Genomic DNA, 143,761 nt, shown 5'->3' on the forward strand with positions numbered 1-143,761 from the left:
CCCTCCCTCTCTCTCTCTCTCTCTCTCTCTCTCTCTCTCGCTCTCTCTTGCGCTCTCTCTCTCTCCCTCCATCCACCTTTCTCTCCTTCACCTCCATCTATTTCTCTATTTTCACCTGGACCTGCTTTTGGGAGATTTTTTTTAGGTCAGCAACATGAATAAAAATTTGACCTGCGGCCAAAATAATAAACAACATCCTTAAAAAACTGTATTAGTTTCATTATTAAATGTAAATGTAGTGTTTGAACTGACACGCTATTTTGTGTTTTCCTTCGACTCTGCTCCAGTCCTGATGACTCCCTCCCGTACGCGGTGAGAGCCAATTTACTTAGAAACAGGAGGCCGCCTCATTCCTCACAGCCAGCAGATCCAGGTCAATATGTTTTTAAGAAATGAGGCTGAAGAAAAGAGAGGGACAGAATGGCCAGTATTACTACACAAGGGTAATAATGACATAACTAAGTCTATATTGATTTCAAATTAGGAAGAAAGACAGACTAGAAATTGAAGGCAAGTGATGCTGCACGCAAAAGAAGATCAGGCATGCTAAATTAACTCCCTTTGAATTTAGAACAAACTGCAAAATGGGTACAGATCTCTGTGTGAAAATGAGGGGGAATGAGGCACTTGGGTGGTGGATAGCAGTTTTATATATATATATAGTTCAAATACTGGGCACAGCGGGGACTCATGATGTAACCTCAGCGGGGATGTTAGTCCAAATCTATCTCACTAAGTTCAGAGCAATGCGAAGGGACATTTGGTGACCTGCAAAAGAGCTGTCTCTCAGATTTCTCCAGTGCTTCAAGAAACCAAGGCATTGAGGCGTGTGGGTTCCACTTGAGTTTAATAAAGGCAAAACACTGGTCCTCTGTGATTGGTCAGCTAGTCTAGGCCATTAGATGGGCAATGCAGTGCCATAACAGATGAGTATGTTTCAAATGCTCTCAGTTCGCTCAGTAGCACTGAATTGGTACTGGTCCATCCCTTTCAAGCTAGACTCAATATCAGCGCCACGAGGAAATATAATTAGCATAATAATACAAATCCTGACGAGACTGACGAGTTTCAGAAGAACGTTTTTTGTTTCTGGCCGTTTTGAGCTGTAATCGAACCCACAAATGCTGATGCCGCCAGATACTCAACTAATCTAAAGAAGGCCAGTTTTATTGCTTCTTTAATCAGGACCACAGTTTTCAGCTGTGCTAACATAATTGCATAAGGGTTTTCTAATGATCAATTAGCCTTTTAAAATAATAAACTTGGATTAGCTAACACAACGTGCCATTGGAACACAGGAGTGATGGTGGCTGATAATGGGCCTCTGTACGCCTATGTAGATATTCCATTAAAAATCTGCCGTTTCCAGCTACAATAGTCATTTACAACATGAACAATGTCTACACTGTATTTCTGATCAATTTGATGTTATTTTCATGGACAAAAAAATGTGCTTTTCTTTCAAAAACAAGTGTCCCCAAACTTTTGAATGGTAGTGTACATGTCGGTTGTTAAGCCCTAGGACATCCAAACACTTCACAAGACTCTGAAGGTAGCCCATACCAGTTGAATACATGAATGGAAGTATATATGGAAGTAGTTCAGTGCCAAAAGCATTTGTTAAATACGGGTAACAAACTAAGAATAACTTCCTGATCATTCTTATATTTCTCAGATATAGGACATACACTTTAAAACAAACCTCTTTTAGATTTGTTTCCATGTATTAGTCTGTTATTCAATGTATTTCTGTTGGCTGATAGCAGTAAGGCCAAATTCAATGTCTGTTCAAGTAATTTTTTCAATATATTTTTCTGATACAATGGGGCAAAAACGTATTTAGTCAGCCACCAATTGTGCAAGTTCTCCCACTTAAAAAAGATGAGAGAGGCCTGTCATTTTCATCATAGGTACACTTCAACTATGGCAGACAAAATGAGAAAAGAAATCCAGAAAATCACATTGCAGGATTTTTTATGAATTTATTTGCAAATTATGGTGGAAAATAAGTATTTGGTCAATAACAAAAGTTTATCTCAATACTTTGTTATATACCCTTTGTTGGCAATGACAGAGGTCAAACGTTTTCTGTAAGTCTTCACAAGGTTTTTTGGTATTTTGGCCCATTCCTCCATGCAGATCTCCTCTAGAGCAGTGTTGTTTTGGGGCTGTTGCTGGGCAACACAGACTTTCAACTCCCTCCAAAGATTTTCTATGGGGTTGAGATCTGGAGACTGGCTAGGCCACTCCAGGACCTTGAAATGCTTCTTACGAAGCCACTCCTTCGTTGCCCGAGCGGTGTGTTTGGGATCATTGTCATGCTGAAAGACCTAGCCACGTTTCATCTTCAATGCCCTTGCTGATGGAAGGAGGTTTTCACTCAAAATCTCACGATACATGGCCCCATTCATTCTTTCCTTTACACGGATCAGTCGTCCTGGTCCCTTTGCAGAAAAACAGCTCCAAAGCATGATGTTTCCATCCCCAAGCTTCACAGTAGGTATGGTGTTCTTTGGATTGCAACTCAGCATTCTTTGTCCTCCAAACACGACAAGTTTTTACCAAAAAGTTCTATTTTGGTTTCATCTGACCATATGACATTCTCCCAATCTTGTTCTGGATCATCCAAATGCTCTCTAGCAAACTTCAGACGGGCCTGGACATGTACTGGCTTAAGCAGGGGGACACGTCTGGCACTGCAGGATTTGAGTCCCTGGTGGCGTAGTGTGTTACTGATGGTAGGCTTTGTTACTTTGGTCCCAGCTCTCTGCAGGTCATTCACTAGGTCCCCCCGTGTGGTTCTGGGATTTTTGCTCACCGCTCTTGTGATCATTTTGACCCCACGGGGTGAGATCTTGCGTGGAGCCCCAGATCGAGGGAGATTATCAGTGGTCTTGTATGTCTTCCATTTCCTAATAATTGCTCCCACAGTTGATTTCTTCAAACCAAGCTGCTTACCTATTGCAGATTCAGTCTTCCCAGCCTGGTGCAGGTCTACAATTTTGTTTCTGGTGTCCTTTGACAGCTCTTTGGTCTTGGCCATAATGGAGTTTGGAGTGTGACTGTTGGAGGTTGTGGACAGGTGTCTTTTATACTGATAACAAGTTCAAACAGGTGCCATTAATACAGGTAACGAGTGGAGGACAGAGGAGCCTCTTAAAGAAGAAGTTACAGGTCTGTGAGAGCCAGAAATCTTGCTTGTTTGTAGGTGACCAAATACTTATTTTCCACCATAATTTGCAAATAAATTCATTTAAAATCCTACAATGCGATTTTCTGGATTTTTTTTCCTCATTGTGGCTGTCATAGTTGAAGTGTACCTATGATGAAAATTGCAGGCCTCTCTCATCTTTTCAAGTGGGAGAACTTGCACAATTGGTGGCTGGCTAAATACTTTTTTGCCCCACTGTACCTAAAGGGGTCCTAAAATTCCAAATCAAATAGCTAAATGATCCATGGTATGACCATGTTTAAACAATTCCATATGTTAGTGTCCCGGTCGTCATAAAGAGGAGACCAAGGCGCAGCGTGGTGAGCAAACATAACTCTTTCATAAAGAAAGAACACTGAACAGAACTAAACAGAACACACCGTGAAGCAATATGGCTAGTGCAGAACAGGTAACTAAACATAGAATAGCAACCCACAAAATAACCAAGGAATATAACTACCTAAATATGGTTCCCAATCAGAGACAACGATAAACAGCTGCCTGAACCAATCTAGGCAACCATAGACATATAAACACCTAGACTAGCAAACCCCTAGACAATACAAAAACTCCTAGACAATACAAAAACGAAACAAACCACCCTTGTCACACCCTGACCTAACCAAATAATAAAGAAAACAAAGATAACTAAGGACAGTGCGTGACAGTTAGCTTAGTAGAACCCCCAACCCCTACCCCCCCCCCCTAGAGTCTTGAAGGAAGTTGATGCTTGAAATGTCATTTCGGAGAATTACATTTTCTCTGAATGCTTTTATACGGTACTTACAATATTGTCTTTTGATGATCTGGTTCTATTTCACCCTTGCGTTTGACCTGTACGAGTCATTCTACTACCAAAGATATGCAGATTTAAGAACGTTTAATCACTCTAAGATACATTCATGAAAATACAATCTATTTACATTTATAGAAGTCAGTCATGCCAACTTCAAGTTGGTGGGATGATGAACTTTTCTTTGGCGATCATATTTCCATGGTTACTAAATCTCCTCTCACCATGGCAACTGTCGCCTGAGCAACAGAGTGTATCTATGCAACTAGGACGCTCAGCGGAAAAAGGATTTGGGCAGAAATAACTCCCTGCAACATTTTCTTGCCAAACATGCTGTTATTAATATCCTGAGGGTGACATTTCATTTGAAAGATTTTTGGGGGTTAATATTCTCTGAGAGTAGTATTACAGGTAAACTTTTCAAAACTACAATATTTGAGAGTACAATTAATCACACGCAACTTTTGGTACAGCTAATTTAAGCTTGAATTGAGACTATTCCACACAGTGATACATTGGCCCTGTTACAGGATCCAGAGCAGTCAGTGTTCACTTCACCTATTTAAACATACAGTACATCTATAAATACACAGCCTTTATATTCTACAGTCTACGCTGAGCATGCAGCGTGAATGACAAGTGAGAGTATATGATCCACTAAGAGACTGTGGGAATAGTCTGTCTTTGTCAATGTGTGTGTGTGTGTGTATGTGTTCTCCTGTATGCGTATGTGTGCCTGTGTGTGCTTCCTGGCCTCCCAGTACGATCCTGATGACACTTCTGGCCCCCTCTGCTGGCTTCTCTGGACACTGCTGTCCCCCAGTGGACGAGAGATACAATTGACTGTATATCTATGGAAACAGCTCTGTTTTCAGCATAGCACAGCTGATATTATATTCTATACACACACAAAGGGCCCCTAGACAGGTTACATATGTGAGGCTAGATGCTGTAAATACTCCTTTTCATTTCCTCAGGTAGGTAGTGACATAGATACTCTACTAGCCGACCTGCCCTGCAACATTAAGGACCCACCTGGCATTTAAAAAAATATACATCCGATGGTTTCGACTTATTTCGTACCACGTTTATTTTTTCACTCTTCAATTTAAAAGGTTTGTTTTTCATCGGTTAACCTTGTATTTGAATCAAGTTTGAATGCTAACTCAAGATTCAACATGTATTTCTTGTTCCCCAGAAGATGGCCTCTCTATGGTCCAGTCTATGTCTGTCATGCGGTGCCTGTTCTAGTAAACAGAGTTTTACAGGTGACCGCTCGCGCTTGTCTGTAACCCTCAGAGCAGCCATCTGCAAAACAGGCCCACCACATGACATCTATCCAGTGGAGCCAGTTGCATATTTCCCTCTCTAAAGCTGATGACATCTGATACACACCTTTGGGGGCCAGTGGGCCATGTTGGCTCCAATGAGAGTCAGTTGATGTTTAACATGACAAAAGACAGAGCCACAATGGCAGTTATACCCACGCCAGTTTCACCCAGACTTGGATGAGTTCTGAGAGTATGAAGTGTATGACCTGTGCTGGTTACTTTGCAGATAAAAATGAACTTGGAGTTAACAGTCATAAGGTATTTAAAAATTCTAGAAATACATTTGAAGTGTTTTTAATATCATAATACCAGCATGGCAAAGACAGACTGGGCTTTTGAGTCTTTGTGTTCCTTTTATTAACAAAATGGCTGTAGGTTACTGTGTTATGGTGATAGTATTGTGTGTCAAACTATTTTTGTACAGCTCTGTAAAGGAATAGCCTACCATCCGCAGTGGTTTTTGTTTCACTCAGTCGCCGTCTTAAGTAATTGTTGCTTCACCTCAAGGGACCCAGAGGATGTTGTTTGGCCACAACCATGAGATGAAGTTACCCACTACCTGAAGCATTTTATTGAATTACATTACAGTGTAAAGACCGCTACAGGTCAATGCATGCAAATGACCGATGTGGTCCATATTCTGCTTCAGAATGCAATTCTAAAGATGTAAAATCTTCATTTGATCAGTTAGTAATTTCCACTTTGACATTTCAGACTAGATTTGCCCAAAGGAAAAATGTATCAACCACTACAAAACTGTCTATGAATTATAATCCACATAATAATTCACATTTCCTGTTGCTGCAGAATTATTTTCCTGCTGTAGTAAACTGACTCAAATTAAGTTCCTACATCTGTATAGTGTTACTCTTGACATACTGCATTACTATGTGCTGTCTATACAGTATATGGTTTGATTGGTTATCCCACCTCTAATCAGGATGTACCACCTTTGTGTAGGTGGATTTTGTAATAGTGCATCATTGCACTGGGCCGTACCATCAGAGTAATATAGGGGTGTTCACCTGATCTGAGGATCTATCATGCCGCTCTGTGCTGACGACCTTTACTGCCACCAGTTCCAACCCAACACCTTTGACCCCTCCCGCTGTGGTTCGTGCCTGCGCCCGGGACACATGCACCTGAACAGTACCTCACAGGTGAGCCAGGCAGGAGGGGCTAGTGTTGAGGGAAATGGATGATGGACGGCTAATGACTGTTAAGGGTTATTGGGTTTGGAAAAGGTCTGGATTATTACCTTTGCTGTACAGTAAATTGTGGTATACGTTTGAAACACTTCCAAAGACGTTCATTTTATCTTCCCAAGTGGCAGTACGAGGAGTAATCATTTCTGAACGAAACAAAGGTGCATATTAAACAACATAATGATGCAATGAACACAAATAAAGCCACCAAGTGGGGTAATTCTAATATAAGCTACACTGTAGGTGTGATGAGGACTGACGAACACACAGGTTGGCGTTTGATTATATTATTATTCTATCATTAATTAATGAAAAGCTCATTTGCATCCCTTGAGGGAAAGATAGTAATCTAATCCGCTCACATAACACATTGCACACAAGCACACACACACACACAAGCACACAACACACACACACGCAGGCACATGCACACACACACACACACACACACACACACACACACACACACACACACACACACACACACACACACACACACACACACACACACACACACACACACACACACACATAAACACACACAAACACACACACACACACACACACACATAAACACACACAAACACACACACACGCACACAACACCAGCCCACTCAACTGAACTCTAAGGATGGACCTGTACCAGAAATACACTTCTACTAATCTTCACTGTCATTGGAGTAATCTAATATGCTCAAACAACACATGCACACAAGCACCCACATTCACAACACCAGCTCTACGGATGAACCTGGACCAGAAGTACACTTCTACTAATCTTTATTTTCATTTGAATAATCCTTTCATTTCAAAATAACAGAATATTCTAGATAGAAATCCACGCCTGCTCACAACACAACACGGAGATCAAAAGTCAAAAGAGAAGAAAGGCTTTTGTGTGTCGTAGGGAGGGCAAGAAGTGAAAGAGGGATCAAGAAAGGGTTGAGAGAAGGATGGGTGGATTCTGGTTGTGGAAGAGCAGCAGACCAATGAAATAATGATGAGCAAGGCCAGGGAGAGGTTGTGTTACCGTCGTCCTTGCCGGCCTAATGTATTAGCTCAGGTAGACAAGGTGAAGAGAGGTTAGGTAGATGGGGAGGAGAGAGGGGGGGGGAGGAGAGAAGTTGTTGTTGCCACTTGCAGCCTGTCTTAACAGCAGATTTGTAAAGGGACGTCCAAGGGAGCTCTGCAAGCAGGTGTAGTAAGAAGTTAGCATTTTGTTTTTGCTGTGATGAGTTATACGGAAAGTTAGCTTCTTTTCATTTATTCCACAGGCTGCCATTTTGTCCGAAGTTTGTTTACTTTACTTGTTGATGCTTTATCACATGCTTGTTGAATTGACCTTGAGAGTGGTTTCAACTCATTCGTTTAATTAATCTTTAAGCATTGTAATGTCATTGGTCACACTAGGTCATTACTGTCTTGCCTTAGAGATACCTGTACACGGCAGCATGTTTGAATTTGTTTGACTTGTCTCCAACTGTACTTTCACGTTACTATGCAACTTTCTGAAAACACAACAGAATGACGTACTTTGTGTACCAAGCCTTAAAAGTGACTTTTACACATCTCAGATGGTTTGCTGAATTGACAAAGCCATGGACCAGTTTAACATTCTCTGAATTATTAACGATTGGACGAAATGTGTCCCGTTCCACGAATCAGGACAACCATGACTTCCTGTCGGAGGTGACCAGCTACAGTGATGTCACAAGGAGCGTCTGGACCTATCAGGAGAGCCTAACTCACACTCCGAGCCCTGACTGGGAATTCAATATCTGTGACTCTGACACGGTACACAGGTGAGTGTGAGTGTCGTTGGCAGTTGATTTTAGTAACACTACTTTAAGGTATACTTAAAGTGATTTATAAAAATGTAATGAACAGTTAGATAACATTATATTTGAATGAAATTCTACAATCAGGTAGTGATTTCTCTTCAACTAGTTCTACAGTACATTGTGCCAAACTCATAGAGTGTGTACCACTACCAATGTCCCTCATGCCCTCCCTCTATATCTTCACCCAGCAGTCAGGAGGACCCGTGGGACTTCCTGCCAGACCCAGGGAGGAGTGGCTCTAGTACCCCAGCAGGGTGCTGTGTGACGGGGCCAGAGATGACCCGGGTGGACCCCTCTCCCCACAGACCACCACGCAGCTCACTGATGGAGGAGAGAGGTCGGGAGAGGTTCAGGCGACCCTCAGGTCAGACCAGCTCACAGTATTACAGACAGACATTTTGTCTGGGACTGCTGCTACAATTTTAATTCAATTCTATTTTAATTCAAAATGTTATTGTCATTTTTCAATTAAACATTTAAGTGTGTCTTTGCTTTCCATTTGAGTGGGGCTCAATCAAATGGATGATCTACCATGCCATGTCCCTGCTCCTCACTTATAGGATCAAGAGGAGAAAACGGCTACTTCTCTCCGGACAGGAAAGCCTTATTTGATGGTGGTCCCCAGGCTCAGTTGGAGGGTGTATCCAAACGGCCTTACCGGCACTATGAGAGGGGCCATCCGCTCCCCAACAACCACAGCCCAGAACCCAAAGCCTCCATCCCCTACCGGAACGTGAATCTCGGAATTCCCTCCCAGAGGAGAAGCGATGAAACGTTCCAGCAGGAGACCTGGAGGAGTGAGTCTCCGCAGAGATACACCTGTCATTCCAACTTCAGACGTGGTGGCACTGATTCTCAAGATCAGTCTCCTAGCCCTCGCTCCCCATGCCCAAACCGGTATAAACTTGCTGAATCTCGATCTGCATCCTCCCAACGTAGAAGCTCCCACTCCAAAAGTCACGCTCCTTCTCACGCTCCATCTAACTCATCTCGCTCCTTGTCTCGTCATCCGTCAGGACGGTCCAGTCCCTCTCACAGACGAGGTTCTGTCGTGTCTCGCCACGCCTCCCCGTCTCGAAACACAGCCTCCTACAAACACACTGACTCCTCCCACGTAAGAAATGGTAAAACAGAGCATTACGCCAATGGGCGTGATCAAGATTCAAGAGAGTCAAGAGAGTCAAGAGAGTCAAGAGAGCCAAGAGCGTCAAGAGAGTCAATAGAGCCAAGAGACTCAAGAGAGCCAAGAAAGTCAAGAGGATCAAGAGAGCCAAGAGAGTCAAGAGAGCCAAGAGAGTCAAGAGAGTCAAGAGAGCCAAGAGGATCAAGAGAGACAAGAGAGTCAAGAGGATCAAGAGAGACAAGAGAGTCAAGAGAGTCAAGGGAGTCAAGACGTCCCTCCCACAACTCAAACAGTCACAGTTTGGACTCTGAAAAACTGTACAAAAATCTTGACTCCATCTCTCGACGTGACTCTCAAGCCTTGCAGCCAAACTCATACGAAGGGTCTCGAAGCCCCCGGCCCAGAACAGATAAAAACCCTTCTCCAACCACTCGCAGTCGTGATAGTTGGGAATGCTCTCCCCCTATAAGTGGCTATGGTACACACAGCCATTCATCCCAAACAGAAATCAAGCATAGCGACACCAGACCTGACACAGCACATAGCTACATAAGGAGACCAGAGAGGGTCGCTAGAGAGGAACGGACAGAGATGCACCCCCCTAAAACCAACCCCAGCCTTCCTCCAGGCTCCTGGTGTGGCTCCTCCCACTCCCTTCTAAGCCCTGCCCTCTCTTGTAGCTCCTCCCCACCACGACTAGGCATCGACTCCCAGCTGCTTGCCAATTCGTTGAAACCCTACGCTGCGACCGTGGAAATGAATGACAGACCAATCAGTGACAGGAGCAAGAGTAATATAAGGCGGGGCCTGGAGTACCTGTTAACCCGAGAGGAGCCCAAGAGAACCGCCTCAGTGGACTCCCAGGGGATGACCATAGAGGACTACGTCATTCTGGCCGACATCCCCAGACTGGACCTGGGGTCAGAGGGAGAGGGGGCGGAGGTGCTACTGGGCCCGAGGAGGAGGACCCAGAGCCCCAGCCCACGTAGAGACCAGAGGCACAGGACACCCAGGTGAGTGGGGAGACTGCAGAGGCGACAGGAGGGACATTATAGAGAGAGAGGGAGGAGGGAGGGCAGAGGAAGCATGATAAATTGCTATGCATATTGTAAGGACCTACTGCAGGTACAGCATATTGTAAGGGCCTACTGCATGTACAGCATATTGTAAGGGCCTACTGCATGTACAGCATATTGTAAAGACCTACTGCAGGTACAGCATATTGTAAGGGCCTACTGGATGTACAGCATATTGTAAGGGCCTACTGGATGTACAGCGTATTGTAAAGGCCTACTGGATGTACAGCGTATTGTAAGGGCCTACTGGATGTACAGCGTATTGTAAGAGCCTACTGGATGTACAGCGTATTGTAAGGGCCTACTGGATGTACAGCGTATTGTAAGGGCCTACTGGATGTACAGCGTATTGTAAGGGCCTACTGGATGTACAGTTTATTGGGTCAGGACTTTCTCTCATTGTTTCTCTCTTGGTCTCTATTTCTCTAACTTTTCTTCTATCGTAGGTATGTAGAGGAATCTGATAGCTGCAGTACGAGGGTTGAGTCTGATGAGAGAGGGAGAGGCAGAGAGAGGGGGAGAGACAGGAGGGAGAAAGAGAAGGAGAAATATTGCGACTCAGAGGATGGACGACTGTCCCGAACCCAGTCCACAACTGATCTTCAGCCACAGGTGATACGCTTGATACCTTCGAGTACTTTAAAAACAGGTCTGCCATCAAGTCACTCATACTGTAAGTACCATCCTATCACCATTATTCATATAATCCATTTGTTACAGAGGTCAGACAATCAAACTAGAAAGGGCCTCAGATCTTCTAAACCACGGCAGAGAGTTCTACATGAAAGTACTCAAACACAGTCTGACCTAAAGGGCTGGATGTCAAAACTGGATGAATATGGGGAGGTAACACTGCAAATGACACACGTGACCATGTGTTAGAACAAACTGGAACAAATAGAGGGAAGCATCATTCAAAACAATAGCAGTGTTTTGAATATTTTGAAGTGTGACTGGTTTGACTGAGTCTGTTCGGCTTCTGTTTCTAACAGTGGAGGAGACACTGGTTTGTGATGAGGGACGCTGCACTGAGTTTCTACATGGACTCTGAGGCTGAGGAGGTGACGCCATTTCCTATATCTGCAATATCAGTTCCCCAATTATATACCCATAGAAGTATTTCTGTAGTCTGTATCACGCCAGTTCCTCCATGTCTGTTGTAGTCAGATGACCTGGATGGAGAGATAGACCTGACGACCTGTATGAACGTCCAAGACTTTGACGTGGAGAAGAACTATGGATTCCAGATACATGTGTGTTCTTCCTGGTTTTTATCTCATTGAACATCTACTACCAATACTAACACTAATACTACTAATACTACTACTACTATTTCTGCTACTACTGCTACTACTACTACTACTGCTGCTGCTACTACTACTATTTCTACTGCTGCTACTACTACAGATGCCGTACCCTAATTTGAGCCAGTTTTCTACAGCAGGACGATAGTCCTGCAGCAAAAGGAAATGTGAATTATTGTGTGGATTATAATTAATTTTAAAAAAATTGTAGAGGTTGAAACAAGCCTGGCATTTTAAAGTGGATATTACAAACTTTAGAAGCCTTTTGAAACCTTGACTAGACTACAAGTTTACGTTTCCTCTTGTGCAGGAAAATTCTCAGCAACAAAAGAGTTGATCAAATGAAGATCTTAAATCTGCACTACTACTACTACTACTGCTACTACTCCTGCTACTGCTACTGCTACTACTACTATGGCTGCTGCTACTACTACTACTATTACTAATACTACTACTACTACTACTACTATCACTGCTACTACTACAACTACTACTGCTACTGCTACTACTACTACTACTACTACTACTGCTGCTGCTACTACTACTACTACTACTACTACTACTACTACTACTACTATCACTAATACTACTACAACTACTACTGCTGCTACTGCTACGTGTAATACTACTACTACTACTACTACTATCACTAATACTACTACAACTACTACTGCTGCTACATGTAATACTACTATGCTAGAAACTACTATTACTGCTGCTACTGCTACTGCTTCTACTACTACTACTACTGGCTACTACTACTACTACTACTACTACTACAACTACTAATGCTGCTACTGCCACATGTAATACCACTACTAGTACTACTACTACTACTACTACTACTACTACTACTACTACTGGCTACTACTACTACTGGCTACTACTGCTACTGCTACTACTATGACTACTACTACCACTACTGCTGCTACTACTACAACTACTACTACTACTACTACTACTACTACTACTACTACTACTACTAATGGCTACTACTACCACTAACACTACTACTACTACTACTACTACTACCACTACTACTACTACTACTACTAATGCTACTACTTCTACTACTACTACTGGCTACTACTACTACTACCACTAATACTACTACTACTACTACTACTACAACTACACCTACTAATACTACTAATAATACTTCAACTGCTGCTGCTACTACTCCTGCTACTGCTACTACTACTACTACTACTGCTGCTGCTGCTACTACTACTACTACTACTACTACTACTATCACTAATACTACTACAACTACTACTGCTGCTACTCCTACTACTACTACTACTACTACTACTACTAATGCTGCTACTGCTACAACTAATACTACTACTACTACTACTGCTGCTACTGCTACTACTCCTGCTACTGCTACTACTACTACTACTACTGCTGCTGCTGCTACTACTACTACTACTACTACTACTACTACTACTACTACTACTACTATCACTAATACTACTACAACTACTATTGCTGCTACTGCTACATGTAATACTACTACTACTACTACTACTACTACAACTACTACTGGCTACTACTACTACTACTACTACTACTACTGTTGCTACTACTACTACTACTACTACTGGCTACTACTACTACTACTACTGGCTACTACTACTACTACTACTACTACTACAACTACTACTGCTACTGCTACATGTAATACTTTTATTACTACTACTACTGCTACTACTACTACTTATGGCTACTACTACTACTACCACTAATACTACTACTACTACTACTACTGCTGCTACTGCTACTACTACTACTCCTGGCTACTACTACCACTACTACTACTACTATTACCACTAATACTACTACAACTGCTGCTACTGCTACTACTACTAGCTACTACCACTACTACTACTACTACTGCTGCTAACGCTACTACTACTACTACTACTGCTGCTGCTACTGCTACTACTACTACTACTATTTCTACTAATACTGGCTGCTACTGCTACTACTACTACTACTACTGCTGCTGCTACTGCTACTACTACTGCTTCTGCTACTACTCCTGCTACTACTACTACCACTACTGCTAATACTACTACTACTACTTCTGCTACTACTACTAATACTACTACTGCTACTGCTACTACTACTACTACTACTACTGGCTACTATTGCTGCTGCTACTACTACTTCTACTACTACTACTACTACTGGCTACTACTGCTGCTGCTGCTGCTACTACCACCACTACTACTACTACTGCTGCTACTACTACTACTACTGGCTACAACTGCTACTACCACCACTACTACTACTACTACTACTGCTACTACTCCTGCTACTGCTAGTGCTACTACTACTGCTACTACTACTACTACTACTACTACCACTAACACTACTCCTACTGCTGCTACTGCTACTACTACCACTACCACTACTACCACTACTACTACTGGCTACTACTACTGGCTACTACTACTACTACCACTAATACTACTCCTACTACTACTACTACCATAACAAGTACTACTACTACTACTACTGCTGGCTACTACTACTACTATCACTACTACTACTACTATTACTACTGCTGCTACTACTACTACTACTACTACTGCTATTACTCCTGGCTACTACTACCACTACTACTACTACTATTACCACTAATAGTACTACCTCTGCTGCTACTGCTGCTACTACTACTAGCTACCACTACTACTACTACCACTACAACTACTGCTAAAACTACTACTACTGCTGCTACTGCTACTACTACTACTACTACTACTGCTGCTACTGCTACTACTACTACTTCGACTACTACTACTGCTACTGCCGCTACAACTATTAACTACTACTACTACTACTACTACTACTACTGATGCTACTGCTACTACTACTAGCTACTACCACTACTACTACTGTTACTGCTGCTGCTGCTACTACTAATACTACTACTACTGCTGCTACTGCTACTACTACTACTACTACTACTGGCTACTACTGCTGCTGCTACTACTACTTCTACTACTACTACTACTACTGGCTACTACTGCTCCTACTGCTACTACCACCACTACTACTGCTACTGCTGCTACTACTCCTGCTACTTCTACTACTACTACTACTGCTACTATCACTAATACTACTACAACTACTACTGCTGCTACTGCTACGTGTAATACTACTACTACTACTACTACTACTATCACTAATACTACTACAACTACTACTGCTGCTACATGTAATACTACTATGCTAGAAACTACTATTACTGCTGCTACTGCTACTGCTTCTACTACTACTACTACTGCTACTACTACTACTACTACTACTACCACTAGCACTACTCCTACTGCTGCTACTGCTGCTACTATCACTACTACTACTGGCTACTACTACTACTACCACTAATACTACTACTACTACTACTGCAGCAACTACTACTACTACTACTTCTGCTGCTACTACTAATACTACTACTACTGCTGCTACTGCTACTACTACTACTACTACTACTGGCTACTACTGCTGCTGCTACTACTACTTCTACTACTACTACTACTACTGGCTACTACTGCTCCTACTGCTACTACCACCACTACTACTGCTACTGCTGCTACTACTCCTGCTACTTCTACTACTACTACTACTGCTACTACTACTACTACTACTACTACCACTAGCACTACTCCTACTGCTGCTACTGCTGCTACTATCACTACTACTACTGGCTACTACTACTACTACCACTAATACTACTACTACTACTACTGCAGCAACTACTACTACTACTACTACTACTGCTGGCTGCTACTACTACTACCACTAATACTACTACTACTACTACCACTAATACTACTACTACTACTACTGCCTCTACTGCTACTACTACTACTACTACTACTACTACTACTACTGCTAAAACTACTACTACTATTGCTACTGCTACTACTACTACTTCTACTACTACTGCTGCTACTGCTACTGCTACTGCTACTGCTACTACTCCTGCTACTACTACTACTGCTAATACTACTACTACTACTACTACTGCTAATACTACTACTACTACTGATACTACTACTACTACTGTTACTACAGTATTCGGCTGCATCTGAAATGGTATTCTAGTCCATCCATTAATAATGCACTACTTTTGACCAGGGCCCATATAGTAGTGCATTATATATCGTGTAGGGTGTCATTTCGGATGCAGTCTAGGTGTCAATATGCTTTAGTTCCTTCCTGTTTGTAACCCCTCAGACGTGGCTTTTCTCTGTTATATATCTCTTGATCTCAACCAGACAAAGAAGGCAGTGTTCACTCTGTCAGCCTCGACCTGCAGGATCAGGAGGAAGTGGGTTAATGTGCTGAGACGGACTATCCAACCCAGACACTCTTCAGACATCACACTGTGAGTCTTTCTATTGACTGTGTCTGAAATGGCAGTGTGTCTGAAATGGCAGTGTGTCTGAAATGATGCTGTGTCTGAAATTGCATTCCATTCATTATGTCGTAAAGTAATTATGTGCATTTCTGTTATGATCTTAGGCCACACCAGTCTAAGTGCAGGACATTGTTTCTGAAATGGAAGTGTGTCTGAAGTGGCACTGTGTCTGAAATGGCACCCTATTTCCTATTTACTGCACTACTTTGGATCAAAGCTCCTATTAGTCCTGGTCCAAACAAATTAATGCACATCACAGGGAATAGAATAGGGTACCATTTCAGACGCAGACAAAGTCCTGCACTTAGACTGGTGTGGCCTAAGATCACAGCAGAAATGCACATAATTACTTTACGACATAATGAATGGAATTGGAAGCAGAAAGAGGACAATTAGACAAATGTAATAATATACTAACAGTACAAATGTAATAATAATAAGAGTAAAAAATGTGACCATGTAACTATATCTGAAACACTTTTCCTATGGTCCCCATTATTATATCACAGACGGTCAGACAGTGATATCACAGACGGTCGCCAGCCTCCCTCTGTGCTCACCTGTGAAGACTCCGACCCTCAAACCACTAACTCCACCTCCAACCTTTGTCAAATGGACTCTTTGGCCCCGGATCTAGATGACACCTCCCCCAACATGTCATCAGACAGTCAGAGAGAGGCAGGAGAGGGCTGGGACAGAGAGCAAGCCAAGCGATTGGAGGAGAGGAACAGATGGTTTGAGGGGGGGATCCCCTTCAGAGAGATGGGCAGCAGATGGGACTCTCTGGATCTGAAGAAAGCCAGCGTACCTGTACCTGTCACTCACACCATGGACGTGGACGTCAACAATAAGTGGGTGGAGTTCGAGAGTCTAACATTCAGGGAGATGAGCGCGCTGTCTCTGATTGGTGCACAGACTAATCAGACCAATCAGACAATTCCTAATCAGACGATTCAGACGACCAGTGCAACGGCACTACAGAGGGAGGTAGATGTAAAACAGTTATTTGTTCATTTGAGTGTTTAACATTTAATAATCATAAGGTTTAGAACTGTCTTGTAAAGGTATTATAGAAACAGAGAGGATGTTTTCAATATACATAATGAATAATTTAGGGAATCTTTCCTCACCCTTCTCACATGTCCTTCTCTCTCTCTCTGTCTCTGTCTCTCTCTCTCTGTCTCACACTTCCACTTCCTTCTCCCCTCTTTCCCACTATTTTCTCTCTCAACCCTCTTCCCGCTCCCTCTTTCTATCTCTCCCCTATCTTCCTCCCCTCTCTATCCCCCTCTTGACCCACCTCCTCTCCTTTTCTCTCAGGCGCTATCACTCAGGCAGCAGGTGGAGTGTCTGCGTAAGGAGCGTGTGGAGATGGGGATGGAGGTGGACAGTCTGTGTGGCCCCTGGGCCCCCTGCGGCCAGCGTTTGGAGGCCATGGAGGCGGCCCACCGCAGGGACCTGATGGAGCTCCAGGAAAGCCACGCCAGGGAGGTCCGAGAACTGCAGAGACAGAGAGAGAGCCTACTGCAGGAGGAGAGCCAGGCCACGGCACAAGGTGGGAAGGAGAGACCTGTTGGGAGTACTGTGTAATATCATGAAGAGTGTTATGTGAATAATTACACTTTTTTATAGGGATGATGTCACAAAGCACCTTTTGTTGTGGAACAGGTTTCCTACCCTCCTGTGTCCTGTCCTTCCCCTCTTCACTTCAATGTTTTCTCTTTTCCTTGTCATGTTATGCCACTTCTGTGCTCTATAGCAGTTGAGGCCCTGAAGGAGGCTCACAGGGAGGAGCTTGAGAGGGAGGTGGAGAAAGCCAGAAGGATGACTGAAGGGGGTGGCCATATGGATACTACGTACAGAGCACAGACGTGAGACCCATTCTCTTTAGCCAGACATCAAAGTGAAAGGCACCAAAAGAATGTGGAAGAGAAAGTTTTCTCTAATGGGATAACTATCCACCCTGTGCTTGTGATTCAGTGTGGTTGTGCATTCATGCATCTGTGCGGGCATGCCCACATGCATGTGTGTTAAACATGTGTTCTTGGTTCTCTACAGGCCCCAGGCTGATGCCCTCCACAGTGAGTTAGACGTTCTGTCAGAGAGATATTCCCAGAAGTGCCTGGAGTTGAACCGGGCCGAGCAGAGAGGAGGAGACAGAGAAACAGAGCTGAGCTGGAAGGACAGAGAGATGGAACAGCTCCGCAGAGAGAACCAGGTCAGAGAGCAGAAGGAGAGAGCGAGGGAGAGAGAGAGCAGAGAGAAAGAGAGCAGAGAGAGAGAGGAGAGAGGGAGAAAGAAAGAGCAGAGAGAGAAAGAAGAAGGAGAGAGTGGGGGAGAGAGAGCAGAGTGAGAAAGAAAGAGAGCAGAGAGAGAGTGAGAGCGAGCAGTCTGTCATGAGACTAACTAACAATAAATGAATTATCTAATGAATGTTCTAATTATCAATTTAAGCAATGTACCATACTGTCACAGTGCAATAGTAGTAAGTATTTTTATTTCTTATTCATGTTTGTCTCAGGAACTGCAGGCTCGTCTGACTGAGGAGATCAGCCGCATGCGCCACTTCATCACAGGTCAGAGGTCAGGAAACTCCTCCCCTGGCAACTGTGAGCGCAGTCCCTCGGAATTGGAAGTAAGAATAAAGTTTGACATTCTGATTAGTTGTATTGGAAGCAGAACCGGATTCAAGTACATGCTGTATTTGATCATTTGTTATTTAAATGCCTTCTTCTGTGTATGACTATTTTCAAATTCTCAGCCTAAAACAGGTACTTCTTTTTGAGTATTTGAATGGTTATTTGTATTTGAAAGTATTTTCAAATACATATTTCAAATACCTGGGTTAAATGCATTATGCATTGGAGTGTATTTGAGTATTTCCAAACACATTTCAATATTCAACTGCTTGTTTTTTCAAATAAAGATGATCTGAATACTTGTTTTGAAGTGTATTGAAAAGTAATGGAAATTCCTGAATTAGTATTTGAAACTAGGTCGGATTGGAAGCAAGGCTTACATCGGAGTTGCTCTATTGATTGGTGTGTAGATTTGTGCCAGCCATTGGTGATTGGTCATGCTGTAATGTTGTCCTCCAGATGCTGCCATCTATTGGCTGGACCAGATTCATTCAAAATCCTGAAAACTTGCCTCAATGACGTGCTGCTGGGGTCCTAAAAATAACCATGTAGAACAACTAGTACTGGTCATCAGTGACATCGGTGCACTATTCATTCATTGTCACAATACTGGTGAAGAATATGGAATAATCGACATATTGATGAGTATTGCATCACTAAATGCTAAATGACCAAAAATACTAAAGTGATGTATCTGTGTTGCCCTCCAGATGCTGCTACGAGCAAAAGAGATTGAGGCCGAGTACCTACAAAAGGAGATTGGCTGTCTAAGGAATGAAGTGCAGTCTCTAACTAAGGTACTACTGGTATATTCTGTATCCACATGATCAACCCTTACAAAATCCTGATAGCACACCATAAACACAAACACTAAGGTAATTGCATATGGCATTTCTACTGTTCCACTCCAGACCAACCATTCAACCACCATACGTGTTTACATACACACACACAAACAATGTGGATAAGAAATGTCACTACTGGTCTCCTCTGTGCTGGTCTATGACCCCCCTCTAGGAGAAGCAGAGTTTGTGTGACCGCTACAAGGAGGTGTACGTAGAGCTGATTGGACTGAAGGGTCGCAGTGAGCTGGAGATCAGGGACCTCAGGGAGCACCTGAGACTGGCTAACGCAGCGCTGCAAGAGGGGAGTCGAGATACCTGAGACTGGCCAACGCAGCGCTGCAGGAAGGGGGAAGAGACACCCAAGACTGGCGAACGCAACACTGCAGGAAGAGATAGAGTTGGTGGATGGATAGTTGGATACCTGCTGTGAAGAGCCAAGAAGCCATACAATAGTTTGTTTTTCGTTATGGCTGGCTGTGGTTAGCCTGGAATTCTCCAAACTGATATGCTGTTTCAACATTTAGCAAAGTGAAACCATGCTGAAATAGAGCACATCAATCGGGATTCCAGGCTAGGCTGTGGTTGGAGTTAAGACCAAAGAATGCATGTTTTATAGAATGACAGGGACAACCACAAAATAACACCAAAGAACATACCCCAACAAATGTGTTGTTATTTTTTATTTTTTACACACGTAGACTCTTTGAGTAAATAATAAGACACATGCAAAAGTGAAGTCTGACTGTGCAGTGACCTCACAATGATATCAAATAATATGTAGTAATCCGTGGCAAGGAGGTGAAAGTGGGACTAAAAGGGAGGAGAGAGAGAAAAAAGGCGATGGGGAGGTGGATCATGATGAGGGCAATCTTCTCCTGTAGGGGGCATCTCTCTCTCCTTCCTCATAGTGGCATGCCATCATTATTGCAAAGCACCCTGGGAAGGAATGAAAATGCAAGCAATGTCAATGGTCATTAATTCTCACAGTTGTATTATTTCTCTTCATTCTCTTTTAGATAATCATTGGTACCATGTCAACATGTTCCAACATGACTGTTTGGATTAGGTACATACCATTATGTAAATAAGATGTTGCACGCATGCACTCTAAACTACTGTTAGGGACAATAGTATATTAAAGAGATGTTTTAGTTTAGGGTAGCCTATGTGTCACCCTGGGACTAGTAATGTTATTAGCCTTTTATACATCAATAGCTGTATCAATACCTCTCTTCTCATCACTGACCTAGGTTCAGTCGTCATCGTCATCATCCTCGGGGACGAAGATGTCATGCTCCTCAAGTAGAGCCGCAAAGTTCTTGCTGATCAGAGTTCCCACGTACAGGAAGGGAATCACGACAGCGGTCATGCGGATAAGGCCGAAGGATATCTGGGTGATAGGGGCGAAAGAAAGAAATTCAGAATATCTACAATCTGAAAAGGTTACATTAACTAAAACCGCTAATATCATAACAGAAACATGACCACATCAAGCAAAATACCGTGTATGGTTCAAAGCCTCAGATAAGATAACATGGGATTTTTCAGACTGCATAAATCCTCAACAATTTCCTTGATTCACATAATAAATGCAGATTCTCAGGGTGCCATACTCATACTTTTTATTTTAGAAAAGTTTTATTATCACAATTCCTTTAAAACAGCTCATATATATTTTGTACATCATTTTTACACATAAAAATGGCATAAAAGCATGAAACACAGCAATTGAATGTTACATTTGAAATAGTTAAAAAGTACATGTTGTTAAAACCAATAGGAACAACCATGAATAAAAGTACTTTTCATTGTAAAAACATAAAATCTGTAAAGCCATTTAAGATGTGTACAAATGATTTAACAAAGGTAAAACATTTTTAAGACATGAGAAACATGTTAAAAAGTATCTTTGTTAAAAAGCTGTCTTCGGTCCATTGTACAGGAGCGGGGTGAGTCGCCTCCTCCTGCTCTCTTGAATCAATCATTGTCCCGTCCTTCGGGGCCCAGAGGAGATCCCTCCCCTAGGCGCCGCAATGCTGTCCGGCCGTGGCCGCTGGGACCTAGGGTGTTGTGGGGGACCCTTCGCCTGGGGTCGAGCCCCCCCCATACTCATATAACAATAAATTATGGATCTGAAATGTTTTATATCCCACAAACAGGCTAAATCAACTGATATGGTCGTTGACCTAAAAATGGACACTCCAATACCCCATGGTATTTATAGTTGTGTTAATGTTACACTGGTATATTCTGTGTAAGCCAATACTTTATTACATAAAACATGTATATAGCTTAATAGTATAATTTTTAGACGAAAAGTGGCTAAAATAATGACAAATTACTTCCGTATCAAATATACACAAGTTCATTGGCTCCCGCAGCTGTCTCTCCAAATTCCTTAAAATGTGATTGGCAAAGACTGCTGTCAATCTGCTCCAAGATTCAGGAACCTCCCACATTATGTGTAGGGTTACCCAGCCTGCTTACTAACCGACTTGACCATGCATGGAAACTCACTTTATCCGGCTTCGGTTGAACACCGCCATTTGCTGTTGATACCACATTTCGACATTGGTTCAGTCTCGCTGTGTTAGACGGTTTCAAGACGATGTTACGGCTTACTACCCCCGTATTCCTCGATACGAGGTTCCGTGAGAGCCACAAGACAGCTGTCGCCATTTTTCCAGTTTGGGGTAGGCGGGACAGCAATGTTATGGGTGGGTTCAGGGCGTATGTCTATCCTTGGTGTTGGCCAAATGTATTTTATGACGACAGCAAAGATTAAACAACAATATATTAATAAATACATGTACATCACAATGTATGAACAGTCATATATAGAATAGATAATTCCAGACTTGTATTATGTGCTTCTCACACATTGTCCAGTTTAGGCCGATGTGCATTCATATGCCATCTATGCTACAATTTCAAGCACACACGCCACCGTGCTTCTACACCTGCATTGCTTGCTGTTTGGGGTTTTAGGCTGGGTTTCTGTACAGCACTTTGAGATATCAGCTGATGTACGAAGGGCTATATAAATACATTTTATTTGGCTTGTACTTGTACTCAGTTATACTTGCGTTACTTGCGCTAGCATTGACTAACATTTATTATGGCGCTTTTTTCTTAAAAAAATATAAAAATGCGTACGATATCTGACGACAGAGCGATCAAAATGACGTTATGTGCCATTCAGCCAACCAGCGCGCGAGAACTACAGCATTTTGTGCCGTTCAACCAACCAGCATTTCCTTCGAGGCAGAGCGCGCTCGGAAAGAGGAGGAAGTAGAAAAATAAAGGACACCGAATTAATAAATACGTTAGAATATGTCTATGATATTTACGGTCTAACAAGGGACTGTGGCTGGTCTCACAACTACCTAAAAACCTTCGGGTTTACCTCAATAATCTGAATTTGAAATTACACTGCCCGCCACTCGGCATACTGTCCCCTCGCCATACTTCGAGTTGAGAGACGAACGGGGACGGGAAACATTTCGGAATAGGCTTAGCTACCTAATATTTACATGGTAAATTGGTATTACAAACTTGATAATTATAAACGTTAAGGTGGTGGAAGGTCTCAAGAAAAGGTTTTAGCGAGCTAGTTTGTTTCAAACTATTCGTCACGAGAACTTGAGGTTCTCTGAGAAAAGTTGTTCGACGTCCACGAGCCGTCAGAGGCCTGTGGTCGAGGCTGCATGCAGCAGACACCATCGGCGTGTAGTATCAGTGACATAAACAAGAAACATGTCGGCTCAAGCGCAAATGCGAGCGATGTTGGACCAGTTGATGGGCACAAGTAGAGATGGTGAGTAAACGACAAGCTACATTGTTTCAGTGTCGCTCGATGTTTCGGAGGAAATGTTTTTAACTAGTTGTTATCATGCTATCTGACGTTAGCTAGCTAAGCTACCTTAGCCTGGGGGACAAATGGCTGAATGCTAACGACGGCTAACTACTTGTGTTCACAGTAAAGTAAACACAAGGAACATTCCGTTTCAGACCTTGTCACATTGTTGATGTTTGCTAGCTGGGATATTGTTGGCCCACGAGATGATACTGACTGGCTACAGCTAACGTTGGACAGATAGCTAGTTTAACTTTAGCAAGCTAATCTAGTTTTGGTTTCAGGAATGAATGATCCTCATGGGCATCCGCACCCAGCGTAATCACAATTTTGGATAATAGGAAGGTGGTGTCTGGTATGGACACAGCTATTGCTTCTTGCGATTGACATGACATTGCTCAGCTCACTAACTCTCTCCCCTTGTTTGTTTTATTTTTGTGTAGGGGACACCATGCGCCAGAGAATCAAATTTACAGATGAGCGGGTCTGCAAGAGTCATTTGCTGGACTCCTGTCCTCACGACATTCTCTCCGGCACTGTGAGTACATGACATCTTACTTAGTCCAGGGGATCCCAAACTTTTTTGTCCCGTGACCATATTTGGATATATCCATTTGTAAATCTTTGGGGCTTAGACAGTCTATTACAAATCAGTATTTCCATCTGAAGAAAGGTTTGGGACGTTCAGAAGATCATCAGGCAATAATATTTGATGCTCTTCTGTGTAGAAAATAACATCTTCATTGATTTAGTGCCTGGTCTGGTCCACTATGTTCTATTGTGTCCTGCCATTGTAGAGGGAAACAGAAGAAGCGTACGTGTTTCTGGGAGTCTTATCTTTCAGTGATGGGATCATAATATTTTGTAGCTTAAACGGTTCTAAAGATAGATCCACATTTTGTAGGAAGAAAACAGTAACCGCTGTTTATTACAATCACATCTAGCGGCTACGGAGTTTACTGACGTAACCCCGGTTCTATGAACCAATCACGATGTATTTATTGTATTTTGGAGTTCTCTCGTGACCCCACATGTGTTTTATAGAACACAATGTCAATTGCACTCCTGAGTACAGGACTTGGGTACAGCTTTGAGTGAATGATTTAGGATGTTTCTTGTCGTCGTATAGAGAATGGACCTGGGAGAGTGTGTGAAGGTCCACGACCTGGCCCTCAGGGCTGACTTCGAGATCGCATCCAAGCAACAGGAGTACTTCTTTGAGCTTGACGTGAGTCACGTTGGACTTTCACGTACCTAGTATACATGTTTACCACACATACACACACACACACGTTTCCTCTGCATGCAAACTCCATGTGATCTGTTGATCAATGGATTGTCTCTTTCTCTCCCTCTTTTTCTTTTCTTCTGTTTTGTCTCCATGTAATATCTATTGATGCTTTTTCTCTAATCTGGCGACTTTAAACTCTCCTCATCATCCCCTGTCACCGCAGGCTGCTGAGCACCTTCAGTCGTTCATCGCTGACTGTGACCGCAGGACTGAGTTAGCAAAAACGAGGCTGGCTGAGACGCAGGATGAGATCAGCGCTGAGGTTGCCGCCAAGGTGACCGACCCTTGTTGTTTGTCTTACTTAGATAGTTTCCCACATGCTCATTAGGTGAATTGACACTATAGTTGGAATCCAATTCCATGGTATGTGTTGTTCTCCTGGTTTTTCTAGATGAATGTATCTGATGAATTTCAGAAAATAACATTTCAACCGTGTATAAGAAACTGTAATTAAAATGAGATTCTTGTTGCTCTGGTTGTCACCGTGTCATAATTCTAACCCTTTCTCTCTGGTATCAACAGGCTGAGCGGGTCCACGAGCTGAACGAGGAGATCGGTAAGCTGCTGGCTCGGGCAGAGCAGCTGGGGGGCGAGGGCAATGTGGAAGAGGCACAGGAGGTCCTGGAGAAGGTGGAGAAGACTCGCGCAATGAAGAAGGAGGCAGAGGTCAGTTGGCAGGGGGTCAAGGATGGTTGTGGTCACAACCAATCATAGGAGCTAGGAATTGTACTGTGATTAAATAAAGATGAACTTGTTAAAACCTTTTTATATATGTGTATTTGTATGTATATACAAACATGTTTCAGCAAGGCCTCTTAGATGTTTAACAGCCAGGTATAAGAGGAATTTCACATGTGCACTCAAAATAATCCCAAAAGTCAGTCAATATCAGTCATTTGAAAGTGGGTCAGGCATTTGTGTACTATGTCCTAATTAACGTTAGTCTTCAACACCGCAACATACGCACTAAGAACTTTGCAGTGTCCTAGTTCTAACGTCAGTCTGGTTTACTGTTGCTTTCTCCCAGGACGTATACAGGAACTCGATGCCGGCGTCCAGCTTCCAGCAGCAGAAGCTCCGGGTGTGCGAGGTGTGCTCCGCCTACCTAGGTCTCCATGACAATGACCGCCGCCTGGCTGACCACTTCGGAGGCAAACTGCATCTGGGATTCATTGAGATCCGGGAGAAGCTGGACAGGCTACGGGTGAGACACACCATATCAGTAGTCGGAACCGAGTAGGATATCACTAGTTATGACGTTTACCTTGCTTTTCAGGAAGTGTAAAACCTGAGCTGTCTGAGCACAGTTGTTGCGATGGATTTGTGTACTTAGTTACATGTTTTTTTTTTCTGCTACAGAAAGCCGTTATGGATAAGCAAGAAGGATTGCGTCTGAGAAGAAGGGAGGAGCGTGAAAAGGAGGAAGAGAGAGCAAAGGAGTGGGAGCTGGAGCGAGAACGGGAGAGGGAAAAGGAGAGGGAAAAGGAGAGGGAGCGCGAAACTGAACGTGTACGGGAGAGGGAGAGAGAAAGAGAGAGGGGGGAGAGAGATCGCCGGAGGTGAGCGAAATCTGACTTGTTCAGACATCAAACAAATGCTTCCAAATGCTCGTTCTCTTGTATTTTAACAATCCACTTTGATGTATTTTTTCACAGGACAAGATCAAGAAGCAGTGAACGATACAGGGAGGGAGGCAGCTCATCCTCCCATCGCTCGAGACGACACCGCTCCTCTCGTCCCAGGGAGGAGGGAGGAGGAGAGCGGGACAGGGAAAGGGAGCGTAAGCATAGACACAAAGATGGGCATCGCTCGCGCTCACACTCTCACAGGAGCAAGAGGAAGAGGTGAGGCCCGGACAGACAGACAGGAACCTTGATGTGATACTTAGAAAATGGCAGATAGCCCTTATGTCACTAAAATCAAGCACCAACTAGAACTAGAACTGAATGAAATCAGGAGGTACTACTACCTTTTTTATTTTACCAGGTTGCCTGAACAACAAAAAACTTGGATGTTTTCTTTCCGTTTTTCTACGTACCTTGTGCCCTAATGAACACGACCCACATAGCCCTTATGTCACAATAATCAGGCAGCAACTAGATTAAAACAGGGAGGTACAACTACCTTTTTATTTGACCTTAATTTTACCAGGTTGCCTGGTTTTGCCAGATTTTACATTGTAAAATGTTTTGCTATACTGTGTGCCCTATTGAATACGAACCAGCTCTTTCCAAACAGTTTGTCTGGGTTTAATTGTGTTTCTATCATCGGGTGCTTGATCTTTTACCAATTCCTGATCTGTTTCCTTCTACCCAGGTCTTCCAGGGACAGATCCTCACACACCCGAGACAGAGAACCCCGCTCACCATCTCAGCGCTCTCCATCTGGGCGTTCACCCTCAGGGCGCTCCCCTTCCCAGGAGAGATGGAGGGAGAGTGGAGGAGAGGGACCACCCCGCTCCCGGGAGCAAGACGACAGGCCTGAGCCCATGACGAGGGAAGACCGGGAGAGATCCACCTCTCCAGAGATGATGGCCAGGGGGAGAGAAAGAGAGAGATCTCTGTCACTAGAGAGGGATAGACGTTCCAGCTCAGATGGGGAGAGGGAGTCGGGGGAGATATGATACAGAGGGGGACATCCGAGGTCATGTTAGAGCAGGGGGGTTTAGAAAAATGGCGCAACAGCCCATTCTAATGGGCTCCTTACCCCTTCACCTGAGCCATAACCCTTAGATGTTTGCAGATCTATAAGATGGAAGCAATATGGTGGAAGCTACACTGCTTATACCTATCCAGACCTTTCACATCCGCAATCATCAAAGGTTTATGGCCAGGTGGGAGGGAGTGAATTGGGACTGGCTGGAAGGGTCCAGGAGGGTGGTGAGTGAGTATGTGTGTTCATTCATGTTGAAGTGCGACATAAATTGGGCGGAGAGGAGAAATTGAGACAAGGAAATCAGGATGGGAGCATGCAGAGATAGTTGGTGGAGCTTTCGATTGGGATGAATGGGAAAGACCTTTGAACGAAAGGAAGGAGGTTGGACTGGGAGCAACACTTTATTTCATGTAATAATTGGATATTGGGACGGGGTTAGTAGAGGGAGATGGAAGTTCTACCCATTTAAACATTATTTTATTTTAGAAATGCTGTTCTGTTTTTTTCTATCATCATTATGATTGACAATGTTGATGCTGTTGTCATTTTCTGGGTTCCAACATGGATCCAAAGATCGGTTTCATATGGGGGAGCGCATATAGTGTGTCAGCTATGATTTATACACAAACAGTGATGAACAACCACATCCTTTGAAAGATAAACATACTTGAGTACCACTTAACTCTTCACACTAATATGGACATGTAGAATTCAATATAGTTGACAACGTACACAAGAATTTTACATACTGTTACTTAATTGGTATTCAGAAGAAACCCATGAACAGACACACACACACACACACAGTCCTTTTGCTGTGAGTCAAGGTGGATGTTTGGGGGATCTACCTTGCTGTGCCATCTACTACAAAGTTAATAAAAGTCCTGCTTCCATTGTGACTTATGTTTCCTGTCCATTCTTAATGTTGGAATCCTTAGTTGAAACAACAAAGCAGACACCTCGCCTGGGTTTTGGTAAAAAGCTGAGGGATGGGCCAGGAGAACTGTAACCTTTCAAATTCATAGCTATGGATGCCAGGACTGACCAATCCATGATATAAACAATTATGTTAACAATACATAACCTCAAAACACGGTTAACATTTTGTTTATTAACATTGGAGTATAACAAGCTTAAACTTGCTCATGAGGCATTTATACATTACATTCAATAATTAATGGGTATATATCATTCATAAGTTAAAAAATGGATGTAGCAACTATGGTTTCTACCTTTAATTTACTGTTTAGCAAAGAAATATCCGAATTTTGTGTAAAGGAGGTAGCAGCAGGATTACATTTACGTAGTTACACTTTTTAGACAGTAGATGGCAGTCGTGCTCCTTAAAATGGCAGCAGAAGAAGACGTCATGACGTTTAACGGAAGTTTGAAATTACGCGCCACAAAAGTCATGGCTAAATGATTTTATTCCACCATAACATTGGAGTTGTGTATGAATTGTAGTTATTTAGCGACAGGATTGCTGAACGCTTTATAACGCAATTTGACTTTTTGGAAGTAAAATGTCTTTACTCAAACCATTTAGTAAACTTCCTGGACTAAACACAGCCAACATACTGGTAAGTGGTCCTGTAAGTAACGTTGGCTAGTAAACGTAACTAATTACCAAAGATTATCACTAAACCAATTGTGACATTACTGCTATCCAGATTATTGATACATTTACATAAACAGTCAATATTTGTATCTATGTTTAGACACACCGCTAACTCACCCGTTGTTACTCAATGAATGTGTTTCTTATTTCAGCTGGTGGAGAACGAAGAGCAATTTCAGCAGAAGTTAGCTGACACTGTTGTTCTTCAAGAGAAGACTGTCAATGTCAATGTGTAAGTACTGAATTGAGTTCTCAACTATCGAGCCAGGTAGGGGTTTTGACTAGATGGTATACAGCTACGGACGGAAGAGGCTTTTCGTAGCAGGAGATTTAGGTTTAAAAAATGATTAGGGTTAGCTAAAATGCTCTCCTAACCTGCTACGAAAAGTCACTTGACGAAAGTAGCGGTATACCATCTAGTCACAACCCTTATAACAGTCTTGTCTTCTTTCTGTACCAGAAGGTTGGCCAGAAGCCTCCCACTACCCATGGAAAACGAGGAGTCTCGGCCACGGATAGATCTGGTGGTTTTCATCATTCACCTAACCTCAGAGCTCAGGTACATTCACATACAGACAATAAGAACCATCCATAGGGAGATGGACCTATTGTGTGGCTTTACTGGCCTCTTCTTCCAGTGGTAATGCTACTGCTTTTCTCTCTCCTCAGCTTCCAGTCAGCAGAGACCTCCCTCAAGTATTTAGACCCAGGTTACTTCCAGGGCAAAGTCTGCTTCCTGGTTACCAGTGGTAAGGAAATGAACTCGCCTGTCTGTCCTTCTCCTTTATCCATCTTTCATCAACACTTATCACAATTATTATGTGTTTTTTTATTTGTACTTTTACCCCGTTTTCTCCCCAATTTCATGGTATCCAATTGGTAGTTAGTCTTGTCTCATCGCTGCAACTCCTGTACTCCGAAACACAACCGAGCCAAGCCATACTGCTTCTTGACACAAAGCCCGCTTAACCCGAAAGCCAGCCGCACCAATGTGTCTGAGGAAACGAAGGTTACATATGTAACCACGGTTATGTGAGCAATATGGATCACTCCAATATATTGGTATCACTCCGCGGCGGAGGGATACATCCGAGGTGAGGATTTACACCCGTGTGCACCTGTGTCACAGCTGGGGTCCGCCCCTATGTATAAACCCCATGGCTGCGACACACGTTCTCTACATAATTTTTGAGGTGCCTCTATTCTTTTTATTTTTTTTATTTCACCTTTATTTAACCAGGTAGGTCAGTTGAGAACAAGTCAAGTCTCATTTACAACTGTGACCTGGCCAAGATAAAGCAAAGCAGTGCGACAAAAACAACAACACAGAGTTACACATGGGATAAACAAATGTACAGTCAATAACACAATAGAAAAATCTGTATACAATGTGTGCAAATGAAGGAGGTAAGGCAATAAATAGGCCAATAGTGGCGAAGTAATTACAATTTATCAATTTACACTGGAGTGAGATATGTGCAAGGAGAAATACTGGTGTGCAAAAGAGCAGAAAAACAAATATGGGGATGAGGTAGGTAGTTGGATGGGCTATTTACACATGTGCTGTGTACAGCTGCAGCGATCGGTAAGCTGCTCTGACAGCTGGCGCTTAGTTAGTGAGGGAGATATAAGTCTCCAACTTAAGTGACTGTTGCAATTTGTTCCAGTCATTGGCAGCAGAGAACTGGAAGGAAAGGCGGCCAAAGGAGGTGTTGGCTTTGGGGATGACCAGTGAAATATACCTGGTAGAGGTCGACCGATTATGATTTTTCAACGCCGATACCGATTATTGGAGGACCAAAAAAAGCCGATAACGATTAATCTGCGATTTTTTTTTATTTATTTTATTTTATTTTTTAATTTTTTTTTGTAATAAGGACAATTACAACAATACTGAATTAACACTTTTAACTTAATATAATACATCAATAAAAATCAATTTAGCCTCAAATAAATAATGACATTTTGTTTAATTAATTTAAATTTTGTTTAAATAATGCAAAAACAAAGTTTGGAGAAGTAAAAGTGCAATATGTGCCATGTAAAAAAGCTAATGTTTGAGTTCCTTGCTCAGAACATGAGAACATATTGTAACGACCCTGGGTTTATAAGCGCGGAAATCGACTCTGCCGCACGAGCATGCTTTTGCAGCACAGTCAATAGCTCGCCAGACCTCGGGCTCGAAGGTTCAAGATTTGCTCCTTGCTGTTTCATTACATTGGTGTCAGAAGTGATCGGACCTCGCATCCACGACAGTGCTTGTGCTTGGCCGGTGAGCGTGTTCCTGTAAGACGTAGAGCCGCAAGCTAGCGCGAGGACACACTCTTTGAAAGGAGGGAGTAGTGTAACGACCCTGGGTTTATAAGCGCGGAAATCGACTCTGCCGCACGAGCATGCTTTTGCGTCACAGTCAATAGCTCGCCGGAACTCGGGCTCGAAGGTCGAGGGTTCGAGACTTGCTCCTTGCTGTTTCATTACAATATGAAAGTTGGTGGTTCCTTTTAACATGAGACTTCAATATTCCAAGGTAAGAAGTTTTAGGTTGTAGTTAACATAGTATTTATAGGACTATTTATCTATACCATTTGTATTTCATATACCTTTGACTATTGGATGTTCTTATAGGCACTTTAGTATTGCCAGTGTAACAGTATAGCTTCCGTCCCTCTCCTCGCCCCTACCTGGGCTCGAACCAGGAACACATCGTCAACTGCCAGACTCGAAGCAGCGTTACCCATCGCTCCACTAAAGCCACGGCCCTTGCAGAGCAAGGGTAATAACTACTCCAAGTCTCAGAGCGAGTGACATTTGAAACGCTATTAGCGCGCACCCCGCTAACTAGCTAGCCATTTCACATCGGTTACACCAGCTATAGGCTGATAGGCTTGAAGTCATAAACAGCGCCATGCTTGCGAAGAGCTGCTGGCAAAATGCACGAAAGTGCTGTTTGAATGAATGCTTACGAGACTGCTGCTGCCTACCATCGCCCAGTCAGACTGCTCTATCAAATATCAAATCATAGACTTAATTATAACGTAACACACAGAAATACGAGCCTTCGGGTCATTAATATGGTCGAATCTGGAAACTATCATTTCGAAAACTAAACGTTTATTATTTCAGTGAAATACGGAATCGTTCCGTATTTTATCTAACGGATGGCATCCTTAAGTCTAAATATTGCTGTTACATTGCACAACCTTCAATGTTATGTCATAATTACGTAAAAGTCTGGCAAATTAGTTCGCATTGAGCCAGGCTGCCCAAACTGTTGCATGCAATGAACGTAAGAGAAGTGACACAATTTCACCTGGTTAATATTGCCTGCTAACCTGGATTTCTTTTAGCTAAATATGCAGGTTTAAAAATATATACTTCTGTGTATTGATTTTAAGAAAGGCATTGGTGTTTATGGTTAGGTACAGTCGTGGAACGATTGTGCTTTTTCGCAAATGAGCTTTTGTTAAATCATCCCCAGCGTTGCATCGATTATATAGTGATTTCTAGTTTTTTTTATAAGATAAGTTTAATGCTAGCTAGCAACTTACCTTGGCTTCTACTGCATTTGCGTAACAGGTAGGCTCCTCGTGGAGTGCAATGAGAGGCAGGTGGTTAGAGCGTTGGACTAGTTATCCGTAAGGTTGCAAGATTGAATCCCAGAGCTGACAAGGTAAAAATCTGTCGTTCTGCCCCTGAACAAGGCAGTTAACCCAGTGTTCCTAGGCCGTCATTGAAAATAAGAATGTGTTCTTAACTGACTTGCCTAGTTAACTAAAGGTGTAAAAAAAAAAAAAATACCGTCCAAAAATAGCGTTTTCCGATTGTTATGAAAACTTGAAATCGGCCCTAATTAATCGGTCGACCTCTAATACCTGCTGGAGCGCGTGCTAAGGGTGGATGTTGCTATGGTGACCAGTGAGCTGAGATAAGTCGGAGCTTTACCTAGCAAAGACTTATAGATGACCTGGAGTCAGTGGGTTTGGTGACGAATATGTAGCAAGGACCAGCCAACGAGAGCAGTATTATGGGGCTTTGGTGACAAAACGGATGGCACTGTGATAGACTGCATCCAATTTGCTGAGTAGAGTGTTGGGGGCTATTTTGTAAATGACATCGCCGAAGTCAAGGATCGGTAGGATAGTCAGTTTTACGAGGGTATGTTTGGCAGCATGAGTGAAGGATGCTTTGTTGCGAAATAGGAAGTTGATTCTAGATGCTTAATGTGAGTCTGGAAGGAGAGTTTACAGTCTAACCAGACACCTAGGTATTTGTAGTTGTCCACATTTTCTAAGTCAGAGCCGCCCAGAGTAGTGATGTTAGTCGGGCGGGCGGGTGCGGGCTGCGATCGATTGAAGAGCATGCGTTTCGTTTTACTGGCTTTTAAGAGCGGTTGGAGGCCACAGAAGGAGTGTTGTATGGTGTTGAAGCTCGTTTTGAGGTTTGTTAACTTCTTTGATATAGGGGGCGCTCTTTTAATTTTTGGATAAAAAAACGTTCCCGTTTTAAACAAGATATTTTGTCACGAAAAGATGCTCGACTATGCATATAATTGACAGCCTTGGAAAGAAAACACTGACGTTTCCAAATCTGCAAAGATATTGTCTGTGAGTGCCACAGAACTGATGCTACAGGCGAAACCAAGATGACATTTCAAACAGGAAGTGCCCCCAGATTTTGAAGGCGCTGTGTTTCAATGAGTCCTTATATGGCTGTGTATGGGTCACGAATGAGCTTAGACTTTCTGTCGTTTCCCTATAGTGTCGACAGCATTGTGACGTATTTGTAGGCATATCATTGGAAGATTGACCATTTCACTACATATACCAGGTGGTCGCTTGGTGTCCTCCGTCGCAATTATTGCGTAATCTCCAGCTGCATGTATTTTTCTGTTTGCTTCCGAGGAGAAACCCAACTGCCACAAATGATTTATCATCGAATAGATATGTGAAAACACCTTGAGGATTGATTCTAAACAACGTTTGCCATGTTTCTGTCGATATTATGGAGTTAATTTGGAAAAAAGTTTGACGTTGTAATGACTGAATTTTCGGGGTTTTTTCTTAGCCAAACGTGATGAACAAAACGGAGCGATTTCTCCTACACAAATAATCTCTTTGGAAAAAATGAACATTTGCTATCTAACTGAGAGTCTCCTCATTGAAAACATCCGAAGTTCTTCAAAGGTAAATTATTTTATTTGAATGCTTTTCTTGTTTTTGTGAAAATGTTGCCTGCTGAATGCTAGGCTTAATGCTATGCTAGCTATCAATACTCTTACACAAATGCTTGTGTAGCTATGGTTGAAAAGCATATTTTGAAAATCTGAGATGAGTGTTGTTAACAAAAGGCTAAGCTTGTGAGTGAATATATTTATTTCATTTCATTTGCGATTTTCATGAATAGTTAACGTTGCGTTATGGTAATGAGCTTGAGGCTATGATTACGCTCCCGGATACGGGTTTGCTCGACGCAAGAAGTTAACACAGTGTCCAAAGAAGGGCCAGATGTATACAGAATGGTGTCGTCTGTGTGGAGGTGGATCAAAGAATCACCAGCAGCAAGAGCGACATCATTGAAATATACAGAGAAAAGAGTTGGCCCGAGAATTGAACCCTGTGGCACCCCCATAGACTTCCAGAGGGCCGGACAGCAGGTCCTCCGATTTGACACACTGAACTTTATCTGAGAAGTAGTTGGTGATCCAGACGAGGCAGTCATTAGAGAAACCAAGGCTGTTGAGTCTGCCGATAAGAATATGGTGATTGACAGAGTCGAAAGCCTTGGCCAGGTCGATGAAAACAGTTGTACAGTACTGTCTTTTATCGATGGCAGTTATGATATCGTTTAGGACCTTGAGCGTGGCTGAGGTGCACCTGTGACCAACTCGGAAACCAGATTGCATAGCGGAGAGGGTACGCTGGGATTCGAAATGTTCGGTGATCTGTTTGTTCACTTGGCTTTCGAAGACTTAAGAAAGGCAGGGCAGGATGGATATAGGTCTTTAACAGTTTGGGTCTAGAGTGTCTCCTCCTTTTGAAGAGGGGGATGACTGCGGCAGCTTTTACAATATTTAGGAATCTCAGGCAATGCGAAAGACTAGTAATAGGGGTTGACTAGTAATAGGGGTTGCAACAATTGCGGCAGATCATTTTAGGAAGAGAGGGTCCAGATTGTTTAGCCAAGCTGATTTGTAGGGATCCAGCTTTTGAAGCTCTTTCAGAACACCAGCTGTCTGCATTTGGGTGAAGGAGAAGCGGGGTGGCTTGAGCCAATTGCTGCGGGGGGTGCAGAGCTTTTGGCTGGTGTTGGGGTAGCCAGGTGGAATGCATGGGCAGCCGTAGAGAGATGCTTATTGAAACTCTCGATTATCGTGGATTTATCAGTGGTGACAGTGTTTCCTAGTTTCAGTGCAGTGGGCAGCTGAGTGGAGGCACTCTTATTCTATATGGACTATACAGTGTTTCTAGCACCCTAGAGGATTGGAGTGATCCACATAGCTCACATAATCGTGGTTACATATGTAACCTTTTATGTTTCACTATATTGGATCACTCCAATATATTGGTATACCCGTACCAGATTAGTCGGTGCTAGAGGGACCTGGCCAGCCAGCGGCTTAGTCCCAGTGCTGAACCAAGACGCAGGGACCGTCAATGTGGAAGGGGGGTCCCGACACAGTCCCCGGAAGTGGAGGCGATGCCCAGGACCGCTGAATCCACTGCAGAGGGAGGCGCTACATTTACCTGATAGTACCTAGCAAAGGTGCAAGAGGAAGCCCAGCTGACCGCAGCACAGTTCTCCTAGAGGGGCACTCCACTCAGTAGAGCCCAGGATGCAGCCACACCTCGTGTTGAATGTGCCACCACAGATCCCAGCACTGACATGCCAGCCAGGCGATATGCTGTCGTAATCTTGTCCACGATCTTGTGAGAGAGCCTCTGCTTTGATAGCCCAGCCCCCAGGACTCTCTCACCATAACAGACAAAGAGCTGGTCTGTTGTTCTCACTGACCGTGTCCGCTCCACATAGGCAGCCAGTGCCCTCACAGGGCACAGCATGCCGGAGGGAGGCTCAGACTCCCCCGCCACTGCTGGGAGGTCATAAGCCGACAGGATAAAAGGGATATTCACATGCCTGTCTGACACAACCTTCGGGAGGAATGAGGAGTAGGGGCGGAGAGATATACTCTTCCCCCAGTGTCCATCCTTTAGCACTCAGAACTTACTGAAAGAGCATGGAGCTCACCCACCCTCTTCATGGAAGTAATTGCTACCAAGAAAGCCACCCTTTGAAAGTTGGCTTTGCCAAAGCTGCCAAGACTACATCGAGATCCCAGTTCACCATTGAGCGGGTCCTAACTGGACGCAGGCGAACGAACCCCCTTCAAAAACCTGGAAACCAAGGCAAGGGATGGCGTCCCACTGGCCTGTCCATCCACCCCACAATGCAGGCAGATATTGCGGCCAAATACCCTCTGTGTTGAGGCTGCCAAGCCCTCATCCAAGCGAGACTGCAGGTATTGGTGAACATACTGCACCCCACATGACTCAGGCACAACCTCAAAACCAGTGCACCAAAAGCAGAACAACCGCCGGCACAACTGGTATGCCACGGTTGTAGCCAGCGCCCTGTGCTCTGCATGGTGTTCATTACACACTCCTGTAGTCCTAACATGGACCATTGGTACCGTTCAGTGGCCAATCCCACAGACTGAGGCGGTGTGGCATCGGATGCCACAGACTTCCCCGGCCTGAGACAGCAGGTCTGGTCTCAGGGGAAGTTGCCAAGTTGTCCCAGACAACAGGGACAGGAGAAGGCTGAACCAGGGTCGTTTGGGCCAGTATGGGACCACCAGAAGCAGACAATGCTCTGACATCCTGGTCCTGTCCAACACAGCCTGGATCAGGGGAAAAGGGCGGAATGTGTAAAGCTTCAGCCCTGGCCAATCGTGAGCCAGAGCATCTAAGCCCAGAGGCCCTGGTGGCTCCAACATGGAGTACCACAGGGGGCAGTGTGCATTGTCCAGGGAGGCAAACGGGTCCCACTGCACCCTCCTGAACTTGTCCCACAGGTGCTGCACCACCTGGGGATGTAGGCTCCAGTCCCAAGGTGGCGGGCCCTCCCTCGAGAGCATATCCGCTGTCACACTCAGGATGTCAGATATGTGCGCTGCGCGTAGACGCTAGACGGCCTGAGCCCAGAGGAGCTCCTGTGCTATAAGATTGAGGCGGTGTGACCTCAGTCCACCCTGATGGTTGATGTAAGCCACCGCTGTGGTGTTGTCTGTTCTCACCAGGACATGTCTTCCTTTCAGATGTGTAAGGAAAGACCGCAGGGCCAGCAGTACAGCTCAGCGTTCTAGTGTATTGATGTGCCTGCTGCTCCAAGGGGGTAGCCAACAGCCGCTGGCCAACACCCCCCCCCCCCCCCCCGAGCCGATCTGGGAGGCGTCTGTGCTGACCAGCTCCCGGCGGTATGTCCTCAGCATCTCCATCCCACCTGAGAGAAAGGAGCAACAGCACCACCTCAACAATGCCTTGAGGCCCTGTGCGGTCACCCGCAGCTGGCGGTGACGGTGGCGCTTCGGGTGCAGCCGGTGGGAGTTGAACCACCGTTGAAGAGGCTGGAGGAATCATCGACGAGGCCGCCATCAGCAAGCCCAACAGGCGTTGTCAGGGCAGATACCACCCGCCCCTGCCGAAAGTAGTCAATAAAATCCCCTGAACACTTCTGGTGGGCAGGCGTGCTCTCATGAGGACTGAGTCCAGTTCCATGCCAATGAAGGCCACCCTTTGGGTGGGTGTCAGATGACACTTCTTGTCGTTTACTGTAATGCCCAGCCCGCCGATGTGGGTCAGGAGTATGTTGGGGCACAAATCAGCCAATCGTCCTGGTAATTGAGGATCAACAATCCTCGGGACGTGAGAGGTGCCAGGACAACGTCCATGCACTTTGTGAAAGTGCGGGGTGCCAAGGAGAGGCCGAAGGGAAGAACCATGAATTCGTAAACCGTCCCTTTGAAAGTGAATCGGAGGTACTGCCAATGAGCTGGGTGAACAGGAACATGAAGTACGCATCCCCAAAGTCCAGTGTCACAAACCACTGGTCCCTGGACACGGCCTGCAACACGCGGCTGGGGACAGCATGTGGTACCTCAGTACCTTTAAGTGCCCATTGAGGTTGCGGAGGTCCAGAATCGGTCAAAACCCTTATTCTCTTTTTGAGACCACAAAATAAGTGGAGTAGAACCCACCTAGCTGTTCTGATGTCTCGATCAGCCGCAGGGTTTTCTTCAGTGGGTTGGCCACCGTGGTGACACGAAAGGCACCTGAAGGACGGGGGCCAGAATTGGAGTCGATGCCCCTCGAGCATTGTGGACAACACCCAGGGGGACTCCACACCCTCCTCCCACTTTGCCCTTTGAGACCGGGAGAAGCGGCCGGGAAGGGTGTGTTGGGGGTCCTGCCGGGGCCCGCCTCTCCTCTGGCGCCCCGAGCGCCTGGGTCTCCCATGCACGTCCCTATGGCGGTGACAGTTGACACCATCACACCTGTAACAAAGGGAAGCCATAAGCTCAACCAAGACAACAAGGCCACAGAGTGTGGGAGCAAGATGTACATATAGGGAGAAACATAATACTGTACCACAAGAGAAAGATACACTTAGAGTGCATTTGCCATTCTGGTAAAATGCATTGTCTATTGTATAGGACAGGAAACCAAAGTAAGGCCATGAGAGCATAGGACAGCTGGACATACCAAGGTCAGAGGGACATACAAAGGAGGGGGTCAGCCAAATGACCAACTGATGGACTATAGACATAGGGCATATATTTTTAGGACATGAAGAGAAGAGACACATATAGTCTACTAGTCCTAATAAGGACAAGCTAAACATAAGGGGCCCATAGGATAAGATGGGCATGTATTACTTTTGGGACATGAGGTCCTGTCACCATTCAAACTTGACTGAAAGCAGATATGGGCGTTATTGGGCGTGAACAAGGAGGAAGCACAGATTGAAAGATAATGGTGGCAGATGGACTGAGGGAAGTAACTTCATTTGCATGTGGGATGGACTCATATGTTGTATGTGTATAAATCAGAGCCAGTGCTCTGGAAAAGTGTGTGTTCCGCGGACCATCTAGGCTTCTGATATGTTTGTATTAAAAGCCTATATTGAATTCACAAGTTCTTGTAAGTGTTATATTTTGTAACGATCCTCCACGACAGGAGCAGGGGTCAGACGCCCTGGGAGAGCTTATGTTGTGACCACTTTGGAGGAATAAGTACCCGGTGAGGGATAAATTACCCAGCACCTCTGCAAAAACTGGGGATGACCCATGTGGGGAAAAACAGGCTGTTGCTTCACCGCACGCTGTGCTGCTCCCGTTGTCGTCCCTTAGCACAAGGTGATGGGGCAGGAGAGGGACCCTCTGGAGCAGGGAAAGCAGACAAGACACCTCCATCACTTCACGGAGGAGCTCCTATGTGCCCAGCTGTTGTCGCCTCATGCCCCCGTCCAGGACTGGCAGCAGATGGGCTCTGCCTGCGGTGGCTCCGGCCTCGCTTCCTGGGAATGGTACTGGGCCCGGGACTAACAACTCGCTGCCGCACCACACCTGCGGGAGGGAGCTCGTCCCCAGCCTGAGCCCGAGCTTGGCTGACACACTCACGCATGGCCTCCAATTGCGCCAGGTGCAGGCATTCTGAGAACAACACACAAAACATCACACCTGGTACAAAGGGAAGCCATAAGCTCAGCCAAGCCAACAAGGCCACGGAGCAGGGGTTCGGCGCCCTGGGAGAGCTATGTCGTGACACGTTTGGAGAAATAGGAACCTGGTGAGGGATAAATTACCCAGCACCTCTGCAAACACAGAGTCGACTCCTGTGGGGAAAACAGGCAGACAAAAAAACAGCAACCAGGTAATGGATTTTTTTTCTCGCCAATATTACCTATCGGTTTCACTTCCAAGCAGTAAAAACAGAACCATATGGAGTAACACCTGTTAAGGAACTCCAAAGTCAATGTCTCTTAGTGGAAAGCCCACTACGATACTCTTACACTCTGCAGGGGAAAGAACATGCCGGATAATTAACAGAGAACCAGCAGCATGTTAAGGCAATTCACAACACACACACAGAACAAGCCAGTCGGCAAGTCGGACAATTGTTTGCTGCTCCATGGGTCTCCCAGTCGCGACAGAGCCTGGACTCGATCCAGGATCTCTAGTGGCACAGCTAGCACTGCGATGCAGTGCCTTAGACCACTGCGCCACTCGGGAGGCCCTCACTTATCACATTCTATCATCATTATGTTGAAAGATTTCTATAATCTGTGTGTTTGTGGTGTGTCTGTGTCTCCTCCTCCAGCTCGTAATGTGTCAGTGCCCCCTGAGCGGCTGGTCTCTGTGAGGAAGCTGGCTGCATCCCTCCACTGCCCCTTATTGTGTGCAGAGGATCAGGTATGAGTCAACTGTATCAGTTAACGCATAGACATGATTGACAGGTAAAACACTATATTCGTATTTATTATGCATCGTCATGCTAACAAGGCAGCAGCTACTCTTCCTGGGGTCTGGCAAAATTAAGGCAGTTATACAATTTTAAAAAGCTGATTTATTTGTTTTTAACTAGGCAAGTCCGTTAAGAACAAATTCTTATTTACAATGACGGCCTACCCCGGCCAAACCCGGACGACACTGGGACAACTGCGTTCGAGAGCGTCGCAAAATAAATGTAGAAATCCTTGTTATTCAATTATTGCACCCACACTGCTCGCGCTCATTGGTTTATAGAAGCAGGTACCCACGTGCCATCTCCTCATTGGTTATACCCACGTGGGTGAATGAAAGATGAACTGTTTTGCCTGTAGTCGTGGTAATACAATGAAAGTTTAGATGCGATCACCATATAAGTTAAACGATGAAAAAGCCTGGAAGGAGGAGAGATGACTAGAAACGATTCGGTTGGCCGTTTTATGTGTGGATTAATTGTCGGAGTAGAGGTCCTTGTGCATTTCAGGTTAAATAACAACTCAATGTTTATATCCCAGGACAAATTAGCTCGCAACAGCAAGCTAGCTAAATAGGATAAATTAACGTTAGCTAGCAGGTGCAAGCTAACTGTCTAAATTGCCATACATGTTTAATGCTTTTCGACATGTCCCCAAATTAATGTCATTAGTTCAGAGTTTGTTTTGATATTTTAACCTGCGTGTCGTGTTCGCGTTTGGTGTGGGAGGGCAAAATAAATTTATACACGATAGCGCTTGATGGAGCACACGCGCAGCCGGTTTGGGTTCCGTGTTAGAATCTCCCAATCACGTCCGCTGTTCCATAGGGTGTATTTTTATGTTTAAAAATAAATACATCTGATTATACTGCTTCTATCAGTTACCTGATGTGGAATAGAGTTCCATGTAGTCATGGCGCTATGTAGTACTATGCGCCTCCCATAGTCTGTTCTGGACTTGGACTGTGAAGAGACCATGTCTTGTGGGGTATGAATGGTTGTCTGAGCTGTGTGCTAATCGTTTAAACAGACAGCTCGGTGCTTTCAACATGTCAATACCTCTCACAAATACAAGTAGGGATGAAGTCAATCTCTCCTCTACTTTGAGCCATCCAAGGGCCAGCCGTGCTGCCCTGTTCTGAGCCAATTGCAATTTTCCCTATGTCCTTCTTCGTGGCACATGACTGAACAGTAGTCCAGATGTGACAAAACTAGAGCCTGTTGGACCTGCCTTGTTGATAGTGCTGTGAGTTAATTGTTTGTTTATTTATGAAGCTTGTGTTATGAATAGACTGACAGGTAATACAAACTCATTATCGTTTATAAGTGTGTCATTCTGTTATTTCATGAAACTTTTGTTTTTTCCATTATTTATTCCTCCGTCTTCCTTTCTTTCTCCACTCAGACAACAGAGGGGGTGACCACAGCAGCACACCGATTACTGGCCATTCTCAAGGTAGCGGCCGGTCTTGTCCCTATGGCAACTGGTCTCTACCTGTCCACCTTGACCCGCTGCACTGTGCCCTCTGACATTGACCAGCAGAACTTTGAGTGATCTTGACCTTTAACCCAGTCCAGAACATCACCTGGACGAGCCAAGTCTGGTTGACCAGGTAGTTACATGGACTGTTACTTGTGCTCAATAGCTGTTGCGGTCTCTAAAACAGATACATGTAACAGGTTTATATAGAGTGGACTGCATGTGATATCGTTAAAATGTAGTTTTTTATATGCAGAATGTTTACCATACACTTAGTACCTTTTTTTTTAAATACGTTTTTGGTTTTGTTCACATTGTAAACTTTTAACCATTTACATTTTTTTGTTGCTTTGATCTCATTTGTAAAGAGATTGTCTGGTATCTTTGTAAATATAATTGGGGTTACTTGTTGCTGTGTCAATATACTGACATTAGGTGGAGTGCCTGCTGCCTGGCGAAAGCCGTATGTTCAATGCCTCCAAATTGCTTTCTGGTTGCTATAGAAACAGGATGATGGAAAGGATGTGGTTTTCTGGGAAACGCCTAACATATTGACGAAATTGAACCATGCAATTGATGTCCCCTTATCTTTCATTATGTAGTGTTTCTTTGACCTATGTGAGAAATAAACGGCGTAGCTAGTTGATACAATCTTAAAGATGCTTTTATAAAGGTTTTGTAAAATTTCAGCCAGTAGTTTTGAAAGTGCTCACAAGCCAAAATAGGTTCCTGAAAATTGTGCACAAATGTGTACAACGCCAACCATTTTGTATGCAATTTTTATTTTTAATAATACAATTCGTACAATATGTTACAAATGTGTATGTGCTTAAGATCCTGTTAAACCTCTTTAATTGCGAGCCAGCTATTTGAAGACTCCTGACCTCCTCACTCCTACCCGTCTCCCTCCTATTTCCTCAATCCCTAAACTCTTAAGTTCACATCCCCTTCCTGTTCAGATCAGGTATTTTGATAACCCTTGGTTGAAGATCTCCAGTGTGCTATCCCACTGGACAAAGATATCAGTTCAACGTAATTTGATTGAGTTTAACTAACATAAATTCAACGTGAAATAAACATATTTGAACCATGTAATTGGATTTAGGTTTAAAGTTGGGTGAATAAAAGAAACATCCCCGAAATCCCTTTACAGTGAATACTTTTTTTGCATATGCAGTAAGTTTTCCACATTGATTCAACATCATCAAATGTATTTTGTTGTATTTGAAATGGCGTGGAAACAACATACAGTTGAAGTCGGATGTTTACATACACCTTAGCCAAATACATTTAAACTCGGTTTTTCACAATTCCTGACATTTAATCCTAGTAAAAATTCCCTGTCTTTGGTCAGTTAGGCTCACTGCTTTATTTTAAGAATGTGAAATGTCAGAATAATAGTAGTGATTTATTTAAGCTTTTATTTATTTCATCACATTCCCAGTGGGCCAGAAGTTTACATACTAATTGAGTGTATTTGGTAGAATTGCTTTTAAATTGTTTAACTTGGGTCAAACATTTTGGGTAGCCTTCCACAAGCTTCCCACAATAAGTTGGGTGAATTGTGGCCCATTCCTCCTGACAGAGCTGGTGTAACTGAGTCAGGTTTGTATGCCTCCTTGCTCGCACACGCTTTTCCAGTTCTGCCCACAAATTCTCTATAGGATTGAGGTCAGGGCTTTGTGATGGCCACTCCAATACCTTGACTTTGTTGGCCTTAAGCCATTTTGCCACAACTTTGGAAGTATGCTTGGGGTCATTGTTCATTTGGAAGACCCATTTCCGACCAAGCTTTAAAACCTCTTGAATCTAGGGGGCACTATTCTCATTTTTGGAAAAATAACGTCCCCAAAGTAAACTGCTATTTTGTCAGGACAAGATGGTAGAATGTGCATATAATTGATAGCTTAGGATAGAAAACACTCTAAAGTTTCCAAAACTGTAAAAATATTGTCTGTGAGTATAACAGAACTGATATTGCAGGCGAAAGCCTGAGAAAAATCCAATCAGGAAGGGACTCTTATTTAGAAAGCTCTGCGTTCTTATTGAGCAGTGTATGAGATATCAACCAGATTCCTTTTTCTATGGCTTCCCTAATAGTGTCACAATACATAGTTTCAGGCTTTTATTTTAAAAAATTAGCCTGAATGTCAACATTGCGTCAGTGGTCAGCTGAAGTCTCTCAGACTTTTGTGCGTGAAAGACATGCGGCCATTGTTTCTCTCTATCCTACTAAGAAGCCACCAGTCCCGGTTGATATATTATCGAATAGATATTTGAAAAACAACTTGAGGATTGATTATAAGCAACATTTGCCATGTTTCTGTCGATTATTATGGAGCTAATTTGGAATATTTTTCGGGGTTGTAGTGACCGCAATTTCCGGTCGATTTCTCAGCCAAACGTGAAGAACAAACGGAGCTATTTCGCCTACAAAAATAATATTTTGGGAAAAAAGGAACATTTGCTATCTAACTGGGAGTCTCGTGAGTGAAAACATCCGAAGCTCAAAGGTAAACAATTTAATTTGATTGCTTTTCTGATTTTCGTGACCAGGTTGCCTGCTGCTAGCTAGTCATAATGCTATGCTAGGCTATCGATAAACTTACAAAAATGCTTGTCTTGCTTTGGCTGTAAAGCATATTTTCAAAATCTGAGATGACAGGGTGATTAACAAAAGGCTAAGCTGTGTTTCAATATATTTCACTTGTGATTTCATGAATAGGAATATTTTCTAGTAATATTTCTGTCTGTTGCGTTAATTAGTGTCAGTTGATGATTACGCTCCCGGACCCGGGATGGGTAGTATCAAGACTTCCTGACTGATGTCTTTAGATGTTCCTTCAATATAGCCACATAATTTTCTACCTCATGATGCCATCTATTTTGTGAAGTGCACCAGTCCCTCCTGCAGCAAAGCACCCCCACAACATGATGCTGCCACCCCTGTGATTCACGGTTGGGATGGTGTTCTTCGGCTTGCAAGCCTCCCCCTTTTTCCTCCAAACATAACGATGGTCTTTATGGCCAAACCAGTTATATTTTGTTTCATCAGTCCAGAGGTCATTTCTCTAAAAAGTACGATATTTATCCCCATGTGCAGTTGTAAACCGTAGTCTGGCTTTTTAATGGCGGTTTTGGAGCAGTGGCTTCTTCCTTGCTGAGCGACCTTTCAGATTATGTTGATTATAGGACTCGTATTTACTGTGGATATAGATACTTTTGTATCTGTTTCCTCCAGCATCAAGGTCTTTTGCTGTTTGCGAAAAGTGCAAATCAATCCCAAAGTACATTCATCTCTAGGAGACAGAACACGTCTCCTTCCTGAGTGGTATGACGGCTACGTAGTGCCATGGTGTTTATACTTGCGTACTATTGTTTGTACAGATGAACGTGGTACCTTCAGGAGTTTGGAAATTGCTCCAAAGGATGATCCAGACTTGTGGAGGTCTACAATTTTTTTTCTGATTTCTTGGCTGACTTCTTTTGATTTTCCCATGTCAAGCAAAGAAGCACTGAGTTTGAAGGTAGGCCTTGAAATACATCCACAGGTACACCTCCAATTGATTCAAATTATGTCAATTAGCCTATCAGAAGCTTCTAGAGCCATGACATAATTTTCTGGAATTTTCCAAGCTGTTTAAAGGCCCAGTCAATTTAGTGTATGTAAACTTCTGACCCACTGGAATTGTGATATAGTGAAATAATCTGTAAACAATTGTTGGAAAAATGACTTGTGTCATGCACAAATTAGATGTCTTAACCGACTTGCCAAACTGCAGTTTGTTAAGAAATTTGTGGAGTGGTTGAAAAACGATTTTTAATGACTCCAACCTAAGTGTATGTAAACTTCTGACTTCAACTCTAGATTCAACCAGTTGGTGCCTAGTGGGATTTACATCCTCTCCTCCTCCCCATCTTTCTCTCCCTTTCAGCTCTTAAGGTGTCTGTCCATCTCATGGGTGTCTTCCTCTTGCTCTTTACCCCAATTCTCTACTGCTCCTCAGGGTGATTCAGTGTGTATGTTGTATCGCAACTGATTTAAACATCTTGTTGACGTCTGTGTCGGCCATTGTTGGCTTTGGAGTCTGAGGGACCTGTTGCCCAAATCCTTTCTGCACTGTAGGACATGACAAAATGAATACTGCATTTCAGAAGGGTTTTGCATTATGCTATCTGAAATGGAGATGTTTGCACAGTGTAACACACACAATCTGCTACATGTTGACACACACACTGTCCCACTGTGCTAAATCATTCAGTATGTAGTAAGTATGCAGGGGGTGACCACTGACAGACAGGCTCAGGTGGAGACACTAGGATGCACACGTGTCTTCCTCTTGCTGATCAGGGCTGAGCAAAAATAACCAGCAGCTAGGTAGAGAAGTTGAATGGCGTTTCTGGCTGTTGTCATGTGAACCATAATCTGTTATCCATAAGTGTCAATGGTAACATTTTGTGGAGTGTTAAGAAAAATTATAGGTTGGGAAGCTGCTTGAGACCTAGTCCTGGTTAGAAAATATTGGGGACACAGGTTTGGGATCCACTGTGTTAATGCTGAAGAAAGAAGTCTAAGGTATCGTGTTTCCTCACTGATAATGCCATTGGACACCATGGGGAGGGGGGGGGGGGAATACAATATTGGAAGGACAAGGGAGCCTGGACACCTATGCTGGTGGTCAGTCATGTGCACTGTTTGAAAAATACAATTCTATTTTAACTAGGCAAGTCAGTTAAGAACAAATTCTTATTCACAATGACAGCCTATGAACAGTGGATTAACTGCCTTGTTCAGAATGACAGATTTTTACCTTGTCAGCTCTGGGATTCGATCCACCAACCTTTGTCACTGGCCCAACGCTCTAAACACTAGGCTACCTCAAGCAGTTTGCAGGTGCATTTTGAATTCAGGGAAATGTCCTAAAGAAACAAGGTGGTGGGGATTGTGTGTGCGTGCCAGCTAGTGAGTGTGAATGTAGCACTTAGGTGTGTTGAGTGCAAGAGAGATCATGCACGTGTTTCAGTCAAGGAGGGGATAGATCACTTGCTGACCTGCACAACAGAAACCTCTTAGGGCACATCAGTTTGCAGGTGCATATTGAATTCACTATAAACGTGAAGTGGCTAAGATGGGGGAAACACCTGAGCCCAATGGCTGCTTTACTTCGTAATAGTTACAGAATGAGTAACCTATAAAATGACTTTCACACGTCTCCTGTGGGTTTTTTTTTCATGGCTGACTCTGGACTAAAGCCCCTGACCTGGGGTCAGCCCGTCTGGTCGGTGGAGACCGGCTGTCCTTGGCGACGGGTCAGCAGAAAGAAAGAGACAGATAAAGAGAGATAAAGGCAGGCGGGTCACACGAGATGAGGGTGTCAGTGTCACGTCTGCAGTGCAGCGAGTGACACAGCCAGCCTATTAATAGTCGTTCCTTCAGCAGGGCAATTAACCACAGCTTTGGCCATCAGCTCAATGCCAGCCAGGCTAATGCCAAAACACTTATGACTGGAGACAATGGAAAAGTTAAAAACTTTGACCATTACATTTGCACCTAGGGGCAAAATTGTATTACAGATGTGGACTTATACTTTAGATTCAAGAATCACCACAGAGAAATAGCTGAATCCAGAATTAAGCGTAGTGTTTGAAGACACCTGATTTCTTGCACCAGTACGTACGTGTATTGTAGTCATTCAAGATGTTCGCTTTGAGCTTATGGAAGCAATTATTTCATTCACTAGTGCGGCTTAACCAACCAGGGGCATTCTAGACATGCACTTCCTGAGAGGAATGCACTGGGCAATCTCCAGTGCCCAAGGTAACGGGCACAGCCTGGTCTGAGGGGGCGATCTGAACTCAGAGCCCCGCCTGAGATGCTGCTCTGTGGAGCGAGTCACGTCCACACTGACCGATAAGACTGCAGGAATGGCAAAGGACTGAGCCAGGGAAATGTCCAAAGAAACAGGGTGGTGGGGATTGAGTGTGTGTGTGCCTGCTGGTGTGTGTATGTAGCACTTAGGTGTGTTGAGTGCAAGAGAGATCATGCACGTGTTTGTCAAGGAGGGAGGGGATGGATCGCTTACTGACCTGCACTGGAACAGAAACCGGACAGTCATCCAAGATAGAGGGCAGTAGAGGTGACTACCAGAATAGATTTCCCCCCCACCAAATGTGCAAGAGAATTGAGCCAGTCTAGAGGCAAAACTGGTTTGTCACAGAGCAGATTGTTAACTTCAACCCTTCCTTCTGTCCTAAATCAGACCTATCCACATTTTATATTTTGTCCTTAAACCACAATTCAGCTTTTAACTGTTAATGTGTACAATAGCAAATCAACCTTACTATATAGGACAGGTATGAGAAAAAAGAACTTGTTTCCTCCACCTCAGAAAATACATCTGTCCATGTCACTGGGTGAAGGTTTGAAATTAGGCAAAGAGATAGAAAGGCAGAATAGACACTTTAAACACTCATTTGCAGCTAACGGAACGTTTATTGGTTTAGTGCAAAGAGGAACAACGCACATTCAGTAAGCAAACTACATTGAAAGGGCAGATTAAGGCAATATACTGTATAGAGAAATGTAGAATTTGCACAAATGCTTTGCCTCATACACTTTTCCAGTAAGTTTTTCTGGAAGTCACAAGCAAACCAGCGTCGTTGAGGTAAACCCTTTAGCCAGTAAAGCCCAGCTCCTTGTAGGTGACATCGATTTCAGCTATGATCACACCCATCACCTGCCTCAGAGCTTCCTGTCCTGCCCCGTCCAGCCCTGCCTCCTCACCCATCACGTTGCAGATGATCTCAGTGATGAGCTGGGGAGCAGCAAGAGATGTTGATGTTTAACTTCTCACTCTGAAATTTCTCACTCAGCATTTTAGTAAACTAAGCATGACAGTGTCATGGTAAAACTGGAGTGAATGCAACAAATGTATGAATAAGGGGAAAGCACAGTTTCAGATGGAGGGAGGGAGACTGGAATCATTCATCCTCACCATGAAGTTGTTGAGGGCAATCTTGTGCTTGGTGGCGTGGGTGGTTGCCAGGAGCTTGATGGCAGCGTGGTCACCTTTAGCTTTCAGCAGCTCACCCAGCTTCTTAAGCACAGTGGCCCCGTGGGCAGCTACTGCTGCGTTCCCTGACAGGTCGCCCGCGGCGATGCCTGCGAACTTAGGGAACAACTTCAGGGTGTCTGGGTGCTCTGCAAACAGACTAGAGGTAAGGCGAGAGAGAGGAAGAGAGATTTGTAAGGAGAGTTCTGTGAGCCTCTACAGTACACAGACAGCATTAAATAACTCATTCCTGATTGCTATATCTACACATTGGCATCAACCCATTTCTTAGTATTACATTCAACACAGTCTAGTAGTTGATGGCCAGAACCATTCTCCAGTCAATCGCTTAGCCAACTCAGTAAAGTCTGGCTCTGGTCCATGGCATTTCGTGCATCTTGCTGATGTGTCTGCGCATCAGTAAGAAAAACGTAACAACCTGGGCCAAAGCAAACTACAGACCAATATTGTCCACTGACCGGCTCAGAACCAGTCCTCCGTGTTTGTTGTAGTCAGCCTCCACTGGCCCCCAGCACTTCAGAACCATGTCAAAGTCAGCCATGATCTGAGGAAGACAGACAGGGAGACTCAGTGACATGACATACAGTAGAAATCAGGGCTTGGGTCTTAACTAATAAAACGGCATCCATTTTCAGACGTGTCACTCAGGTTTACTCCCGTTCGTTGTCGCCAGTTTATTCATTATTACGCACACCTGTTGCTACCATCGTTACGTTCACCTGCGCCTCGTGACTCACCTGGACTCCATCGCCTTCCTGATTACCTCCCCTATATCTGTCACTCCCGTCGGTTCTTTCCCCGGGCGTTGTTTCTGTTTCATGTCTGTACGCTACTCATGTTTTTGTTCCATTTTCGTTTATTTTTTTACAATTCGCTGCCTGTACTTGCTTCCCGATTATTAACGTACACGTTACAAGAGCTATTTATTCCCAACGTGTTTCTTTTTTTGAAATTAAAATTGAAGGTCAATTTGAATTTACCTCCAGCCCTGTTACAAACGCGTACAATAGGAAAGCTAATATTTTCTGTGCCAAGCAGTCAGTGGGTTAGTAATAGACAGACTGAAGCTGGTCTAGTAGAGGAACAAATTAATATGATTGAACAGGACCAATGAAGCAGCCAAAAAGACAGAATTATGGTTTTAATTTACATTAACACTAATTCAGTAATGCATTTATCTAATCTAACATATGGCAAGTCTACTCAGCAAAACGCTATAGAAACGGTCAGCCATAAATCCTAGTGGAGGGGAGAGGGTAGCTACGGATTGCATGCATTGTTAGAGGTGGTAAGTGTTACGTGGCTAATTAGTAAGGGAGAGTTGAAGTAACTGAAGACATTTAGTCAGTGAGTCAGCAGCACCACCTCAGTGAAACCAAAGCACTCTAAACGTGGATTTTACATTAGTTTGGTTACTGCGTTAGATTACACATGGCATGCAACATTGATAGTTGAACTTGCCACTACTAATTAAATCCAGATGTTAGTCTATTAAATGTTATCTTTTCAAAGGCAACAGAGTAGTAACTATGTAGTAATTAAGCCAATGGTCATTTCCCAATAGCTTTTAATTGACCATGTCCTCATATGATTCTATACCCATAGGTCAAAAATGGTCAGTCCACACAGACATCAGCCATAAAATACAGCCCCATCTGCTCCCCCACATGGTCTTTACTAGCCAATTGTTAAATATTAATGCGCTGTTGGAGCTAGGAACACAAGCATTTCGCTACACCCGCAATAACATCTGCTAAATATGTGTAGCCGACCAACAAAATTTGATTTTCTACTCTGAACAAGATAGCATGATGTAGAGGCAGCATGATGGAGGCAGCAGACTTGTTCTGTCAGGACATATGTTCCAGCATCAGTGCACCAGAAGTCCACCTGTTGCGTTGGCTTTGCATAGCCTCTAGACCAGGGGTATTCAACGCTTAACCTACAAGGTCCGGAGCCTGCTGGTTCTGTTCTACCATATAATTAATTGCACGAACCTGGTGTTCCAGGTCTAAATCAGTCCCTGATTAGAGGGGAACAATGAACAAACACAGTGGAACTGGCTTCGAGGTCCAGAGTGTAGGTTGAAAGCTCTGGACTCTGGGCCTTCTGTTGTGTACATGTATGTCTTGGTTTCTCATCGAAGAACACTGACAGTCAAGCTGATGACAGGATTAGATGTCATACAGTTCAAGTAGTTAATACATTTTGGGTTACAATATTAGCTCACCCAAACTCTCACTCATGATTACTAATGTGATGTGCTTTTGCAGCCACTAATGCTAGGTAAACATGATAAACATTGTTTTTTAAAGTGAATAAACATTTGATCCAAAAATGTATTTCTAAAGCAGAGCAACCCAACCCTCTTCCTGGAGATCTACCATCCTGTGGGTTTTCAGTCCAACCTGAATTTAACACACCTAATTATACTAATTAGCTGCTCAACAAGACCTTAACTAGCTGAATCAGAAATGCTAAATTAGGGTAGGACTGAAAACCTACAGGAAGAGGGTTGGGCAGCCCTGTTTTAAAGCGTGACATAGAAGCATTGATACTGTACCAGTAAAGCAGGTAAATGTCCCGTGTCAATATTTCAAACTCCAAAATACTTTATAGTCAAACCCATCCCCAAACCATACCTTTTATACCTCCTCCTCCCTCTCACGCACTCATCCCAGACCAACCATCAATCTCTCTCTCCAAGTTAACTCCACCTCTAAACCTTCTAGCCCGCCCTCCCGTTAGGTTACCAAATTATGATACCATACCAGTTAGATTCCTTTCTGTCCCTCACTGCATTGTGAATTCTATTGTCTCATATTAAATGGTCATACTAAGCTGAGCCTGTAAACGGTTTAGAGTTCTGAAGAACTGTAGCAATAGAGCATTACTATACCAACTTTGGAAATCATTTCTATTCAGATTTTCAGATTTGATTGACTTGGAAATTTTGATTTTGGAACCTTATTTTCTTATGAACTAACATACATAAATATCTCAATTGTTCATAATGTGTAAGAAATGCCATTTGACTCAATCCTATGACCCTTAGTATACGACAATAGCAGTGGTGTGATGCCGACAGCATTGCTTTCTTTATGACACACTCATTGTTTTGAACAGGGCGAAAGAGCATCTGTCCTTTACAAATACATTATTGGCATGGTCAAAGACAAATGCTGCCAAAAGTCAGCAAATGAGAAAAGCAGTTGTTACACTGCAATGACAGAAACTTTTGAACCTAAGGCCAAACAGGACTGTGACTCTCCTATATGTCCATGAATAGGCTATACATTGTCACAATATTTCACAATCTATCTTCCTTCCTTCCTCTCTCTCTCTTCTTTATCTCACATCTCTCTGTCTCTTTTTGCCATTATCCCCATCTCGTTCTCCTCTCCTATCTTTCTCTCTCTTCAGTCACCATGTAGCATTCTCCTCTCCTATCTTTCTCTCTCTTCAATCACCATGTAGCATTCTCCTCTCCTATCTTTCTCTCTCTTCAGTCACCATGTAGCTTTATAAATAACTGCTGGCAGCAGCCAGGACCACTAGACAGTTTTGCCAGAGCATGTAAGTATGGATATGTTTAGTCCCTAGCCCTTTTCCCTCCTTTACTGGGGTTCAAGTTCAGGTCAAGTTTAAACCCTGCCGGGTTGGGATATAACCAACTAATGGTATTCTCTATTTTGTTCTACTGAGCTATATGGACTTGTTTTAAGAAGGTATTAAGAAGCTATTTGATTTTGAATTTTAAGACCCCTTGAATTATCCCCAAAATATATTTCTAAATAATTTAATAAAAAAATATTTTGAGCCTTACTGCTATTAGCCTATACAAGCGCATTGAATAACAGATCCACTACATGGAACAACAGATGGTCCCTAAAAAATATAAAAAAAGGAGGTTTGTTCTGAAGTGTCTCTCCTATATCTATTCTCAAACTATTGTAGGCTTAGGGTTTTACCATTTCTGCCACCTGGTGACCTTTTGCAGATACAACAGCATCCACTTTGTTTGTTTAAAAGTCCTTGTAGTCCACCTCTAGAATGTTTCCAAGGCTGGAATTTCCTCACTAGTTTTTACATTTATTTTAGTTTTTCATGCTGATAGGCTAAATGTCAGGAAATATTTCAAAATTATTTTTGTTTTTCATGCCAATAAGGCTAAATGTCACGAAATGGTTGGAACAGACAAATTCTGCAACAAACTCTAGGCCAATGCATTGAGCTATACTCAGATGGAAAAAATATATATTGGGGACAAAGACACGTTGTTCGTAGTTCGTAGTCTTTATTGCTAGAACGATATAATTCTGGATACTTTGTGACCGCACGTTGTATTGTAACGCCTTGTGTTAACCCGCCCTGTTCTCCTGACAAAGAATGTGATTGGACAATGTCTGACATAGAATTGGCGCATGCACTTGTCAATCATTTAACCGGCCGCTAGCTGTCCAATGTTATTCGCTAAGGGGGAGACGCATTCACGTTTCATTGGGCAAAATAACACGTATCACTTCACCCGGAAGTAATGGAGAAGAGTTTCGTAGGTTACATAAACGTGAATAGTTGTTGTTATTTCATAGCTAACGTTTTATTATATATATATATTTAATATATCCATGCTGTGGACGTATAGTGCTTATGTTTAGTTAACAACCCGACGTTGAAGTTGGTCTTTCAGAATAATGCAAACTTTGAAAGGAGTCAGACACTTGATGACATCAGCTACCATGAAACAAGCAGGCAAGAATTACTCCTTTCTTGATTGTCAGAACTTATGGGAGCTGTCTTGACATGAACGTCATTAGTGTGTTGTTTGTTTGTTGAGCTTCTTATAACACTTCCTCGTGCACTATTACTGATTGTTGTGGCATGTTAAATGCTTAGTAATGCGTCTTAACAGTAATTGCCCTTCAGTGTCAGAGTTCAATATGCCAGTGCCGTGGGGAGAGATAAGGGGCAAGGTCTGGGGTCCTGACCATGGTCGACCAATACTCTGCCTGCACGGCTGGGCAGACAACTGTGGCACTTTCAACACTCTCATTCCACTGCTGCCAAAAGGTGTGTAGGCTGTCTGCCCGCTAGATCAGCACAGAGAATTGTACAGTAGATTCATGAGAACTTGTCATTGGAATTGGAAGGACATTCAGTTGCATAGTTGTTCAGTACAGAGGGAGTCAGGCTCTGACAGTCTGTCTCTCTCTCTCTCTCTCTCTCTCTCTCTCTCTCTCTCTCTCTCATATTCATATATACATACAGAGTGGAAGTATGTAGCTGTGGATATGGCTGGCCATGGTCTCTCCTCTCATCGACCTCCTGGAGTCTTCTACAGCTTTCCTGCTTATGTGGCTGACATACGGCGGGTCATTGGAGGTATTAATAATTATTGAAATTAATTTAGTAGATGCATATATTTGACCTATTTCACACAGGCACAAGTGTGTTTTAATACAAATGTGTGAATTGAAAATGTGTTTTTTGCATATCCCACTCTCTCTGAGACACCCTCTGAGAATGGGGTCACGGCTGCCTGGAGGCGACCCTGGAGCAATTAGGGTTAAGTGCCGACCTTTCGGTTACTGGCCCACTGCTCAAGCCGCTAAGCTACCTGCTGGTTTGAGCTTATTCAGATCAATGTGACCTTTGCTCCAGTAAGAACTGAAAAGCAATGATTGAAAGTAAAGTGAAGTTAGACACAGCTATATGAGGTTTCCTCATTCTTTCTCTCCTAGGTAGGTGTAATTTTAAAGTATGAAGCTACATTTAGCAGATTATCTATCTATCTTTCTAATCCATTGAAATGGTCTGCAGCTCTCCAATGGAAGAGATTCTCTATTATCGGACACTGTATGGGTGAGTGACTGTTCATCTTCATGTTAATCTCTCTTCCACTCATTGTGTTCTGATCAGACATGGTTGTTTTCCTGTCTGTACAGACATCTGATCATGTGCTCTCCATTGTACAGGTGGCAATGTAGCTGGAATGGTAAGCATCTTAAAAAAATAAGCATGTTAATGCTGTTTCATATCTGTGTGCCTCTTCGCAATTAACAATATCCAGAGACAGTACCTGTGTATGGTGTGTATGTAACCATGTCCTGTTGTCTTTGTCCAGTTCAGTGCATTGTATCCAGAGATGGTGGATTCAGTGGTTCTCCTGGACTCCTATGGATTCTTACCCACAGACGCAGTACTGAAATACTCAACTCTTTTATCATTTGCTCCTTGGAACTGTTCAGGACATCCACATTTTATAATGTCTCTCTACCATTGTGTCTCTTACCCTAGAAGGAATTGCATACGGTGATAAGACAGGGATTTGAAGGAATGCTTGAGTTTGAGAAGAAGAAAGATGAGAAGAAAGAGAAGGTTTACACCTATGAGAACGCATTGATGAGGTAAGACCACACTTCCTTGTTTTACAATGACACTTCTGTTATGTTGGGCTGTCTGGCCATAATCTCTCTGCTCTGATAATCATAGTCATTGCGTCACTCCTATGATGTGTTAATCACTTCCAGGCTTTTGGCAGCAAACCCCTCTCTCTCGGAGCAGTCAGCCCACATTCTTCTAGAACGAGGACTCGCTCAGGTTGGAGGAGGTAAAATGATCATTCTCTCCCCCTCTCTCCCTCTCCCTATCTCACATGGTCTTTTTTCTCTTTTCACTTTGTTTCTCCTTCTTGTCATCTGTCGTACTCATATCATTGTAATATAATAGTAATCCTAACACTTTCTATTTTTCTTTCATAGGGGTGGTGTTCACCCGAGACTTTAGAATCAACCTGGTAAGACTAATCTTTTTGTGTTTAATAGTCCTCATAAAAACTATTTACTTAAGTTGATTTGTATATTTGATCTGTTTCTAGGAATGCTAATGTGTTCTGTTTCAGAAAAACGTTGTGCGTGTCAGTCTGGAGCAGAGTCTGGAGTTGCAGTCCAGGATACAGGCCAGAGTTCTAGTAGTGCTGTAGGACACTCTCCCATCATTACACTATTTCACAATTATTACAGGATTATTACACCGTTTCTATTGTAAACTACACTTTACCACACCGTCAAGCACCATTTTTTTATTTTTACTGCTAATATTTTTTACTTGATCTCTCTAATTCTCCTGATAGGGCGGAGGAGGGGTTTGAGAAGATGTTTTCTGAACCACAACAGAAGACCTTTACCTCAACACTACTTCAAGGGTATAAAGACCAAAGAGTGAGTATACTTATGTATACACCTATTTACAAAGAAACAATGTCCTACTCACATTCTAATGTCACTTTTATGGTTGCGACTGAAACATTTTAGCGTAATATTTGTATGCTGTTACTTCAGTCATATTGTGCGATGCTCCTTGCAGCTACAGTACTGTATAGATAACAGTGGTAAAAGCTCAACATCACAGAGAGGCAGTAAGAAAAGTTTTCGCTGCAAACACTGACCTACATACTGGCACTCAGATTGGTCAAATGCAGGGTTTTTGGGAAAGAATAGTTTATATGTATTTGTTTTCAATCTCCCCCCCCCCCCCCCCCCCCCCTCTCTCTCTCAGGGCATGGTGGTTAACGTACCTGGTGATCATCATGTCCACCTGAACACCCCTGAGACTGTGGCCCAACTCATCACTGACTTCCTCCAGAAAGAAGCTCCTTCACACAGCACTGCAGAGGATACACAGGCAGCCAAGTTATAATCCCCCGCCCCTCCCCCACTATGTTAGTTAGTGTTTACTCTCAGATACATGCAGTGTGCCTGTAGCCTTCCTGGTGCCATCCATCCATTCATAACATGAGCAGTATTGAAGGTAGACTCAGCGACATGGCGTAGATGCAGAAAGTAAATAGCATAGTGGGTACATTTCCGCAACAATTCCTGGTGAACCTGTGAACTGGACTGTGTGAGAGCGAAGTCTTGTATCTCACTCATCTCAATATCTGCGGTGCTGCCCGTGTCAACGTCATTCTGCTGAATCTACGCATAATATGAGACTGGATCAGTTTACAAACCTGTAGACACAGAATAAATTGCTACTACTAAACAGACTTTAAAGACTTTGAAACCCTAATATTTATTATATTGTGCTGTATCTAAAACACACCAATACTTTTTTAACGGCAGTCTGTCAAGCTAGAATACTTGATGTTTACCAGTTGCTGTATGTCATGTCTTTTTAGAACTGGGCTGTTTTCTCCCAACGGATGACCCGGTGATGCCTTGCTACTGGTCAGAACCTATTGAAATGCATTCATATTTTAATAAATCACACATTTTTATTTAAAAAAATAATTGTATAGGGTTCGGCTTCACACCAATCAGATGCAGACCTACATGTCCACTTCCTGGATGTGGCCCAATGAGAAGTGGATTAGAGGTTGATCTATTAAGCTTATCTTTCCTTCATATGGACCTAGAGCTGAGTAACAATCATTCAACTAATTGGACAAAGGCTTCTTCCTGGTACAGTTTGACAATAAATAGGTCATCCTTCCTGCTCTGCAGTCTTGTTTTAGTCATTGTCTCATAAAAGTAATTGTCTCGGACGTCAAGAGAGAAAAAAAACATGACAGGTTGTGCTTTGTAGATGAGAATCATATTGCTTCTTCCTGAGTGACGGATATGAAGGAGAACATTACCCTCTTACTCTGTGATGGTTTGTGCGTTTAAATGAACTGGAATCGATTTCATGCAGAGGCTGGAGGAGGCGACCGGAGACATCTGAAGGGTCCTGGCCCAAAGAAACACCACAATAACCGTTGCATAACATCCGCCTCCACCCATCACTAGGGCTGTTGTCATAGCAATGCCCCCCTCCTCCCCTCCCTTTGAATGTGACGTCAGAAACCAGAGCAGTATGATGAACCTCTCTGTCATCTGTACAGAGAGATCACCTTGGATTATATTATACCATCCAGTTGACGGTTGTGCTGCATTAGACCAATACATCATCTGATCAGTGACTCCATTGCTCCTCCATTTTACACAAACATCATATTCAGAGGAAGGCGGGCACAGAAGAGACCACAGGTATGTGCCGAAACCTGCTAGCTACCGTGGGGTGATATTTTTTGTCATGATCATGTGCAGTTACTCTAGCAGCTAATGTGTGCAATCAGTTACAGTGGACATAATCTACTGACACAGTACAAGGATGGCGAAGCATGTTAGAGTATTTGAATGGCAATAGCCTGCCACAACTAATATACCTTAACACAGAGGACCATTTTATAGTCAATTTTGACAGGGCAGTTGCTTGCACATAATAGTTGACTTGAGATTGTGAATAAGGAGTACGCTTCCAGGTTAAGCTGCACCATGTTTACAATAGGTAGATAGTGTTTGGTATTTGATCATCAGCTCACAATCTAATGTCCCCCGTCGTCCTCCTGTACCGCTCCGTAACAGTACCATGTCCTGGATGTTCCTGGACTGGTTCGTCCCCGTCTACCTGCTGGTGTCGGTCCTGGTGCTGGCCGGCTTCGGCGCCTGTCTCTACTTCCTGGAGCCAGGGCTTCAGGACGCACACAAGTGGAGCAACAAGACTGTGAAGCACCGTCCGCTGGTGGTGAGCTTGAACAGCAAAGACGAAGATGGCAATGCCCTCATATGATATGACCACGCACACTACAGGAAGGACAGAAGCTGACCATATGGAGTGGGGCTGGGACTGGAGGACCGCAGGATGGTAGATAGAGACAGACACCCCCTGAGAGGTTTGGGACGTGAGAGGCCTGACTGGGAAGAAACAGCATTGAGAGGAAGGCACTGTGGTCAGGTGGTGTCACCCTTTGAAACGTGAAATAACGTTTTCATAGAGAGGGGAAACAAAAAATGAGGTCATTTGAACAAAGGGATAGTTCCTGTTTTCATGTTCATATTTGTGCCATTTCATGATTGTGCCAATTTTTACATATATTTTGTAACCAGACATTCACTGCATTTCTCATGATGTTTATGTATCTTAGTGCATTTGAAGCTGACTAATAAAGTGCAATACATTTCTAAATGTTGAAACCACAAAATCAGTTTTCTGAAAATGTCAATATGGCAGCTGCTATCAAGATGTCTCTCGTTTGGAAGTATTTGTAAAGGTGTTTGAATGAAACTGTAAATTGCTTTCAGTAATGATATCAGTTATGTGCCAAATAGATTGATGATTAAATTGTTCAAGATGCCAAAAGAATCCATTCAGAGGTCGATCCTAAGAAAACGTTTGTATTTTACTCTCATCGCACTGTCCTTTTTTACTGAAGGGTGGTGGGAAAAAAGTATGTATGTATCATTTTGCACTTTTGACCATGTTACCATAATTATATATTCATAAGAAATAACAAAATAAATGGATTTATCACCACTTGAATACCCCCGTGTTATGCACTAATTCTCAGCCCTGGAAAAAGTCAAACACAAAAAGAGGAAAACTTTTCAAAGATTTGTTTCAAGATTCTCCACTGGGAAGCATTGTAGTCATTTATCCACAGACACATTTATGTTTCCCATAGACAAACAAAATGAGGAGGGTGGGAGTGGGTGAGTGAAACAGTGCAGCTTTAGATGAGAGGAATGGGGAGAATGTAACTTTGGTACACACAACTTCCAGCTGTTCTCCCTGTCTCTCTCTCTCTCTCTCTCGCTCTCTCTGTCTCTCACTGTCTCTCACTCGTTTTCTCTCTCACTCCATGTCAACGACCCAGATAGAGCCTATCGCATACACTCAGGTCAGTGCTTGTTTAACTGTATACTCATCTTTCTGTTTATTTTTAGTTGATCAGGCTTGCAGTCTTCTGTATTGCAATGTAATGCAGATGACTATTTGAGAATGCAAGTTTTCTGCAATGCTTTTTACATTAAAGTTATGTTTCTTACAGACCTACTGCCAAACGTACAATAAGATAGGGTTAGGGTTAGGGTTAGAGGTTAGGGTTAGGGTTAGGGGTTAGGGTTAGGGTTAGGGTTAGGGTTAGGGTTAGGGTTAGGGGTTAGGGTTAGGGTTAGGGGTTAGGGTTAGGGTTAGGGGTTAGGGTTAGGGGTTAGGGTTAGGGGTTAGGGGTTAGGGATAGGGATAGGGTTAGGGTTAGGGTTAGGGTTAGGGTTAGGGTTAGGGGTTAGGGTTAGGGTTAGGGTTAGGGTTAGGGTTAGGGGTTAGGGGTTAGGGGTTAGGGTTAGGGTTAGGGTTAGGGGTTAGGGTTAGGGTTAGGGGTTAGGGTTAGGGGTTAGGGTTAGGGTTAGGGTTAGGGGTTAGGGGTTAGGGGTTAGGGATAGGGTTAGGGTTAGGGTTAGGGTTAGGGGTTAGGGGTTAGGGTTAGGGTTAGGGTTAGGGGTTAGGGGTTAGGGTTAGGGTTAGGGTTAGGGTTAGGGTTAGGGGTTAGGGTTAGGGTTAGGGTTAGGGTTAGGGGTTAGGGGTTAGGGGTTAGGGGTTAGGGTTAGGGTTAGGGTTAGGGTTAGGGGTTAGGGTTAGGGTTAGGGGTTAGGGGTTAGGGTTAGCATAAAAAAAAATGTTTTAACATAAAATGTATTTCTCTCCCATTAACCTTCTCTCACTCCCTACTCATCAAAACTGTCAGGCTTTGCAGATACTCATAATTTCTCTTTGCAATGAGTTTTGATAACCACCTTGCAACTTTCACCTCCAAACAACCCCAGAGACACCTACAAGTCCCATCGCCCCCTCCTCTCCAGCTCTCACCTATTGTCACAAAGAAACCCATCCAGATCTCCTCCTTTGACAGCCAGGGACTCCATCTTCATACAGAGAGGACTCTTGGCAACAGGACAGCACATCCTATTCTAAAGCTCAAACCTGGTGTCTCTCCGACACTTCCTACTCCTAAGGTCAGGCTAGGCCCATCCCCAACACTTCCTACTCCTAAGGTCAGGCTAGGCCCATCCCCAACACTTCTTACTCCTAAGGTCAGGCTAGGCCCATCCCCAACACTTCCTACTCCTAAGGTCAGGCTAGGCCCATCCCCAACACTTCTTACTCCTAAGGTCAGGCTAGGCCCATCCCCAACACTTCCTACTCCTAAGGTCAGGCTAGGCCCATCCCCAACACTTCTTACTCCAAAGCCTTTTTGGAAAGTTCCTATTCCAAATCCTAGCATCTCTCCAAAAGTTCCTATTCCAAATCATAGTGTTTCGCCACCACTTATCATTACAAACCCAGACCTCTCTCCAAGCCTTTCCATCCCAAAGATCCGGCTTGGCCCATCTCCAAAACTGTACTGTCAAACAATGCCATTGGAGAGCCAAGGCACAAAACAGACCTCCCTGGTGGCCAAAGAAAGATGGGCCCGTTCAATCCCTATCTCTAGTACTAAAGGTCAGGCTGAGCATCGTAACCAGTGTTCCCCTAAACCAGCAACCCATGACATACTTGACCAAGAGGTTCTGATGGACTTTGTAACACGTTCTGGGTTGATGAAACCTGTAGCAACATCTTATTCTAGAGGTGTAGGCACACCGCCTGATACGTACACCCATTCCTCTCCACAATCTCAACAGCCAGGGGCCTACAGGACAAGAGGCATGAAGTCTCAGGACCCGAACTTGTTGCAGGCCAGGCTCGGACTAAGGAAAACAGGAAGGATAACAAAATCCAGTCCTGGGTTTCTTCTGGGTAAGGATGGCATTTCCAAGCAAAAAGTTACTGACACAATATCTGAACCAAGACCAAATGACCTGGTAACCCCATCAGGTACTGCTCTGTCAGGAGGTGTGGCAGCCAGACAAAATGTTGTCTCAAGGAGGAAAGTTCCAATTATTGTTGAGAAGGATTCTCAATCAATTCATTTTCAGTTTAAGTCAAAGAGGGGTGGACAGGGGTCCCAATGTGGCCTTGCTTCACCAAAAACACTAAAACACATTGGACATCTTCAGAAGGGACTTCAGTCTCAGGCTGCCAGCGTATATGCTGGTCGACTACCTTTCAGTCAAAAGGAATGCTGTAAAAGTGCTTCTCCTCCTATGCCTCCCAAGACACCATCTTGGAAAGAACACCTAAGTCGATCAACATCTGCAGCAGTTACAGAAGTCAAAAGAAGCAGCTATGACCTCAACCCTTGGGCAAAGAAGGGAGCAACATTCATAAAGGACTTTACCACCAAAGAGTCTCATCTGGAAGAGTCTACAAAGACAATCTTAGATGCTGCATTTCAACCTTTAGCAAAAGCCAGCCCTAGTAGAAAATACAAGAACCTCCAAAGACCCAAATTCTGGACTAGACCTCAGTGTCAAAGTCTACCGACCGATACACAAACCGTTGAGAGGAAACGGAATCAATCTAACCAGTCAAATAGCAGCATTTTGATAGGTAGGTGTCTTTTAGAAGTCAGTCAGAAACAGGAAGCCCTTCAGTCTGGGGTTAAAAGGTCAAACAGCGACAACTCCCAGACATGTCTGGTGGTACCTCTGACACAGGGGGCCTCCCTCACACCCTCTACCCTGTCAGAGGCCCCTGAGAGATCAACTATTAAACATGGACAGGGCTTGGATTTGGACCATTGCCAAAATATCAATAGTGGTCAAGTTACAGAATCCACCAAACTCAATCTAGATGAATGTGTGCTGCACAGTGGAAGCGTTCCCAAAATGTTCAGCCAATCACAGAAACCTATTTTACATCCTGTCCAATCGGCTTTACGAATGGTGAAGAACAACGACGGAAATCACAAAGGAGTCAAAGAACTAAGGCCAGTTCATCTAGAACCCACCCAAACAGGCCCACCTCCACCACCTGACCATGAGAGGCCCAATATAAACCCACCAGAATATTCCTCCGAAGAATGGACTGTGCACTGGCCCCTGTCCATGGAGCGCAACGAGCAGCACAAAACACCACAGGTTGGCCCAGATTCAACAGAGGTCGCTGAGCAACCATCCCAACCCCAGAGCCAGGGTATAGACTGCTACATACCAGGAGAGATGGGTATCTCACCATCACATGAATTGGATCACCCTCTTTCAAGCATGACGTTTGTTGATGAAGAGGCAGAGCAATTACATGATGACATCACCACACCTCCTCGAGTGTATTTGTCAATGGGTGAGTAATGAGGAAAAAGTTTCAATGAAGGCCATGCACATGGTAGTGTAAACAAAATCGGATTTGTTGGTTATAATTTCTCTTTATTCAGACTTAACATATTACTCTGAAAGTCAGGACGAGAGAGAGAAAGAGAGAGAGAGAGAGAGAGGAGGGGGGTCAGAGAAGGCACTGGAGGGAATTTGAGACATGGCTCCTTATCAGAAGAGTAACAGACATGCAAAAACTGTGTGATAAAACCAAGTTTGGGGGAACAGTGGGGTAAAGTGAGTGACACATGACACAACGCAAAAAGTCTGCACAACATGTAGACTAGAGAGAACAAACAAACTTAGACAACATGAACACAAAAGACAGCAGTGCGAGAACCTAAGAGCTAACAACAAAACGCCATATATGTGAGTATGGTACTATTTGATCATTGGATGCAAATGCTTCTCCTTTCAATTTTGTGGTGTGCTGTGACTGATTCAATGCATTTTGAAATATGGAATGTTGTAGTTAGGCCCAGGGCTGGGGAGTAACTGATTACATGTAATCTGAAGGGAAAAACTGTAACTGTAATCAGTTACGTTACCAGCAAAAATATTGTAATCAAATTACAGATACTTTTGAAAAAAACATAATTACTTCTTGGATTACTTTTAAATTCAGAAAGGATGTTAGCAGAAGAAATACATTATAATACCTTTCAGCATTTAAAAAAGGCGAAAGTTTAGGTTTGTTCCACCTGAGAGAGTCTGACCACAAGTCAGAGACCACTAAGATGACACAGGATCCTTTTCTCTTCTTCTAATGCCTCTTAATGGGTAAGTAGGCTAATCCAAAAGTAATCAGACTACACTTTGGGTAATCAAACAGTTACTTTACGGATTACAATTTTGGACAAATAACTAGTAACGGTTTACATTTAGAAAGTAACCAACCCTGGTTAGGCCTACAGTGAATTATACAATACCAATTAAATGTTGTTTGGTTGTTGCTTTTTAGTTTGCACACAACAATTATATATTTTTTTATCATTCATGTATACAGACTTGCTACTAAGCATTTCATGAGAATTGTCAGTCATGAATTTAAGTTACCAAAATGCAAATTAAAGAAATGATGAAACATGAGACATGACTAATCTCGATAAATAGGCTACATGGATCAATATATTTTTCATGCAGATTTTTTATAGATTTTTGTCAATTACAATTTGGTCTAATCAAATACTGATTGGTTGTGCAAAAATGACAAAAAATACTCAGGTGATGCCAAAAAGGTTGCCTAGGGGCAAGGTTCTGTTTGAGCATGCGTTCTGCATCACCTCTCTCTCATCTTGTCGCCTTGGTAACAAAAGGGGGGGCTCTCGACTAGAGAGAGAGGGCCAGAGAGGGACGGAGGGAAAGAGGTACTCAGACAAATCACACGACCCGTTTCCTACATCTTTGCCTTTCTATGTTGGACATCCATCGTTTATTCTTGAGCATTGGGTTGAAAGACTAGTCGAAATTTTCACTAGCGCGGAACAAAACTATTTTGGAAATTGAATCTATTAACAGGAATCGGTAAGTCGCGCAACATTCAACATCACAGCAGACGAATGCGGACAGCTAGCATACCTAACGTTAGCTAGCTAACTTAGCATCATTTATCCAGCATGGATGGAGCCGGGACAATGGGTTGGTTAAACATGTTTTGGGATGTAGGTAATCAGCTGTTATCGTGTAGCTTGTGAGGTTAAACATGATCGGGGTTATTGTTCAGGATATTTATGATCAAGCTAGCGAAATGTGGATTGATCTGGCTAGGCTTCAATCAGACCGTAGAAACGACGTTAAAACGTAAATGAACCCTCCTCAGTTTGCGGAGTACAGTGGGAAATATGGCCCTAATTGTCGCCATCAGAAATCACACAAAGATACAACGTGGACGCTCTAACATCATCATTGTAGTCTCTTTGATGGGATGACAGACCACACATTCAGCCAGGGAATTTAGATTTAAATTTGAGATATGATTTATGACAAAAAAGAGAGGTTATACCAGGTGAAATGACATAGGGGGAGCTTAGTAGAGAGGCCAAATATGTATTTGTGTATTATTTTGTGTAGATCTAGCTATCATTTGTGATACAACTCCAAATTTTGAGCAGGCTTTGCATAATCTGTCAGAAGCCTATTTGATGTTGTGTATGCCTGTTTGATGTGCAGACTATGTTTGTGTGTGTGTGTGTGTGTGTGTGTGTGTGTGTGTGTGTGTGTGAGCAAGAGAGACAGCAAGCGACAGAATATGGTTATTCATTGATGCTCTAAATTCAACTGACAGACTCGGCTTTTCTGACCTGTGATCTACAGTACCAGTCAAAAGTTTGAACACACCTACTCATTCCAGGGTTTTTCTTTATTTTTACTATTTTCTACACTGTAGAATAATAATGAAGACATCAAAACCATGAAATAACACATATGTAATCATGTAGTAACAAAAAAAGTGTTAAACAATAGATTATATATTTGAGATTCTTCAAAGTAACCACCCTTTGACTTGATGAAAGCTTTGCACACTCTTGGCATTCTCTCAACCAGCTTCATGAGGTAGTCACCTGGAATACATTTCAATTTTTATTTGTATTTTTTTTATTTCACCTTCATTTAACCAGGTAGGCTAGTTTACAACTGCGACTTTGCCAAGATAAAGCATAGCAGTGTGAACAGACAACAACACAGAGTTGCACATAGAGTAAACAATAAACAAGTCAATAACACAGTAGAAAAAAAGAAAGAGTCTGTATACCTTGTGTGCAAAAGGCATGAGGAGGTAGGCGAATAATTACAATTTAGCAGATAATTAACAGGTGTGCCTTGTTAAAAGTTAATTTGTGGAATTTCTTTCCTTAATGCGTTTGAGCCAATCAGTTGTGTTGTGACAAGGTAGGGTAGTATACAGAAGATGGTAGAGGTCGACCGATTAATCAGCATGGCCGATTAATTAGGGCCGATTTCAAGTTTTCATAAAAATGGGTAATCTGCATTTTTGGATGCTGATTATGGCCGATTACATTGCACTCCAGGAGGAGACTGCGTGGCAGGCTGAACACCTGTTACGCGAGTGCAGCAAGGAGCCAAGGTAAGTTGCTAGCTAGCATTAAACTTATCTTATAAAAAACAATCAATCTTAACATAATCACTAGTTAACTACACATGGTTGATGATATTGCTAGTTTAACTAGCTTGTCCTGCGGTGCCTGTTAATTTATCATCAAATCACAGCCTACTTCGCCAAACGTGTGATGATTTAACAAGCGCATTTGCAAAAATATCACTGTTGTTGCACCATTGTACCCAACCATAAACATCAATGCCTTTCTTAAAGTCAATACACAAGTATATTTTTTAAACCTGCATATTTAGTTAAAAGAAATTCATGTTAGCAGGCAATATTAACTGTAATTAATTTGCCAGAATTTTAACATAAATATGACATAACAATAAAGGTTGTGCAATGTAACAGCAATATTTAGACTTATGGATGCCGCCACTCGTTTGATAAAATACGGAAAGGTTCCGTATTTCACTGAAAGAATAAACGTTTTGTATTCAAAATGATAGTTTCCGGAGTTGACCATATTAATGACCTTAGGCTTGTATTTCTGCGTGTTTATTATAGTTAAGTCTATGATTTGATATTTGATAGAGCAGTCTGACTGAGCGGTGGTACGCAGCAGCAGGCTCGTAAGCATTCATTCAAACAGCACTTTCCTGTATTTGCCAGCAGCTCTTCGCAATGCTTGAAGCACAGCACTGTTTATGACTTCAAGCCTATCACCTCCCAAGATTAGGCTGGCAATACTATAGTGCCTATAAGAACATCCAATAGTCAAAGGTATATGAAATACAAATGATATAGAGAGAAATCGTCCTATAATTCCTAAAATAACTACAACCTAAATCTTCTTAACTGGGAATATTGAAGAATCATGTTAAAAGGAACCACCAGCTTTCATATGTTCTCATGTTCTGAGCAAGGAACTTAAACGTTATCTTTTTTACATGGCACATATTGCATTTTTACTTTCTTCTCCAACACTCTGTTTTTGCATTATTTTGTTTCATTATTTATTGGAGACTAAATGTATTTTTATTTATGTATTAAGTTAAAATAAAAGTTTTCGTTCAGTATTGTTGTAATTGTCATTATTACAAATATATAGATTTAAAAAAATTGGCCGATTAATCGGTATCAGCTTTTTTTGGTCCTCCAATAATCGGTATCGGCGTTGAAAAATCATAATTGGTCGACCTCTAGAAGATAGCCCTATTTGGTAGAAGACCAAGTCCATGTCATGGCAATAACAGCAAAGAGAAATTACAGTTTATCATTACTTTAAAACATGAAGGTCAGTCAATCCGAAAAATCTCAAAAACTTTTAAAGTTTCTTCAAGTGCAGTCGCAAAAACCATCAAGCGCTATGATTAAACGGGCTCTCATGAGGACCTTCATGGTTGAATTGCTGCAAAGAAACAACTACTAAAGACACCAATAATAAGAAGAGACTTGTTTGGGCCAAGAAACAAGAGCAATGGACATTAGACCGGTGGAAATCTGTCCTTTAGTCTGATGAGTCCAAATTTGAGACTTTTTGTTCCATCTGCTGTGTCTTTGTGAGATGCAGAGTAGGTGAACGGATGATCTCTGCATGTGTGGTTTGCACTTAGTGGGACTATCATTGTTTTTTTTAAAGGACAATGGACCAATACAACTCCAGGCTGTTTAAGTGCTCTTTGACCAAGAAGGAGAGGGATGGAGTGTTGCATCAGAGGACCTGGCCTCCACAATCATCGACCTCAACCCAATTGAGATGGCTTGGGATGAGTTGGACCGCAGAGTGAAGGAAAAGCAGCCAACAAGTGCTCAGCATATGTGGGAACTCCATCAAGACTGTTGGAAAAGCATTCCAGGTGAATCTGGTTGAGAGAATGCTAAGTGTGCAAAGCTGTCATCAAGGAAAAGGGTGGTTACTTTGAAGAATAAACATCTAAATTATATTTTAATTTGTTGAACACTTTTTTGGTTACTACATGATTCCATATGTGTTATTTCATAGTTTTGATGTCTTCACAATTTTTCTACAATGTAGAAAATAGTAAAAAATAAAGAAAAACCCTTGAATGAGTAGGTGTGTCCAAGCTTTTGACTGGTATTGTATGTCAAGGCTTATGGATGATCTCATACTCATACACAGAAGCAGCTAAATTTGTATGCCCTGTAGTGTCCTAGGCTCAAATTGCGCATGCATAGCCATATGTCTGTTTTCATCGCCATCTGTTGTACAGTAGTGCACTATTTACTGTGGTAAACCAGTCTACTACAGGTATCATTCTCTTTACAGTGCCTTCAGAAATTTGCCATACCTGTTTATTTATTCCACATTCTATTGTGTTACAGTCTAAATTCAAAATTGATTAAATATTTTTTAAATCTCACTCATCTACACACAACACCCCATATTGACAAAGTAAAAATATGTCTTTCAAAATGTTTGCAAATGTATTGAAAATTAAATAAATATCTAATTTATGTAATTATTCACACCCCTGAGTGTTAGAATCACCTTTGGGAGCGATTATAGCTGTGAGTCTTTCTGGGTAAGTCCCTAAGAGCTTTGCACTCCTGGATTTCACAATATTTGCACTAGAGGCTGACCGATTAATCGGCATGGCCAATTAATTAGGGCCGATCTCATGCTTACATAACAATCGGTATGCCGATTATGGCCGATTACATTGCAATTCACGAGGAAACTGTTACGCGAGTGAAGCAAGGAGCCAAGGTAAGTTGCTAGCTAGCATTAAACTTATCTTATAAAAAACAATCAATCTTGACATAATCACTAGTTAACTACACAGGGTTGATGATATTACTAGACTAACTAGCTAGTCCTGCGTTGCATATAATCAATGCGGTGGCTTTTAATTTATCATCGAATCAAAGCCTACTTCGCCAAATGGGTGATGATTTAACAAACGCATTCGCAAATAAAGCACTGTCATTGCACCAATGTACCTAACCATAAACACCAATGCCTTTCTTAAAATCAATACACAGAAGTATATATTTTTTAAACCTGCATATTTAGTTCAAAGAAATTCATGTTAGCAGGCAATATTAACTAGGGAAATTGTGTCACTTCTCTTGCGTTCAATGCAAGCAAAGTCAGGGTAAATGCAACAGTTTGGGCTGCCTGGCTCGTTGCGAACTAATTTGCCAGAATTGTACATAATTATGACATAATATTGAAGGTTGTGCAATGTAACAGCAATATTTAGACTTAGGGTTGTCACCCGTTTGATAATATACGGAACGGTTCCGTATTTCACTGAAATAATAAACATTTTGTTTTCGAAGATGATAGTGTAACCCCCAAAAAAGATGCGGACTCCGGCCGCAAAACCTGAACCTATAGGGGGGGGTCTGGGTGGGTGTCTGTCCACGGTGTCGGCTCTGGCGCGGGACGTGGACCCCACTCCACCATAGTACTTGTCCGTCTCTTAGCCCGCCTCCGTGGCCTCTTAAGAGCGGCGACCCTCGCCGCCGACCTCGGACTGGGGACCCAAGCTAAGGGTCCCAAATGGACGGGAGATTCCGGCAGCAGCGGACAGGCGGGAGATTACGGCAGCTCCGGAGTGAAGGGCGATTCTGGCAGCTCCTGGCTGACTGACGGCTCTGGCAGCTCAGGACAGACGGGCGACTCTGGCAGCTCAGGACAGACGGGTGACTCTGGCAGCTCAGGACAGACAGGCGACTCTGGCAGCTCATGACAGACGGGCGACTCTGGCAGCTCAGGACAGACGGGCGACTCTGGCAGCTCAAGACAGACGGGCGACTCTGGCAGCTCAGGACAGACGGGCGACTCTGGCAGCTCAGGACAGACGGACGACTCTGGCAGCGCTGAGCAGGAGGAAGACTGACAGCGCTGAGCAGGTGGGAGCACCTGTAGGAAGGAGACGGAGAGACAGCCTGGTGCGGTGGGCTGCCACCGGAGGGCTGGTGCGTGGAGGTGGCACCGGATAGACCGGACCGTGAAGGCGCACTGGAGCTCTCGAGCACCGAGCCTGCCCAACCTTACCTGGTTGAATGCTCCCCGTAGCCAGGCCAGTGCGGCAAGGTGAAATAGCCCGCACTGGGCTGTGCTGGCGAACCGGGGACACCATGCATAAGGCTGGTGCCATGTACCCCGGCCCGAGGAGACGCACTGGAGACCAGATGCGCTGAGCCTGCTTCATGGCACCTGGCTTGATGCCCACTCTAGCCCGGCCGATACGAGGCGCTGCTATGTATCGCACCGGGCTATGCCTGTGCACCGGGGACACCGTGCGCCTCACGGCATAACACGGTGCCTGCCCGGTCCCTCTCCCTCCACGGTAAGCACGGGGAGTTGGCGCAGGTCTCCTACCTGACTTTGCCACACTCCCCGTGTGCCTCCCCCAATACATTTTTGGGGCTGCCTCTCGGGCTTCCAACCGCGCTGCTGTGCTGCCTCCTCACACCACCGCCTCTCGGCTTTCCCTGCCTCCAGCTCTGCCTTGGGGCGGCGATATTCTCCAGCCTGTGCCCAGGGTCCCTTGCCGTCCAAAATTTCCTCCCATGTCCAGGAGTCTTGCGCTTTCGGCCGCTGCCCGTTACCACGCTGCTTGGTCCTTTGGTGGTGGGTGATTCTGTAACAGTCGTCGATGGTGGAAGAAGGTGAGGACCAAGGTGCAGCGTGGTATGTGTCCATATTTATTATAATGAACACAGAAATAACAAGATAACAAAGAGAAACGACCGAAAACAGTTCTGGCTGGTGCAGACACACAACGGAAAACAGAAAATAATCACCCACGAAACACTAACAGAAAACAGGCTCCCTAAATATGGTTCTCAATCAGGGACAACGATTGACAGCTGCCTCTGATTGAGAACCATACCAGGCCAAACACAGAAATAGCAAATCATAGAACAACTAACATAGACAACCCACCCAACTCACGCCCTGACCGTACTAAAACAAAAACATAACAAAAGGTCAGAACGTGACAGATAGTTTCCGGATTTGACCAAATTATGACCAAAGGCCCACATTTCTGTGTTTATTATATTATAATTAAGTCTAAAATTTGATATGCGGTGGTAGGCAGCAGCAGGCTTGTAAGCATTCATTCAAACTTTACTGCGTTTGCCAGCAGCTCTTCACAATGCTTGAAGCACAGCGCTGTTTATGACTTCAAGCCTATCAACTCCTGAGATTAGGCTGGCAGTGCCTATAAGAACATCCAATAGTTAAAGGTATATGAAATACATATGGTATAAAGAGAAATAGTCGACACGTCATAATTCCTATAATTACAACCTAAAACTTCTTAACTGGGAATATTGAAGAACTGGGAATATTGAACCACCAGCTTTCATAGGTTCTGAGCAAGGAATTTAGACGTTAGCTTTTTACATGGCACATATTGCACTTTTACTTTCTTCTCCAACACTTTTTGCATTATTGATTTGAAACTAAATAGATTTTATTTATGTATTTTAAGTTAAAATAAAAGTGTTAATTGTTCATTCAGTATTGTTGTAATTGTCATTATTACAAATATATATATATATCTATCAGTATCAGCTTTTTTTGGTTCTCCAATCAGTATCGGTATCGGCTTTGAAAAATCATAATCGGTCGACCTCTAATTGCACATTATACTTTTTTTTAAATCTTCAAGCCATTTTCAAGTCTTGCCATAGATTTTCAAGCCGCTTTAAGTCAAAACTGCCACTCAGGAACATTTCATGTCGTAAACCAGAGTAGTGGGACAAAGGTACGGGACGGTAGGCTTAGAGTCAGTCAGGCAGGCAGAAAGGTCAAAACTGGGAAAACTAGGAAATAGGCACTATGGACAAGACAGTAGTAAGGGGAAAAACAGGAGACAAAGGGCTGTTTAATTCTGGACACATGAAAGGTAGGATGTATACGAAGGGTCCGGGGCAACAGAAGATGAACAGCAGAGAGGCTAATGATTTTGGAGATAGGAAATGGGCCGATAAACCGGGGGAAGAGATTGCAGGATTCCACCCGGAGGGGCAGATCCCAGGTGGACAGCCATACTTTCTGCCCGAGATGATACCGGGGAGCCAGGGTCCGGTGGCGATCCGCTTGTCGTCGATACCTGGAGGTGGTCTTGAGGATGGCCGACCGGCCTCTCCAAACTTCTGGGCAGAAGGTATGCCGACCTCCTTCGGCTGGGAACGATGCACCTCCCGGACCTGTTTCCCTATTCTCCAGCTGTGAGCCGTTGCCAGGCACGAGGTGGGAAGGATAGTCTCAGGCTCCGGGGTAATAGCCGTGGGGCTATAACGGCGAGACAGTGCATCTGGCTTGACATTCTTGGATCCTGGCCGATATGAAAGGGAGAAGTTGAACCGTGTGAACAGCAGGGCCCCTTTATAGCTTGCCTGGAGTTGAGGCATTTGGCGGTGCGGGGAGATACTCCAGATTTTTGTGGTCGGTCCATACGATGAACGGGTGTTCCGCTCCTTCCAGCCAGTGCTTCCATTCCTCCAACGCTATCTTCACTGCGAGAAGCTCACTATTTCCCACATCGTAGTTTTTCTCCGTGTGTTGAAGTGATGGGAGAATAAGGCACAGGGATGTAGCTTCAGGTCCAGGGCAGAACGCTGGGACAGGACCACCCCCACTCCTACATCAGACACATCGGCCTCCACCACAAACTGACGGGAAGGGTCAGGATGATCCAGGATGGGAGCAGTGGTGAAGCGGTATTTGAAGTCCCGGAACGCCCGGTCAGCAGCAGGGGACCATGTGAACAGAACCTTGGGAGAGGTGAGTGCTGACAGGGGGGAAACCAGGGTGCTGTAACCCTGGTGATAGACGTTGGCGAACCCCAGGAAATGTGGTAGCTGCACCCTGGACTAAGGGTGGGGCCAATCCACCACCTCCCTCACCTTCCTGGGATCCATCTGAACACTCCCAGCAGAGATGATGTACCCCAGAAAGGGGATGGTGGAGTGATGGATCTCGCATTTCTCTGCCTTAACAAACAACTGGTTTTCCAGGAGGTATTGAAGAACCTATCGGACGTGGAGCACATGTTCTTGGGGGGAGCGGGAGAAGATGAGGATGTCATCAATGTAGACAAAGATGAACTGGTTCAACATGTCGCGGAGAACATCATTTACCAGAGTCTGGAACACAGCAGGGTCGTTGGTGAGGCCAAATGGCATGAACAAATACTCGTAAGGGCCGCTGGCCGTGTTGAAGGCAGTCTTCCACTCATCCCCCTTCCGTATCAGCACCAGGTGGTAGGCGTTCTGTAGATCCAGTTTAGAAAACACGGTGGGTCCCTGGAGCGGCTCGAAGGCCGAAGAGATGAGTGGTAGCGGGTAGCGGTTCTTCACCGTTATGTCATTGAGTCCCCGATAGTCGATGCACAGGCGCAGGCTATTGTCCCTCTTCTCGACAAAGAAGAACCCTGTGCCGGCGGGAGAGCACGAAGGACATATAAATCATGCAGTTAGGGAGTCTCCAATGTAGGTGTCCATAGGCTTGGTCTCTGGGCCCGACAGCGAGTACAGTCGTCCCCGGGGAGCAGTGGTGTTAGTGAGAAGGTCAATCCCGCAGTCATATGGTCGGTGCGGTGGAAGCGAAGTGTCCCGAGCCTTGTTGAACACCTCCCGAAGGTCCTTGTACTCCGCGGGAATGGTGGAGATGTCTGGGGTACCTTTCAAGCTCCCAGGAAGACATCCCGGGGCATGTTGCGCTGACTTCAAATCAAATCAAATCACATTTATTTATATAGCCCTTCGTACATCAGCTGATATCTCAAAGTGCTGTACAGAAACCCAGCCTAAAACCCCAAACAGCAAGCAATGCAGGTGTAGAAGCACGGTGGCTAGGAAAAACTCCCTAGAAAGGCCAAAACCTAGGAAGAAACCTAGAGAGGAACCAGGCTATGTGGGGTGGCCAGTCATCTTCTGGCTGTGCCGGGTGGAGATGTTCAAATGTTCATAAGTGACCAGCATGGTCGAATAATAATAAGGCAGAACAGTTGAAACTGGAGCAGCAGCACAGTCAGGTGGACTGGGGACAGCAAGGAGTCATCATGTCAGGTATTCCTGGGGCATGGTCCTAGGGCTCAGGTCCTCCGAGAGAGAGAAAGAAAGAGAGAATTAGAGAGAGCATATGTGGGATGGCCAGTCCTCTTCTGGCTGTGCCGGGTGGAGATTATAACAGAACATGGCCAAGATGTTCAAATGTTCATAAATGACCAGAACAGACTCCAGCCCATGATGGCACCAGTAGACCAGTTGATCAGGGGATTGTGTCGCTGAAACCAGGAGAATCCCAAAACCATGGAAATCTGAGGGGACTTGATGAGCAGGATTTGAATAGTCTTGCTGTGATTCCCTGACACCTGTAGGTTGATGGGAGTGGTAATATGAGTGACCTGGCCTATAAAGCGCCCGTCTAGCGCTCTAACGTCCATGGGAGTGGATGTTCAGCTCGGAAGCCAGGGTAGCGTCCAAAAAGAGTTAATGAGGACCCATAGAGATTTAGACTGGTTTCCCCACAGCAGAATGACATGAAAAAGGGTGTGAGCAAGGGAGGCAGGAAAGTTCTCCATATATCCCACCAGACTACTCACTCCTACCAGTGAGCCTGTTCTTTTTTAAAGGACAAGAGGACACAAAATGACCAAGAGTCCCGCAATACAGACAAGCTGGCGATAGCCCAGCTCTACCTAATCCTTGGGTTCACTCTGCGGGTGACTCGGAGGCAAGGTGGAATCCCTGGACGTGTGAGCAAAGTTGAATTTCCTCTGCCTCTGTCGTTCCAGTAGTCGTCCATTGATTCGGATGGTCAAAGCATTGAGGGAATCGAGATCTGTAGGTAACTCCCGAGCTGCAATCTCGTCCTTGACCTCCTCAGAGACACCATGCAGGAACATATCGAACAGTGCTTCCTGATTTCAAGCACTCTCCGCTGCCAACGTGCGGAAATCCCCCGCATAATCTGCCACACTGCGGGAGTCCTGCCGAAGCTGAATCAGCTTCTGGGCAGCTTCTCTCCCAGAGAACGGGGCGTAAAAAACCTTCTTCATATCCTTCCACAAACCCCTCTAGACTAACGCATAGGGCCGGCTGCTGTTCCCATACAGCAGTAACCCAGATGAGAGCCCTCCCGGACATCAGCGTGATGAGATCCAAGGGGAAGGAGGAGGGCTGAAGCTCGAAAGCGAGGGCACACTGAGCTAGAAATGCCCAACAGGTGCTCGGCTCTCCATTGAAGCATTCCGGGGCTCCCGAGAAGGTGGAGTGACCGATGAGACGGCGCTGCTAGCAGCTGGGTTACTAAGGGGCTGTGGGGTTACCACCATGGTAGGCTGCCTCCCAGACAACCTGCGGAATTGCTCCAGCAAAATGTCTGATGCCCAGTCATGGCATTCAGCCAGCAGTTTGAGGAACTGCTTCGTTCAGCCATGAAGCAGTTCCTCATGCCTCCCAATGGTGGCCCATTGGGAGGACATGGTGTCGCAAGCAAAAAGCTAGGAAACATGCACTATAGACAGGACAAGAGCAAGGGTAAAAATGCTGGTAGGTCTGAATGAACAAAACGAACTGGCAACAACAATAATGGGGAAGATGGGCGACACCTGGAGGGGGTTGGAGACAATCATAAAGACAGGTGAAACAGATCAGGGTGTGACAGATGACAAGCATACCGATAACATGATGCAGCCACCATCTTGCTTATTGAAGGATGAGGACCAAGGTGCCTCGTGGTGAGCACAAGTACATCTTACTTAATTTAAGAAATGACGCCGACAAAACAATAAACAATACAAAACAACACGTGAAGCTTAAGGCTATGTGCCATCAAACAAAGTCAACTTCCCACAAACACAGGTGGGAAAAAGGGTACCTAAGTATGGTTCCCAATCAGCTGTCCCTGAGAACCATACCCGGCCAAAACATAGAAATAGAAAATCATAGAAACACAAAACATAAAATGCCCACCCCAACTCACGCCCTGACCAAACCAAAATAGAGACTGGCGACCGTCGTCGTTGGAGGCTCCGGACTGGTGACCGTCGTCGCTGGAGGCTCCGGACTGGCGACCGTCGTCGCTGGGGGCTCCGGACTAGAGGGCGACCCTGGAGGGACCGGGCTGGAGGCCGTCTCTGGAGGCTCCATGCTGGGCGCAGGCACAGGACTCACCAGGCTGGGGAGACATACAGGAGACCTGGTTCTGGGAGCAGACACAGGACTCACCAGGCTGGGGAAACATACAGGAGGCCTCTTCCTTGGCCGAGGCACCGGATACACTGGGCCGTGGAGGCGCACTGGCGGGCTCGAGCGCAGACCTGGCTCCACCCGTTCTGGCTGGATGCCTGCTTCCACCTGGCACATGCGGGATGCTGGCTCCGAGCACACCGGCCTGTGAATGCTCAGCCTCGACACAGTGCGCATCACCCCATAGCACGGGGCCTGCCCAGTCACATGCTCGCCACAGTGAGCACGGGGAGTTGGCTCAGGTCTCCAACCTGACTCAGCCACACTCCCTGTGTGCCCCCCAAACATTTTTTGGGGGGGGATGCCTTCTCGGGCTTCCATGCCAGCCGTGCTCCCTCATAATGTTGCCTCTCCGCCTTAGCTGCCTCCAGTTCCTCCCGTGGACAGCGATACTCCCCAGCCTGCCTCCAGGGTCCCTTACCATTCAGGATCTCCTCCCATGTCCAGGAGTCCTCTTTACAACGCTGCTTGGTCCTTTGGAGGTGGGAATTTCTGTCACGGCTGTTGAAGGATGAGGACCAAGGTGCAGCGCGGTGAGCTTACATCTTACTTTATTTAAGAAATGATGCCGACAAAACAATAAACAATACAAAACAACCGTGAAGCTTAAGGCTATGTGCCATCAAACAAAGTCAACTTCCCACAAACACAGGTGGGAAAAAGGGTACCTAAGTATGGTTCCCAATCAGAGACAACGATAGACAGCTGTGCCTGATTGAGAACCATAACCGACCAAAACATTGAAATAAAAAATCATAGAAACACAAAACATAGAATGCCCACCCCAACTCACCAAAATAGAGACACAAAAAGGATCTCTAAGGTCAGGGCGTGACAGCTTAAAAATATAGAGTGGAACTCAGTGATGTGTTGTGTTGGATTTGCCCCAAACATAATGCTTTGTATTCAGGAAATAAAGTGAATTTCTTTTCACTATCATTTAGGTTAGTATTGTGGAGTGACTACAATGTTGTTGATCCATCCTCAGTTTTCTCATATCACAGCTAGAGGTCGACCGATTATGATTTTTCAACGCCGATACTGATTATTGGATGACAAAAAAATATTTATTTGTAATAATGACAATTACAACAATACTGAATGTACACTTATTTTAACTTAATATAATACATCAATAAAAGTCAATTTAGCCTCAAATAAATAATGAAACATGTTCAATTTGGTTTAAAAAATGCAAAAACAAAGTGTTGGAGAAGTAAAAGTGCAATATGTGCCATGTGAAAAAGCTAACGTTTGAGTTCCTTGCTCAGAACATGAGAACATATGAAAGTTGGTAGTTCCTTTTAACATGAGACTTCAATATTCCAAGGTAAGAGGTTTTAGGTTGTAGTTATTGTAGGAATTATAGGACTATTTCTCTATACCATTTGTATTTCATATACATTTGACTATTGGATGTTCTTATAGGCACTATAGTATTGCCAGTGTAACAGTATAGCTTCCGTTCGTCTCCTCGCCCCTCCTTGGGCTCGAACCAGGAACACATCGACAACAGCCACACTCGAAGCAGCGTTACCCATCGCTCCACAAAAGTCGGTCCTTGCAGAGCAAGGGGAATAACTACTCCAAGTCTCAGAGCGAGTGACTTTTGAAATGGTATTAGCGCTCAGCCCGCTAACTAGCTAGCCATTTCACATCAGTTACACCAGCCATTAGGCTGATAGGCTTGAAGTCATAAACAGCGCTGTGCTTGCAAAGAGCTGCTGGCAAAACGCACAAAAGTGCTGTTTGAATGAATGCTTACGAGCCTGCTGCTGCTCAGTCAGACTGTTCTATCAAATCATAGACTTAGTTATAACACACAGAAATACGAGCCTTTGGTCATTAATATGGTCGAATCCGGAAACTATCATTTCGAAAACAAAACGTTTATTATTTTAGTGAAATACGGAACCGTTTGGTATTTTATCTAACGGGTGGCATCCCTAAGTCTAAATATTCTTGTTACATTGCACAACCTTCAATGTTATGTCATAATTACGTAATATTCTGGCAAATTAGTTCGCAATGAGCCAGGCTGCCCAAACTGTTGCATATACCCTTACTCTGCATGCAATGAACACCAGAGAAATGACACAATTTCACCTGGTTAATATTGCCTGCTAACCTGGATTTCTTTTAGCTAAATATGCAGGTTTAAAAATATATACTTCTGTGTATTGATTTTAAGAAAGGCATTGGTGTTTATGGTTAGGTACAGTCGTCCAACCACAGTGCTTTTTTCGCAAATGTGCTTTTGTTAAATCATCCCCGAGCGTTGCATCGATTATATGCAATGCAGGACAGGCTAGATAAACTAGTAATATCATCAACCATGTGTAGTTAACTAGTGATTATGATTGATTGATTGTTTTTTATAAGATAAGTTTAATGCTAGCTAGCAACTTACCTTGGCTTCTACTGCATTCGCGTAACAGGCAGTCTCCTTGTGGAGTGCAACAAGAGGCAGGTGGTTATAGCGTTGGACTAGTAACCGTAAGGTTGCAAGATTGGTTCCCACGAGCTGACAAGGTGAAAATCTGTCGTTCTGCCCCTGAACAAGGCAGTTAACCCACCGTTCCTAGGGCGTCATTGAAAATAAGAATGTGTTCTTAACTGACTTGCCTAGTTAAATAAAGGTATAAAAAAAATAATCTGCAAAATCGACGCCCAAAAATACCGATATCTGATTATTATGAAAACTTGAAATCGGCCCTAATTAATTGGCCATTCCGATTAATTGGTCGACCTCTAATCACAGCGATTAAACTCTGTAACTGTTTTAAAGTCACCATTGGCCTCATGGTGATATTCCTGAGAGGTTTCCTTCCTTTCCGGCAACTGAGTTAGAAAGAATGCCTGTGTCTTTGCTGTGCCTGGGTGTATTAATTCACCATCACTGCCTGACTGAGGCACCTTACAGATAATTGAATGTGTAGAGTACAGAGATGAGGTAGTCATTCAAAATTAATGTTAAACACTATTATTGCAGACAGAGTGAGTCCATGCAACTTATTATATGACTAGTTAAGTATATTTTTACTACAGAACTTATTTAAGCATGCCGCAACAAAGGGGTTGATTACTTATTGACTCAAGACATTTCAGCTTTTCATTTTTAATAAATGTATAAGCATGTCTAAAAACATAATTCCACTTTGATATAATGGGATATTAGGTGTAGGCCAGTGACACAACATCTCAATTGAATCCCTTTAAATTCAGGCTGTAACACAACGATATGTGGAAAAAGTCAAGGGGTATGAATAATTTCTGAAGGTACTGTACAGTATATAGCCCAATGAAATAGGCCTAATAAAAGCATATTTTACCCTCCAGACATGTCAGAGTCCATTGTTCCCCCTGAAGTGAGACCCAAACCTGCTGTCCCTGCCAAGCCCCCTCATGTGGCAGCACCATCCCCCACAGCACCCCATGGACCATCAGGGCTAGGTGGCGGGGTCGGGGTTGATCGAGTTCCAGGGTTGGGACACTCTGGCAGTGGATCCACGTTGCTGGGATACATTGGGATTGACACCATCATCGAGCAGATGAGGAAGAAGACCATGAAGGCTGGTTTCGACTTCAATATTATGATAGTGGGTAAGTAAGGAAGGACAGCCTCTTCTGTTTGTGTCTGGTATGATTGATAAATTTAGTGTCTTTCAGAAGAGTACGTGAACCCATGGTGTGCTAGCAAACACAGAGACATGAAACATGAAATTAAGTCATGCCTCTCCCTTGTTCTGTCTCTCTTCCTCAACAACATCATGCCTCACACCATGCTCTCCCTCCACTAACTCTCTCTCTCTCTCTCTCTCTCTCTCAGGTCACAGCGGGCTGGGGAAGTCAACGCTGGTGAACACGCTGTTCAAGTCCCAGGTCAGCAGGTGGAGCTCAGGATGGGGCGGCGAGCATAAGATCCCCAAGACAGTGGAGATCAAGGCTGTGTCCCACGGTGAGAGACATTTCCTCTAAGCTCTATGTGTGTGTGTGTGTGTGAGCAAGAGAGAGAGGGATAGAGTGTGTGTGTGTGTGAGCAAGAGAGAGGGGGATAGAGTGTGTGTGTAAGCAAGAGAGAGGGATAGAGTGTGTGCGTGCGTGCGTGTTTGTGTGTGAGTATGTATGTATCTTCTACTATTGATATTTGTCTTAGACTGGCACAGCTGGCACGTGCAGCCCACATGGCATTCCAGACAGACACAGAGGCAGACTGTCTGGCCAAAAACACTGTACTGCTAGCTTTATTTCTGCATCGTTGCACATTTGTCATCCTCACTGACATCAAAGAGAAATCCCCATCTACGAGACAAGGAAAAAACGTACATATCATTTATTGACTGGTTGCGTGTTTAACTTTTTGTCACCTGATTTTGGCAAAAGTACTTCATGTGTGAATGTTGTATTGAATGTGGTAATTGAATGTTGCAGTGATCGAGGAGGGCGGAGTGAAGATGAAGTTGACAGTAATCGACACACCGGGTTTTGGTGATCAGATCAACAATGAAAACTGGTGAGCATGTGGGAAGAATGTTCATTATTGTGCGCTTACACACAGTCTATGTTTTGTTTGGGGTCACTACATTTTTCAATTAGTTAAGCACAATGGCATGCGTAGGATTTAGATTCAACCGTGCATATGATTCAGATAGGAATAGAACTGCCAAACTATAAAATATTTTTTACATACTGTACATTCTCCTTATCCTGACCGTACCCAACTACCCACCACGGCTATAACGGTTTTGTGTGTATTTATACTGTATATTCCTAACACCCACCATGTTCCATCCATCTGCAGCTGGGATCCCATCTCCAAGTACATCAACGAGCAATATGAGAAGTTCCTGAAGGAAGAGGTCAATATTGCCCGAAAGAAGCGAATCCCTGACACCAGAGTTCACTGCTGCCTCTACTTTATCTCCCCAACTGGACACTCGTGAGTTAAAAATAAATCATGTGATTCAGAAATAGAAATGTCCTAATTTAAAACATACTCAAATGTATGCACGAGTTACAGCCACTTCCTGGTATCTCTCATTGACATCTGATTGGCGTTTACGCGTGCACTCATGCGTGGAAGCTCACGCACACACGCAGACTCTCTCTCAGTTCTCTCTCTCATTTCTAATGAGTTTACTTCCAGCTGTACTGACATTTCATTTGAGATCTAAACACATTCTTGAGCTCCATCACAACACAACCAGGCAACATGGTTCGCTCCAACAGATGAAGCCAACTCATCTGAACTGTGAAATTGCTCTTTACATAAACAGTTAGTCTTCTGTGTGCCATGGTCTTTTTCTTGCGTTGATCATTGCGACTAACGGGATGTTTTCTGTTAACGGGATGTTTTCTGTGAACGGGATGTTTTCTGTGAACGGGATGTTTTCTGTTAACGGGATGTTTTCTGTGAACGGGATGTTTTCTGTGAACGGGATGTTTTCTGTTAACGGGATGTTTTCTGTTAACGGGATGTTTTCTGTGAACGGGATGTTTTCTGTTAACGGGATGTTTTCTGTTAACGGGATGTTTTCTGTTAACGGGATGTTTTCTGTTAACGGAATGTTTTCTGTGCTGTCACCTACACCCAAGGACCTCGATCAGGGACAGAACTGTTGTTCAATGAGCCTGAATCTGTCCTAAAGTCAGGAGACAGACATAGAACTGTTCTGAAAAGACGGGGTTTTGCCAGCCCTGCTGTAAAGATTGCTAATTGTTTCTATCCCAGCTGACAAGGTAATGTCTCTCTTTGTCTCTTTCTCTCTCTCAGTCTTCGACAGCTAGACATTGAGTTTATGAAGCACCTAAGTCGTGTGGTGAACATCATCCCCGTCATTGCCAAGTCTGACACCATGACCCCTGACGAGAAGAATGAGTTCAAACACAGGGTGAGGGATGAGAGACCTTGACCCTTGACCTCGATGAACCCTAATACTGTACATGGCTGTTGACTTCTATGGCATCAAAGGAGACAACAGCCATGTATCAGAGAGACCTTTATGGATGATACTGTTTATGTGTAACTACAGTCTAGATCAGGGGTCTTCAACCAGGGACCCCAGCCAAGGCAAACCAGCAACCCAGGGACCTCCATCATAGCAAAACAATGTGTATCATCAGGTGAATGATAATGGCAAGAAGTAATCAACATTTTAAAATGAATAGATTTGGTTGATAGTTTTTCATTATTTTGACATCCCCACATTATAATTGGAAGAGTGTAAAACAGGGGTCTCCAATCGTGAGCTACCAGTAGCTCACAGCCCACCAATGAGTAGCTCGCCAAACAATTCTGAAAGTACAATATATATATATATATATTATCTATCTATCTATCTATCTATCTATCTATCTATCTATCTATCTATCTATATCTATATATCAATCTATCTATCTATCTATATATATATATATATATATATATATATATATATATATATATATATATACATACAGTGGGGTCTGAAATTATTTATACCCTTGTTAAAGATTAGCAAAAATTTGAAAGTAATACTTTTTTTCTCAAAATGTCAAAATGATTGACTCCCCTGTTTTCAGTACTTTTTAATTCCTCACCTTGTGAGGGTAATGGCACTGAACCTTTTTCTAAAATGTTTTATACATTGGAAGGGATCTTAGACCATTCCTCTATATAGAATACTCCCGAATCCTTGATTTCCTTTGTCTGCGCTTATGGACTGCCCTCTTCAATTCAAACCACAGGTTTTGAATGGGTTTCAAGTCCGGAGACTGAGGTTGCCATTGCAAAATTATGATTTTGTGGCCAATTAACCATTTCTTTGTGGATTTTGATGTTTTTGGCAAAAATATCCCGGAACTGGGTAAAGTTAATGATGCTGTTGACCTTAACAAGGGCCCCAGGACCAGTGGAAGCAAAATAGCCCCATAACATTAAAGATCTTCCACCATATTTTACAGTGGGTATGGGGTTCTTTTCTGCTTATGCATTATTTTTTAGACACCAAATCCAGCACATGTCATCTGTCTTAAGCACCAGTTCCAATCCAAGTACCAATGCTAGTGAGTAAACTCTAGGTGTTTAGATTTGTTGGGTGACATGAAAATAGAGCTCTTTGGAGCTCTTTGGTATCTATATTTTCGCGGAACCCCAGCTGGACTAGGGGCCGCGGACCCCAGGTTGAATATCCCTGGTCTAGATTGAAGTCATGGTAGAACTTGTTATGGATAACCAAGTCATGAGGGAACACATTATTCTAGTGCACATTAGGATATGTAACCTCTGCCTCCTCTTCATCTCTTAGGTGAGGAAGGAGCTGGAGACGCATGGGATTGAGTACTACCCGCAGAATGAGTTTGATGATGATATGGAGGATAAGAATGAAAATGACAAGATTAGGGTAAGGGCCTCTGTTCCAATTTTTGAAATCCACGACCTTACATCCTACTGTAAAGGACTCAATCACTTCAATTGATTATGTCTCTCTAATACTTTTCCTCTCAATTGGAATAATGTGAACACGAGATAAATCTGTACCTCTCCCTCTTTTTCTCCCATGCCTCAATGGTATGAGCATGCAAAATAGCGATTGCCAAAATGGTTAGGCAATTCAAATATTGAAATTCATTTCATATGAATATCAGACTATTTCTCTTATTCTACCTTTCTGGTTCTTTGTCATTTTAGCTCTCTTTTTGACACCCCTCCTCAGAAGAAGAATAACTGCTGACTCTGTCTATTGCACGGGATTCGTACATTTCTTATGTTTTCCTCGTCCAATTGAACCCTGTTTAAACAAATCTGTTCACAGGAGGCCATGCCCTTTGCAGTGGTGGGCAGCGACAAGGAGTTCCAAGTGAACGGCAAACGGGTTCTGGGGAGGAAGACAGCCTGGGGTGTGGTAGAAGGTAGGTTTATTTATAACCTCAATATAATTAATTAGGTCCTATATTAATGCCAAGCGTATTATGTTGACCTTTTTCCTCAGAGAGGCAGAGGGAATGGATTTATGGAGGTTGTTATACTGTAGTTGGGCCCAGGCTTAGACATGTGAAGCAAATGTGATTCAGATTTTTTTTTATGCCAAATGGGTTCTTTCTTGTATTTTGTTGCAGTTGAAAATCCCAATCACTGCGAATTTGCTCTGCTACGAGATTTCCTCATCAGGTAAAGCAATCAATCGTACATTGATCTATCTTTTACTAATGCTTTATAGCTTTCCTATTCTTACAATACAATTACAGATGAGTCTCTTACGGCTTTGAAGTTGACTTTAGTGACCAAATCCAACTGTATGTAGCTATCAGCTAATGCCCGCCCTCTCTCCACTCTCCCTCCCAGGTCTCACCTCCAGGACCTGAAGGAAGTCACCCACAACATCCACTATGAAACCTACCGTGCCAGGAGACTCAACGACAACGGAGGTCTGCACCCCATCTCGGCCAACAACACTCAAGAGAGCAACCTTTAAATTTAGGACTAGGGATTAAGGAAAGAGAGAGATAAACAGAGAGATCAAAAGATATTGATAGACAATTCTATGTTGTGATATGAGCATCACTGCATGCTTTGGAGAACATTATAGATGTGGAATTCATTGTCAAAATATCATGTTAGGAGAGCTTTCATTCCAAAACACGTCCTACGTCTCCCTTTCCTCCGCCCATCGTCCTAAACCACCCACACTCACATCCCAGTTACACCTGGGGTTAACCTTTGATCCTGCAATCCAAAACAAGGCCAACCCCAGTGTTTCCCCCGAATGCATTTTGCAACGGCGCAATAAATAGTGACCGCCACTGCAAATGTATTTAGTTATTTTTGTTATAATGTAGATTTGTAGATGTATGCCCCAGGAAGAACCCATCCGCCGCCCCCCGCAGGAAGACCCCATCTGCCACCCCCAGCTACATCTGCAACCCAATGCATTTTGGGATTGAAGGGAATGAATCAAATGAAGTACTTCAAATTCGATGGAATTCCCTTTATTCATAAAAAAATTATTTCCTTTTTCCGCTCACCTTGTGCTCTACTCATCCTTGCCCTGTAAGTATACAGTATGTTATGTAGCTGCCACCATAAAAATAGATTTTGAGCTGAAATACTTTATGATGGGGCTGGTAAATGAGCACCTCAACTTCCACGAAAGCAATGTAACGTATATTTAAATTGACAAAGGGCTTTATTTATTTACAATATAGCTATTTTGTCACTTTTGTACAAAATATAGAAATCACAGTCTGAAATTCACAGTATTTGCCATTCACAACTTTTGTGGGCTTTTTTGAATGCTCTGATGTCAAAGTGACGTGCCAATTCCCTTTAATGCTTTAATGCCGGCTTTCCTTCTCTCTGCCACACGAGGGCAGCGCTTCCCTGCGCATACTCACCCTGTGACCGGAAATGGTTTACTCATAGACTTAGATAGATGTCTCTTTTTAGTCCTGTATCTATCTCTATAGTTTACTTCCCTCCCTCCTATTCACTCCCTCCACTTCATCTGGTGACCCATGCCTAGTACATGTTTACAACAAATCCTCCATTACCAGAGTAATCATTCCAAATCGATCAGTTATGACATGGTAATGTTTACCAAGGTTTCTTATGGAAATCGCCCTTCGATAGAGCACAGGTATTCCAGAAGTAGCCTACAAGCAATTAAGTTTCACTATATTTATCAAACAATTCACTTTTGACCTAAACTGTATCCTGAAAGGGGTTTCCCTGCTAAATTTTTATACAATCATACAGCGTGTGTGTGTTTGTATGTGTGTGTGAGTGAGAAGTGACTCAATTTGGTGTCTAACGTCTGGAAATGTGTAGTTGTATATCATTAGTGTGGTATTAGTGAAGACCTTTTTTCAAGGAACAATTTAAATAATACAAAAAAACTATTCTCACTCTTGTTTCCATACAATGTTTTTATGTGTGCATGTCAGGAAACGTCTCTCCTAGTCCTTCTGTCATTTTCATTTAAGGATATCCCCAGCTCGCATATCAATGCACAGTCATTTCAATACATTAACCATTTTTGAACGTGGTGTGTACATCAACCAACCGCGAATAACAATGCATCACTAAAACTCCAGTAACTCAAATCATTCCACATCTCTTAAAAACAGCAGTGAAACCTTTGGCTGTGAATTTCCTGTTATCGTTTCATTTAAAAGCCATTTTTCTTCAAAGTTGTTCTGATATGCTGAGATGTCATTTCAGTATTGCATTCATTATTTATATATTCATGTATTATTTATAGTAATTTATTGTTTATTTAATAAAAAATACTTTTGCCATCTCTTGAGTAGTGTATTGACTCATTTTCTTATCTTAATTCATTCTTTATTATCTCGACTTGACAATAGTTCACATTTGGAAATACCGTACATTTTGTATTTACATACAGAGAGGGAAGGGTGCTCCCTACTGGTCCTCCTGTTTCAATACAATTTCAATGTATGAATCACAAATGGGTACATTTCCCCCTCCCAGGAACTATGGAGACAATTATGCTTGTAAATTAATCAGTGGTGTAGAGTACTGAAGTAAAACTACTTTAAAGTACTTCTTAAGTATTTTTGGGGGGTATCTGTACTTTACTATTTATATTTTTTTACAACTTTTCCTTTTACTCTACTACATTCCTAAAGAAAATAATGTACCTTTTACTCCATTCAGTGCATTCGGAAAGTATTCAGACCCCTTTACTTTTTTCACATTTTGTTACTTTATAGCCTTATTCTAAAACGTATAATATTTGGGGGTACACACAATAGCCCATAATAACAAAGGAAAAACAGGTTTTCAGATTTTTTTCTAACCTATTAAAAATACAAAACTGAAATATTACATTTACATAAGTATTCAGACCCAATACTCAGTACTTTGTTGAGCACCTTTGGCAGTGATCACAGCCTTTAGTCTTGGGTAGCACACTACAAGTTTGGCACACCTGTATTTGGTGCGTTTCTCCCTTTCTCTGCAGATCTTCTCAAGCTTTGTCAGGTTGGACTGGGAGCGTTGCTGCACAGCTATTTTCAGGTCTCTCCAGAGATGTTAGATCGGGTTCAAGTCCGGGCTCTGGATGGGCTACTCAAGACTTGTCCAGAAGCTACCGCTGCATAGTCTTGTCTGTGTGCTTGGGGTCGTTGTCCTGTTGAAAGTTTAAACCTTCGGCCCAGTCTGAGGTTCTGAGCGCTCTGGAGCAGGTTTTCATCGAGGATCTCTGTACTTTGCTACGTTTATCTTTCCCTCAATCCTGACTCCCAGTCTCTGCCGCTGAAAAACATCCCCACAGCATGATGCTGCCACCACCATGCTTCACTGTAGGGATGGTGCCAGGTTTCCTCCAGATGTAACGCTTGGTATTCAGGCCAAAGATTTCAATCTTGGTTTCATCAGACCAGAGAATCTTGCTTCTCATTGTCTGAGAGTCCTTTAGGTGTCTTTTGGCAAACTCCAAGTGAGCTGTCATATGCCTTTTACTGAGGAGTGGTTTCTATCTGGCCACGCTACCATAAGGCCTGATTGGTGGAGTGCTGCAGAGATGGTTGTCCTTCTAGCAGGCTCTTCCATCTCCACTTCGGAACTCTGGAGCTCTGTCAGAGTGACCATTAGGTTCTTGGTCACCTCCCTGACCAAGGCCCTTCTCCCCCGATTTGCTCAGTTTGGCCAGGCAGCCAGCTCTAGAAAGAGCCTTGGTGGTTTCAAACTTCTTCCATTTAAGAATTATGTAGGTCACTGTGTTCTTGGCGACCTTCAATGCTTCAGAAGTATTTTGGTACCCTTCCCCAGCTCTGTGCCTCGACACAATCCTGTCTCGTTTTCCTTTGACCTCATGGCTTGGTATTTGCTCTGACATGCACTGTCAACTGTGGGATCACATATGGACAGGTGTGTGCCTTTCCAAATGTACCACAGGTGGACTCCAATCAAGTTGAAGAAAAATCTAAATGGAAACAGGATGCACCTGAGCTCAATTTCGAGTCTCATAGCAAAGGGTCTGAATACATGTAAATAAGAAATTTCTGTTTCTTATTTTTAATACATTTGCAAACATTTCGTAAAACCTGTTTTCACATTGTCATTATGGGGTATTGCATATACCTAGATTGATGAGGATTTAAAAAAAAACATTTTAGAATAAGGCTGTAACGTAACAGCCTTACGACTGAACACACGACTGAACAGTAGTCCAGGTGCGACAAAACTAGTTTCTGTAGGACCTGCCTTGTTGATAGTGCTGTTAAGAAGGCATAGCTGCGCTTTATTATGGACAGACTTCTCCCCATCTTAGCTACTGTGGTATCAATATGTTTTACAATCCAAAGTTTACAATCCAGGGTTACTCCAAGCAGTTTAGTCACCCCAACTTGCTCAACTCGCTCAATTTCCACATTATTCAATACAAGATTTAGTTGAGGTTTAGAGTTTAGTGAATGATTTGTCCCAAATATAATGCTTTTAGTTTTTGAAATATTTAGGACTAACCTATTCATTGCCACCCATTCTGAAACTAACTGCACCCCTTTGTTAAGTGTTGCAGTAAATTCAGTCGCTGTAGTAGTTGAAGTGTATAGTGTTGAATTATCAGTATACATAGACACATTGACTTTACTCAAAGCCAGTGGCACGCCATTAGTAAAGATTGAAAAAGTAAAGGGGCCTAGACAGCTGCCCTGGGGAATTCCTGATTCTACCTGGATTATGTTGAGGAGGCTTCCATTAACAGGCTCTGTTAGACAGGTAACTCTTTCTCCACAATATAGCAGGGGGTGTAAAGCCATAACACATATGTTTTTCCAGCAGCAGACTATGATCTATAATGTCAAAAGCCGCACTGAAGTCTAACAAAACAGCCCCCACAATCTGTTTATCATCAATTTCGCTCAGCCAATCAAGTGCTGTGCTTGTTGAACGTTCTTCCGTATAAGCGTGATGAAAGTCTGTTGTCAATTTGTTTACTGTAAAATAACATTGTATCTGGTCAAACACCATTTGTTTTGGTAACAGGCTGATTGGTCAACTATTTGAGCCCGTAAAGGGGGCTTTACTATTCTTAAGTAACGGAATGACTTTTGCTTCCCTCCAGGCCTGAGGGCACACACTTTCTAGTAGGCTTAAATTGAAGATATGGCAAAAGGAGAGGCAATATCATCTGGTATTATCCTCAGTAATTTTCCAAGTTGTCAGACCACCGTGGCTTGTCATTGTTGACAGACAACAATTTTTTCACCACTTCCACACTAATTTTACGGGATTCAAAATTACAATTCTTGTCTTTCATAATTTGGTCAGATATACAGTACCAGTCAAAAGTTTGGACACACCTACTCATTCAAGGGGTTTTCTTTATTTTGTAAAATATTTTCTACATTGTATAATAATAGTGAAGACATCAACACTATGAAATAACACATATGGAATCATGTAGTAACCAAACAATTGTTAAACAAATCTAAATAGATTTGAGATTTTTCAAAATAGCCACCCTTTGCCTTTATGATAGCTTTGCACACTCTTAAGATTCAATCAATCAGCTTCATGAGGAAGTCACCTGGAATGCATTTCAATTAACAGGTGTGCCTTGTTAAAAGTACATTTGTGGAATTTCTTTCCTTCTTAATGCATTTAAGCCAATCAGTTGTGTTGTGACAAGGTAGGGGTGATATACAGAAGATAGCCTTATTTGGTAAAAGACCAGTAGTTGGCAATATCAGTGGGTTTTGTGATGAATGAGCCATCTGATTCAATCAATTATGGATCTGAGTTTGCCCTTTTGCCCAAAATGTCATTAATTTATCTTTGTTTCATCATGTAGTTTATTTTTCTTCAGTTTAGTCACATGATTTCTCAATTTGTAGAATGTTTACCAATTGGTTGTGCAGCCAGACTTATTTGCCTTTCCATTTGCGTCATCCCTCTCAACCATACAATTTTTTGATTCCTCATCAGTCCACAGGGATTTAACAGTTTTTATAGTAATTTTCTTAATGGGTGCATGTTTACTAGTAACTGGGATAAACCATTTCATAAATGTGTCAAGTACAGCGTCTGGTTACTCCTCATTATACACACCATGGACCAACACATCTTATTTACATCAACAACATGGAATCACTACAAGACTTGTATGACCTTTTATATACTATATTAGGCCCAGCCTTTTGAACTCTGGTTTTCCTAGATTTTCCTCTGGATGCTGCTTTAAAGCAAATTTCTGCAGCATTAGGAAAGATGTGATCAATACATGTTGATGATTTAATTCCTGCGTAGGTTGACTGATAACCTGAACCAGGTTGCAGGCACTAATTAGTTTGAAACTTTCTCTTGAGTGGGCAGCCTGAATGAAAGCCATTCAATAGTTAAATCACCCAGAAAATAAACATACAGTGGCTTGCGAAAGTATTCACCCCCCTTGGCATTTTTCCTATTTTGTTGCCTTACAACCTGGAATTCCAATTAATTTTTTTACACATTTGATTTACACAAAATTTTACGCAAAATATTTTTTTATCGCGAAACAAACAAGAATAATAAAAATAAAAAAAACAGAACAATTGAGAGCTATTCACCCTCCAATTGCAATACTTTGAAGAGTCACCTTTTGCAGCAATTACAGCTGCAATTCTCTTGGATTAAGTCTCTATAAGCTTGCACATCTAGCCACTGAGCTTTTTGCTCATTCTTCAAGGCAAAACCGCTCCAGCTCCTTCAAGTTGGATGGGTTCTGCTGGTGTACAGCAATCTTTACTTCATACCACAGATTCTCAATTGGATTGAGGTCTGGGCTTTTACTGGGCCATTCCAAGACATGTAAATGTTTCCCCTTAAACCACTCGGGTGTTGCATTAGCAGTATGCTTAGGTTCATGGTCCTGCTGGAAGGTGAACCTCCATCCCAGTCTCACATCTCTAGACGACTGAAACAGGTTTCCCTCAAGAATTTCCCTGTATTTAGTGTCATCCATCATTCCTTCAATTCTGACCAGTTTCCCAGTCCCTGCCGATGAAAAACATCCCCACAGCATGCTGCCACCACCATGGGGAGCTAGCTTGTCGGGACACCCCATTCTCCCTCGACGAGCTTATAGACATGTCGATCCGACTGGGCAACCTGCTAGCTGCCCACGGGCGTTCAGAGGGGGTCCTGTCAGTTCCACCTCCCAGCCGTCCCGCTCCATCTCTGATGGAGTTGGGAGAAGTTGCATCTAGGGGGACCGGTGGAGGAGGCTCCTCCTGCACCTACTGCGGCCGGAGAGGACACACTTCGGACCGGTGCAGGAGGAGTCCGTCTGGGAGTCAAGATGGCAGGGGGACACTTCTCGGCCACCCCAGGTGAGTAGGCACCAAACTCACCCAGAGCTTCCTGTTGGTCACATGTTTTTATTAGATTTTTTCCCTAGGTTTTTTCCCTCTCTCCAGCATAAGGCGCTAGTCGATTCAGGCGCAGCTGGGAGTTTTATGGATCGTGGACTCGCCCGTAAGTTGGTGATTCCATTGGTGCAGATAGACCCACCCTTCCCCGTGCACTCCTTAGATAGCTGAGCGTTAGGGTCAGGGCTGGTCAGGGAGGCCACGGTTCCGCTGGACTTGGTAACGCAGGGAGATCATAGGGAGCGGATCAGTTTCTACCTTATCAATTCACCTGCGTTTCCAGTGGTGTTGGGGATTCCCTGGCTGGCTATTCACAATCCCCTAATTTCCTGGAGACAGGGGGTTCTTCAATGGTGGTCAGAGGAGTGTTCAGGTAGGTGTATAGGAGCTTCCATCTGTGCCACGTCGGTGGAGAGTCCAGACCAGGTTTCCACTGTGAGCATTCCCCCAGAATATGCCAATTTGGCTATCGCTTTTTGTAAAAAAAAAGCGACCAAATTACCTCCCCATCGACGGGGGGATTGCGTGATAAACCTCCAGGAGAACTCTGCACTTCCCAGGAGTCACGTGTACCCATTGTCACAGGAGGAGACGTTGGCTATGGAGACACATGTCACGAAATCTCTGAGACAGGGGTACATTCGGCGCTCCATGTCACCCGTCTCCTCGAGTTTCTTTTTTTGTGAAAAAAAAGGGAGGGAGGACTGCGTCCGTGCATTGATGAACAAGGTCTAAATTCGATCACAGTGGGATTTAGTTATCCGCTACCTCTCATCGCTATTCTGCCACACGCGCCGCACATGTCTCCCTGCTACGCAAGGTACTTGGGCGACTGCCGGAGCATGACCTATATGTCAAGGCTGAGAAATGTGTGTTCTCCAAACGAGCTGTTTCCATCCTGGGTTAACGCATTTCCACCTCGGGAGTGGTGATGGAGTGTGACCGTGTTAACGCCGTGTGTAATTGGCCGACTCCGACCACGGTAAAGGAGGTGCAGCGGTTTTTAGGGTTTGCCAATTACTACCGGAGGTTTATCCGGGGTTTTGGCCAAGTGGCGGCGCCTATTACCTCACTGCTGAAGGGGGGGCCGGTGCGTTTACGGTGGTCGGCCGAGGCAGATGGAGCTTTCAACCAGTTGAAGGCGCTGTTTACTGACGCGCCCGTGTTGGCGCATCCGGACCCTTCGTTAGCGTTCATAGTGGAGATGGATGCGTCCGAGGCTGGGGTAGGAGCCATGCTGTAACAGCGCTCGGGCACGCCACCGAAGCTCCGCCCCTGTGCTTTCCTTTCTAAGAAGCTGGATCCGGCGGAGCGGAACTATGATGTGGGGGACCGGGAGTTGTTAGCTATGGTAAAAGCCCTGAAGGTGTGGAGACACTGGCTTAAGGGGGGCTAAGCACCCTTTCCTCATCTGGACTGACCACCGCAATCTGGAGTATATCTGGGCGGCAAGGAGACTGAATCCTCGTCAGGCTAGGTGGGCCATGTTCTTTACCCGATTTAGATTTACGATCTCTAATAGACAAGGTTCCCTCAACACTAACGCCGACGCGCTGTCCCGTCTCTATGACACTGAGGACCGGTCCATCGATCCTACTCTCATCCTTCCAGCTTCTAGGCTGGTGGCTCCGGTGGTATGGGAGGTGGACGCGGACATCGAGCGGGCGTTGCGGTTGGAACCTGTGCCTTCACAGTGTCCTACCGGTCTCAGGTACTTCTTGGTGTCTGTGATCAATTGATTCGGTGGGCTCACACACTACCTTCTTCAGGTCATCCGGGGATTGCGAGGACAGTGCGGGGTCTTAGGGGGAAATACTGGTGGCCTACCTTAGCCAAGGACGTGAAGCTCTATGTCTCCTCCTGTTCGGTGTGCGCCCAGAGTAAGGCTCCTAGGCACCTGCCTAGAGGGAAGTTACTGCCCCTCCCGGTTCCACAACGGCCCTGGTCTCATCTGTCGGTGGACTTTCTTACTGATCTTCCCCCGTCTCAGGGGAACACTACCATTCTGGTCGTTGTGGATCGGTTCTCTAAGTCCTGCCGTCTCCTCCCATTGCCTGGTCTCCCTACGGCCCTACAGACTGCGGAGGCTCTATTTACCCACGTCTTCCGACACTACGGGGTGCCGGAGGACATCGTATCTGATCGACGTCCCCAGTTCACGTCCCGTGTTTGGAGGGCGTTTATGGAACGTCTGGGGGTCTCGGTCAGCCTGACCTCTGGTTATCACCCCGAGAGTAATGGGCAGGTAGAGAGAGTGAACCAGAAGGTGGGTAGGTTTCTGCAGTTATATTGCCAGGACCGGCCAAGAGAATGGGCGAGGTACGTCCCATGGGAGGAGTTGGCCCAGAACTCATTCTGCCACTCCTCCACGAACATGTTGCCATTCCAATGCGTGCTCGGCTACCAGCCGGTCCTGGCTCCGTGGCATCAGAGTCAGACCGAAGCTCCTGCGGTGGAGGAGTGGGTACAGCGCTCTAGGGAGACCTGGCGGGCAGTCCAGGACGCTCTCAAGCAGGCCGGTGGGACAGGGGACAAGGTCTGGCTCTCGACCCGAAACCTGCCCCTCCGCCTGCCCTGCCGGAAGCTGGGGCCGCAGTGTGTGGGGCCATTTAAAGTCCTGAGGAGGATAAACGAGGTGTGTTATAGATTACAACTTCCCTATTACTATTGCATTAACCCCTTGTTTCATGTGTCTCTCCTCAGGCCGGTGGTAGCTGATCCCCTACAAGATGGTGAGGTGCCGGAGGTCCCTCCGCCCCCTCTGGACATCGAGGGGTCCCCGGCATACACGGTACGAGCTATTCTGGACTCGAGACGCCGGGTGAGGGGCCTGCAGTACCTCATGGACTGGGAGGGGTACGGTGCGGAGGAGAGGTGCTGGGCACCGGTGGGGGACATTTTGAATCCTTCCCTCTTGAAGGACTTCCACCGCCTCCACCCGGATCGCCCTGTGCCTCGCCCTCTGGGTCGCCCTCGAGGCCGGGGTCGGCGCGCTGCGGGAGCAGGCATGTGACTCACAGGCATGTGACTCACAGGCATGTGACTCACAGGCATGTGACTCATAGAAATTGAATAACGTGTCCCTGAACAAAGGGAGGGACAAAATCAAAAGTAACAGTCAGTATCTGGTGTGGCCACCAGCTGCATTAAGTACTGCAGTGCATCTCCTCCTCATGGACTGCACCAGATTTGCCAGTTCTTGCTGTGAGATGTTACCCTACTCTTCCACCAAGTTACCTGCAAGTTCCCGGACATTTCTGGGGGGAATGGTCCTAGCCCTAGCCCTCACCCTCCGATCCAACAGGTCCCAGACGTGCTCAATGGGATTGAGATCCGGGTTCTTCGCTGGCCATGGCAGAACTCTAAAATTCCTGTCTTGCAGGAAATCACGCACAAAACTAGCAGTATGACTGGTGGCATTGTCATGCTGGAGGGTCATGTCAGGATGACCTTGGGGGAAGGGTACCACATGAGGGAGGAGGATGTCTTCCCTGCAACGCACAGTGTTGATATTGCCTGCAATGACAACAAGCTCAGTCTGATGATGCTGTGACACACCGCCCCAGACCATGACGGACCCTCCACCTCCAAAATGATCCCGCTCCAGAGTACAGGCCTCAGTGTAACGCTCATTCCTTCGATGATAAACACGGATCTGACCATCACCACTGGTGAGACAAAACTGCGACTCGTCAGTGAAGAGCACTTTTTGCCAGTCCTGTCTGGTCCAGCAACGGTGAGTTTGTGCCCATAGGTGATGTTGTTGCCGGTGATGTCTGGTGAGGACCTGCCTTACTACAACAGGCCTACAAGCCTTCAGCCCAGCCTCTCTCAGCCTATTGCGGACAGTCTGAGAACTGATGGAGGGATTGTGTGTTCCTGGTGTAACTCTGGTAGTTGTTGTTGCCATCCTGTACCTGTCCCGCAGTTGTGATGTTCGGATGTACCGATCCTGTGCTGGTGTTGTTACACGTGGTCTGCCACTGCGATGACAATCAGCTGTCCATCCTGTCTCCCTGTAGCGCTGTCTTAGGCGTCTCACAGTACGGACATTGCAATTTATTGCCCTGGCCATATCTGCAGTCCTCATGTCTCCTTGCAGCATGCCTAAGGCATGTTCAAGCAGATGAGCAGACTTATCTTTCTTTTGGTGTTTTTCAGAGTCAGTAGAAAGGCCTCTTTAGTGTCCTAAGTTTTCATAACTGTGACCTTAATTGCTTACCGTCTGTAAGCTGTTAGTGTCTTAACAACCGTTCCACGGGTGCATGTTCATTAATTGTTTATGGTTCATTGAACAAGCATGGGAAAAAGTGTTTAAACCCTTTACAATGAAGATCTGTGCTCGGATTTTTACGAATTATCTTTGAAAAACAGGGTCCTGAAAAAGGGATTTTTTGTTGTTGTTGCTGGGTTTAGTAAGTAATGAAGGTAGTTATGAAGTTCAGGTGTGACTGATGATGGGGCGCAGGTTGCCAGGTTCGGTGGTTAGTAGACCTGAGACTTCGAGCGCCGGAGCAGATGTAACAGTACCCCACCGGCCCCCCCCCCCCCCCCACTCCCGACAGACTACACCGGCCAGGGGAACGGACCCAAGGGCGAGTAGCGGGCTGGTCCAGACAACAAAGGTGGAAATCTCAGATGATGTTGGGATCTAGCGTTTTGCTACCGGAACACAACACAGATCCTCTAGACCATGGGGGTCAAACTCTGGCCCGTGGGCCAAATTTGGCCCGCGGGGTAATTATATTTGGCCCGCGAGACAATACCAAATTAATACTAGAGCTGGCCCGCCGGTATTATACAGCGCATTCACCACTAATACTACGAATCCCATAATGCTCTGCTGTTTTCGCGCGCCAATCAGGACAGGACCCAGAAACGCTCTCTCCTCTGTGACAGTAGTCATAGCAACATAGACGCTACAACTGTCAGCGAGCTAACCCTTCCCAAAAATGGCGAAAAGAAAGGCAGAAAACAGGAGCTTTCTGGAGGCAGAATATCTGTTTACATATGTAAAAGACAAACCTGTTTGTCTTGTTTGTGGAGTCAACGTGGCTGTAAGTAAGGAGTTCAACATTAGATGACACTATGAAACGAAACACCATGACAAATACAAGGACCTGGACATGACTCAAAGGAGCCAGAAAGTAGAGGAGATGAAAATAAGTTTGGTTTCACAACAGAATATGTTTAAAAAAGCCACATCACAAAGCGAGGCTGCTGTAAAGGCTAGTGGCATAGTGGCAGCAGAGATCGCAAAATCAGGCCCTTTAATGAGGGAGAGTTCATGAAAAAGTGCATGATGAAGGTTTGTGACATCGTATGCCCAGAGAAAAAACAAGCATTTTCAAACGTGAGCCTGAGCAGGAACACAGTAGCTGATCGCACATGTGATCTTGCCACCAATCTGTATGACCAGCTGATGGAAAAGGGAAAAGATTTTGTTGCGTTCTCCCTCGCTGTGGATGAGAGCTGCGACGCATCTGATACTGCTCAGCTGTCAGTCTTCATCCGTGGAGTGGACTCAAATCTGTGTGTTACGGAGGAGCTATTAGGATTCAAATCAATGCATGGCACAACCACAGGAAAGGAAATCTTTGAGGAGGTTTCCAAATGTGTAACTGAAATAAAGCTGCCGTGGGATAAACTCGTTGGATTAACGACAGATGGTGCGCCAGCGATGTGCGGTAAAAAGAGTGGACTGGTGGGCATGGTTCAGGAGAAGATGCGGGAAGAGAACTGTGCAGGTGAGCTAACTGTTTACCACTGCATCATACATCAGGAAGCACTGTGTGCCAAAGCCCTAAAGATGGAACATGTTATGACCACAGTAACACAGGTAGTTAACTTTATAAGAGCCAAAGGTCTAAATCACCGCCAGTTTAAATCTTTTCTGGAGGAGTGTGGTTCGGAATACGCAGACGTGCCGTATCACACAGAGGTGAGATGGCTAAGCAGAGGAAAAGTACTGAACAGATGTTTCGAGCTGCGTGAGGAAATATGTAAATTCCTGGAAACCAAAGGGAAGGATACAGCAGAGCTCCGGGAGCAAAAGTTCCTGTGTGAGCTGGCCTTTCTCTGTGACATCTCGAGCCATCTCGATGCGCTGAACCTGCAGCTTCAGGGGCGGGGGCACATCATCACAGACATGTACGCTGCAGTGAGGGCCTTCAAAACTAAACTGTGCCTGTGGGAGAATCAGATGCTGCAAGGAAACCCTTGCCATTTTCCCTGCTGCCAATCCATAAAAGCGCAGATCTCTACCGCCGTGTTCCCATGCGCACAGTTTGCTGAAAAACTCAGTGTTCTCGCCGCTGAGTTTAGCCGGCGATTTGCCGACTTCGATGCCCAGAAATGCAAGTTTGAACTGCTTAGTAATCCCTTCGCAGTTGATGTGGAAAATGCACCAACCAACATCCAAATGGAGCTGATTGAACTCCAGTGCAACGACACGCTGAAGTCAAAGTATGATGCTGTGGGCGCCGCACAGTTTCCACGGTTCATCCCTGACACAATGCCTCAGCTCCGCACCCAAGCTGCTCAGATGCTCTCCATGTTCGGCAGCACTTATCTATGCGAGCAACTTTTCTCCTCGATGAAGATGACCAAAACAACTCAGAGGAGACGTCTGACTGATGAACATCTTCGCTCGATACTGAGGATTTCTTCAGCTTAGAGCTTGAGCCCAGACATTGATGAACTAGCATCCAAGAAGAGATGCCAGGTATCTGGCTTGGGCACATCAGATTAGACCAGTGTGCAATAATTAACGTTTTCTTTATGCACTTTTTCTTGCTACAAGGCATGGGCTTGAATGGTTGATTGATTTATTATCATTTTATTTGTAAAATTATTAGCCAGTGGAAAAAGTTGATTTTGGTATTTAAATCAGAAGGCTGCAAATAGAAAAGAGGCATACAATTTTTATTTAAATTGTATTTATTTAATAAATGAATGCCATTGATGTGTTTTTTCATTTGAAATTCGATTTTGCATGTCTCCACTATTAAATTATATATTGTATGGTAATAAGCGATGCTTGTTCCATATTCAATGTTAAAGCAAAACTTGTTTGGGTCCATATTAAAAGGTTAATTTGTTCAATGTTGGCCCGTGACTTTGTTCAGGTTTTACATTTTGGCCCACTGGGTATTTGAGTTTGACACCCCTGCTCTAGACCATACCTCTCCCAGTCCACCAGGTACTGGAGCCAACCCCCAAGATGTCGGGGGTCTAGGAGGGATCTGCTGATGGCACAGGACGTGCACCCCTCGATGTCCAAGGGAGGTGGAGGGGTGTTGTGTGGGACAGCATCAGCAAGGGAACCATGAACCACGGTCCTGAGAAGGGAAACATGAAAAGATGGTGAGATCTGGTAGTTAGTATGGAGTTGTAATCAGTAAGTTACCTCATTGACCCTCCGGAACTTGAATGGCCCCACAAACGAGGGATTCAGCTTCTTACAGGGCAGGCGGAACAGAAGGTTCCTAGTGGAGAGCCAGACACGATCACCAGGATGGAACACGGGAGCCTCACTGCGGTGGCAATCTGCCTGCTCTTTCTGACACTGGACGACGTGCTGGAGTCTCACGTGGGCATCGTTCCATACCTCTTCTGCATGCCTGAACCACTTGTCTACCCCAGGAGCTTCGGTCTGGCTCGAAGTTCACACAGCCAGGGGCTGGATGATAACCCAGAACACACTGGAAGGGAGTCAGCCCGGTGGAGGAGTGTCGCAATGAATTCTGGGCGTATTCATCCCCTGTTGGTCCTTGCAGTGGCTTCTTAGAAAACTTCCCAGCTCCTGGGTCATCCTCTCCACCTGTCCACTAGACTGAGGCCGGGTCCTGGAAGTGAGGCTGACCTTGACCCCCAGCTTTTCCATGGCCTTCCATACACGTGATGTGAATTGGGGGCCACGATCGGAGATGATATTCTCCGGAAGGCCATAGTGCTGGAAGACCTGCTGGAACAGTGCCTCAGCAACCTGAATAGCAGTAGGGAGACCAGAGAGAGGGATGAAACAGCATGATTTTGAGAATCTGTCCACTATCACAAAAATTGTGGTAAAACTGTGTGCACACAGGTCAACAACCGATCCCTTATCCCCGTGGGAATGTAGGTGCATTCAGGAGGACAGGCTAGCAGGTGCGGGTTCCCTCTCCAGGGACTGGCAAATGTCCACATCAGCATCTCAGAGTACAAGGGCTAAGACTCGAGAGGGTGAAATTATGGGTGCACTCAAGATAGGTACCTCTCCTGAATCATAGAGATGGGACAGGTCATCAGCTTTAATGTTTTTTTGACCCTGGGCAATATGTCAGCGGGAAATCGAATGTGGTGAAGAAAATGACCCACCTGGCCTTTGTGCGGGTTCAGTCGCCTCACTGTCCGTATGTACTCCAGGTTCCAATGGTAGGTGAGGATGATAAATGGGTCCTGGGCACCCTCCAGCTAGTGTCTCCACACTTCTAATGTCAACTTCGCTGACAGGAACTCCCGATAGCCAACATCGTAGTCCTCTCTGCAGGAGACAACTTTTTGAAGTAATATGCACATGGATACCATTTCCTTGGATTACCTTGATGTTGGGACAGGACAGCCCCCACACCTACTTCTGAAGCATCCACCTCCATCATAAAGGGCAGCGTAGGATCTGGATGTTTGAGCAACGGGACGGAGGTGAAATGTCCCTTCAGTAGGAAGAAGGCTTTATTAGCTGCAGGATTCCACCCCAACTTCCCGAGGACCACCCTTGAGGAGAGAAGTGAGAGGACAGGCGATCTGTCAGGATTTGGCCAGGATTGTTCCGGTTTTGTCCACTAGATGCCCCCATTGTGCTTTTTTGACACTTTTGTTTTCCCTTGTTTCCAGTTATTATTTGCACCTGTGCCTCGTTTCCCTTGAACGTATTTAAACCCTTAGTTTTCCTCAGTTCTTTGCTCTGTGTTTGAATGTTAGCACCCAGCCCTAGCGATGCTGTGAACATTTGTTACTCCAGTTGGACTCTCTTGTGGTACTCTGTGTTTGTTCTCGTTTATTTATTTTTGATTATCTTTAGAGCCTTTTTCCTGCTGTACCTACCACCTTGTGGATGTACCTTTTGACTTAGAGGATTAACTTTTTCTCTTGGAATTTCTTTTGACATTGTGGATTTATATTTTTGCCTGAAGAACCTTCCTTTTTACTTTATTAAAACACAGTCTCAAGAACTGCTGTGTCTTCCTCATCTTCTGGGTTCTGCCGACTATTAGTGGCTCAGTTTGCTAAGTGGCTGTTTGTAACCGGGTCCTGACAGAAACACAGAGCCAAAATGAACCCAGAGGCAACCAGTTCCCAGGACCTTTTTGCCATGCTGTCCCACCACGAGGGGACTGTCCAATGCCACGAAGTCGCTCTGGTTCAGCAAGAGGCCTTAATGGCTAGACATTCTCAACTTCTGTCAGAGATGCTGACATACCTTAAGGGAACATTTTGACATTCGCCATATGGTTAGTGAGAAAGTTCATATTGCAAATGTACGGTACCTTACCAGACGTCCGAAAACGTTTGTAAAATTTGCGGACGGCGTCGGGCCGTGCGGCAGGGCCGGATCTACCGGGAAGTCATCAAACGAACTCTCTCAGACATTCAGTTTCCGTTTTATAAAATAATCACATTTTGGTCATTTTTCCGCTGTCCCGGTAAATCCCACAAGAGGGCATAAGCAATCATATTGCAAATGTACAAAACATCACGAATCACGACGTGGCCTTATCTCCTAAATGGAAAATATTTTGAAGCCGAAACTTGGTGACCGTAGGTTTGGCATAATGGCCAGTTGGCCCCGAACAAGATGGCGTCTAGGCCTCAACGGTTTTTGAGTTATGGCCATTTTTCGGGGATTAAAGGTCCAAAATGAAAATAGAGCAATAATTTTTCCGCTTCACGTCAAAGTCAAGGAGCCTCCGGTGTCAATAAAAAAAGAACCAGCCATTTATCTATCGTCATTTAAGAGAAATCGTACAATGTCAAATTGGTGATGTTCAAAAATAGGTGTTTTTAAAAAAAAAAACAGTTACAGATCCAGTTGCAGCGTGTTCATACAAATCTTTTTAAAGTATGCTTCGGAGCTCTGCAAGATTTCTGTGATTTTCTGAAATAACACACACTCACTAAACACTCCGTAAATAAGTCAGTTCTTAACATAAGGACTTAAAACTCAAAATTCTATAATTGCCTACCCCAAGGAGGATATGTGTTCACTTTCAGCTTCCTGTGTAAACCGGAAGTGCCTTAAAATGGTGTCATAAGTGCTGTTTCGGAGGGTTAAAAAGGTCAGATCTTTTCAAAACTTTATATGTGTGATTAGGCAACCCCCATGAACTGTAAGTCAGTCATTTCTCCCAACAGATGTCAAAGAAAAGCTCTCTCTCTCTCTCTCACACACACACACACACACACACACACACACAGCAAGGATGGAGTGACAAAGTGCGGTGCTTAAAGACACACAGAGCCTGCAATGGCATTTCCATATTCTCTAGGCCGTGCCGAGTTCAACGAGATGCCCCGCTTGACCGTAGCTCGCTCTGAGTGGACACTGACTTGCTAGTTGACTTTTGTACATTTGCAATATGTTCAAACTGAGAGGGACCATCACCAAAATAGCATTCTGAAATCAACACAAAAAATGGTATCACCATAGTCTCCAGACTGTGCCGAGTTCAACGAGACGCCCCGCTTGACCGTAGCTCGCTCTGAGTGCAGCGACCTTGAAAAACAGAAGGCCCAAAATGAAGCATGGCCCTAAATGTAATTTGCTTTTGGGTGACAGTGAGAGAACCGTTAAGGTGAGAAGCACAATTCGACCTCAGGTACGTTCCTGAGGTCCTCCTGATCCGTGCAAGCCTAACCTCGACCATGTGGCATTAACTCTTAACAGTTAAAAGAAGGTGTTTAAATCAAACAGTTTGCATTGACTTCTCTCCCCATAGGAATACATTGCCTGCACCCCTAAATTCAACCTGAAGCCTATGTGGGTTATGAATGCCGTATGAACCTGTCTTCGATGACAGTCCATCAAGCCACTATGAAGTCTACCTGTGTTGATTCTAAGCTTCCTGGAGCAACCGGAAGTGGTTAAATTCACCCTAAAAGTGTTTTGAAACACATAACCTGTCATTATGAAAATCACTGCATTCAAACCTGTGTTGATCAGTCAATTCTTAACTTAAAGACTTAAAACTCAGGATTCTGTAAGAGGCTACCTCAATCAAGACATGTGTTTACTTATAGCTTCCTGTGCCAACCGAAAGTGCCTTTAATTGGGTCACACTGTCTGTTTTGAAGGGTTAAAAAAGTCACATCTCTCCAAAACTTCATATGTGTGACTAGGTAACCCTCCTGAACTGTAAATCAGTCATTTCTCCCAACAGATGTCAAAGAAAAACTCTCACACACACACACACACACACAGCAAGGATGGAGTGACAAAGTGCGGTGCTTAAAGACACAGAAAGCAGGCAATGGCATTACCATAATATCTAGGCCATGCCGAGTTCAACGAGATATCCCACTTGACCATAGCTCGCTCGGTCTGAGCGCAGCGACCATGAGAAAAGTAGGCCCAAAATTAAGCCTGCCCCTCAACGTCATTTGCTTTTGGGTGAAAGTGAGAGAACCGTTAGGGTGGGAAGCACAATTCGACCTCAGGTATGTTCCCAAGGTCCTCCCGATCCGTGCAAGCCTAACCATGACCGTGTGGCATTAACCCTTAACAGAAGAAGGTGTTTACATCAAACAGTTTGCATTGACTTCTCTCCCCATAGGAATACATTGCCTGCACCCCTAAATTCAACCTGAAGCCTATGTGGGTTATGAATGCCGTATGAACCTGTCTTCGATGACAGTCCATCAGGCCACTATGAGGTCTACCTGTGTTGATTCTAAGCTTCCTGGACCAACCGTAAATCAGTCAGTTCTTAACGTAAAGACTTAAAACTCAGGATTCTGTAAAAGCATACCCCATTGAGGATATGTGTTTACTTAGCTTACTTTAGCTTCCTGTGCCAACCGGAAGTGCCATAATTAGTGTCTCAGGGGTTGTTTCGAAGGATTAAAAAAGTCATATCTTTCCAAAACTTCATGTGTGTGATTAGGCAACCCCTCTGAACTGTAAATCAGTCATTTCTCCCATAAAATTTCAAAGAAAAACGAAATCACACACACAGCTTGGAAGGAGGGACACATTGGGGTGTGTAGAGACATACACTGCCTGCATTAGTTAACCTTGTTGGAACTTTTAAAGAACTGTCAGACCTAGAGTTCCAAAACTTTAGAAACCTGTTCTAGACCTCAGGTCGATAGTGCGTGGTCAGTTATGTGGCTCTAGAAGGTTCTCGGACCGAGAAACAGCCTCGTACATTTGCAATGACTTGAATTCATTTTTGCATCACGAAAATGACGGCATTTAGAAATGTTCCAGAGTCGCAAGACTAGGTGCATTGCGACCGCCTCGGCCCATATAGACGGAACCCAACGTTTCTGTCCGATAGCTCATTCAAGGACCCCGTAGCAAGTCATGGAAAAAAATAGATTTTCAGTACCAATTAGGGTCTAGGGGCACCAAATGGCCGAAACTTCGGGTTCGGGGTCGCCTCAGCTAGGCCTACACATAACACCAGAACTGGACCCGCAGCTAGACTGTAACTATGTGTTTTACATTTTTATTATGGTTTGAACAGAAGGCGTCGTAAATTTTGGGCCAGCTCTGAAGTATGTGATAGTTGGCTACTAAATGAGTTGGAAAAAGTGGGTTTGGCGTCAGTTTGTATCAGTTTGGTGTCAGAATGATATCTAATTGACTGATGGACGGTGACTTGCTGGTGACGCTTGTCCATTTGCAATATATTTAAACAGTGAGGTACCATCACCAAATGGACATGATGAAATCAACACAACGAGTGATGGAAAGGAACAACTATCACTGCCCGACCATCCTGTGTTCATCAGGCCAGTCAATTTTGCATTTCTGCAGGATTTTTGAGCACTTCAAATTTCTTATGGCATTTGGCAAAAAAAAGTGACTTTTGACTATGACTTTTGACTTCCTATGAAATCATATTGCAAATGGACAAAACATATGCCTTATGCACAAGTTTAAAAACACTTTTTCAAAATGTTGCTTTTGGATGTTGACTTGTGTTGCATTTCCAATATGAAAAACCACGGTGGAGTGCGCTCGCCACCTGTTGGATTTTTAAAGTGTTAAAACTGGCATTTGCCATATGGCATTTGCAATCAACTTTGAACGAAATGACGCCAAAATGAGTGGTATTGGACACCGTGTATATGGTTTGTCCAGTGCCAATGACTTCCCATTAATTTTTGTCCATTTCAGGGGGGTGTTCCCTTACTTCCATAAAGCAGATATCTGATCTTCTTCCCCCGGCAACCGCTCCCACCCCAGTACCTCAGATTCAAGTGCCCGTGGCAGTTAACCCCCTGGCTGAACCTCGTCTTCCGCCTCCCCAACGGTTCTCAGGTGATCCGAGTGCTTGTAAGGGGTTTTTCACCCAATGTTCTCTCTCCTTCGAGCTGCAACCCTCGCCGTTTCCCACCGACCGGTCCAAGATTGCATATATCATCACCCTGCTGTCAGAAAAAGCCCTGGCCTGGGCTACTGCTGTGTGGGATGCCAAAAGTCCATGCTATGCCAGCCACTCTGTCTTTGCTGAGGAATTCAAGTGAGTGTTTCAAGGTCCTACCAGCGGCCCTGACTCAGCCAAACAGCTCCTGACTCTCTGCCAAGGTCGGCGCAGCGTGACGGACTATGCCATCCAGTTCCGCACGGTGGCAGCAACGAGTGGCAGGAACGACGAGGTGCTCACAGTGTGCTTTCTGAAGGGTCTTTCCGACACCATCCAAGATGAACTGGCCACTCGGGAACCACCAAACAACCTTGAGTCCCTGATCAAGTTGGCCTTCGCGCATTGACCAGCGTCTGAGAAAGAGAGAACTCAACCGTAGACCTCTCGCCCTAGCTCCTGTCGGTCCCAGCTCCGAGTCCCCACCTTTATCCTCGCTGGCTCCACCGGAACCCATGCAGATTGGACGCATCTCCCAGGCTGAGAGAGACCGCTGGATGAGGGAGCGATGCTGTCTATATTGCGGCAAACCGGGCCATTTCCGCCCCACGTGTCCCAGGCTCCAGGGAAACGCACTGTCCCGTGCAGGCCTGGGGGGACTGTAACGGGAAACATAACCTCCTCCCATCCGTCCAACTCCTGGCTGCTTCCCCTTCAAGCCTTGGTAGACTCTGGAGCCGCAGGAAACTTCATGGATGGTATCTGGGCGAAGGAGAATGGCGTCCCCTCTGAACCTCTAAGGGACCCCTTGCGACTTTCAGTTTCCCAACACCAGGAAGTGATGAACTTTCATTTGATCCCCTGTCCTTGGCTACCCCTGGCTTCACAGCCATAACCCTCACATCGACTGGTTTGTGGGCACTGTCAAGCAGTGGGGTCCTACGTGCCAAGCCACTTGTATCTTCCCGAGTTCCCTGAGTTCTCCTCCCGAGTCTCTAGAATCCATCGACCTGTCCCGAGTTCCCAAGTGTTACCATGACCTCAAACTGGTATTTAGCAAACAGAGGGCCACCATGCTACCACCCCATAGACCTTACGATTGCCCCATCGACCTGTTTCCGGGCACCTTCGGCCAAGCGCTCATAAACGATGTGCTTAGGGATATGCTCAACATCTTCATGTTTGTTTACTTGGATGACATCCTCATCTTTTTGAGCTCCCTTCAAGAACACACAAAGCATGTCAGACAAGTACTCAAATGCCTCCTAGACAGCCATTTGTACGTTAAGACGGAAAAATGTGAATTCCATTCCTCCCGAGTACAATTCTTGGGATTTGTAGTGGAACCCGGTCGAGTACAAATGGACTCCAGGAAGGTAGGGGCGGTAGCGGATTGGCCCACCCCCAAGTCCGTTAAGGAAGTTCAGCATTTCCTGGGCTTCACAAACTTTTGCCGCAAGTTCATCAAGAACTTCAGCTTGGTGGCAGCCCCTCTCTCAGCATTTAACCAAGGGTGGCAACGCAAGGTTTCTGTGGGGAAAAGAAGCTGAGATGGCCTTCCAAGGACTCAAGCAGTGCATCCTTTTTGCTCCCATCCTGACAATACCGACTGCGGATGAACCTTTTGTGGTGGAGGAAGACGCATCAGAGGTTGGTGTTGGAGCTGTCCTGTCTCAGAGGGGTGAAGACAAGAAGCTCCACCATTGCGCCTTCTTCTCACACCGGCTTACCCCGGCCGAGAGGAACTATGATGTGGGGGATCGTGAACTCCTAGCGGTTAAGATGGCATTGAAGGAATGGAGACACTGGCTCGAGGGGGCTTCTCAACCGTTTCAAGTGCTTACGGACCACAAAACTCTGGAGTATATCCAGCAGGCGAAGCGGTTGAACTCCAGACAAGCTCGATGGCCTCTTTTCTTCAATCGATTCCAGTTTATCCTCACCTATCGGCCCGGGTCGAAGAATCTCAAACCGGACACCTTGTCCCGAGTCTACGCTCCTGCCATTCGAGAAGATACTGACATGCCTGTCCTTCCTGCCGCTAAGATCGTGGGCCCGATCTCGTGGCAAGTTGAGGATACCGTGAGACGAGCTCAAGCTATCGAACCGGGTCCGAAAGGAGGTCCTGCCAATCGGTTGTTTGTCCCCAAGGCAGCGAGGATCCAGGTCCTTCTGTGGGGGCACTCCTCTCGCCTCACCTGTCACCCGGGCGTAGGCCGCACCTTGGGAGTTAATCCAGTGAAAGTTCTGGTGGCCCACCATAAAAGAAGACGTTGCCACTTTCGTCAAGGCCTGTCCCGTGTGCTGCCAGGGCAAATCTTCTCTCCTCCGCCCTCAAGGACTCCTTCACCCTTTAACTATTCCCCACCGACCCTGGTCCCATATCTCGTTGGACTTTATTACTGGCCTTCCTCCTTCCCATGGTAATACTGGCTCTCCACAAAAAACGTACCGCTATGGGTGGAGTCTCGCAAGCTGCCCCAGAAATACACAAGCGGGTCCCTTTAAGGTTGCCAGGAGAGTGAACACAGTTACATATCGCCTGCACTTACCCAGATCCCTTAAGATTAATCCCACGTTTCACATTTCCTTATTAAAACCTGTTGTTTTTTTCTCCCCTTGTCCCGGCAGGCAGACCTCCCCCTCCGGCCTGTGTCATCGGAGGCCAGCCGGCTTATACCGTCCATCGGATACTGGATTCCCGCCCGGTGCAGCGGTCCTGGCAGTATCTGGTGGACTGGGAAGGCTACGGCACAGAGGAGCACTCCTGGGTTCCTGCCAAAGACATACTGGACCCTGACCTCATTTGACAGTTCAGGGCCCTCCACCCCGAGAAAGCTGGTAGGAACATATTCACTGTATTCAGTGTTCAGTTATATATTATTAAAATGGACACTTACCACGCTGCGTTTTGGTCCGATCTTTCATACTCCTCATCAGATGAAGAAGATTGTTACAGAACTACCCACCAAAAAAGGACCAAGCAGCGTGGTAACAGGGAGCAGAGGGTTCTAGACTCCTGGACTTGTGAGGAGATACTAGACTGTAAGGGACCCTGGGCACAGGCTGGGGAATATTTCGGCCCAGGGTATCCTGCGCCGACGCTGCGTGCTGTGTCTCCGGGGCGCTGGGAGGGTGCAGTTCACCCTATGCCTGCGCTCTGCCCGTGCCAGGCGAATGTGGGCATTGAGCCTAAGGGAGAGGTGCGAGTGGTATGCACCAGATCTCCAGTGCTCCCCCACAGCCCGGTTCAACCTGTGCCTGCACTCTGGAGGGTCCAGGCTAAAGTGGTCATCCAGCCTGGAGCTGCCAAGGCTGCGCACCAGAGCTCCAGTGCTCCCCCACAGCCCGGTCCATCCAGTGCCTCCTCCATGCACCAGGCCTCCTGTAGGTCTCCCCAGACTGGTGGGTCCTGTGGCAGCCCCACGCACCAGGCTGTCTCTCCGTCTCCTCCTCCCTACAGGTTCTCCTGCCTGTCCAGCACTTTCAGAGTCTCCCTCCTGTCCGGAGCCCCCAGAGCCGGCCGTCAGTCAGGAGCTGCCGGAGCCGCCCGTCAGTCAGGAGCTGCCGGAGTCTCCCGCCTGTCCGGGGCCCGCTGTAAGGGTCCCCAATCCGGGGTCGGCGGCGAGGGTCGCCGCTCCAAAGGCACCACCTAAGTGGGCCAAGACTATGGTGGAGTGGGGTCCACGTCCCGCACCGGACCCGCCACCGCGAACAGATCCCCACCCAGACCCTCCCCTATGGGTTTAGGTTTTGCGGCCCCTTTGGGGGTGGTACTGTCACGTCCTGACCTTAGTTCCTTTTTTATGTCTCTATTTTAGTTTGGTCAGGGTGTGAGTTGGAGTGGGCATTCTATGTTTTTGCTCTATGTGTTATAGTTCTATGTGTTTGGCCTGGTATGGTTCCCAATCAGAGGCAGCTGTCAATCGTTGTCTCTGATTGAGAACCATACTTAGGCAGCCTGTTTTCCCACTATGGGTTGTGGGTAGTTGTTTTCTGTGTCTGTGTTTCACCATACAGAACTGTTTTGATTTTCATTGTTTCACTTTGGTTATTTTGTATTCAGTGTTCAGTTATATTTTATAAAAATGGACACTTACCACGCTGCATTTTGGTCCGATCTTCCATACTCCTCATCAGATGAAGAAGATCGTTACACTTCCATTCATCCCCCTCCCGGATGCGGATCAAATTGTTGGCACACCACAGTTCCAACTTGGTAAAAAAAACAGGCCCTGCGGAGTTGTTCGCTCGTGGCCGGCACCAACGGGAGAGGGCAGCGGGACTTTGTGGTGATGGAATTAAAATTTCTGTAATCGATGCACAGGCGCAACCCTCCATCCTTGTTGTCCATGAAGAAGAAGCCTGACGACGCAGCGGAGGTGAACGTGCAAATGAAACCCTGCTGGAGCACCTCCTGGATGTACTCCTCCATAGCCTTGGTTTCAGCCATCAACAGAGAGTAGATGCGGCCGCATGGAGGCGCAGAGCCTGCAAGCAGGTCGATGGCACAGTCCTGGGGGTGATGAGGAGGGAGACAGATGGCACAAGTCTTGGAAAAAAAGTCCCAAAGTTTCTGGTATACCTCCGGGATGTTGGGCTTAAGGGCACCCACAGGACTTTCCACAGGGAAAGGAAAAGCAGGTCTTCCGGCATTCGGGTCCCCAGTCTGTGATTTTCATCCTGGCCATGAGATGGGGGGGTTATGACGTTGAAAACATGGGAGGCCAAGGATGATCTTGTGTACATGTACACTGATGTTGAGGGACGGAAGGCTTTCTTGATGTATTGATTCCACGGTGAGGGTGAGTGGTGCTGTGATGTGTGGGATTGTCCCGGATCCTAGTTGTTGACTAACCAGTGCTTAAACAGGACAACGAGAGAAGTGCGGGTATGAGGTGATGTTAAGGAAGGAGGCGAGGGCCTGGTCAATACAATTCCCTGTGGCACCGGAGTTCACTAGAGCTGTAGAGACAAAACATGAAGGACAGCCAGCCAGTGAAATTGATACTAGGAAAGGTTTGGCGGAAAATGATGATGATGGAATCCTAACCCAGCAGACGGATTATCATGTGGCTGTCCCTGAGGAGGGAGAGAGGCGATGGGGGTACCGACGCTCCAGAAGCAGGTTATCTAGACGGATGGCCATTGTGATGAGGGCGTCCAAGGATAGGTTATCGTCTCGGCACGCCAACTACGTCTGGACTTCTCCACACAATCCTCTTCTGAATAGGCTGCTGAGCACTGGTTCATTCCATCCGCTGGATGCTGCCACTGTCCGAAAGGTGAGCACGTACTCCAACGCGGTCTGGCCATCCTGCTGTAGTTGGAGTAGGTGCTCACCCCCCTCTCTGCCCTCCGGTGGATGGTCGAAGACCCCCCTGAATAGAGCTATGAACCCCACATAGGAACCCAGATCCTCTTCTCGTCTCTCCCAGACGGCCATGGCCAATTCCAACGCCTGTCCGGTCAGCAGAGAAATAACAGTGGAAACCCTAGACCTCTCGGTGGTGGGGGCTCCCATCTGATGAGTGAAAATAGAGGGAGCACTGGAGTAGGAAGCCACGGCATTTCGATTGAGTTCCGTCATATTTGTCCGGGAGGGACAATCGGGCATCGCTGACCAGGACGGACTGCTGGATGGGCTGGGGTACTGACTCAATCGGTCGACTTGTGGTAGAGAATCCTCCGCTGTTTGGAGATGATGCCCCTAGTTGAAGAACGAGTAGGACCTCATCCATTCCCAAATAAGCCAGCCGGTCATGGTGTTGATGAAGTAGGTGTCCCTGTTCATGTTCACCGACCATCTGGGAGATATCTTGATTAACTGCTGCTTCCATTTGTTGAGGTAGTATTCTGTAACGCAGACGCAGGGAGTCAGGAAGCAGTTAGTGAGTTTAATGATAATGAACATGTAATGATACAAAACAAGAGAAGCGTCTGACATGGAGACATAAACAATACTACCTAATGACTGTCAAAACAGAGTGCTAGATAAATGGTAAGTAATGAAGGTAGTAATGAAATATAGGTGTGACTGATGATGGTGAGCATGTGTGCGTAATGATGGTTGCTAGGTGTGCGTAAAGATGGGTTGTCAGGACCGGTGGTTAGTAGACCGATGACGCCAAGCGCCGGAGCGGGAGTTGAAGTAACAAGCACTTGGCGGTCAATAGCAGCTTCCCAACAGAATGGGATTAAGGTGAGGTCAGATGAACCTGTATTACTTCGACAGTGTTTAACATGAGGTCCTCTCTAAGCTGGTTAGTACTACTTCCGGCGCCGACAGAGATGTCCACCTCGCTTCGCGTTCCTAGGAAACTATGCAGTATTTTGTTTTTTTACATGTTATTTCTTACATTGGTACCCCAGGTAATCTTAGGTTTCATTACATATAGTCGGGAAGAACTACTGAATATAAGAGCAACGTCAACTCACCATCAGTACGACCAGGAATATGACTTTCCCGAAGCGGATCCTGTGTTCTGCCTTCCACCCAGGACAACGGAATGGATCCCAGCCTGCGACCCAAAACAATGACGTCGTAAAAGAGGGAAACGAAGCGGTCTTCTGGTCAGGCTCCAGAGACGGGCACATCGCACACCACTCCCTAGCATAATACTCGCCAATGTCCAGTCTTTTGACAACAAGGTTGATGAATCCGAGCAAGGGTAGCATTCCAGAGGGACATCAGAGACTGTAACGTTCTTTGCTTCACGGAAACATGGCTCACTCGAGAGACGCTAACGGAATCGGTGCAGCCAGCTGGTTTCTTCACGCATTGCGCCGACAGAAACAAACATCTTTCTGGTAAGAAGAGGGGCGGGGGCGTATGCCTTATGATTAACGAGACGTGGTGTGATCACAACAACATACAGGAACTCAAGTCCTTCTGTTCACCTGATTTAGAATTCCTCACAATCAAATGTCGACCGCATTATTTGCAAACTGGAAACCACATATCCTGAGGCTGCCTTCATTGTAGCTGGGGATTTTAACAAGGCTAATCTGAAAACAAGACTCCCTAAATTGTATCAGCATATCGATTGCGCAACCAGGGCTGGTAAAAACTTGGATCATTGCTATTCTAACTTCCGCAACGCATATAAGGCCCTCCCCCGCCCTCCTTTCGGAAAAGCTGACCGCGACTCCATTTTGTTGCTCCCTGCATACAGACAGAAACTAAAACAAGAAGCTCCCGCGCTCAGGTCTGTTCAACGCTGGCCCGACCAATCTGATTCCACGCTTCAAGACTGCTTCGGTCACATGGACTGGGATATGTTCTGCATTGCTTCCAACAACAACATTGACTAATACGCTGATTCGGTGAGCGAGTTCATAAGAAAGTGCATTGACGATGTCGTTCCCATAGCAACGATTAAAACATTCTCAAACCAGAAAACGTGGATTGATGGCAGCATTCACGTGAAACTGAAAGCGCGAACCACTGCTTTTAACCAGGGAAAGCTGACTGGAAACATGACCGAATACAAACAGTGTAGCTATTCCCTCCGCAAGGCAATCAAACAAGCTAAGCGTCAGTATAGTCACAATTCAATGGCTCAGACACAAGAGGTATGTGGCAGGGTCTACAGTCAATCACGGATTACAAAAAGAAGACCAGCCCCGTCTCGGAACAGGATGTCTTGCTCCCAGGCAGACTAAATAACTTTTTTTGCCCTCTTTGAGGACAATACAGTGCCACTGACACGGCCCGCTACCAAAACCTGCGGACTCTCCTTCACTGCTGCCGACGTGAGTAAAACATTTAAACGTGTTAACCCTCGCAAGGCTGCAGGCCCAGACGGCATCCCCAGCCGCGTCCTTAGAGCATGCGCAGACCAGCTGGCTGGTGTGTTTACGGACATATTCAATCAATCCTTATCCCAGTCTGCTGTTCCCACATGCTTCAAGAGGGTCACCATTGTCCCTGTTCCAAAGAAAGCTAAGGTAACTGAGCTAAACGACTACCGCCCCGTAGCACCCACCATATCACCTCCACCCTACCTGACACCCTAGACCCACTCCAATTTGCTTACCGCCCAAATAGGTCCACAGACGATGCAATCTCAACCACACTGCACACTGCCCTAACCCATCTGGACAAGAGGAATACCTATGTGAGAATGCTGTTCATCGACTACAGCTCAGCATTTAACACCATATAGTACCCTCCAAACTCGTCATCAAGCTCGAGACCCTGGGTCTCGACCCTGCCCTGTGCAACTGGGTACTGGACTTCCTGACGGGCAGCCCCCATGTGGTGAGGGTAGGTAACAACATCTCCACCCCGCTGATCCTCAACACTGGGCGCCCACAAGGGTGCGTTCTGAGCCCTCTCCTGTACTCCCTGTTCACCCACGACTGCGTGGCCATGCACACCTCCAACTCAATCATCAAGTTTGCGGACGACACTACAGTGGTAGGCTTGATTACCAACAACGACGAGACGTCCTAAAGGGAGGAGGTGAAGGCCCTCGGAGTGTGGTGTCAGGAAAATAACCTCACACTCAACGTCAACAAAACAAAGGAGATGATTGTGGACTTCAGGAAACAGCAGAGGGAGCACCCACCTATCCACATCGATGGGACAGTAGTGGAGAGGGTAGTAAGTTTTAAGTTCCTCGGCGTACACATCACGGACAAACTGAATTGGTCCACCCACACAGACAACGTCGTGAAGAAGGCACAGCAGTGCCTCTTCAACCTCAGGAGGCTGAAGAAATTCGGCTTGTCACCAAAAGCACTCACAAACTTCTATAGTTGCACAATCGAGAGCATCCTGTCGGGCTGTATCACCGCCTGGTACGGCAACTGCTCCGCCCACAACTGTAAGGCTCTCCAGAGGGTAGTGAGGTCTACACAACTCATCACTGGGGGCAAACTGCCTGCCCTTCAGGACACCTACACCACCCGATGTCACAGGAAGGCCATAAAGATCATCAAGGACAACAACCACCCGAGCCACTGCCTGTTCACCCAGCTATCATCCAGAAGCCGAGGTCAGTACTGGTACATTAAAGCAGGGACCGAGAGACTGAAAAACAGCTTCTATCTCAAGGCCATCAGAATGTTAAACAGCCACCACTAACATTGAGTGGCTGCTGCCAACACACTGTGTCCCGTTCTGACCTTAGTTTCTTTGGGCCACACGGTACTGTTTCGGTTTTGGTAAATTCACGTCATCGTTTATTATTTTGATTCAGTGTTCAGTGCTTTCTTTAATTAAAATCATCAAGAAACACTTACCACGCTGCGCTTTGGTCCGATCCTTCTTCCACCTCTGAATGCCGTTACAGAAACACCCACCACCAGAGGAACAAGCAGCGTGGTAATGGGCAGCAGCAGGAGAGGCAGCGATATTTGGAGAACTGGACTTGGGAGGAGATTCTGGACGGCAAAGGACCCTGGGCACAGCCAGGGGAATATCGCCAGCCCAAAGCAGAGCTGGAGGCAGCGAAAGCAGAGAGGCGCCGGTATGAGGAGGCAGCACGGCAGCGCGGCTGAAAGCCCAAGAGGCAGCCCCAAAAATGTCTTGGGGGGAGCACACATTATGCAGTGGAGTGCACGGTGTCCCCGGTGCGTGTGCATAGCCCGGTGCGGTACATTCCAGCTCCTCGTATCGGCCGGGCAAGAGTGGGCATCGAGCCAGGTGCCATGAAGCCGGCATCTGGTCTCCAGTGCGTCTCCTCGGGCCGGCGTACATGGCACCAGCCTTACGCATGGTGTCTCCGGTTCGCCAGCATAGCCCAGTGCGGGCTATTCCACCTCGCCGCACTGGCCTGGCTACGGGGAGCATTCAACCAGGTAAGGTTGGGCAGGCTCGGTGCTCAAGAGCTCCAGTGCGCCTGCACGGTCCGGTCTATCCGTTGCCACCTCCACGCACAAGCCCTCCGGTAGCAGCCCCCCGCACCAGGCTGTCTCTCCATCTTCTCCCTACAGGTGCTCCCGCCTGTCCAGCGCTGCCAGAGCCTTCCTCCTGCCCTGTGCTGCCAGAGTCTCCCGTCTGTCCTGAGCCGCCAGAGTCTCCCGTCTGTCCTGAGCCGCCAGAGTCTCCCGTCTGTCCTGAGCCGCCAGAGTCTCCCGTCTGTCCTGAGCCGCCAGAATCGCCCTTCACTCCGGAGCTGCCGGAGTCTCCCGCCTGTCCGGCGTTGCCGGAGGCTCCCGCCTGTCCGGCGCTGCCGGAATCTCCCGTCCATTCGGAACCCGTTGCGTGGGTCCCCAGTCCAAGGTCGGCGGCGAGGGTCTCCGCTCTAAGGTGAAGTGGGGTCCACGTCCCGCCCCAGAGCCGCCAACGCAGACAGACGCCCACCCAGACCCTCCGCTATAGGTTCAGGTTTTGCGTCCGGAGTCCGCACCTTTGGGGGGGGGGGGGGGGGGGGGTACTGTCACGTTCTGACCTTAGTTCCTTTGTTTTTTCTTTGTTTTAGTATGGTCAGGGCGTGAGTTGGGGTGGGCAGTCTATGTTTGTTTTTCTATGTTGGTTTTTGAGTTCGGCCTAGTATTGTTCTCAATCAGAGGCAGCTGTCAATTGTTGTCCCTGATTGAGAATCATACTTAGGTAGCCTGGGTTTCACTTTTGGTTTGTGGGTGTTTGTTTCCGTGTGAGTGTTTGGGCCACAAGGTACTGTTTCGGTTTTGGTAAATTCACGTCATCGTTTATTGTTTTGATTCAGTGTTCAGTGCTTTCTTTAATTAAAATTATCATGAACACTTACCACGCTGCGCTTTGGTCCTCCTCTCTTTCTCCCGAAGATGATCGTTACACACTGACTCAACTCCAGCCACTATAATAATGGGAATTGATGGAAATTGATGGAAAATATATCACTAGCCACTTTAAACAATGCTGCTTAATATAATGTTTACATACTCTACATTACTCATCTCATTTGTATATGTATATACTGTACTCTATATCATCTACTGCATCTTTATGTAATACATGTATCACTAGCCACTTTAAACTATGCCACTTTGTTTACAAACCCTACATTATTCATCTCATATGTATATACTGTACTCGATACCATCTACTGCATCTTGCCTATGCCGTTCTGTTATATCACTCATTCATATATCTTTATGTACATATTCTTTATCCCTTTACGCTTGTGTGTATAAGGTAGTAGTTTTGGAATTGTTAGGTTAGATGTCGGAACTAGAAGCACAAGCATTTCGTTACACTCGCATTAACATCTGCTAAGCATGTGTATGTGACAAATACATTTGATTTGATTTGAAGCTTAACAGGAATGTGGTTCTGAATATAAACGGTAACACCTCCACCTTTGGCATTTCTGTATTTTCTGTAGCTCTTATAACCATGTATTGCTACCACTGTATCCTTAAAGGTATTACAAAAGGTAGTTTCATAGAATATGAGTGTCATCTGTTACTAGCAAATTATTGATTTCATGAACCTTGTTTCTTATTAAACTACATATGTTAACGTGGGCAATTTTTTGCACTTTTCTGGGATGCTTGATTGTTTTCATTGCTTTACTGGGAAGCTTAGCAGAGGTAGACATGCTCATGTTATTTATGTTAGTGCAGGGTGAGCTGCACACAGTGGACTTCCTACTAGGGCATACCACCTCATTGCGAACAGTATAACTCTGGTTCACAGGCACATTATTACTGAATACAATAGCTGTGGGATCAGAAGAGGCATTCGGGGCAGTAAGAGGAACATTAGGTTACTTGCATTACTTCCAACGCCCCTGGGATAATGTACATTTGCTGAAGCATTATCACAACTCAGTGACACAATGGTAGGGATTAACTGAGCTGGGCTTCATTGATAAGTCATTGTCTCAACGCAGCCTTATAATGCTGTGAAAGAATCCAGGAATCCAAAGGATTTGGGTGGATCCCATCCTCCTTATAAAACAAGCTTTGTTTCCAGACGTTATCATGTTAAATGTTACACCCACAGAGCTGCAGTTGGCTCGTAGCCAGTTATGGAGGGCTAAAAGGGACTGAGACATTTCTCACCATTGAACTGCCCAATACAACGCCCGGAAAAGGGAATGGAGAAATCTGCCCATTCCTCCCCCTTCACACAATTTGTTTAATCTTTCACGGGCCCACGAAAAGCTGAATAGCGTTCGCCCGCTGTGTCCCAGCGACAGGTCGAGACCTCCTACAGCAGGCAGTGCCCCATCAGATCCAGAGAGAGGGAAAGGAGCCGAACTCAATGACAAAGCCGCCACTGGAGTCAGCGTAGTTAGAGTCATTACAGCCATTGCATACACAGGCAATCCCAACAATGAAGGCGCAGGCACCAGTGCAGCAAAGCTATTCCTCATGTCAATCTGCTACGAACCTCTCACAGTCACTCACGTCCGATTAGTAGCTTGCCGCTGCCTTCAGTTTTCACAAGTAGAGACATGGGACCAGCGCTGATTGGAACATTTTTCTTTCTGTTCAACATCTACTTCACTACAGGATGGAGGAGGAGAAGCAGATTGAGATGACTTCCTTGGTCGGCAAGTTCCAGTTAGCGCAGGCCATTTGGATAGTGACAGATGACAAGGCAGGGAAAATTCCATCAGGCCCGAGTGGCATCCAGCAATAGAGGTTGAGAACGAGAAAGTTCCAATTTCCATTGTCCCCATAAATTCGATCAAAATTTAGATTAGTTTGCTAAACGTAACCACCTCATTCCTGTAATCCTCCGCTAGCAAACAATTGCCACATTGGAACTCCAGATTGTCAATATTGTCCCGGATAAGAGCGTAATAAACACAACTCTACAGCGTTGGAAATGTTCGTTAGCTATTCCAAGCAAAGCAGGCCCCATTACAACCTAGCTGGCTAGTTTGTAGCAGGTGTTGACACAAGTACGCAAGTTTGTGTCGGTGTCAAGTCAGTGACAGCAGCTGGCGGGGAAACACAAGAAGCATAAGGAGCTATACTGGTCACAATTGGGAAACTCACTCACACACTGGAAATAAGCACTTTCCTTTAGCTACTGCTATTGCGAGCATTGTACAACCCTTCGGTAGTCTAGCTCGGTGAAGTCTGGCTTGGCTGGCTGAGTGGTAAGGCTGAAGCAAACGAGCAATCTGCAGTTGACTGGGGCAGCTCTAGCAGGGCAGAAATTTTATGAACTGACTTGTTGGAAAAAAAGTGATGTGATCAGGCACGTGCATAGATAGGGGTCAACTCGTGGCCAAGCACTTACCCTCCTATGAAAAATTGCCCTCGCAACTCGGTGGATTTGTATTTTTTTTAATGAATTAGCCTATATGTTATTTTTTCATTTTTCATGTGAATTTGAAATGTAACTAATTGCACATCAAATTAGCAAATTTTAAAAGCTCTTGAATCGCCGAAAATACCCCCTCCCCCACCCTCCAAGAGTGCACTTGTCTGATTTGCATGCAGTGGCTGCGGGCGCTGGGCAGGGACACTTGAATACTGGTAGGACGCTACTTTTGATCTTTCTCTCACTGTTAGGGACAAAGAATGGGGCAATTGTTAGTAAGAGGCAGATGTCAGCAGCAGAACAAACTCAAATCAAGTAAAAACTAGTTTGTTTCGACAGCATAGCTAACTAGAGCACTAGCAAACATATTTACATCATAATTTTCTCTGATCAGCTGATAGCCACTCTTCCCGATGTCAATCATCTCTGGTCCTCTCTAGGCCGAGGAGGCACTGGCTTGCTTACAATTTGTGATGAGTGAGTATATTGTTGCAGAAAATAAGACTTTCTGAAATTTTGGCTACAGAGGCAGTTGGTATGTTATGTATTTCGTGTGAATGAATTATGAAAGGCGATTATTTTTTATTTCTGCCATTTTTTATTTTGAGCACCTGTCCCCCAAATGTCTGTGCACGGCCCTGCATGTGATCAAATATCTGTGCACGGCCCTGCATGTGATCAAATGTCTGTGCACGGCCCTGCATGTGATCAAATGTCTGTGCACGGCCCTGCATGTGATCAAATGTCTGTGCACGCCCCTGCATGTGATCAAATGTCTGTGCACGGCCCTGCATGTGATCAAATGTCTGTGCACGCCCCTGCATGTGATCAAATGTCTGTGCACGGCCCTGCATTTGATCAAATGTCTGTGCACGGCCCTGCATGTGATCAAATATCTGTGCACGGCCCTGCATGTGATCAAATGTCTGTGCACGGCCCTGCATGTGATCAAATATCTGTGCACGGCCCTGCATGTGATCAAATGTCTGTGCACGGCCCTGCATGTGATCAAATGTCTGTGCACGGCCCTGCATGTGATCAAATATCTGTGCACGGCCCTGCATGTGATCAAATGTCTGTGCACGGCCCTGCATGTGATCAAATGTCTGTGCACGGCCCTGCATGTGATCAAATGTCTGTGCACGCCCCTGCATGTGATCAAATGTCTGTGCACGGCCCTGCATGTGATCAAATGTCTGTGCACGCCCCTGCATGTGATCAAATGTCTGTGCACGGCCCTGCATTTGATCAAATGTCTGTGCACGGCCCTGCATGTGATCAAATATCTGTGCACGGCCCTGCATGTGATCAAATGTCTGTGCACGGCCCTGCATGTGATCAAATATCTGTGCACGGCCCTGCATGTGATCAAATGTCTGTGCACGGCCCTGCATGTGATCAAATGTCTGTGCACGGCCCTGCATGTGATCAAATGTCTGTGCACGGCCCTGCATGTGATCAAATGTCTGTGCACTGCCCTGCATGTGATCAAATGTCTGTGCACGGCCCTGCATGTGATCAAATGTCTGTGCACGGCCCTGCATGTGATCAAATGTCTGTGCACGGCCCTGCATGTGATCAAATGTCTGTGCACTGCCCTGCATGTGATCAAATGTCTGTGCACGGCCCTGCATGTGATCAAATGTCATGCAGTTTTTAAATAAGTTGACACTGTTGCTTTTTTCCAACGGCACAATGCACAATCAACTGCATTGTGAGAGGCACTATTTGTCAACCAATCATTTGGGTGATTTTGCCTGACCCAAAGCGAACGTGACCTGAAACAGGAACCAACTTTGCTGCGATTCTAACACTACACTACGGGGGATACAAATTAAAGTGATATTTGAGACCTATGTTTTTAGTTTATGATTGTGTGATATGGGGGTATAGAAAACTTTATTAAGACATTTATAAAGAAAAACCTTTATAAACAATAAAAGCTATGTTCACACTGCCATGTTGATCTGAGCCTTGCTGTTGGAAAACCCCTACAGGTTCTGATTTTCAGCTGTCATAGATGTACCTCCCCTGACTTTCATCTATTGCCGACTTTTATCTACAGTTGGCTTTGCTAGCCTTTTCATGCTCTCGTGACACTTGATATTCTGGATTTCCCTTGATTTGTCTGTGATTAAACTGTGGGTCAAAAGGGAAATAAAAGTATTATCAGATTTTTTTTTTTGGGGGGGGGGGGGGTGAATACCACTGTACCGGTGTCCTAGACAGCTAGCTACCAGTGTCGCCCCCTCCTCCTGTGTACCGGGGACCTCCGAGCTAGCTAGCACCAGTGTCCTTCCCTACCGCCTGCAAAACACCTGCTCTTGACGTTAACAGAACTGTGGGAAAACAGTGCCTGACACACGGGGGCGAAGTACACTGTCTACCGATATGCTACCTATGCTGCATTCTGTGTACCAGCGTCACTTTAGTCCTAATTAGCTAGCTACCGTTGTCACCCCAACCTCTTCTGTGGGTTTTATCGGCGGTTGGTATCCAACCTAATGGTGCATTTCCGCCTTCCGCCTGTGTACCAGAGTCCTAGCTTAAAAATTTACCAATAGAAATATCAAGAAGGGCTGTTGCAGGAATGCAATCTTGCCCGAATTGCCGGCTGCAATCGTACCCTTCTTGACCAAGCAGCCAACTTACCAGCAGACGAGCTCCCTGCAGCCCAAGCCATTTGAGCAGCCTTCAGACTAGTTCTCTTTCAGCCTACTTGGTTTGACATCTCACTTTGTGACATCTCACTATGGCATTGGTTGAAGCCTTATTCAATCGCTCTTAACAGGCCAATCAATCAATCAAATGTATTTATAAAGCCCTTTTTACATCAGCCAATGTCACAAAGTGCTGTACAGAAACCCAGCCTAAAACCACAAACAGCAAGCAATGCAGATGTAGAAGCACTGTAACTCCCTAGAAAAACTCCCTAGAAAAGGCCAGAACCTAGGAAGAAACATAAGAGAGCAAGGGGTGGCCAGTCCTCTTCTGGCTGTGCCGGGTGGTGATTATAACAGAACATGGCCAAGATGTTCAAATGTTCATAGATGACCAGCAGGGTCAGATAATAATAATCACAGTGGTTGAGAGGGTGCAACAGGTCAGCAGCTCAGGAGTAAATGTCAGTTGGATTTTCATAGCCGATCATTCAGAGTTAGAGACAGCAGGTGGGGTAGAGTGAGAGTCCATAACAGCAGTTCCGGGACAAGGTAGCACATCCAGTGATCAGGTCACGGTTCCATAGCCGCAGGCAGAACAGAGCAGCAGCATGACTAGGTGGACTGGGAACAGCAAGGAGTCATCAGGCCAGGTAGTCCTGATGCATGGTCATAGGGCTCAGGTCCTCCGAGAGAAGAGAGAGAGAAAGAGAGAGAATTAGAGGGAGCATACCTAAATTCACACAGGACACTGGATGAGACAGGAGAAATACTCCAGATATAACAAACTGACCCTAGCCCCCCGACACAAACTACTGCAGCATAAATACTGGAGGCTGAGAGGAGGGGTCGGGAGACACTGTGGCCCTGTCCGTCGATACCCCAGGACAGGACCAAACAGGCAGGATATAACCCCACCCACTTTGCCACATCACAGCCCCACACCACTAGAGGGATATCTTCAACCACCAACCTACTACCCTGAGACAAGGCTGAGTATGAAGATCTCCCCCACGGCACAAACCCAAGGGGGGCGCCAACCCAGACAGGAAGATCACATCAGTGACTCAATCCACTCAAGTGACGCACCCCTCCTAGGGACAGCATGGAAGAGCACAAGTAAGCCAGTGACTCAGCCCCCGTAATAGGGTTAGAGGCAGAGAATCCCAGTGGAAAGAGGGGAACCGGTCAGGCAGAGACAGCAAGAGCAGTTTGTCGCTCCAGTGCCTTTCCATTCACCCTCACACCCCTGGGCCAGACTACACTCAATCAATAGGACCTACTGAAGAGATGAGTCTTAGGCAGACCATTCCATAAAAATGTAGCTCTATAGGAGAAAACCCTGCCTCCAGCTGTTTGCTTAGAAATTCTAGGGACAGTAAGGAGGCCTCCGTCTTGTGACCGTAGTGTATGTGTATGTATTAGCCCAGAACGTTTTTTGTGTTATTACATAAAGCTGGAAATAACTTTTGGATATCGAGCGGCGGTAACTATGACCAGGAATGCAACTTTCCCGAATTGGATACTTTGTTCATACCCCTGAAGGCAATTTAATTTATCCCAGAGGCTGCTCCAAGACGCCGCCGTCAGGGAAGAGGTATTCGGAGGGGTCTTCTAACCCGACTCTGCAGGCATGCACACCATCCATCGCTTCCGAGTATATTACTCGCTAATGTTCAGTCTCTGAATAATAAAGTAGACGAGCTCAAGGCGAGGATATCCTTCCAGAGAGACAACAGGGACTGTAGTAACATACTCATTATTCATGTTTCACGGAATCATGGCTCTCTCGGGATATACTGTCCCTGTCCATACAGCCAGCTGGGTTCTCAGTACATCACGCAGACAGGAATAAAGAACTCTCCAGGAAGAAGAAATGCGGTGGTGTTTGTTTCCTGATTAACCTTTTAACCAAATATCTCTAACAGTTGCCCCCAGCGTGAGATGTTTTATGCACGTGATGTCAGACCAAACATGCCCCACCCACTTTGCCACATCACAGCCCCCACACCACTCACTGTTCCAAAATGTGAATGTTATTCAACAGGACAGTTAACACTGCTAATTATCTATAGGCTATGTTTCAACTTGTCAATTTCAAATTATTTTCTAACAAGTTGTATATTCTAACAACAATTTGAAATTAGGTGTGTTCCGTCTCCTCATTCATTCACATAGAAGTAGCCCATTTCAGCGTTGCGGACAATTTATGTTTTAGGCTTTACTGAGCCAGAATAAACTTCTCTCTTCGAGAAGAACCCACCGCACTTTACTCATGTTTGCTCAGATCAAGTATGCATATATTTGCGCTGTCTTGCAAGAATTGGAAAATGTTCGTGCTTGCTTTTGCTTTGCCTTCCTTGTTGTTTTTCTTACAAATTATTCCTTACAAATAATACTTTTGGACATGTGTGCGTTCCTATCAAATTTTGTCGTTTTTACTGTAGGCGCCTACAGGATGTATGTATGTATGCATGTATGTATGGAGATTAATGTATTTACAGTTGTAGTCACATGTTTTCAAGTACTTGTGACAAAAAATGTATTCCGATTATTGCATCTCTTATAATGGACAGCTATGATGTGTGTAAAATACTTTTTTGAAGGTTGTACTGATTATAATGAGCTAAGTATTTTCCAGCTATTTGTGGCGCCATGTTTGTTGACATTATACAATGTATTCTGGGTGTCACATAATCTATCAGACTAAAGATGTTATAATGAGGTAAAGGAATGGTTCACTCATCTTTCGGGTAAACTTCCGGAAGTAAATGAAGGGAAGTGGATGATCGTAGAGGACACACCCCTTCAACATGCATACTACAAACAGACCAGGCCGGTGCTTTCACTCTAGTGGTAGCATGAGACGGAGTCTACAACCCACACAAGTGGCTCAGGTAGTGCAGCTCATCCAGGATGGCACATCAATGCGAGCTGTGGCAAGAAGGTTTGCTGTGTCTGTCAGCGTAGTGTCCAGAGCATGGAGGCGCTACCAGGAGACAGCCCAGTACATCAGGAGACGTGGAGGAGGCCGTAGGAGGGCAACAACCCAGCAGCAGGACTGCTACCTCCGACCTTTGTGCAAGGAGGAGCAGGAGGAGCACTCCCAGAGCCCTGCAAAATGACCTCCAGCAGGCCACAAATGTGCACGTGTCTGCTCAAACGGTCAGAAACAGACTCCATGAGGGTGGTATGAGGGCCTGACATCCACAGGTGGGGGTTGTGCTTACAGCCCAACACCGTGCAGGACGTTTGGCATTTGCCAGAGAACACCAAGATTGGAAAATTCGCCACTGTCGCCCTGTGCTCTTCACAGATGAAAGCAGGTTCACACTGAGCACATGTGACAGACGTGACAGAGTCTGGAGATGCCGTGGAGAACGTTCTGCTGCCTGCAACATCCTCCAGCATGACCGGTTTGGCGGTGGGTCAGTCATGGTGTGGGATGGCATTTCTTTGGGGGGCTGCACAGCCCTCCATGTGCTCGCCAGAGGTAGCCTGACTGCCATTAGGTCCCGAGATGAGATCCGCAGACCATGAGACCATGTGAGACCATGTGACCGTGAGACCATGTGCTGGTGCGGTTGGCCCTGAAATATTGTTTCAATGTTCATTGTTTGATGTTGACATTCTTTGGCAAGAGTCTCTCTGTCACACTCAGAAGTTCCATTCTCAATACTGCAGAGCCAAAGGGAGAGTTTCTGCCAGGTATTTACAATCCGGTTGTTAAGTCATAAAACTGTGCCAACTCCCAAAGGAGAGAGAGAGCGATTGGAGATCAGTCAGCCATTGGCCTAGCTGATCCGGCACCTTAGATCCTCACCAAGGGGAGAGAGTCATGACAGTATCCTCCAAGCTCATCATTTAGCTCGGTTCCCTGAGTCTGAAGTCCGCCTTCTGCAACTTGGTCCTGGACTTCCTGACGGGCAACCCCCAGGTGGTGAAGGTAGGAAATAACACCTCCACTTTGCTGATCTTCAACACAGGGGCCCCATAAGGGTGCGCACTCAGCCCCCTCCTGTACTTCCTGTTCACCCATGACTGCGTGGCCATGCACCCCTCCAACTCAATCATCAAGTTTGCAGATGACAACAGTAGTAGACCTGATTACCAACAATGACGAGATAGCACACAGGGAGGACGTGAGGGCACTGGCGGAGTGTGGTGCCAGGAAAATGATCTCTCCCTCAACGTCAACAAAACAAAGGAGCTGATCGTGGACTTCAGGAAACAGCAGAGGGAGCACGCCCCTATCCACATTGACGGGACCGCAGTGGAGAAGGTGGAAAGCTTAAAGTTTCTCGGCGTACATATCACTGACAATCTGAAATGGTCCACCCACACAGACAGCGTGGTGAAGAAGGCTCAATAGCTTCTCTTCAACCTCAGGAGGCTGAAGAGTTTCGGTTTGGCCCATAAGACCCTCACAAACTTTTACAGAAGTACAATTGAGAGCATCCTGTCGTGCTGTATCACCGCCTGGTACGGCAACTGCACCGCTCGCAACCGCAGGGATTTCCAGAGGGGGGTGCTGTCTGCCCAACGCATCACAGGGAGCACACTGTCTGCCCTCCAGGACACTTACAGCACCCGATGTCACAGGAAGGCCAATAATATCATCAAGGACATCAACCACCCAAGCCACGGCCTGCTTGAGGTCAGTACAGGTGCATCAAAGCTGGGACCGAGAGACTGAAAAACAGCTTCTATCTCAAGGCCATCAGAGGGTTAAATAGCCATCACTAGCCGGCTACCACCCAGTTACTCAACCCTGCACCTTAGAGGCTGCTGCCCTATAGACAGTTGAAGTCGGAAGTTTACATACACTTAGGTTTGAGTCATTAAAACTATTTTTTTCAACCACTACACACATTTTTTGTTAACAAACTATAGTTTTGGCAAGTCGGTGAGGACATGTACTTTGTGCATGACACAAGTAATCTTTCCAACAATTGTTTACAGACAGATTATTTCACTTATAATTTACTGTATCACAATTCCAAAGGATCTGAAGTTTACATGCACTAACTTGACTGTGCCTTCAAACAGCTTGGAAAATTCCAGAAAATGATGTCATGGTTTTAGAAGCTTCTGATAGGCTAATTGACATAATTTAAGTCAATTGGATGTATTTCAAGGCATACCTTCAAACTCAGTGCCTCATTGCTTGACATCATTGGAAAAGCAAAGGAAATCAGCCAAGACCTTAGAAAAAAAATTGTAGACCTCCACAAGTCTGGTTCATCCTTGGGAGCAATTTCCAAATGCCTGAAGGTACCACGTTCATCTGTACAAACACAATAGTATGCAAGTATAAACACCATGGGACCCCGCAGCCGTCATACCTTTCAGGAAGGAGACGCGTTCTGTACTTTGGGGTGAAAGGTGCAAATCAATCCCAGAACAACAGAAAAGGACCCTGTGAAGATGCTGGAGGTAACAGGTACAAAAGTATCTACATCCACAGTAAAACGAGTCCTATATCAACATAACCTGAAAGGTCGCTCAGCAAGGAAGAATCCACTGCTCTAAAACCACCATAAAAAAGCCAGGCTACGGTTTGCAACTGCAAATGGGGACAAAGATCGTACTTTTTGGAGAAATGTCCTCTGGTCTGATGAAACAAAAATATAACTGTTTGGCCACAATGACCATCGTTATGTTTGGAGGAAAAGGGGAGGCTTGCAACCCGAAGAACACCATCCCAACCGTGAAGTACGGGAGTGGCAGCATCATGTTGTGGGAGTGCTTTGCTGCAGGAGGGACTGGTGCACTTCACAAAATAGATGGCATCATGAGGAAGAAAACATATGTGGATATATTGAAGCAACATCTCAAGACATCAGTCAGGAAGTTAAAGCTTGGTTGCAAATGGGTCTTCCAAATGGGAAATGACCCCAAGCATACTTCCAAAGTTGTGGCAAAATGGCTTAAGGACAACAACATCAAGGTATTGGAGTGGCCATCACAAAGCCCTGACCTCAATCCTATAGAAAATTTGTGGGCAGAACTGAAAAAGCGTGTGCGAGCAAAGAGGCCTACAAACCTGACTCAGTTACCCCAGCTCTGTCAAGAGGAATGGGTCAAAATTCCCCCAACTTATTGTGTGTAGCTTGTGGAAGGCTACCTGAAACATTTGACCCAAGTTAAACAATTGAAAGGCAATGCTACCAAATACTAATTGAGTGTATGTAAACTTCTGACCCACTGGGAATGTGATGAAAGAAATAAAAGCTGAAATAAATCACTCTACTATTATTCTGACAGTTCCAATTCTTAAAATAAAGTGGTGATCCTTACAGACCTAAGACAGGGAATTTTTACTCGGATTAAATATCAGGAATTGTGAAAAACTGAGTTTAAATGTATTTGTCTAAGGTGTATGTAAATTTCTGACTTCAAATGTACAAAGACATGGAAACACTGGCCACTTTAATAATGTTTACATATTGCTTTACTCATCTCATATGTATATATTGTATTCTTTTCTACTGTATTTTAGTCAATGCCGCTTCGACATTGCTCGTCCTAATATTTATAAATTCCATTCTTTTACTTTTAGATTTGTGTGTATTGCTGTGAATTATTAGATACTACTGCACTGTTGGAGCTAGGAACACAAGCATTTTGCTACACCCGCAATAACATCTGCTAAATATGTGTATGTGACCAATACATTTGATTTGGTTTGACTCCGTCCAGGTCTCGTGGAGATTCTGCAATTCTGTCCACAACAATGTTGTTCTGCCTTGATTTTCCCTCGATATAGATTTTATTTCTCAATTTCTATCATGCATTCACATACATAACTGACGTCCTCTATTAATGACTTACAGGTTGCGGTCATCTTGCCGTTCTCCTGTTTAAACTTATCGAGCTGACACTGGGAGAACTGCAAACTGTTCTTCAGGTTCTGGACCTCTTCAGGTCAGGTCATCCATTCTTTTTTTAGTTGACTCAGTATTTGAATGCAACACTTGAAGATATTTTGTGGCTGTTGTAACAACTGCTTGTAGAACTACTTTTGTTCATTTGAAAGATCCTTCATCTGTAATAATAGACATCACTGTCCTCAACGCTACTCACAACGGCTTTGGTTTTTGTCATGGTCGCAATGTAAGCTACGCTGTTACTGCTTGCAGTTTCAGACAGGGAAAGTCACAGGGAAGATGGAAACAGCAACAAATAGCAGGGATCTAGACAGCCACAAGACCGGGACAATCCGTGATCCCAGCCACAAGGGCTAACCGTGTCGCGGTCTGGATTCAAGCCCTCAAGAAAACCCTGATAGCTTGATAGGCAGCTAGCAGCTAGCTGCTATGCCAAGCGGCTCCTCAGACCCTTGGTCGGCAGGATCCCTGGACAGATAGCAGCAGTCCCAGCAACTGATGCCAACCTTGTTCCAGGATCCAAACTCAAAAAGGTAGCTAGCTAGCTAGTAATTAAACCTTTTCAAAACTTTCCAAAACAACAAACTGAGCTCTCCCTCATTCCGCGTTTAACAGGAAGTGGATGTGGAGCCAATGGCCACCCCATAGGAGGGTGTAGGCATGGAACGCCACGTGGGGTGAATCTGGCAGGGGGTGCTGGACTCTGGGAGGGGGGGGGTGCTGTAAAGGCCACTGGGCAGTGAGTGTTCAGGGGGAATGACACTGGTCCTTGTAGGGATCGCTCTGGGGTTGTGGTACACTGACCACTGGAAGGGGAGCGCTCTGGGGTAGTGGTACACTGACCACTGGGAGGGTGGCACCTTGGGGGCGTGGCACACTAGCCACTGAAGGGGTAGCACTCTGGGGATTTTAACCACTGGGGGGAGGGGGAACACTGAAGGGGGAACTCTAAATGGGTGGCACTTCGGGTTTGTGACAAGGGGTCTGGTATCCATTCCATCTTGGCTGGGGATGGGGGTAGCTGGCTGTCTATTCAGGGTAGGCATAGGGAGCCTGGTAAGTCTGAGCTGTTTGTTGGACTTGGGCCTAGTAAGCATGAGCTCATTGCTGAGCTGCAGCCACTGGGCTTGGCGCTAAGTAAGGTTGGGCTAATAGCTGAGCCGGGGCCTGGTAGGGCGGGATTCGTAGCTGAGCTGGGGCCTGGTAGAGATGGACTGGTAGCTGCGGCTGCTGATAGGTTTGGTATGGTTGTTGTGGTTGAGCTGTGGCCTAGCCTTGAGACTGGTATGGCTGGGCTGGAGGCTGATGGGGCTGAGCTGGTTGCTGAGCTGGGTTCTGGGCTGGAACCTGGTATGGCTGGACTAGGGGCTAGTAGGAATGAGCAGGGGCCTGGGCTGGAGCCTGGTATGGCTGGGGTAGTAGGGCTGGGCTGGAGACTGGGCTGGGGTAGTAGTGCCCAAGGAAGGTCAGAGGCCGACTGGGTTCTAGAATACCATTGAAGTCGTGGGTCTGTCCAGTATATGTAGGCTTGACTCTGTGTACTGAACTCAGGTGTGGATCTACTGTCATGGGGGAACCACCTACCTGGCTCATCCCAAAGTCATCGAGGAGGTGTGGGGACGTTACGGCAGGACTGGAGTCAGACAACGCGCAATGAGAGACCACAACGCTAAGCGTGGACACACTGGGCCCACAAGTGGCCAAACGCGCTTCCCTCCTTGGGCCTGATCCTTCCCCCCCCACTCACGAGTGACAGCGAACAGTCTATCCCTCATCCTGATAGCCCCACATTGGCCCGGGAAGCCATGGCTGGCAGAGATTTTACCTCTCCTCTACGCACAACCATAGTGCATCCCACAAGGCAGGGATCTGCTATCCCAAGTGAAGGGCAAAATATTCCACCCTCATCCCGAGTTTATGGATTTCTGGGCCTGGTCCGTTAGAGGTCCAACTTAAACTTGGTGGGCTTGCCTCCGAACATATTTGCCACGATTCAGAGTGCAAGAGCTCCCCCACAAGAGGTCTTTATGACCTGCAGTGGAGATTGTTTGAGAAGTGATATGAGAGATACGAGTTGGTCCCCTTTCAGTGCTCCATCCCTGCCGTTCTCTCCTTTCTATAGGAATTGCTCAACATGGGCAAGTCCTTTTCCACCATTAAGGTCTACTTGGCAGCGATCACAGCCTAACATGTAGGACTAGGTGAGACGACGATCGGGGCTCAACCGATTGTTTGTCATTTAATGATGTCTCCGTCTGGTCTCTAAGCCACTTGCCCCATCATGGGACTTGGCACTGGTTCTGGATGCACTCACGGGCCATCATTTTGAACACCTGGACACGGTGGATCTTAAGACTATGTCTTATAACAGGGTTTCCCATACTCGGTCCTGGGGCCCCCCCTGGGTGCATGTTTAGATTTTGGCCTTTGCACTACACAGCTGATTCAAATAATCAATGCCTAATTATGAGTTGGTTATTTGAATCTGCAGTGTAGTGCTAGGGCAAAAACCAAAATGTGCACCCAGGTGAGGTCACAGGACCGGGTTTGGGAAACCCTGTCTCATAAAATGGACCTGTTGCTCACCTTGGCTACGGCCAAGCGAGTTAGTGACCTTCATGCGCTCTTGGTTAATTTTCATGTACTCAGTTTAATCCCGACTACTCCAAGATTATGATATGTCCTTATGCCGAGTTTGTTCCTAAAGTAATTCCTTTGGCATAGTAGTCAAGCCACTGACCTCTTCCACTTCCACCCTCCACCGTTCTCTTCCCCAGGTTGTCTGGTACATGCCCTGCACGTCTACATGGACAGGACTAGGCTGTTCCGGAGCTGTGACCATTTGTTTGGTTTCCCAACCCTGCTCAGGGTAAGGCTTTGTCCAAAGAACAGGTAGTGAGGGCTATTGCCAAGGCATACAGTTGTAGGGGGTTGCCGTCTCCCCTGGGTGTCCAGGCGCATTCCCCCGGAGGATTTGCTACATCATGGGCACTGTTCAGGGCCATCTCTCTGAGATTTTTGGGCTTTTCCTCACACTTTTGTTAGGTTCTGTCATCTGGATGTCAATGCACCTTCTCTGGCGCACAAAGTCCTCGATGCTGGAGCTGAGTAGGATGAATCAGGCACATTACCATGTACCAAAACAGGCTTCTCAGGAAATGGGGTATTGGCAATCAGGGCATTTTGCAAGTGTCCCATAGTGAGATGTCGAACCGAGTCGACTGAAAGATAACTTTGGGTTACAGTATGTAACCCCAGTTCTCTGAAGGAGAGGGGGGAGCCATCTCACCAGATTGCCCCTCTTGCACGACTCTAGAATTAGGAAACCAGAGCATTGCAAGTGCTATATAGCCACACGGGGTGTACACCCACAAAGCTCTGATTGGCCTGCTAGGTGTGATTCTCCTCCAGAGAACTGGGGTTACATGCGGTAACCCAAGGTTTACAGTCCCAGACAGTTCAGCCCAAGCCAGTGGTCCAGCAGCAGCCCTGGTATGAACTCAAGCAAGCTAATATAAAACACGCTGTTACACAGAGCAAAGGGGTCATGTGGAACATGGGCTCTGAAAAGGGAAGCAGTTTTTGGCCGGTAGATTCAGCAGGCAGCCGACTTACCAGTAGCCGAGCTCCCAGCAGTCCAAGCAGTCAACCTACAAGCAGCCAAGCAACCAGCAGCCCAAGCAGCCAACCTACCAGTAGCCGACCTACCAGCAGCCCAAGCAAGTCGTGCAGCCGACCTACCAGCTGAGATTCCAACAGCTCAATATCATGATTAGTGATAAGTTGGAAATGTTCATGGTTTTCCAGACTCTACACCTTCCCTGAGGGTGACATCCATGGAAGCTCTGACCAGATCGAGAGAGTTTGAACAACTACACTTGAAGGTTTTGGCCTTAGAAATTGTCTATAGCAACTAACATTTTTGCTCTTGCTCTCAGTTTGGGGAAGGCCCTTTCCTGTTTCAGCATCACAATGCCCCCGTGCACAAAGCAAGGTCCATACAGAAATAGTTTGTCGAGATCAATGTGGAAGAGCTTGACTGGCCTGCACAGAGCCCTGAACTCAAGCCTATCAAAAACCTTTGGGATGAATTGGAATGCTGACTGCGAGCAAGTCCCCGCAGCAATGTTCCAACATCCAGTGTGAAGCCTTCCCAGAAGAGTGGAGGCTGGTTTAGAAGCAAAGTGAGGACCAACTCCATATTAATACCCATTATTTTGGAATGAGATGTTCGACGGGCAGGTGTTCACATACTTTTAACATGTAGTGTGTGTAAACAGTGCATTCGGAAAGTAGTCAGACTTGTTATGTTACAGCCTTGTTCTAATAATGGATTAAACAGTTTCCCCCCTGATCAATCTACACACAATACCCCATAATGACAAGGTAAAAACAGGTTTAGAAATTTTAGCAAATGTATTAAATCAAATATCACATTTACATAAGTATTCAGACCCTTTACTCAGCATTTTTGTTGAAGCACCTTTGGCAAAGATTACAGCCTGGAATCTTCTTAGGTATGACGCTACAAACTTTGCACACCTGTACTTGGAGAATTTCTCCCATTATTCTCTGCAGATCCTCTCAAACTCTGTCCGGTTGGATGGGGAGCGTCGCTGCACAGCTATTTTCAGGTCTATCCAGAGATGTTCGATCGGGTTCAAGTCCGGGCTCTGGCTGGGCCACTCAAGGACATTCAGAGACTTGTCCTGAAGCCACTCCTACGTTGTCTTGGCTGTGTTTATGGTCATTGTTCTGTTGGAAGGTGAACCTTCTGCCCAGTCAGAGTTCCTGAGCACTCTGGAGCAGGTTTTCATCAAGGATCTCTCTGTACTTTGCTCCGTTCATCTTTCTCTCTCAATCCTGACTAGTCTCCCAGACCCTGCCGCTGAAAAACATCCCCACAGCCTGATGCTGGCACCACCATGCTTCACCATAGGGATGGTGCCAGGATTCCTCCTTACGTGACGCTTGGCATTTAGGCCAAAGAGCTCAATCATGGTTTCATAAGACCAGAGACTCTTGTATCCCATGGTCTGAGAGTCACGACTTCCAACGAAGTTGTTCCCTCTCCTTGTTCGAGCAGTGTTCAGCGGTCGACGTCACCGGCTTTCTAGCTGCCACCGATCCATGTTTCATTTTTCCTTTTGTTTTGTCTGTTTTACACACCTGGTTCCCATCTCATGATTATGTTCCTTATTTAACCCTCTGGTTTCCCTTTCTGTTTTGTGCGTGATTGTCTTTCGTGTGCTGGAGTTCGTATCCTGTTTTGCCTTTGTTTTATAACGGGATTTTTGTTCCGTTCTCGGATGGAGTACATACAGTGGTTTTTACTCTTACCTGTGTCCTGCGCCTGACTCCTTCGCTATCCTCTAGATAGACTCTGATACTGAGAGTCCTTTAAGTGCCTTTTGGCAAACTCTAAGCAGGCTGTCTTGTGCCTTTTACTGAGGTGTGGCTTCAGTCTGGCCACCCTACCATAAAGGCCTGATTGGTGGAGGGCTGGAGAGATAGTTGACATTCTGGAAGGTTTTCACATCTCCACAGAGATACTCTGGAGCTTTGTCAGAGTCACCATTGGTTTCATGGTCACCTCCCTGACCAAGGCCCTTCTCCCCCGATTGCTCAGTTTGGCCAGGCAGCCAGCTCTAGGAAGAGTGTTGATGTTTCCAAACAACTTCCATTTAAGAATGATGGAGGCCACTGTGTTCTTGGGGACCTTCAAGGCTGCAGAACATTTTTGGTACCCTTCCACAGATTTGTGCCTCGAAACAATCCTGTCTCGGGGCTCTACGACAATTCCTTCGACCTCATGGCTTGGTTTTTGCTCTGACGTGCACTGTCAACTGTGGGACTTTGAATGGGGTATGGTAGTAAATGCCAGGTGCATTGGTTTGTTTTTTAAGAACTGTAACGCTGCTGGAGTTTTCACGCTCAACCGTTTCCTGTGTTTATCAAGAATGGTCCACCACCCAAAGGACATTTAGCCAATTTGACACAACCGTAGGAAGCATTGGCGCCAACATGGGACAGCATCCCTGTGGAACGCTTTCAACACCATGTAGAGACCATGCCCCGGCGACTTGAGGCTGTTCTGAGGGCAAAAGGGGTTGCAACTCAATATTAGGAAGGTGTTCCTAATGTTTGGTATCATAGGTGGTTGTTGGCACCTGAATTGGAGAGAACGGGCTCGTGGTAATGGTTGGAATGGTATCAAATACATTGTTTCCAGGTGTTTGATGCCATTCAATTTACTCTGCTCCAGACATTATTATGCACCGTTCTCCCCTCAGCAGCATCCACTGTTTGATATACACCAGATGTATTTTGTTGAATGCCTGGTATAGCAAGTAGCGTCGATGGAACACAATATATATTATCCAGGTCAAACTCAAACCCTATAATCTGCATGAATAGTGTTGAATACTTCTCTGGTCACACTTTATGCTCACAAACTAAATGAGTCAAAGTTCTGAATCAGTTCTAAACCCCAAAAAGTAACTGTTCGTTTAGACAGAGGAAGCGAGAGGCCCAACTCGCCGGAAAATCTGTCTCTCTCCAGCAGGTGGCGTTTCCCCCCCGTATTTTCCCCCACTAAGCAAGGAGTTTTTGGTACGTGAAGTTTATTTGATCTTATAGAAGTTTCATAATGCTTAACTTGTTATGAGTGTACTGATATAAGTAGGACACGTGACATCCTGGCAATTTTGAGAAAAAAACCTTATCGGAGATGTCTAGAGATTACTACACATATTCATGGCATGAGGCTAGTAGCATAGCATCTCTCTCCATTGAATACAGACTGTTTATGTCAACAACCCTCATCGAATATTCAAAAAAGTATTATAATAAGGAGTTCATGTATCCACCAACCCAAAGAAAGGATAAGCGGAAGCTAGACAGCCAGCCGTGCCTCTTTGTGGACAATGACTCCCATTGTTAGGGCAGAGACATGCATCTTGTCAGTATATCCATACTCTTTGGTATAGTTCCTTTTCGTTAATTTGTACTGCGTGAAATCAACAGTTTTTACATTTATCTCATTAAGGCTGCATTCACACAGGCAGCCCAATTCTGATATTTTTTTTCACTAACTGGTCTTTTGACCAATCAGATCCACCCTGAAAAGAGCTGACATGAAAGGATCTGATGTGATTGGTCAAAAGACCAATTAGTGGAAAAAATATCAGAATTGGGCTGCGTTTAAACGCAACCTGATTTACTCCACCAACTAGGGTAGATAGAGCAGCTTGCTATGGAACAGATAAACAAGTTGTTTAAATGTTTGATGGACAGATAAGCGCAGGCCACAGAAGCTACTAAAATTTCACAGGTGGGGATAGAGTAGGAGAGAGAGAGGGGTGGACATGGAGGCTTCCCTTGAAGCACTGAGCATCATGAAAAAAAAGTGTTTTCAGTTCTGTTCCCTGAAACAGTTCCAACCTCTGTATCAAATAGATATATCTTTGAATTCTATATTCTCTCCATTTTGTTTTTTATTTTGTTCTTCACTTACTTATTGTTATCCATCCACAGATTTGTCACTGAATGAACTGTAAACCCATGTGACGATGACTGTAAACTATTAGAGGATGAGTTCCAACACTTACCTGCATGTTCAAAGGTGGGTGGGTGCCTTTAGCTTTGCTATATACACTACCGGTCAAAAGTTTTAGAACACCTACTCATTCAAGTGTTTTTCTTTATTTTACTATTTTCTTCACCTTACAGTGAAACACTTACTTACAAACCCTTAACCAACAATGCAGTTTTTTTTAAATACAAAAAAAAATAAAAAATGAAAGTAACAAATAATTAAAGAGCAGCAGTAAAATAACAATAGCGAGGCTATATACAGGGGGTACAGGTACAGAATCAATGTGCGGGGGCACCAGTTAGTAGTGGTAAATTAGGTAATATGTACATGTAGGTAGAGTTAATAAAGTGACTAAGCATAGATAATAACAGAGAGTAGGAGCAGCGTAAAAGGGGGGCATTGCAAATAGTCTGGGTAGGCATTTGATTAAATGTTCAGGAGTCTTATGGCTTGAAGGGAGAAGCTGTTTAGAAGCCTCTTGGACCTAGACTTGGTCGCTCCGGTACCGCTTGCCGTTCGGTAGCAGGGAGAACCGTCTATGACAGGGTGGCTAAAGTCTTTGACAATTTTTAGGGCCTTCCTCTGACACCTCTTGGTATAGAGGCCCTGGATGGCAGGAAGCTTGGCCCCGGTGATGTACTGGGCCGTACGCACTACGCTCTGTAGTGCCTAGCGGTCGGAGGCTGAGCAGTTGCTATACCAGGCAGTGATGCAACCCGTCAGGATGCTCTCGATGGTGCAGCTGTAGAACCTTTTGAGGATCTGAGGACCCATGCCAAATCTTTTCAGTCTCCTGAGGGGGAATAGGTTTTGTTGTGGCCTCTTCACAACTGTCTTGGTGTGCTTGGACCATGTTAGTTTGTTGGTGATGTGGACGCCAAGGAACTTGAAGCTCTCAGCCTGCTCCACTACAGCCACGTCGATGAGAATGAGGGCGTGCTCGGTCCTCCTTTTCCTGTAGTCCACAATCATATCCTTTGTCTTGATCACTTTGAGGGAGAGATTGTTGTCCTTGCACTACAGTGTCAGGTCTCTGACCTGCTCCCTATAGGCTGTCTCGTCGTTGTCGGTGATCAGACTTTTGTGCCATTGGCAAAATTAATGACGGTGTTGGAGTCGTGCCTGGCCGTGCAGTCATGAGTGAACAGGGATTACAGGAGGGGACTGAGCTCGCACACGAGGGGCATCTGTGTTGAGGATCAGCGTGGCGGATGTGTTGTTACCTACCCTTACCAACTTGGGGAGACCTGCCAGGATCCAGTTGCAGAGGGAGGTGTTTAGTCCCAGGGTCCTTAGCTTAGTGATGAGCTTTGGGGGCACTATGGTCTTGAACGCTGAGCTGTAGTCAATGAATAGCATTCTCACATAGGTGTTCCTTTTGTCCAGGTATGAAAAGGCAGTGTGGAGTGCAATAGACATTGCATCATCTGTGGATTTTTATTTAACCAGGCAAGCCAGTTAAGAACAAATTATTATTTATAATGACGGCCTACCCCGGCCAAACCTGGATGACGCTGGGCCAATTGTGTGCCGCCCCAAATACGGCCGGATTTGATTCAGCCTGGATTCGACCTAGGGACTGTAGTGACGACCTCTTGCAGATGCAGTGCCTTAGATCGCTGCGCCACTCGGTAGCCCTGGATCTGTTGGGGCGGCATGCAAATTGGAGTGGGTCTAGGGTTTCTGGGATAATGGTGTTGTTGTGAGCCATGACCAGCCTTTCAACCACTTCATGGCTACAGATGTGAGTATTACGGGTCTGTAATCATTTATGCAGGTTACCTTAGTGTTCTTGGACACAGGGACTATGGTGGTCTGCTTGAAACATGTTGGTATTAGAGACTCAGACAGGGAGAGGTTGAAAATGTCAGTAAAGACACTTGCCAGTTGGTCAGCGCATTACACGTCCTGTAATCTGTCTGGCCCTGCGACCTTATGAATGTTGACCTGTTAAAAGGTCTTACTCACATCGGATGCGGAGAGCATTATCACACAGTTGTCCGGAACAGCTGATGCTCTCGTGCATGTTTCAGTGTTACTTGCCTCGAAGCGAGCATAGAAGTAATTTAGCTCGTTTGGTAGGCTCGTGTCACTGGGCAGCTCTCGGCTGTGCTTCCCTTTGTAGTCTGTAATAGTTTGCAAGCCCTACTACATCCGACGAGCGTAGGAGCCGGTGTAGTATGATTCTATCTTAGTTCTGTATTGACGCTTTGCCTGTTTGATGGTTCCTCGTAGGGCATAGCGGGATTTCTTATACGCTTTCGGGTTTGAGTCCCTCTCCTTGAAAGCGACAGCTCTACCCATTAGCTCAGTGCGGATGTTACCTGTAATCCATGGCTTCTGGTTGGGGTATGTGCGTACAGTCACTGTGGGGACGACGTCATCGATGCACTTATTGATGACGCCAGTGACTGATGTGGTGTACTCCTCAATGCCATCGAAAGAATCCCGCAACATATTCTAGTCTGTGCTAGTAAAACAGTCCTGTAGCTTAGCATCTGCTTCATCTCACTTCAAAGGGCTCCTTTACTATGCTACATGTTCTTCAAGCCTCCAAACAGTGGGGAATGAAAAGAGACATCTTTTCCACAAATCACCATAAAGTGTAATGACATTTGGCGATTGTCAATTGAAGCGTAATTTGCTGTCTGCATCTGTGTCGGCCACTCATCTCTGTCTTGGCAAAATGTCAATGTTCTGGTCGAACCACATCACATTTTGGAGCCTAGGCTATACCACCTGTTTAAGTCCATTTGCAAATGTTTCATGCCTCCGACATGCGGTAGTGATTAATAATGGTGTAATAGCCTAACGTTTTCTTGACATTTTGTTTTAATTATTGTAATAGGCTCATGTTTTACCGATACGGCGAACCCCCACTATTTATTTTGCCACCGTACCGGACCTCCTTACTTTCACCCTTGGGAAAAAGTAAATGAATCCACAAATTGTACATATATTTTAAATGACCACGTTTTAAAAGCAGGAAGTAGGCTGGAGTAGGCTTCATATCAGATAGACGGGTTGGCTGACAATGTCACAAACTGATGCGCGCGCATTGATGCGCACGCATTGATGAAGCCAGAAGCCATGCTTAGTTCTGATTCTGAATAGTCAGATGCTGTATCTAGCAACAATGACATGCAGGGAATCGTAGTTGGCTCATTTCAGCTAGTTTTATCTTGTTCTTGATACCATGTCTTGAATTGAGATGTTTTGAATGGTTTCATGACAATGCTAATATGGGAATAATGCGCTAGCTAACTAACTGGAACGATGTATTTGTGCAAATGTATTGTTTTCAATAAACATTTGGGGAAGAGTCTTTCTAAATGTTTAAATGAACATTTCATAACCCCACATAACACACTGCTGCTACTGTTTATCTGTCCTGTTGACTAGTCACTTCATTCCTAGTTATACAGTGGGGCAAAAAAGTATTTAGTCAGCCATCAATTGTGCCAGTTCTCCCACTTAAAAAGATGAGAGAGGCCTGTAATTTTCATTATAGGTACACTTCAACTATGACAGACAAAATTAGAAAAAAAATCCAGAAAATCACATTGTAGGATTTTTAATGAATTTATTAGCAAATTATGGTGGAAAATAAGTATTTGGTCACCTACAAACAAGTCAGATTTCTGGCTCTCACAGACCTGTAACTTCTTCTTTAAGAGGCTCCTCTGTCCTCCACTTGTTACCTGTATTAATGGCACCTGTTTGAACTTGTTATCAGTATAAAATACACCTGTCCACAAACTCAAACAGTCACACTCCAAACTCCACTATGGCCAAGACCAAAGAGCTGTCAAAGGACACCAGAAACAAAATTGTAGACCTGCACCTGGCTGGGAAGACTGACTCTGCAATATGTAAGCAGCTTGGTTTGAAGAAATCAACTGTGGGAGCAATTATTAGGAAATGGGAGACATACAAGACCACTGATAATCTCCCTCAATCTGGGGCTCCACGCAAGATCTCACTCTGTGGGGTCAAAATGATCACAAGAACGGTGAGCAAAAATCCCCGAACCACACGGGGGGACCTAGTGAATGACCTGCAGAGAGCTGGGACCAAAGTAACAAAGCCTACCATCAGTAACACACTACGCCGCCAGGGACTCAAATCCTGCAGCGAAGCATGGGGGTGGAAACATCATGCTTTGGGGCTGTTTTTCTGCAAAGGGACCAGGACGACTGATCCGTGTAAAGGAAAGAATGAATGGGGCCATGTATCGTGAGATTTTGAGTGAATACCTCCTTCCATCAGCAAGGGCATTGAAGATGAAACGTGGCTGGGTCTTTCAGCATGACAATGATCCCAAACACACCGCCCGGGCAACGAAGGAGTGGCTTCATAAGAAGCATTTCAAGGTCCTGGAGTGGCCTAGCCAGTCTCCAGATCTCAACCCCATAGAAAATCTTTGGAGGGAGTTGAAAGTCCGTGTTGCCCAGCAACAGCCCCAAAACATCACTGCTCTAGAGGAGATCTGCATGGAGGAATGGGCCAAAATACCAGCAACAGTGTGTGAAAACCTTGTGAAGACTTACAGAAAACGTTTGACCTCTGTCATTGCCAACAAAGCGTATATAACAAAGTATTGAGATAAACTTTTGTTATTGACCAAATATTTATTTTCCACCATAATTTGCAAATAAATTCATTCAAAATCCTACAATGTGATTTTCTGGATTTTTTTTCCTAATTTTGTCTGTCATAGTTTAAGTGTACCTATGATGAAAATACAGGCCTCTCTCATCTTTTTAAGTGGGAGAACTTGCACAATGGGTGGCTGACTAAATACTTTTTTGCCCCATTGTATGTACATATCTACCTCAATTACCTCATTCCCTGCACATCGACTTGATACCTCATATATACAGTGCCTTGCGAAAGTATTCGGCCCCCTTGAACTTTGCGACCTTTTGCCACATTTCAGGCTTCAAACATAAAGATATAAAACTGTATTTTTTGTGAAGAATCAACAACAAGTGGGACACAATCATGAAGTGGAACGACATTTATTGGATATTTAAAACTTTTTTAACAAATCAAAAACTGAAAAATTGGGCGTGCAAAATTATTCAGCCCCTTTACTTTCAGTGCAGCAAACTCTCTCCAGAAGTTCAGTGAGGATCTCTGAATGTTGACCTAAATGACTAATGATGATAAATACAATCCACCTGTGTGTAATCAAATCTCTGTATAAATGCACCTGCACTGTGATAGTCTCAGAGGTCCGTTAAAAGTGCAGAGAGCATCATGAAGAACAAGGAACACACCAGGCAGGTCCGAGATACTGTTGTGAAGAAGTTTAAAGCCGGATTTGGATACAAAAAGATTTCCCAAGCTTTAAACATCCCAAGGAGCACTGTGCAAGCGATAATATTGAAATGGAAGGAGTATCAGACCACTGCAAATCTACCAAGACCTGGCCGTCCCTCTACACTTTTAGCTCAACCAAGGAGAAGACTGATCAGAGATGCAGCCAAGAGGCCCATGATCACTCTGGATGAACTGCAGAGATCTACAGCTGAGGTGGGAGACTCTGTCCATAGGACAACAATCAGTCGTATATAGCACAAATCTGGCCTTTATGGAAGAGTGGCAAGAAGAAAGCCATTTATTAAAGATATCCATAAAAAGTGTTGTTTAAAGTTTGCCACAAGCCACCTGGGAGACACACCAAACATGTGGAAGAAGGTGCTCTTGAAATTGAACTGTTTGGCAACAATGCAAAACGTTATGTTTGGCGTAAAAGCAACACAGCTGAACACACCATCCCCACTGTCAAACATGGTGGTGGCAGCATCATGGTTTGGGCCTGCTTTTCTTCAGCAGGGACAGGGAGGATGGTTAAAATTGATGGGAAGATGGATGGAGCCAAATACAGGACCATTCTGGAAGAAAACCTGATGGAGTCTGCAAAAGACCTGAGACTGGGACGGAGATTTGTCTTCCAACAAGACAATGATCCAAAACATAAAGCAAAATCTACAATGGAATGGTTAAAAAATAAACATATCCAGGTGTTAGAATGGCCAAGTCAAAGTCCAGACCTGAATCCAATCGAGAATCTGTGGAAAGAACTGAAAACTGCTGTTCACAAATGCTCTCCATCCAACCTCACTGAGCTCGAGCTGTTTTGCAAGGAGGAATGGGAAAAAATGTCAGTCTCTCGATGTGCAAAACTGATAGAGACATACCCCAAGCGACTTACAGCTGTAATCGCAGCAAAAGGTGGCGCTACAAAGTATTAACTTAAGGGGGCTGAATAATTTTGCACGCCCAATTTTTCAGTTTTTGATTTGTTAAAAAAGTTTGAAATATCCAATAAATGTCGTTCCACTTCATGATTGTGTCCCACTTGTTGTTGATTCTTCACAAAAAAAATACAGTTTTATATCTTTATGTTTGAAGCCTGAAATGTGGCAAAAGTTCGCAAAGTTCAAGGGGGCCGAATACTTTCGCAAGGCACTGTATAATCAAGTTATTGTTACTCATTGTGTATTTACTTTTACATTTCTATTATTTATCCATTTTCTTTTACGGGAATGGCCCATAAATAAGTGTTTTAGTCTACACCTGTTGTTTATTTAACTAGGCAAGTAAATTCATATTTACAATGACAGCCTAGGAACAGTGAGTTAAGTGCCTTTTTCAGGGGCAGAAAGACAGATTTTTACCTTGACAGCTTGGGGATTGATCTAGCAACCTTTCGGGTTATTGGCCCAATGCTATAACCACTAGGCTACCTGCCGTTTACAAAGCATGTGAGGAATAAAAATGTATTTGATTGAACTTGTTTGCAAAAAATTGGTCAGAGATCTTAAATATCACTTTAATTTGTATCTCCTGTAGCTTTATAATTGTGTTAAAGTTAGTTCTTGTTTCAGTAACGTCTTTGGTCAAGTTTACATGTGTCAACCAAAAACACCCGAATGATTGGTTGACAAATAGTGCCTCAATGCAGGTGATGGCTGCATGGTGCGGTTGGTTTGAAGCAACTGCACCGACTTGAAGGCAACTTCATTAAAGACTGTTAAAGAGGATCAAAACTGTAATGTATCATGGGTACATTGTGACTGACTAATCTACAAATAATAATGAGTAGTTATTTATTAAACAAGGTTCTTTGTAGATCAATCAGTCGGCATTCGCCTGCACTGTCGGCTGCAATGTTAAACAAGCCCATTAACAGCATGCCCTTTGATCACATGGTTTTTGTAAAGTTCATGCAGTCCACATGTAGGCGCAAGTCTGACAATTTTTGTCTCCATAATGCAACACACTTGAGCTGCTCGAACCATAGAGAATGATAGAGGCCTCTAGTGGCCAAAAGTCTGTGTTAGCATGGGAAGCACCATTGAGAGCTTCCACCATCTTAATGTAGTCAACTGGGTGGGACTTCCAACTTCATTGGCTGATCCCTCCTGAAGAAGAACAAAATGTACTACTTCAAAATGGAGATTGCCTCAATGGCGCTCCCAATGCAGTCACAGACGCTAAGATGGCAAAGATAAAGATGAGTCCTCTATCTATCTCTATGGCTTGAAGGTGCCCATTGCTTGTCTGTTTTTCAATGCCAGTTCTGCTTAATTTTAAGCTTGTCACACAGCTGGCTAGGGCTGGAAGCACCCCCTCCCTTTGTGGAGAAAGGGGAGGAGCATACTACAGTGACTCTCTCACCGATGTTTGCTTGTGTGTGTGTTTGACTGTGTATGCGCGTACACTTTTCTCCAAGTTAACTGTGATGCAGTAAGTTTTAGCAGTGAGGGGGAAAACAATTATAAAGAATAGGCAGTTTAGTCCTGATTG

The 143,761-nt window shown here is 45.0% G+C and overlaps 6 protein-coding genes and 1 long non-coding RNA gene across 17 annotated transcripts; 5 read left to right on the forward strand and 2 right to left on the reverse strand.

The window, feature by feature from the left end:
• The first annotated feature begins 11,690 nt into the window (after nt 1–11,690).
• On the forward strand, nt 11,691–20,462 carry LOC110493452 (TRIO and F-actin-binding protein). Of its 2 annotated transcripts, none has more exons than XM_021567728.2 (9): nt 11,691–11,833; nt 16,174–16,283; nt 16,826–17,303; nt 17,637–17,871; nt 18,079–18,187; nt 18,375–18,534; nt 18,838–18,951; nt 19,666–19,752; nt 19,973–20,462. In XM_021567728.2, exons 1-9 carry the CDS (start codon nt 11,783–11,785, stop codon nt 20,117–20,119), a joined length of 1,491 nt encoding a protein of 496 aa, XP_021423403.2. In that variant the 5' UTR covers nt 11,691–11,782; the 3' UTR covers nt 20,120–20,462. The 2 variants fall into 2 exon arrangements, with proteins under 2 accessions (XP_021423403.2, XP_021423402.2); XM_021567727.2 differs by having other exon boundaries at nt 11,698–11,833; nt 18,076–18,187.
• Nucleotides 20,456–22,554, reverse strand: LOC110493454. Its single transcript, XR_002469147.2, has 3 exons — nt 22,318–22,554; nt 21,047–21,190; nt 20,456–20,736 (listed from the first exon to the last, which is right to left on the reverse strand). It is a non-coding gene; the product is annotated as an uncharacterized LOC110493454 (long non-coding RNA).
• A 472-nt stretch (nt 22,555–23,026) lies between these two features.
• LOC110493453 (putative RNA-binding protein Luc7-like 2) lies at nt 23,027–28,501 on the forward strand. The gene is made up of 9 exons (XM_021567729.2): nt 23,027–23,617; nt 24,100–24,194; nt 24,786–24,884; nt 25,111–25,221; nt 25,470–25,613; nt 25,975–26,151; nt 26,307–26,506; nt 26,603–26,791; nt 27,264–28,501. Exons 1-9 carry the CDS (start codon nt 23,557–23,559, stop codon nt 27,568–27,570), a joined length of 1,383 nt encoding a protein of 460 aa, XP_021423404.1. The 5' UTR covers nt 23,027–23,556; the 3' UTR covers nt 27,571–28,501.
• A 456-nt stretch (nt 28,502–28,957) lies between these two features.
• LOC110493456 (centromere protein M) lies at nt 28,958–43,358 on the forward strand. Of its 4 annotated transcripts, none has more exons than XM_021567731.2 (6): nt 28,969–29,182; nt 29,373–29,452; nt 29,684–29,779; nt 29,890–29,969; nt 40,596–40,687; nt 42,142–43,358. In XM_021567731.2, exons 1-6 carry the CDS (start codon nt 29,126–29,128, stop codon nt 42,289–42,291), a joined length of 555 nt encoding a protein of 184 aa, XP_021423406.1. In that variant the 5' UTR covers nt 28,969–29,125; the 3' UTR covers nt 42,292–43,358. The 4 variants fall into 4 exon arrangements, with proteins under 4 accessions (XP_036805261.1, XP_036805260.1, XP_021423406.1 ...); XM_021567730.2 differs by having other exon boundaries at nt 28,971–29,182; nt 29,681–29,779; XM_036949366.1 differs by lacking the exon at nt 40,596–40,687 and having other exon boundaries at nt 28,958–29,182.
• A 5,331-nt stretch (nt 43,359–48,689) lies between these two features.
• On the reverse strand, nt 48,690–51,877 carry mb (myoglobin). The gene is given in 4 exon segments (NM_001171862.1): nt 48,690–49,031; nt 49,212–49,428; nt 49,748–49,833; nt 51,853–51,877. Coding segments are annotated over 3 exon segments (441 nt in total). The 5' UTR covers nt 49,831–49,833; nt 51,853–51,877; the 3' UTR covers nt 48,690–48,890.
• Nucleotides 51,878–53,791: 1,914 nt separating this feature from the next.
• LOC110493457 (serine hydrolase-like protein) lies at nt 53,792–59,651 on the forward strand. Of its 5 annotated transcripts, none has more exons than XR_005036866.1 (13): nt 53,792–54,041; nt 54,216–54,359; nt 54,558–54,671; nt 55,110–55,151; nt 55,265–55,284; nt 55,414–55,488; nt 55,587–55,696; nt 55,820–55,899; nt 56,051–56,085; nt 56,191–56,267; nt 56,422–56,509; nt 56,847–58,318; nt 58,697–59,651. XR_005036866.1 is itself a non-coding variant. In XM_036949368.1 (12 exons), the coding sequence occupies exons 1-12, from the start codon at nt 53,984–53,986 to the stop codon at nt 56,985–56,987; spliced, it is 984 nt and encodes a 327-aa protein (XP_036805263.1). In that variant the 5' UTR covers nt 53,792–53,983; the 3' UTR covers nt 56,988–59,651. The 5 variants fall into 5 exon arrangements, 1 of the variants encoding a protein (XP_036805263.1); XR_005036867.1 differs by having other exon boundaries at nt 53,810–54,041; nt 54,202–54,359; XR_005036868.1 differs by lacking the exon at nt 55,414–55,488.
• A 3,657-nt stretch (nt 59,652–63,308) lies between these two features.
• Nucleotides 63,309–86,944, forward strand: LOC110493458 (neuronal-specific septin-3). 3 transcript variants are annotated; one of them, XM_021567736.2, is made up of 10 exons: nt 63,309–63,332; nt 80,001–80,264; nt 80,491–80,619; nt 81,093–81,174; nt 81,463–81,600; nt 82,435–82,552; nt 83,948–84,043; nt 84,455–84,551; nt 84,759–84,810; nt 84,985–86,944. In XM_021567736.2, the coding sequence occupies exons 1-10, from the start codon at nt 63,329–63,331 to the stop codon at nt 85,112–85,114; spliced, it is 1,110 nt and encodes a 369-aa protein (XP_021423411.2). In that variant the 5' UTR covers nt 63,309–63,328; the 3' UTR covers nt 85,115–86,944. The 3 variants fall into 3 exon arrangements, with proteins under 3 accessions (XP_021423411.2, XP_021423414.1, XP_021423413.1); XM_021567739.2 differs by lacking the exon at nt 63,309–63,332 and adding an exon at nt 63,575–63,730; XM_021567738.2 differs by lacking the exon at nt 63,309–63,332 and adding an exon at nt 64,678–64,885.
• Nucleotides 86,945–143,761: the final 56,817 nt, after the last annotated feature.

Source organism: Oncorhynchus mykiss, chromosome 17 (genome assembly GCF_013265735.2).
Source record: "Oncorhynchus mykiss isolate Arlee chromosome 17, USDA_OmykA_1.1, whole genome shotgun sequence".
NCBI classification, from domain to species: domain Eukaryota; kingdom Metazoa; phylum Chordata; class Actinopteri; order Salmoniformes; family Salmonidae; genus Oncorhynchus; species Oncorhynchus mykiss.

Excerpts from the sequence above, each read along its gene's own strand:
- LOC110493452 (XM_021567727.2), top strand. The coding sequence starts at position 11,783 with ATGAACGTCCAAGACTTTGACGTGGAGAAGAACTATGGATTCCAGATA. Across the intron at positions 17,304-17,636 it reads CAACGGCACTACAGAGGGAG|GCGCTATCACTCAGGCAGCA; the intron begins GTAGATGTAAAA and ends CTTTTCTCTCAG. Across the intron at positions 18,952-19,665 it reads GCAGTCCCTCGGAATTGGAA|ATGCTGCTACGAGCAAAAGA; the intron begins GTAAGAATAAAG and ends GTTGCCCTCCAG.
- LOC110493453 (XM_021567729.2), top strand. The coding sequence starts at position 23,557 with ATGTCGGCTCAAGCGCAAATGCGAGCGATGTTGGACCAGTTGATGGGC. Across the intron at positions 24,195-24,785 it reads ACGACATTCTCTCCGGCACT|AGAATGGACCTGGGAGAGTG; the intron begins GTGAGTACATGA and ends GTCGTCGTATAG. Across the intron at positions 26,792-27,263 it reads CACAGGAGCAAGAGGAAGAG|GTCTTCCAGGGACAGATCCT; the intron begins GTGAGGCCCGGA and ends CCTTCTACCCAG.
- LOC110493456 (XM_021567730.2), top strand. The coding sequence starts at position 29,126 with ATGTCTTTACTCAAACCATTTAGTAAACTTCCTGGACTAAACACAGCC. Across the intron at positions 29,453-29,680 it reads AAGACTGTCAATGTCAATGT|AAGGTTGGCCAGAAGCCTCC; the intron begins GTAAGTACTGAA and ends TTTCTGTACCAG. Across the intron at positions 29,780-29,889 it reads CACCTAACCTCAGAGCTCAG|CTTCCAGTCAGCAGAGACCT; the intron begins GTACATTCACAT and ends CTCTCTCCTCAG.
- LOC110493457 (XM_036949368.1), top strand. The coding sequence starts at position 53,984 with ATGCAAACTTTGAAAGGAGTCAGACACTTGATGACATCAGCTACCATG. Across the intron at positions 54,042-54,215 it reads AGCTACCATGAAACAAGCAG|TGTCAGAGTTCAATATGCCA; the intron begins GCAAGAATTACT and ends ATTGCCCTTCAG. Across the intron at positions 54,672-55,109 it reads CATACGGCGGGTCATTGGAG|CTCTCCAATGGAAGAGATTC; the intron begins GTATTAATAATT and ends AATGGTCTGCAG.
- LOC110493458 (XM_021567736.2), top strand. Across the intron at positions 81,601-82,434 it reads ATCTCCCCAACTGGACACTC|TCTTCGACAGCTAGACATTG; the intron begins GTGAGTTAAAAA and ends TCTCTCTCTCAG. Across the intron at positions 82,553-83,947 it reads AGAATGAGTTCAAACACAGG|GTGAGGAAGGAGCTGGAGAC; the intron begins GTGAGGGATGAG and ends TTCATCTCTTAG.